The sequence below is a fragment of the Chiloscyllium plagiosum genome, unplaced genomic scaffold (assembly GCF_037043375.1).
Source record: "Chiloscyllium plagiosum isolate Xiang-an unplaced genomic scaffold, Cpla_swu_hap1 HiC_scaffold_30, whole genome shotgun sequence".
Taxonomy (NCBI): Eukaryota; Metazoa; Chordata; class Chondrichthyes; order Orectolobiformes; family Hemiscylliidae; genus Chiloscyllium; species Chiloscyllium plagiosum.
This window is the reverse complement of record NW_028270168.1, coordinates 21,536,073-21,678,829: the sequence shown is the minus strand read 5'-3', so window position 1 is coordinate 21,678,829 and position 142,757 is coordinate 21,536,073. Positions and strand designations below refer to the sequence as shown.

The following is a 142,757-nucleotide window of genomic DNA, read 5'->3' as shown; positions in this document are numbered from 1 at the left end:
ACCAGCTTAACTCTCACAAAAGTCATTCATTTGAATGAAAAATCAAAGCCCTGGTTGTAATTCAGGAGTTCTGCCACTCATAGTAGAAGGAAGAGCTTGCATTTAGTTATCACTGTTTATTACTTCAGGACATCCGAAAGCACTATGCAGCTAATTTGATGCTTTTGAAGTTCAGTCATTGTGAAAGGTATAGCAACCAATTTTAGCACAGCAATTACCACAGACAGCAATGTGACAATGAATGGATAATTTGGTTAATGGTTAAAAATTGGCCAGGACATCATGAGGAATTCTCCTGCTTTCTGTAAGATTGCACCATAAGACTTTTTAGCTCCAGTCAGGGCCTCAGTTTAACACTTCAATTAAAAGACAGCACCTCCAACCCTCCAACAGAGTAGCACTCCTTAGCCCTGCACAGCTTGCCTGGAGTTTATGATGACTTCTCTGGAATAGGTGGAATAGGGCTTGAGCCCACAATCTGTCTAGTTCAAAGCCAGGAATCCTGCCCACTGAGCCTCCATTGGTGTCAGGTCCAAGTATCTGCCTTTCGAGTTGGAATAAGCTGTCCAAGGGAATGAATCTAATAACCAAAATAAAGGTGCAAGGTGGAACATTTCATCCAAATTTTGACTGATTTGTTTGACTAATGGGTCCCACCTGTGCTTGTTGCCAGGAAACCATTTCACTTCAGGCAGAATAAATGCAAAGGAGTCATGGGCCTGCATGGTGAAAAAAAACAGTGCTGTTCTGAGTTGAATTTGTCCAAACCATAGCTGTCTGTTTCTGCTGAAAGATTAAAGGAAAGTTTTGTGGATATAGGCAGATATTTTAACGAAGTAATATGTCCCCTTTATTCTGTCCTTAACTTCAGAATGTAATGGCTCGGGTTGAATGGGCGTTTCACAGAAATGGAAGAACAGCAGTAGGCCATTCAGCCCATTATGCTTGTGCATGACTGATCACCTACCTCAGTGTCTGCTTCAGCAATGATACCACTGAGTGATCACTGATGCTCAGTATCAGGATCAAGCTTCATGCATGAAGATTGGCTGAATATCCGAAAGTCTCCATATCTGTGGAAACGTACTTCAGTAAGAACGAGGACTACAAAACAAAACATAATGGATTTACGGATAAGGGAATGGATAAATTTTGAAAGGAGCATATTTAATTTTAAGGAGTCAATTAAAGGAGGAGTGATAGATAAATGGCAGAATGATTTGATGGGGGAATTCTAGAGCTTTGGGTTGCAGGCAACGAAAAGGAAATTGAAATGTGACTCATACCTGCCCACTTTATGTCACTCTATGCAGGTATTTAATATCTGTCACTAATGTAATGCTGATAGTGAGAGGTAATTGCTCCCTGAGGTAAACTACAACTGAACGACAGGCATTCCACCCTCCTGACCACAACTGCCTTCCTTTACACGGGGTTCCATATGACTATAAGGCACCAGAGCAGGAGTAGACCACTCAGGTCATTGATTACACTCTGCCTATCAATGAGATCACGGCTGATCCTTCACTTTCCTGCCTCTTACCCATAACTTTTAATTTCCTTACTTATTTAAAATCTCTCTCAGCCTTGAATATACCTAATGACCCAACCTCAACAAGCCTCTGTGATAAAGAATTCCATAGATTCACTATCTTCTGAGTGAAGAAATTCCTCCTCACCTATGTCTTAACTGTGTGACTTATTCTGAGGTTAGAACTGTCTGGTTCCAGACTCTTTTCCTTAGTTATCCTGTCAAGTCCTCTCAGAATCTTGTGTGTTTTAATAAGGTTACCTCTTGTTCTTGGATGTGTCAATGAGTACAAGCTTCCATGAGTACAGTACCTTCTCAACCACTCCTCATAATACACAGCCTCCGTACCTGATATCACCTGGTGAACCTTCTTTAGATTGCCTCTGACAGCTGTATATCTTTCCTGAGATGAAGGGCCCAGAACCTGGATGTTAGCTTTTTGTGATTCCAAGATGAAGACTCCCAAAGCCCTCTGTTTTGTATCGTTCTGTCATTTTTTTCCATTTAAATAATATTTAACTCCTGCTAAAATGCATGATCTCACTTTTCCCTGCATTATATTCCAATTGCCAAGCTTTTGCCCATTCCTGTAACTTGCACCTCTCTGCAGACTTGCCTTCCTACCTATTTTTGAGTGATCCGCAAGTTTGATTATAATACATTCACCTTTTTTGAGTTATTAATCTACATATTAAGTAATTGTGTCCCCAGCACTGATACCTGTGATACACCACTAGTTACAGTTTGCCACCCTGAAAATCCTTATCCTAAGTGTCTGTCTTCTATGAGTTTATCAATCCTCTATCTAGGTTAATATACTATCTCCAGCACCATGAGCTCTTATATAATAGCCTAACGTGTGGTACCTTATCAAAAATCTTCTAAAAATCTAAATATGTTATCTATCCTGCTTGTTACTTCATCAAAGAGTTCTAATAACTTTGTTCAGCATGATGTCCCCTTCGTGAAACCATGATGACTCTGCTTGATCATATGATGTATTTCTAAATGCTCTGTTCTTTCATCCTTTATAATAGACTCCAATATTTTCCAATAACAAACATTAAACTAACTGGCCTATATTTACCGATATTTTGTCTCCTTCCCTTTTTACATGAAGATGTTACACTGGCGGTTTTCCAATCCTTGAGACTTTTCCAGAACCTAAGAATCCCTGGAAGATTATTGCCACGACATCCATTATTTCTGTGTCTACTTCTTCAATATCTTAGGATGTACCCCAGAAGGTCCAGGGAACTTAACAGTCTTTAGTCCCATTTTTTCCTGAACATTTAATCCCCAGTGACTGTTATTATCTTGATCTCCTTTCTTCCTTTTGTAATTTTTGGGATGTTACTTGTGTTTTCTAATATGAAACTTGATGCAAAGTATTCATTTCCTGCCATTTCCCAATTCTCTGTCATTATTTCCCCAGCCTCACTCTCTAAAAGGACTTTACTCACTTTGGCTTCTCTCTTTCTTGTCATATATTTATGGAAGTTCGTGCTGCCTGTGTGGATATTACTTAAAAATTTACCATCAAAGTTTATTTTCTCCCTTTTTATTATTTTTCAGGTCATCTTTTGGTGCTTTTAAAATCTTTCTCAGTCCTTTGACTCACCCCTAATATTTGCCACATTGTAGGATTCTTTTTTTCTTGCAATCTGATGCTATCCTATCTTCCCTCATTAACCATTGTTGATTAATCCCCATTTGAGAATCATTCTTCCCCACTGGAATATATCTTTGCTGTGAGTGATTAACTATTTTCTTAAACATCTCCATTGTTCTTCTTTGCTACTAAACTCCTTCTCCAGTTCAGCCAACTCTGCCCTCATTCCTGTCATTAGTTTCACTTAAGCTTAGCACACTGTTTCTGACCCAAGCTCCTCTGAGTGCTAAATTTGACCTTGTTATATTGTTACGGGAGATCTTTTACTCTGGCATCATTAGTTAAACCTGCCTTATTTTACATCACCAGATCCACAATAACCCAATCCCTGGTTTTATCCACAACGTATTGTTCTAGGAAACTGTCCCAAATACAATCTATGAATTCTTTCTCATGTCTTTCTCATGGCTTCCTCTGCCAATCGACATGAAGTTTATAGTCAGCCATGATTAGTGTGCAGCCTATGTTACTTGTCTTCATTATCTCCTGATTTGCTCTCTGTCTCACAATATAGCTACTGTTAGGGGCATGGAGCCTACTCCTACCAGTGTCTTCTTTCCCTTTTCAGTTCTTACCTCCACCCAAATTCATTCAGCTTCTTCTGATTCAAGGTTATTTCTTGCTGTCTAACTTAGTCCATCCCACACGAATAATGCCAAACTTCCTGGAATCTGTCTTCCTCACGGGAATATATCTTTGCCATGAGTCATTACCTATTTTTTTAAAAAAATCTACATTTCCTTTCTGTCTGTCCTTTTGGAAAGTCATATATCCCTGAATATTTAGTTCCAGCTTTGGTCTCTTTGGAAAAGGAAATGGTTAACCAGCCAAACAGAAGAGTAAGCTGATATGCAGCTTTGTATAGGTAAACACAAGTCAGGTGAGCAGTGTTATACAAACTCATAAACCATCCAACTATCCTATTCCCACTTCTGTATATTTATGCTGTAAATTTGCATTTCCAAATTTGTACAGGAATCTATTGTCAAAGTTTGCATTAAATCTTGCACAAATTATTTACTGTTTTGTTTCAATATTGGCAGTAAGAATCCGGGATTAATTTTCCCAGATCCAAGAGCTATGTGGACAGTGATGATTCAGTTGGGAAAATTGAATTCTTGTCACAGAGAAAAGGAAGTCTGATTTTCCAACCAAGATTTTAACAGCAGGTTGAGAATTTTACCATCAAATGGCAGGATGTTTATCTGCACACATTTACATCCCATTAACACCTAATTTCACCTCATTTGAATGCAATTTCCTATTTTTCCACATGGCAGAGAGAAATCAGACAGTGACAATTCCAGCATGCAAGCCAGAATAGGTGACTAAGGGATTACCCCAGCTGAGCTGGGCAGCTCTAGCCCACCCCCTGCTCCTCCAGACCTCCATCTTGGCCAGCTGTCCCTAACATCCCAGAGTACTCTCCATGGGCAGTGACTACCTGCACCCCCTGTCCAAAGATTAGCATCAGGCATACACCAGCCTTGTCACATCATCGTGGTACATTGGAGCTAACTTGCAATACAATTCACTATTTAAATACTGCACTTTGGAACACATTGACACTTTACATCACATTCTGCCAGGTCACTTTGCTCACAGAGACGGGTATCCAGCTACAGTAATACATATACATACTGCATATCAGCCTGTTAGCTCACTTCCTTATTGCTCATTCACTTTGCACCTACTTGGATGCTCACTGCATCTCTGCCTCACTTTGGGTTTTTGCACATTACCAAGCCATTCAGAGCCTACAGGCTCATTATCCTTTTCTCTTGCCTTGCCTCTTAGTGCAGACACAAAGCCAGGCAGCTTTTGTGTTTGTCGACTGTGATCAGTCCAGGGGGAGGACATGCTGTTTTATGTTACATCAATGCTATATCATTGCCAGCAGCATTGAATGTGTTTCAACCAAATGGCCATGGCTCAAAGACTAAGGAGAATAAATCTCCATCAAGTCAAAAGGTATGGGTGTCAGTCAGGGAGCACAGGCACGGTAGATCAATCCGATATCAGACCAGGGGCATGGACATGGTCAGTTGGGCTGTAGAAGTGGTCAGTGAGAGACATTCCCTATTATTATAGTTCCGGGAATGAGTGGAGGACAGTTCTGCAGGTCCAGTGCAACCAAGCATGAGATTACGGTAAATCAGAAGGGAACAGCACAAGGTCAGTCAGAGGTCTGAGCACTCAGTAGTTGGGGCTGTGCTTCCAAGTTGGTTGTGGGGAATGTGGACCATACTCAATCCTGAAACATGACAATGTTATGCTGCCCTGCATGTTTAGGAAAGAATAACATTCCTGTAGACCGGATTCTAACTGTGTACACTGCAAAGGACAGGTAGTCGGTGTAGCTTTGATTCTTATGGCTGCAGTAACAATGTCAGTCAATCAGGTAGGTAATCTGGAAAGTAACAATACATTCATGAAGGAGTGCTTCTATTGCAACAGAGTGTCGCCCATGACACTAATGTTCCCTCAGAAACTTATCTTTCTCTACATGCTATGTGACGGACTATTTCTCGATGGCAGCAATTGACCTGCTGCATTTTATTAATTAATCTTTAAACACGGAGCCAATAGCAAAAGTCTTGGCAATGGTGAGAACATCCTCAACCTAATCAATGATAGGATGGGATGGTGCAACTGTAACGACATTGACAGTGTAAAATTGTGAGGTAACTCATTGCGCTTAGGGAAAGAAACCCGCAAAAAGGTCCCTGAAATTGAGACTTAGTTGACTTTTGGTAAAATTCAGCCTTTGGTGTGTGTACCATGATCCAAATTAATATAGAATTTGTATTTTTAATACACGCAACTTGTTAAATAATTGTTCAGCCAAATGTTTCAAGAGTACATATTTCGTATCAACATAATCAAATTTGATTTGCCTTTGCAAATTTATATTGGAGGATATAAAATTAAACTTGGGATTGACAATGTTTAAGACATAAAGGAAAGTTATTTAACTGTTAACCAATAACTTATCGAGGAGTGAGAAATATAAGTCAGCTTTTATTCAAGTTTATTTATCTCAATGGCTGTTGTGCTACAGAGCAGAAATACAGCATTGAAGAGGCTTCAACGGGTGACCACAATGATTCCCAAGGACACAATATTGCATGCATTCACCTTTCACAAAAATGCACAGTAACCCTGAGATAGACTGATTACATTTCCCCTTATTCTTTCTCCACCTATTGAATTACTAATCCCTATTCTAGGGTTATCCCAGCATTCTGTTGATATTACTCTCTGCTATTTCATCCTGGTACCCTCACCTCTACCGAGCTTAAATCTTCTCCAATACCAATGTAATGAACCACCATTCCCCTGGATAGGAGCAGCTATGACAATGCTTAAAAAGCTTGCTCAGTGTCCATCTTTATCACTAACAGTGGGTGGCTGCAGTATGTACAATCTACTGGTAGTTCTTCTATAACGCAATGGTTGCGTTCTTGAGCAAGCCCGCACTTCGGAAACTGCAGTAAGAGTTGGCGATGTAATCACGTTACAGCCAACACATGTTTTAAAAGTTGGCACTTCAGAAACAGTGTCCCTAATTCATCGTTCACGAAACGCGTGTTAGAGCAGAATGACCTGTACAGGATATTCATTCTCTAGTGCTCTGCCAGAAAGAAGTCCCTTCATGATTATCTGCTGAACCACAACAGGTGCTGTGATCTTCTATAGTGGGTAGCAGCCAGAGGCGGGCCCTAAATCTATTTCAGCTGGAATGAGGATTGAATTGCGTGCTGTTGGTGTTACTCTGATCCTTGTGCTGGCCAACTGAGCCCAGATTCCCAACAGATAGGTTACACTGCAACAAATCTTACCATTGCCAATATCCTCCCACAATTACTGCCCCTATCTCTTGTCATCTACCACTCCAAGATGTCCACTCTGTCAATTCTAAATTTTTGGACAACCTGATTTTAATTGTTCCACTTTTGTCAAACATGCCTTCAACAGCCTCAACCTTAAATTATGGAATTCACTTCTAAAATCTCTCTGCCTGTCCTCCTTTAAAATGCTCCTTGCAATCTATCTCTTTGGCCAAGTTCTTGTTCACCTGTCTTAACATTCTCTTAAGAAACGTGGTATCCATTTTTTATTGTAATGCACACGTGATGCACCCTGGAATATTATGATATGTTAAAGATGCAATAGAAATACAGGTTGTTATTGAAAAGGACATGACCAGCAATATTGTGAGGACACCATTAACTCCAAGTGATCGATGATCTTGGCATGGACAACTATTACTGTTCCTTCACTGCCACTGGTTGAGTTCCCTTCACCATTTGGATTACAATGATCAAAGACAGGACCCAATATAACTTTTTCAGGGCAACTCTAGATGGATAATAATTTACATCTTGAGAACAAGGAAATCAGAAATAATAAAAGAGAATAAGCGAAACAGAAATGAAATACAAAAGGGAATGAGACTGAAAGAAGACTGAACAGGGAGAAAGGGAAGTGAAGGAGTTTGAGAAAAACCAAAATAAAAAGAGGAGCAAAAATGAGATGGACACACATATATCTTTTCCAGTTTGTGGGACACAGAGGCTTCAAAGTTCTGCAGCATAGGTATAAGGACTTCAGGATAAATTAGCTTGGTTCCATGAAGAAGGCAAACCTCACTCCTAGTGTTGAAATATGGGTTTTGATGGAAGTTTGGTCACATCATCCCCATTCAAAATTATGCATTGCAAACCACAAACATCCTCACTTTAATTTTATGTAAATTCTATTCTCTTAGGTAAATAATCTTGTGTACTTGTATTTCCAAACTAGTTTGATGTTGGAATGGATACAAAATTCCTGGTGCCATTGTTCAGAGCATCGAAACAGCTGACACTAGCAGCATGTTTCTTAACATTAATGATGTTCTACCTTGTGTTACTTGTGAGGTGCTTTTCTGCACAAGTCTTCGCTATTGGACATGATGCAGAATGTTGCCAGATGCAACTTCAGCTGCCTGGGGACTACGTTATTGGAGGACTGTTTCCGATTCATGTTGAATCGTACAGGAACCACTCAAAGCCAGAGGTTCCCATGTGTAAGATGTAAGTAAACGTTTTGCTGGCTGACCTATATGAAAGTAATTCAAATTGTGACAAAAATATAAGATTGTAGATGAGTAGTAGAAAAGTGAGATGGCCATGAAGATAGGAGATATATTTGATGTCACTTGACAAATTTTGTCAATTGTCAGACAGTCCAGGTACATTGAAAGGTAATTAATGTAATCCCACTGTATAAAAAAGGAGATAGTCAGAAATTTGGGAACTACAGACTGCTTCACCTAATATCAATAGTTGGGATAATTCTGAAGTCTACAATAAAGGTTTGATAATATGACAATTAATATTTGCCAACTATATTACATAAAATCAACATGGATTTATGATAGGGAAATTGTGTTTGATAAACCCGCTGGAGTTTTTTTAAGGATGTAACTAGTAGCATAGATGGAGAACCAGTGAATATGGCATATTCGGATTTTCAGGAAGCTTCTGATAAAGTTCCGCATAAGAGGTTGGCATACAAAATCAAAACATAGGAGATTGGTGCTAATGTTTGGCATGGATTAAGAATTGGTTAGCAGACAGGACAGAGAATAGGAATAAATGGATTGTTTTCAGACTGGAAAGCAAGGGGGCATGAAACAGTGATCAGGCCTCCAGCCCTAGCTAGCCACAGTATATATCAGTCATTTGGATGAAAGAATTGAGTATAATATTTTCAGGTTTGCTACAGCACATAACTAAATAGGAGTGTGAGTGATGTGAAGATTGTAAAAGAGGCTTCTGTGCTTTATAGGCAAATTGGGTTAGTGGACAAACACGTGGTGGATGCAAAATGGTGTGAATAAATGTGTTATCCACTTTAGTTAGAAAAATAAAATGGCAGAGTATTACTTAAAGAGTGATAGATTAGGAAATGTTGATGTACAAAGGACCTAGTTAGCCTTGTACACTGCTCATTGAAAATAAGCAGTAAGGAAGCCAAATAGAGTCATAGAGTCATAGAGATGTACAGCATGGAAACAGACCCTTCAGTCCAACCCATCCATGCCGACCAGATATCCCAACCCAATCTAGTCCCACCTGCCAACACCCGGCCCATATCCCTCCAAACCCTTCCTATTCATATACTCATCCAAATGCGTCTTAAATGTTGCAATTCATTGCAAGAGCGTTTGAGTATAGAAGCAAGGAAATCTTATTGCAATTATACAGGGTCTTGGTGAGAGCACAGTTGGAGTATTGTAATCAGTTTGAGTCTCCAAACCTAAGAAAAGATATATTTACCATAGAAGGAGTGCAGCAAAGATTCACTTAATTGATTCCAAGGATCACAGATTTGTCTTATGAAGAGAGACTGTGTCAGCTATGCCTGTATTCACTAACAACCTTAAGACCATAGGATATAGGAGTGGAATTAAACCATTTGGCCCAAAGAGTGCTCCACCATTCGATTATGGCTGATATGTTTCTCAATCACATTCTGCTGCCTTCTCCCCGTAACCCTTGATCTCCTTCCTAATCAAGAACCTGAAGAACCACTTTTTTAATGTTGAGAAGAACGAGAGGAGATCACATTGAAGTTAATGTGATAAATGTTGTCAGGGCCAGACAGACTGGGTGCATGGGTAATGTTTTCCCTGGCCAGGTAGTCCAGAACCAGCAGTCAGAGTCTCAGAACACGTGATTGTCTAATTCAGACTGGGATGAGGAAATGTTTCTTCACTCAGAGGGTGATGTGCTTATTCAATTACCACCACAGAAGGCTGAAAAGTGTTGTTCTGATTAATATTTATCACTCAGAGAAATTTCACTTATGACAGTAAGGAGCAGACGATCTGGTTTATCTGCTGCTATCAATAGCTTCCAACTTTCTGTTTTTATAGGGTCTGTGTGGTCCAATGTGGATGAAAATAGTCACCCTTTGGTCTAACTGGAAAAACCTCTTCACAAGATAATAGAGGTTTTGCTATTCTTCCCGAATGTATTCACATCAAACTTGGAAGATTGTTAGTTTGTTGAGTTCAGGCAGATATTTTGAATTAATTTACTGAAGACCTGAGCTTCTCTTTTGAACTGGAGGGCTTCTAACGCCATATTTCTCTCACAGACAATGGTGACAAGAGACATTTACATTTGCCATATCTAGAATCTTTAGGCATTGCTGCTCTATTACTAGTTCTGCCTTTCACGGAGTTACATGTTCCACATCTTGAATCTTCATGTGGCAATGGGTATTTATCCTCAATCTACCTCCATGTGTGAACTGACGTAGGTAGATGTTTTACTCCAACTTTTTGATGAGTTTGGACTTGGTCACCCTCAGTAATTGAATTATTGGTTAAATTAACTCGTTTACTAACTGATGTTACATTAGGAGTTCTTCTGGCTAGGTCTCATATCTGTTAATTCCATCAGCAAGATTATAACAACAAATTCTTTGTCCTTCACACACACAGTCTTCCTTGCACATTTGTTCTTTATCCCACTTTCCCATCACCCCTTACGCACAGACCTTCCTCTGTTCTACATAATCATAAACAAACATGTTCCATTTGAAATTGTCCCTTTCTAGTTACCTCTGTATTGAATATGTGAGAGTGATTTCTCATTTTAGATAGTCACTGTGCTGTGTTATGATCAGATGAAAATTTGTCCTTTGCATACAAATCTGGTCCCTCTAAGAACTGCAGTCAACCCAAACCTGACCCCAACCGTAATCATACCCTAACCCCAATCCAAAACTTAACCAGAACCCTAATTCTAACCCAAAACCTAACCCTAGCGCAAATGTAACCTAACGCAAATGTAATCCTAAATGTAACCCTAACGCAAATCCTAACCCTAACCCTTTCCAAGCCCACACAATGTGTGTGTATTTGTTTATGATTACATAGAACAGAGGAAGGTCTGTGTGTAAGGGGTGAGGGGAAAGTGGGATAATGTACATATGTGCAAGGAAGACAGTGTGCGCGAGGGAGGAAGAGTTTGTTGCTATAATCTTGCTGATGGAAATATGAAAAATGTCAGATCCCAGAATGAATATTGGCTTGATAGATCATCAGTTTAATGTTTGCAATAGGTTACCCTATGGGTTACTTACCAAGCACATTCACATAAGACTGTCAATGTTCTTCGACAAAATAACACAAGTTCATTACACAAAATAAAACAATAACAAAAACAGGCATAGCTATCCAAATAAGACAGTTCAGAAAGATTTTGATATTAAACAGTAAAACAAAGTTTCAACCTTTTTACTGAGCTATAGCCTTTATGAATCATTGATTCCAGTGAAGTGTCACTTCCATCTCAACTCTTTAATTCCTTACCTGATCGATGTTTTCCCGTTCTAATGACCTAAATCGCTTTTTGGTTCTGACAGCTTGAAAATTTCCACACAGCTCTCACAGCTCAGAAATTTCACTAACTAATCTCTCATAGTCTGGAGATTTCTACACAACTATCAAGCTGTGCTGGGATGAAACTGTTCTTCTACAATGGACTCAAGTCACTAATGGCTCCTTTCTCTGTGTCGTACAAGTTCCACTTTGTAAATACTTCATCCATTAACACACCAGGAATCCTGCTAGTCATCTGACTAAAGCTAGCTGCTCTCTTCAATATTATGTAGGTACTTCACTGTTCCCAATGACTTTCTGAGCTCTTAACAACAAAATCCTTCACAGAACTGAAACCAACTCATCTTTAACATCCAAATTCCCAAAATGATAATTGTATAATATATACCATTATCAGTTTATGTTCGGAGATAAACTGTGTGGGTGGCTGAGGACTGTGCACATGGAGAAAGAGAATGTGTGTGTGGGAGGGAGGGAGTGAATCTGCATGCATGACAGGGAGGTGGGAGAGAGTGAGTGTGTATGTGTGCATTGATTGGACTGAGTGTGTTTGTGTGTGAACAGCAAGAGTGAGCACGAACCCTGAGACTGCATAAGGTTGACACACACCCACTAATTCCCTCCTCTTACTCTACAAAACCCAACCCATGCTGGGAGAATTGGAAACTCAGACTGAGAAATTACCCACTTCTGACTCCCACAAATGTACAAATTCCACCAAGATTAGCTAAGAGTTTATACCACCAAAAGTTATGCAAGGCCTGTATGAGTTGAGCCCAACTTGTCTTGGCTCCAATTTGTATTGCATTCCCTGGTGATTAGGATTTGAGAGTTAATCATAGAGTCATAGAGATGTACAGCATGGAAACAGACTCTTTGATCCAACCCGTCCATGCCGACCAGATATCCCAACCCAATCTAGTCCCACCTGCCAGCACCTGCCCCATATCCCTCCAAACCCTTCCTATTCATATACCCATCCAGATGCCTCTTAAATGTTGCAATTTTACCAGACTCTACCACTTCCTCTGGCAGCTCATTCCATACACTTACCACCTTCTGTGTGAAAAGGTTGCCCTTTAGGTTTCTTTTATATCTTTCCTGGCTCATCCTAAACCTATGCCCCCACCCCTGGGAAAAGACATTGTCAATTTATCTTATCCATGCCCCTCATGATTTTATAAACCTCTTTCAGGTCACCCCTCAGCCTCTGACGCTCCAGGGAAAACAGCCCCAGCCTGTTCAGCATCTCCCTATAAACTCAAATCTTCCAAACCTGAAACATCCTTGTAAATCTTTTCTGAACCCTTTCAAGTTTCACATCTTTCCGATAGGAAGGAGACCAGATTTGCATGCAATATTCCAACAGTAGACTAACCAATGTCCTGTACAGCCGCATCATGACCTCCCAACTCCTGTACTCAATACTCTGACCAATAAAGGAAAGCATACCAAATGCCTTCTTCACTATCCTATCTACCTGCGACTCCACTTTCAAGGAGCTATGAACCTGCATTCCAAGGTCTCTTTATTCAGCAACACTACCTAGGACCTTACCATTAAGTGTATAAGTCCTGCTAAGATTTGCTTTCCCAAAATGCAGCACCTCACATTTATCTGAATTAAACTCCATTTGCCACTTCTCAGCCCATTGGCCCATCTGATCAAGATCCCATTGTAATCTGAGGTAACCTTCTTCGCTGTCCACTACATCTCCAATTTTGGTGTCATCTGCACTCTTACTGACTATATCTCTTATGATCACATCCAAATCATTTATATAAATGATGAAAAGTAGTGGACCCAGCACCAATCCTTGTGGCACTCTACTGGTCACAGGCCTCCAGTCTGAAAAACAACCCTCCACCACCACCCTCTGTCTTCTACTTTTGAGCCAGTTCTGTATCCAAATGACTAGTTCTCCCTGTATTCCATGAGATCTAACCTTGCTAATCAGTCTCCCATGGGGAACCTTGTCAATTGCCTTCAATTTCTGTAGCTCCATTTCATAACCAATATGACTAAAAAGAAATACTATTTGGCTCTGCTGTTTGGCACTTTTTAATGTTATTTTATTAAAATTGCTGTTGTGTCAAAATCGAGAGTGTTGTGCTGGAAAAGCACAGCAGGTCAGGCAGCATCCGAGGAGCAGGAGAATCAACGTTTCAGGCATAAGCCCTTCATCAGGAATATAAAATCAGTTTTTTGAAATTTGAGAGAAAACTTGAAACGTGGTCTCCCATGTAGAAAGATTGGACAACTCTACTTAGAATTTGGTCTTCTATGGACTGTAATAAATCTGACAAAGGCTCATCAGTAATGCCTATAACTTATGAATTCTGGCTTTAAGTCATTTTTGGCACACTCTCCAATAGTCTGTAGAGATTATTACTGAAGTCATCTATGAATTCCCTTGGATGCTGAATTCTTCAGTTAAATAACCCTTTATATAGTTGTATTAATTCTGAGGTTGAAATGATTGTCTAAAGCTTTCAATACCTCTCTGAATGTATCTGTTGCATCTTTTATTCATTTATCTGTTTGTAAGAACTGGCTGTCATATTCTCGTAAGACTACATTGCAAAAGTACTTACTTGGCTGTTAAATGCTACTCCTATGGATACAATGTGAGGAGACACCTCCTCCCTTTTTTAACTAAATTAAACAGGTGATCTGGTCATTATAACACTTAATGTGGGAGCTTACTGTGAACAAATGTTTCTTACAACAGTGACCACATTCCAAATGTACTTAAGTAGTTCAGTGTACTTTGTGATATCTGTTGTGATAAAAAGGTTTTATATAAATGTATTTTTTAAACTTTCAACTTGTAGAATCTCCTCACAGTCTAATTCTAACAACATTTCTATTCTGTTGGTTTACCATTTTAACAATTTACAGTTTTGTTGTTGTCCTTCCCTATTATCTCAACCTTTCTCCATTTAAGATAAGAATTCTCCAACACTGAACAATTGATATCAGGTTAACCATCAAGCACAAGCCATCACACCCTCCAACTTTCATTATGATTATGGCTGATCTTTGAGCTCAATACTCTAATCCCATCTTCTCCAATTATATTTTTAGTCACAGAAGTTACAATTATCTCCTTCTTGAAAACACGTAATGCTTCTGTAGTAGTGAATTTCACAGGCTCACCATTCTCTGGCTGAAGAAATTTTTCATCTCAGTGCTAAAGGTTTTACCCTTATCCTTAAACAAGGATCTTGTTTCTGGACTCATCCACTCCTTCCTCATCTAACCTGTAAGAATTTATAGGTTTCTATGAGATCTCCCCTTATTCTTCTAAATGCGAGTGAATACAATTCTGAGCAATTCAATGTCTCCTCATACGTTGATCCTGCCATCACAGGAATCAACTTGGTAAACCATCACTGCACTCCCTCCAAAACAAGAACATCCTTTCAGATAAGTAGAGCAAAACAGCACACAATATCCCACATGTGGCCTCATCAGTTGTAGCAAAATTTCCTTGCTCCTGAGCTTGAATCATTTTGCTATGAAGGCCAACATGTTGTTTGCCTTCTTTACTGCCTGCTGCACCTGCACACTTACTTTCACTGACTGGTGCAAGAGGACACCCAGGTCTCGTTAAACATTCCCCCCTCTCGGCCTTTCAAGAATAATCTGCCTTCCTATTTTTGCGACCAAAATGGATAACCTCATATTTATCCACATTATACAGCATCTGCCGGGCATTTGCCCACATACTGAGCCTGTCCAAATAATGCTGCAACATCTCCACGTCTGCCTCACAGCTTAGGTTAGGTTAGGTTAGGTGCAGGTTAGGTGAATTGGCCATGCTAAATTGCCCGTAGTGTTAGGTGAAGGGATAAATGTAGGGGAATGGGTATGGGTGGGATGCTCTTCAGAGGGTTGGTGTGGACTTGTTTGGCCGAAGGGCCTGTTTCCACACTGTTAAGTAATCTAATCTAATCTTACACCCAGCTTTGTGTCACCTGCAAATTTTGAGATGTTGCATTGAGTTCCCTCATCTAAATCACCTAATCCTTACATTCTCTACAATGAAATTCTTGGTAGTAGTTAAGTGTGTCAACCAGATTTGTCTTCTTTATTAATACTTCCAGCACTGACAAACCAGTATGATGTTTGGAAATAACATTCCTTTTTAAAATATTTCATTAGGTTTTCCGATAATGGGTATATACTGTTTGAAACCATGAGGTTCGCAGTCGAGGAGATAAACAACTCGAGCTCTCTTCTGCCAAACGTCAGTCTGGGGTATGAGATATTTGATGATTGTGCAATTACCATCGATATCCAGGGATCATTTGCTTTTGTGTCAAGGCCTCCAGAACATGTGGTGAAAACAGACCAGTTTGATCGCAGATACCAATCTTTAGCCTCAGTCCTGATTGGTCCATTAAAATCAGATGCTGCTATCATCACAGCCAACATTGTCAGGTTGTTCGATGTTCCTCAGGTAAAGTTACACCAATTGTTTGTTTTCTTGGATTTTTTTGGATCTCTCAGATTCCCTTACCTTTCAATAAGCACAACACCAACATACGTTTATATAGTGCCTTTAATATGCCAAGTATATAGGCACTTCAGAGGAGCATTTTCAAACTGAGGCACATCACAGGGGAGGCAATGGCCTCATATATTATCCCTGGACTATTAATCCAAAGATCCAGGTAATGCTCCTGGGATCTGGGTTCAATTCCTACCTTGGTCAATTATGAATTTTTTTTTAAAAGTCAGAAATTAAGAGTCTAATAATGACAATGAATCCATTGTTGAATGTCAAGAAAAAACCCATCTGGAACACTAATGTCCTTCAGGGAATGAAATTGGTCTGGTCTACATGTGATTTCAGACCCACAGAGATGTGGTTGACTCTTAACTGCGCTCTGGGCAATTAAGGGTGGGCAATAAATGTTGGCCCAGCCAATGACACCCTCATCCAGTCAATGAATTTTTTAAAAAAACATCAGGAGATATTGGATCACACAACAAAGTACAAAGTCAGGAGGTAATTTGTAATGAGCATTGTGAAGGGGAAAGAGAAATAAACTGAGGGGTTTGGGGAGGAAATCAAAGAGTTTGGGGCTAAGACAGCTGAAGGCAACAGTATTGTGAAGGAAATAGACAATACACAAGTGGTCAGAATTGGAGGGTCACAGAATGACCTGAAGGGTGATTGTTAGGGCTTTTAAAAAAAAATATGCATTTGCAGGACATTGGCATTTCTAATTAAGCCAGCGTTTATTTCCATTGCCATTTGCCCTGGTGGTGGTTAACTGGAAGAGATAACAGAGACAGAAAGAGAGAGTAAAGGATTTGAAAACAAAAATGGTAGTTTTAAAATCAAGGCATTGCTGGATTGGAAGCCAGTGAGCTCAGAGTTGATGAGTTAAACAGACTTAATGCAAATCACCAACATATTTGTGTTGGAAGTATTGGATGGTGAATTAGATATAAAATGACTGATTGCATCTTTCCATTGCAGATTAGCTATGGAGCCTCCAGCGAGGAACTGAGTGACAAGACAGAATATCCAAATTTTATGCGAACCATCCCAAATGATGAGAATCAGATTGAAGCAATTGTTCTATTGATCCAGAAGTTTCGGTGGAATTGGATCACAGTGATTGGAAGCAGCAGTGACTATGGGGAGACTGGAAAACGCAAAGTTATCTCGAGTGCCACTGCAGTGGGAATCTGTGTGGCATCTTATGGCACAATCCCACAGCATGAATCAGAGTCAAAGCAGGAAATCATCAACATTATTGACACCATCACTGCCAATAATGTCAATGTTGTCGTCATGTTCGCTGACGTCCAGGATGCAGAACATTTCTTCCAGGTGGTGGTGGCTATGAACATCACTGGAAAAGTCTGGATTTTAAGTGAAGCTATATCTATCAAGAGAAGACTTTCAGAAATTCCCAACATTAAGAGAATTGGCACTATCTTAGGGATTGCTGTAATGCAGGGCCACATGCCAGGATACAATGAATTTGTATTAAGGGATATCATTACTTTAAATTCTGGTATCAATCAAAGCATGAACTACACTGATCCACAGGAGGAAAGGCGAGACTGCACAGATAATACCTTCATGGCCACCTACAACCAATGCGTCCCATGCAAGACTGATGGTGTCAAATCACTATTGGAGTATTCAGAGTGGCGCATTGAGTTTAATGTGTACTCTGCTGTGTATGCTGCAGCCCATGGTCTACATCAATTACTTCAATGTGATTCAGGAAACTGCAAGAAGGAAGGTGCCTTACCATGGCAGGTTAGAAAATTACTAAATACAAACTCTAATTTCAGCAATATTTAGGGTGGCACAGTGGCTCAGTACTGCTGCCTCACAGCACCAGGGTCCTGGGTTCAATTCCAACCTTGGGTGACTGTGTGGAGTTTGCACATTCTCCTTGGTGTCTGTGTGGGTTTCCTCTGGGTGCTCTGGTTTCCTCCCACAATCCAAAGATGTGCAGGTCAGGTGAATTGACCATGTGAAATTGTCCACAGTGTTCAGGGATATGTAAGCTAGGTGCATTAGTTAGGGGAAATGAAGAATAGTAGGTGAATGGGTCTTCAGAGGGTCAATGTGGACTTGTTACCACACTGTAGGGATTCTATGAATATTCTCATGAATCATTGCCAGTAAATCTTGTTTCTATGTGGTGGCACAAAGCAAGTGATTACAGGTTGGCATCCCCCTTACCACCCAGTGTTTTTATCTTCAATATTTCCAGTTTAACTAAACATTACTCATTGTGGAATAATAATAGTGTTATCAAGAATATGATGGGCTCTTCTCGAATCTCCCTTTTCAATTCACTGCCCAACAACATCAACATGCATTTATGTAGTGCCTTCAACATTGTAAACTCTTCCAAGGTGCTAAACAAGAACAGTTTCAAACACAATTGTTTCATCCTCAAAAAAAGTATGTCACAGCAAATGGCCATATTGTTGGTCAAAGAAGTAGGTTTTTTGAAGCATCTTAAAGATAAAGTAACAGATAGAGAGGCAGAGGAGTTTTGGTGGGGAACTACAGAGTTTAAGGCCTCAGTAGCTCAAGGCAACATCACCAACAGTTGAGCAATGTGTTTCTAAGTTGGGCTGGAATTGGCAGGGAGCAGAAATCTCAAAGGGCTGAGGGTTGAATAGGATTACAAAGATAGGAAAGATTGAGGCCACATAAAGATATGAAAACAAGGATGAGAAAATTAAAATCCATGTGACATTTAATCTGAGCCAATATATGCCAATGAATGCCCCCCAATAGCAGCAGAGATGTGGAGAAACAGATTGGGAAACAGATTTTGGAAAGGTGCAGAAGCCACAGGGTAGTAGTCATGGGTGATTTCAACTTCCCAAACATTGATTGGAAGCTCTTTAGATCAAGTAGATTGGATGGGGCGGTGTTTGTGCAGTGTGTACAGGAAGCTTTTCTAACTCAGTATGTAGATTGCCCGACCAGAGGGGAGGCCATATTGGATTTGGTACTTGGTAACGAACCGAGACAAGTGATGGGCTTGTTAGTGGGTGAACATTTTGGTGATGGTGACCACAATTCTGTGACTTTCACCTTGGTTATGGAGAGAGATAGGTGTGTGCAACAGGGTAGGTTTTACAATTGGGGGAAGGGTAAATACGATGCTGTAAGACAGGCTCTGAGGAGCATAAGTTGGGAGCATAGGCTGTCAGGGAAGGATGTCGTGGAAATGTGGAACTTTTTCAAGGAACAGATACGACGTGTCCTTGATATGTTTGTACCTGTCAGGCAGGAAAGAGATGGTCGTGTGAGGGAACCTTGGTTGACGAGGGAGGTTGAATGTCTTGTAAAGAGGAAGAAGGGGGCTTACATAAGGTTGAGGAAACAAGGTTCAGACAGAGCATTGGAAGGATACAGGATTGCCAGAAGGGAGCTGAAGAAAGGGATTAGGAGAGCTAAGAGAGGGCATGAAAGATCGTTGGCGGATAGGATCAAAGATAACCCCAAGGCATTTTATGCGTATGTGAGAAATATGAGAATGACGAGAACGAGGGTAGGTCCGATCAAGGACAGTAGTGGGAGACTGTGTATTGAGTCGGAAGAGATAAGTGAGGTCTTGAATGAGTACTTTTCTTCAGTATTTACAAACGAGAGGGACCGTATTGTTGAAGAGGAGAGTGTGAAATGGACTGGTAAGCTAGAGGAGATACTTGTTAGGAAGAAAGATGTGTTGGACATTTTGAATAACTTGAGGATAGACAAGTCCCCCGGGCCTGACGGGATATATGCTAGGATTATATGGGAAGCAAGAGAGGAAATTGCAGAGCCGTTGGCAATGATCTTTTCGTCTTCACTGTCAACAGGGGTGGTACCAGGGGACTGGAGAGTGGCGAATGTTGTGCCCCTGTTCAAAAATGGGAATAGGGATAACCCCGGGAATTACAGGCCAGTTAGTCTTACTTCGGTGGTAGGCAAAGTAATGGAAAGGATACTGAGGGATAGAATTTATGAGTATCTGGAAAGACACTGCTTGATTAGAGACAGCCAGCACGGATTTGTGAAGGGTAGGTCTTGCCTTAGAAGTCTTATTGAATTCTTTGAGGAGGTGACCAAGCACGTGGATGAGGGTAGAGCAGTGGATGTAGTATACATGGATTTTAGTAAGGCATTTGATAAGGTTCCCCATGGTAGGCTTACGCGGAAAGTCAGGAGGCATGGGATAGAGGGAAATTTGGCCAGTTGGATAGAAAACTGGCTAACTGGTCGAAGTCAGAGAGTGGTGGTAGATGGTAAATATTCAGCCTGGAGCCCATTAACAAGTGGAGTTCCGCAGGGATCAGTTCTGGGTCCTCTGCTGTTTGTAATTTTTATTAATGACTTGGAAGAGGGAGTCGAAGGGTGGGTCAGTAAATTTGCAGATGATACGAAGATTGGTGGAGTTGTGGATAGTGAGGAGGGCTGTTGTCGGCTGCAAAGGGACTTAGATATGATGCAGAGCTGGGCTGAGGAGTGGCAGATGGAGTTCAACCCTGCCAAGTGTGAGGTTGTCCATTTTGGAAGGACAAATAAGAATGCGGAATACAGGGTTAACGGTAGGGTTCTTAGTAAGGTGGAGGAGCAGAGGGATCTTGGGGTCTATGTTCATAGATCTTTGAAAGTTGCCACTCAGGTGGATAGAGCTTGTAAGAAGGCCTATGGTGTATTAGCGTTCATTAGCAGAGGGATTGAATTCAAGAGTCGTGAAGTGATGTTACAGCTGTACAGGACTTTGGTTAGGCTACATTTGGAGTGCTGTATGCAGTTCTGGTCGCCTTACTTTAGGAAAGATGTGGAAGCTTTGGAGAGGGTGCAGAGAAGATTTACCAGGATGTTGCCTGGAATGGAGAATAGGTTGTACGTGCTAGGCCTTTTCTCATTGGAACGGAGAAGGATGAGGGGTGACTTGATAGAGGTGTATAAGATGATCAAGGGAATAGATAGAGTAGACAATCAGAAACTTTTTCCCCGGGTACAACAGAGTGTTACAAGGGGACATAAATTTAAGGTGAAGGGTGGAAGGTATAGAGGAGATGTCAGGGGTAGGTTCTTTACCCAGAGAGTGGTGGGGGCATGCCTGTGGGAGTGGCAGAGTCAGAATCATTGGCGAACTTTAAGTGGCAATTGGATAGGTACATGGATGGGTGCTTAAGCTAGGACAAATGTTCGGCACAACATAGTAGGCCGAAGGGCCTGTTCTGTGCTGTATTGTTCTATGTTCTAATGCAGGAATGATGATTGAATCAGATCCTGATCCTCTTCTCATCCTGAAAGCCTTGTCTTGGAAACATCTACACTGGGCTAGAATTCCACCATCTGGCATCTTAATCAAGACATCGTTCTGCACCATCCAAATGCCAGAACATGACCATCACCAACAAGAGGGATCTAACTATCACCCTTTGACATTCAAAGGTGTTTCCATCACTAAATCCCCAACATCAGGGTTACCTTGACCAGAAGCTGAACTCGATTCACCATAAATATCATGACTGAAGCAACAAGTCAGAGGCTAGGAATTCTGCAGCAAGTAATCCACTTCCTGACGCCCCTCTTGCCTGGGTAGATGCAGCTCCAACAACACTCAAGAAGCTCAATGCCATCCAGGATAAAGAAGCCCACTTGATTGGACCATACCCACAACCTCCAACATTCACTCCCTCCACTACTGATTTACAGTGGCAGTAGTGTGTACCATCTATAAGCTACACTGCAATAATTCATCACATCTCCCGTGAAAGCAGCTTCAAAACCTGTGGCTTCTGCCAAGAGGAAGAACAATGGCAGCAGCTGCAAGTGCCTTCCAACAAGAGAGAATCTAAGTATCTATTTTTGATATTTAACAGCCTTGCCACTGTTGAATCCACCACCACAAATGTCCCGGGGGTTATTATTAACTAGAAATTTCACTGGACAAGCCACATAAGTATTCTGGATTAGTGGTGCTGGAAGAGCACAGCAGTTCAGGCAGCATCCGAGGAGCAGTAAAATCGACGTTTCAGGCAAAAGCCAATAGACAATAGACAATAGACAATAGGTGCAGGAGTAGGCCATTCTGCCCTTCGAGCCTGCACCTCTTCCTCTTCCTGCCTTATCTCCATATCCCTTGATTCCACTATCTTTGAGAGCTCTATCCAACTCTTTCTTAAATGAATCCAGAGACTGGGCCTCCACTGCCCTCTGGGGCAGAGCATTCCACACAGCCACCACTCTCTAGGTGAAGAAGTTTCTCCTCATCTCTGTCCTAAATGGTCTACCCCGTATTTTTAAGCTGTGTCCTCTGGTTCGGCACTCACCCATCAGCGGAAACATGTTTCCTGCTGCCAGAGTGTCCAATCCTTTCATAATCTTATATGTCTCAATCAGATCCCCTCTCAGTCTTCTAAACTCAAGGGTATACAAGCCCAGTCGCTTCAGTCTTTCTGTGTAAGGTAATACCGCCATTCCAGGAATTGACCTCGTGAACCTACGCTGCACTCCCTCAATAGCCAGAATGTCTTTCCTCAAATTTGGAGACCAGAACTGCACACAGTACTCCAGGTGTGGTCTCACCAGGGCCCTATACAGCTGCAGAAGAACCTCTTTGCTTCTATACTCAATTCCTCTTGTTATGAAGGCCAGCATGCTATTAGCCTTCTTCGCTACCTGCTGTACCTGCATGCTTGCCTTCATTGACTGGTGTACAAGAAAACCCAGATCTCTCTGTACTGCCCCGTTACCTAAATTGATTCCATTGAGGTAGTAATCTGCCTTTCTGTTCTTGCCACCAAAGTGGATAACCATACATTTATCCACATTAAACTGCATCTGCCATGCATCTGCCCACTCACCTAATTTGTCCAGGTTACCCTATAATCTCCTAACATCCTCATCACATTTCACCCTGCCACCCAGCTTTGTATCATCAGCAAATTTGCTAATGTTATTGCTGATACCATCTTCTATATCATTAACATATATTGTAAAAAGCTGCGGTCCCAGCACGGATCCCTGCGGTACCCCACTGGTCACTGCCTGCCATTCCGAAATGGAGCCGTTTATCACTACCCTTTGTTTCCTATCAGCCAACCAATTTTCAATCCAATCTAGTACTTTGCCCCCAATACCATGCACCCTAATTTTGCTCACTAACCTCCTATGTGGGACTTTATCAAAAGCTTTCTGGAAGTCCAGGTACACTACATCTACTGGATCTCCCTCATCCACCTTCAGAGTTACATCCTCAGAAAATTCAAGAAGATCAGTCAAGCATGATTTCCCCTTCATAAATCCATGCTGACTCTGTCCTATCCTGTTACTACTATCCAGATGTGCCGTAATTTCATCCTTTATAATAGACTCCAGCATCTTTCCCACCACTGAGGTCAGACTAACTGGTCTATAATTTCCTGCTTTCTCTCTCCCACCTTTCTTAAAAAGTGGTATAACATTAGCCACCCTCCAATCCTCAGGAACCGACCCCGAATCTATCGAACACTGGAAAATAATCACCAACGCATCCACGATTTCCCGAGCCACCTCCTTCAGTACCCTAGGATGTAGACCATCAGGCCCCGGAGACTTATCAACTTTCAGACCTAACAGTCTCTCCAACACCAAAGCCTGGCAAATATAAATTCCCTTAAGTTCAGGTCCTTCAGCCAGGGAGATTGCTTGTGTCTTCCCCAGTGAACACAGATCTGAAATACCCATTTAATTCTTCTGCCATTTCTTTGTTCCCCGTAATATATTCCCCTGTTTCTGTCTTCAAGGGCCCAATTTTAGTCCTAACCATTTTTTTGCCTTGCACATACCTAAAAAAGCTTTTACTATCCTCCTTTATATTATTGGCCAGTTTACCTTCATACCTCATTTTTCCTCTGCGTATTTCCTTCTTAGTAATCCTCTGTTGCTCTTTAAAAGCTTCCCAGTCCTCAGTTTTCCCACTTATCTTTGCTATGTTATACTTTTTCTCTTTTAACTTTATATGTTTCTTAACTTGCTTCATCAGCCACGGCCACCCATGCCTCTTCCCGGGATCTTCCTTTTTGGAATGAACTGATCCTGCAATTTCTGCATTATACACAGAAATATCCGCCATTGTTCCTCCACAGTCATCCCTGCTAAGGTATTGCACCATTGAACTTAGGCCAGCTCCTCCCTCATAGCTCCATAGTTCCCTTTATTCAACAGAAGTACTGTCACTTCTGACTGCACCCTCTCCCTCTCAAATTGCAGATTGAAGCTTAATGTATTATGGTCACTACTTCCCAATGGCTCCTTCACTTCAAGGTCTCTGACCACTTCTGGTTCGTTACACAATACCAGATCCAGAATTGTCTTCTCCCTCGTCGGCTCCAGCACCAGCTGCTCTAAGAACCCATCTCTGAGGCACTCCACAAAGTCTCTTTCTTGAGGTCCAATACCATCCTGATTCTCCCAGTCTACCTGCATGTTAAAATCCCCCATAACAACTGTAGTAACATCTTTGCGACAGGCCAATTTCAGCTCCTGATTCAACTTACATCCGACATCCAGACTACTGTTTGGGGGCCTGTAGATGACTCCCAAGAGGGTCTTTTTACCCTAAGTATTTCGCAGCTCTATCCACACTGACTCTACATCCCCTGACTCTAGGTCCCCCCGCGCAAGGGACTGAATATCCTCCCTTACCAATAAGGCCACCCCACCCCCTCTGCCCGTCAGTCTGTCCTTACGATAGCACGTGTAGCCTTGAATATTCATTCCCAGGCCCTGTCCACTTGAAGCCACATCTCAGTTATCCCCACAATATCGTATCTGCCAATTTCCAAAAGAGCCTCAAGCTCATCCATCTTATGTCTAATGCTTCATGCATTCATGTATCGTATTTTTAATTTGTTACTGCTCTTACCCTTCCCATCAACCCCTATTTCACTCAACCTTACAGCATGATCCCTTTCCGAGTTTTCTGCCTCATTGATACAGTTGTCTTTCTTGACTTCTCTTGTTCTAACTTTTCCTTCAATTTCCTTTTTAAACATCCAGTTTGTCCCCTCCCCTCCACTACTTAGTTTAAATGTAGCTGTGTTGCAGTAGAAAACCTGCTTGCCAGAATGCTGGTCCCTTACCTATTAAGGTGCAAACCGTCTCTCTTGTAGAATTTATGCTTACCACAAAATATACCCCAGTGATCCAAGAACTTAAATCCTTGCTTCCTGCACCAGTTCCCCAACCACACATTCAAGTCCATTATCTCCCTGTTTCTGGCCATACCTGCCCGAGGAACTGGAAGCAAACCGGAGATAACCACCTTGGACGTCCTGCTTTTCAGCCTTCTTCCTAGTTCTCCGAAGTCCCGCTGTAGTATGTTCCTCCTCTTCTTCCCGACATCATTTGTGCCTGATGAAGGGCTTTTGCCCGAAATGTCAATTTTACTGCTCCTCGGATGCTGCCTGAACTGCTGTGCTCTTCCAGCACCACTAATCCTGAATCTGGTTTCCAGCATCTGCAATCATTGTTTTTACCACGTAAGTACTGTGGCTACAAGAGTGGGTCAAATAATCACTGCAAATCCTGTGGTGAATAGCACAACTCCTAACCTTTCCACCAACTACAAGGTGCACATCAAGAGTGTGAGGAATTACTCTGTGCTTGACTGGATGCATTGGGGTCCAACAACACTCAAGACACACAACAATATCCAGGACAATGCAGCCCATTTGATCAGCACATCGTCAGCACTGTAATCATTCATGCTCTCTACAATCGATAGTGGAGGTATCAAGGTGAACTGCAGCAACTGACCAAGTCTCCTTGAATGGCTCCTTTTAGACACTCAACCTCTACCACCTAGAAGGGCAAGGAATGGAAAGATGTGGAAATTCCATGATCTGCAACTTGCACTCCATGAAAATTGCACATGTGACCAATCATTGGAACTTTATCAGCATTCCTTCATTGTCACTGGCTCAGAATTCTGGAACACTAACAGCACAATGAGTGTTTTTTCACCACACGGAATGTGCAGTCACCATCATCTGTTCAGGAGCAATTAGGGATGAGCAACAAATGCCAAAGCTGTCCACTTTCATGAAGGTCTGAATAAAAGAATCCAGACCCACCACTCAACTTGTGCTTTTGACTGCAGCCCAATCAATAGCAATTTGGAATGGAAACTCCAACACAAACACAGCTGCGTTAGAGCATTATTTCAATGAGCCACCACACACTGCAGCACAGAGGAACTATGAAGAGCAAAGGAAAATCATCCATACAGCATATTCAAAAAGAACTGGTACCCAATGACCACAGTGCCAATTTCTCAACCACAAATCGAAACAAGCAGACAAAACGCGCCCAGAAACCCAAGCCACACTTTCCTACATCAAAGACATCTCAGAAATGACTGCCAGACTACTCAGACCTCTTGGCATCATGGTAGCCCACAAACCCACCAACACACTAAAACAGCAGCTAATGAACTTGAAAGACCCTATACAGACAACAAGCAAAACAAACGTCATTTACAAAATATCTTGCAAAAACTGTAACAGACACTACATTGGATAAACAGGTAGAAAACTACCTACCAGGATACATGAACAGCAAGTAGCCACAAAAAGACATGACCCACTATCACTAGTATTCTTTTGTACAGACGAGGAAGGACACCACTTTGATTAGGATAATACATCCATTCTAGTACAAGCCAAACAACAACATGCATGAGAATTCCTAAAAGCATGGAATTACAACCAAAGCTCTGTCAGTAAACATATCAATTTGAACCCCACCTACCACCCTCTGAGAAAAAGAACAAGAAATTACATCACCAACACAGAAAATGGCGGCACCAGCCTAAGGAAACATAAACACATAAATAGAAAGTGGGACACAACACGGTGCTTCACCAGAGGCTCATTGATGATGTTACCTAGTATGGTGACGTAACATCTGAAAGTGAACCTTCCAGCTCAGCGAGCAAACTTACACCCAGAAGCTCAACCTGAGCTAAAAATCTTCTCAAAACTGGCTAACTCCTAGTTTTTTTTTTGGATTGCCCTATTCTTGCACAATATTAAAATAGTTGTGCTCCTGGATGGATAATCCAGAGAGCTAGACTAATGATCTGCAGATATCTGTGTTGAGAGCATGCTAGGGAAATTTAAATTCAGTCAATGAAAGGAAGTTCTAGAATTAAAAGTTGGAGTTAGCGATAGGAGCCACGAACTTGCCAGATTCTTGCAAGTATCCATTTAGTTCAATATTTAGTGAAAGAAACTCTCCTGGTTTAGTCAACATGTGACCCTAAAACCACTGCACTCCCAACTCCCCTTTGAAATATCTTAGCAAACCACTCGGCTGAATATGTAAGAACAATAACTAATGAGTTTGGATTGGTTCTTGCAGCCTGTGAGTATGTTTCTTTTTAAGAAGCCCCAGAATACTGAGATTAGTTGAGATGATTTGGAGATGCCAGTGTTGGACTGGGGTGTACAAAGTTAAAAATCACACAACACCAGGTTATAGTCCAACAGGTTTCATTGGAAGCACTAGCTTTCGGAGTGGTGGTTGTCTGATGAAGGAGCAGTGCTTTGAAAGCTAGTGCTTCCAATTAAACCTGTTGGACTATAACCTGGTGTTGTGTGATTTTTTTTACTTTGAGATTATTTGAGACATTCTCTGGTCTTATACAGACCACGGATGGAGTATGGCATTCTGAAAGGAGCTCACAAGCTACATGACAATTTGATGTGTTATTAACTGTCTAATTTTTATATGAATAGCCAAGCTGCCTAAAGCCTTTCAGCTGACCCTATCCTTGTCTTCTCTTCCAGCTTCTTGAAACTCTGAAGAGAATCAATTTTTCCCTTAACGGAGTGCCAATTTCTTTTGATGAGAATGGAAACCCTCCAACAGGATATGACATCATTTACTGGGATTGGAAAAATGAGGTCGTTTCCTTCACAGTGATTGGATCATACAAGTCCAAACCTGGACGGCTTCAAATTGATGGCTCCTTGATCAAATGGAATTCACAAGAAGGCAAGGTAATCTAGCTGAGTTCTCACTCAATATTGAGACCTGTTTCATCTTTCAAAATAATACTTCCTTTCTTAATTTCTTTCTCACCTCCTGAAGATGCTGACCCTTACTGGGGTGATGTGAGACATCTTTGGCCCTCAAGGATCTTGTCAAGCAGCCATTGGCCTAAACACAGAGATTACTTGATTTTTAAGAGATTAAAGCCATCTGAACCATTGGGAAAATTGATATCTCTTCAAAGAGTTAACATATAAAACTGATTGTTTTTAAAATTTGCAATCACTATTGTCTTGTTCCAAACAGATTCCTACTTCAAACTGTTCCGTGGAATGTGAACCTGGCCAGATAAAAGTTACCGTTGGTTTCCAAACATGTTGCTTCATATGCAAGGATTGCGTTGAGGGAACATTCCAGAATGAAAGTGGTTTGTATAAAGCAGTCCCTGCCAAGATGGTTTCTGTCAGAAAGGGGCCAGAGAAAAGAATGGAAGGCAGGGGTGGGAGAAGGGGTTGTGGGGATAAGCAATGTTAGGAGCATGCTTCCCTCTGTTAATAACGTATAATCCTCTTTCCAATTTGTCTCATGGACAAAGTCCCAGTCTTAGCCAATCCCTTCTGGAATGCAGCAGAAACAAAGGACTTTCCTGGACAGATTTATTGACAAGTTTACACAACTTGTCAGGAATTTTGATCCAACTCAAAAGATTGCAGAGACCTAGAAATGTCATCACAGAAAGAGGCCATTCAGCCCATCACACTTGCATTAAAATGAGCTCTTTAAACAGACCGATCCACAGTGTCTGCATTCATTTGCCCTCTTCTGTATCTTCTTTCAAGCATTCATCAAATTTTCTTCAGCTTTTGGCCTCTGTTCGATGCTTGCAGTATTTAATACCTAATAAAACATCAGGGAACTTCATTAAAATGGAAACACATAATTTAACCCACCTCCAGACTTGATTTCTCCAACACATTTCTTACTGACTTCCTAACCTCCCCCTCTGTAGATTCCAGCACATCCAAAACTTATGTGTATCCAGGTACTACCACCCACTTCAGACCTGACTCCTCATCACTAACATACAGGTTTCAGAGCCAGTCCACGACCTTGTCTCACTCTACCTCTGTGACCTTCTCCAGCATTCCACCGCACCCCACAACACTCTGGTTGTTCTGAATCCAGAATCCGATGATTTCTCTCAAACTTTCCATTCCACTTTACTGGCAGAGGCTGTATGGTCTTTGCCACTAGAATTCTCATATCCTAACTCCACCTCCAACACAATGTAATTCTCAGTTCTCTGCTTTCTAATTTCTCCTTAAAAATCATCTTTAACCCAAATTATGATAACCTCTATAGCTCTCCTCTCAATTCCTGTTTGGTGTAAAGCAACTTCGATGTGTTTTGCTATGTTAAAGGAATTATGATGTATTGTTACTTAGGCAATGGAAAAAATCAAGCCAACTTCTTGCTCGTGAAAGTTCTTTTATCTTCTTTTACAGAGTGTATACCTTGCGACTTAAACCAGTGGTCACCCTCAAAGAGCACGATTTGCCATAATAGATATACGGTATACCTGAGATGGAATGAGAATATTTCTATTGTGATAGCTTTGGTAACAGGATTTGGACTGATACTGAAAGTATTGATTGGTGCCACCTTTGTCATTTATTTTGACACCCCCATTGTCAAGGCTGCAGGAGGGAAATTGTGCTTTGTCCTTTTATTGGCATTATTCGTCAGCTGCAGCAGTGTGTATTCCTTCATTGGGGAACCTGGTCCTGGGATTTGTATCACTCGGAAGCTGTTATTTACAGTGGGCTACACAACTTGCCTGGCATGTCTACTCGTGAGATCTTTTCAGCTTGTGCTCATCTTCAAAATGGCTAGCAAGTTGCCAAAAGCTTATAATTATTGGGTTAAATACAATGGGCAGTACATCTTTATATTTACAATGACTGTTATTGAGATCATATCATCCTTCTCATGGATATTCTCTAAGATTCCAATTTTTGAGAGGATCAATGATATTTCCAAAACTGAAAGCATTCTGATGTGTGGTCCCACAAATCTTCTTTATTCACTCCTGTCTGTTTGTGGACCTGTTTTTCTCTGTTTGCTTTGCTTTATGTTTTCCTACCTGAGTAAGGATCTTCCCAAAAACTACAATGAGGCTAAATATATCACCTTCAGCATGGCAGTGGTCTTGATTTCCTGGATCTTCCTGTTTTTGGTGATTTTCTCCAGTCCGAACAATTTTATATCTCGTATCGAAGCAGCTGTCGTTCTTCTGAATACCTATTCCATCACTGTCGGATATTTCTTACCAAAATGTTACATCATTCTCCTCAAACCAGAGCGCAACACCACTGCGTTTTTCCAAACATGTATCCAACAATACACCAGGAACAGGGAAACTCCTCAACCATAGCATTTATCAAATTTGGTGTCCTTCACATCATCGATCATGGCTTTCCGGGTTTCTCATAGAGTCATAGAGATGTACAGCATGGAAACAGACCCTTCGGTCCAACCCGTCCATGCCGACCAGATATCCCAACCCAATCTAATCCCACCTGCCAGCACCCGGCCCATATCTGTCCAAACCCTTCCTAGTCATATACCCATTCAAATGCCTCTTAAATGTTGCAATTGTACCAGCCTCCACCACATCCTCTGGCAGCTCATTCCATACACGTACCACCCTCTGCGTGAAAAAGTTGCCCCTTAGATCTTTTTTATATCTTTCCCCTCTCACCCTAAATCTATGCCCTCTAGTTCAGGACTCCTCGATCCCAGGGAACAGACTTTTAACCTATCCATGCCCCTCATAATTTTGTAAACCTCTATAAGTTCACCCCCTCAGCCTCTGACGCTCCAGGGAAAACAGCCCCAGCCTGTTCAGCCTCTCCCTGTAGCTCAAATTCTCCAACTCTGGCAACATCCTTGTAAATCTTTTCTGAACCCTTTCAAGTTTCACAATATCTTTCCGATAGGAAGGAGACCAGATTTGCACGCGATGTTTGAACAGTGGCCTCACCAATGTCCTGCGCAGCCGCAACATGACCTCCCAACTCCTGTACTCAATACTCTGACCAATAAAGGTAAGCATACCAAATGCCTTCTTCACTATCCTATCTACCTGCGACTCCACTTTCAAGGAGCTATGAACCTGCACTCCAAGGTCTCTTTGTTCAGCAACACTCCCTAGAACCTTACCATTAAGTGTATACATCCTGCTAAGATTTGCTTTCCCAAAATGCAGCACCTCGCATTTATCTGAATTAAACTCCATCTGCCACTTCTCAGCCCATTGGCCTATCTGGTCCAGATCCTGTTGTAATCTGAGGTAACCCTCTTCGCTGTCCATTACATCTCCAATTTTGGTGTAATCTGCAAACTTACTAACTGTACGTCTTATGCTCGCATCCAAATCATTGATGTAAATGACAAAAAGTAGAGGAGATAGTAGCACATGCTGGGTTGTTAACAGGCAACAACAACTTGCATTTATGTAGCACTGCTGATGCAAGAAAGCATCTCACAATATTCCACAGGGGCACAATCAGACAAATTTTCACACCAAACTACATTAGGACATTTTAGAAAGATGACTTATACTAGGCTAAAGTGGTAGTGTTGCAAAGGAGGAGAATTAGTGAGATGGAATGGCTTAAGGCCTCAGTAAGACCCAAGAGCCAGTGCCCAGAAGTACATACATTTCTTCTGCAATAGTTATTATCTAGTGTAAGTTTGAGTTCCTCTGACATGAGATCAAATTTTAATGCTGACTTTTTCTGCACCATTATTGTGATTGTTCCTTCATTGCCTTTTCCCTTATCTTGTAGAACTCGTCCATCTAAACATCTTTAGTCACCCCTTCCATATAGATCGATCTTTGCACTGCTTGACTTTTGCCTTGTTATGTTTATGTAATTTGCAAATTGGGGGTCCTTACTGACTTAAATTAAGGCTAATTTGAGACCCTTCTCTAGATTATCCTTCCCTGCTCTCCCTCTTGAACCCTGTAAAATACTTAGAGGTAACAGTCAGTATGTAATGATTCTTTCAAAATGTGAGTTTTTGCTGTTTATTAGACTTTAACATCTTTCTGCTTCTGTGTATCATTAGTTCTCCAAATAAATTTGATTAAATAATTTTAACCTGTTCATCCTGGTCTGATGTTCTGCTTTTTAAAACTTAGAGTCAAACATTCTGGGTTTCCCATAGTACATTCACGAAAATTGCAGTATTCATAATAATATAAAAGAAACGCAGACTTGTATTTATGTAGCATTCATTATCGCAGGGCATTGCAAAGATTTAACAGCCTGGAGGTGCATTTTCTGTAGTAATTTGGGAAATTACTAGATAGAAATTGGGTAATACACAAGAAAGAACTCAACCCTTCACACTCCTCCCTCCCTCCCTCTGCTGAGTGTCACAGAATATTTTACATTCATCTGAGACATCAACATACATATGAAAACTTACACTGTACTTTCGTATGATGTCACCAGGGGGCAGCATATAGATTAAAAAATAGGAAGGGTTCTAGGGTTGCTCCCTGAAAGACACCAGAGGTAAATTCTGTTTTAGTGCATCTTAGTTGTCAACGAGTGCAGACAAGGAGCAAGGGTGACCTCAGGGAGTTTGTCTTTGACACAAATGTAGGATGTCATTTGTGATTTTGATAAGAGCTTTTTGGGTACTCTGGCAGTGGTGGAAACCTGAAGAGAGGATATTAAACATGGATAAACCTCAACCACAATAGTTACTGGCTCTAGGATGGTTTAGCCCATTTTAGTAAACTCTGTGTAAGTAATTCTCTGTTTACAGTTAGATAATTAAGAATGGTACCACGTGAAAGCAGTTCCATCCAACACGACAGCGGTGAAGAGATTTCAGAGAAGGATTCTTAAAAATTAGGTTTGTTCATGGGATATTAACGTCACTAATTGCTCTTGAAATGGTTTGGTAAGCTGCTTTTTGAAGTGTGACAGTCCACATGGTCTAGGTACACTCACATTGCAGTCAGGAAGAGAAATCTAAGTTTCTGATCCAGATACTGAAGGAATGGTTATACACTTCCTGTTTTATTGGCTAGCCAGCTCACTGCTGCATGAACGGCTGCTCATAATGAAGTTTATGGCCACCATCTATTTTAAGAGTAGGAAACTATGTAGCTGGTTTGTTCTAGTGTGTTTCACTTTCTGGACTAACTAGAAAATCTCTTGTAGTTAATAAACTGTAGATGATTGTATGTTAACAGCTAGTTACAGGGTAGGGAAGTTAGTTAGCTTGGTTTGCTATGCAGAGTGAGTTCAAGTTCCACACTGGCTGAGGTTAGCATGAAGGATTCTTCTTGTTAACCTTCCACCTTACCCAGGTGTGGGGACCCTTAGGTTAAACCACCACCAGTCATCTCTCTTTAATGACAGAGCAGCCCTATAATGACTTTACCTTTATGCTGAAATGATAAACACGGTTATTGAGATTATGAGGAGGACCAAATATTAGCTCTAACTCCTTTGAGATCTCAAGCTTTCCTGGCCACAAGTTTACACAACATTACCATAGTGGGAGTGCTTATGACAGTCATCAGTATTAACCCTTTCAGACCCATGTACATTCTTTCCAAGTCAGGATGGTGTGTGGTTTGAAAGGGAACTTCCATGTGGTGGTGTTAATTTCCCTCCAAACTACACCGTGTGGTCAATCTTGCCAACGAGTGCAGACAAGGAGTGAGGGTGACCTCAGGGAGTTTGTCTTTGACACACCCATGTAAGATGTCATTTGTGATTTTGATAAGAGCTATTTGAGTTCGCTGGCAGGGGTGGAAACCTGAAGGAAGGATATTAAACATGGATAAACATCAACCACAATAGTTACTGGCTCTAGAATTGTTTGACTGTCTTGATTAATTTTGGATGTGACATGATGAAGGAGAACCAATTGCTGTCTGTGTAAGCAGAACCGTTGAGCAGAATTGCAAGGTCAACTTTAACTTTGTTTACACACTGAGCTATTTCCAATAGTCACCTATAGATGGCAGTGATGGGACAGCTTTGCACCAATGTAATATGCTTTTTCACCATGGCAACCATAATACTAATGATGCAGAATTGCAGATCACCCCAGGGCCATATGTGGAAATGTAACTGGATAACACTCTTTCTTCCCATGAATAACAACTGAAATGCAGACTAGTCACTCGCTCTCCTATTGGTCCTCAGATTTTCAGTTCTTTCTGTCTTTTCTTTTTGTCTCAAGAAAGTTCCACATGTTCTCAGATTTTATTGCTGTGCAGCTTTACAACTGCTTTTCCAATGTTTCGATTTCAAATTTTGGTATCAAGTTAGCACAACAATAATAATTTTGCCAGAGATAGGCACTATTCTCAGCACAATAACCCCACACTGCTCCATTCATAACAAAAACTTTGTAATAATTTCCTGAGATAACTGTTTCCCCAGTGCAGCTGCACCTATCCTTTTGCTTTGGAAATTATGTTAAGATTTGAGAATGAAGGAGAATGAAGAATAAACAAAAGACAAACAAAAGGAGAAGAGGAAAATAATATTAATTTGTTTAGGTTTCTCTGTAGAACAAGAGGACTAAAGACAAGACAGTCACTAATACATCCAGTGAAGAACATCATTAAAATTTCATTCATAGTGTCATAGAGTCATAGAGTCATACATCACAGAAACAGAGCCTTCGGTCCAAATGGTGCATACCAGCCAGATATCCTAAATCTAGTTCCATTTGCCAACATTTGGTCCATATCTCTCAACCCTTCCTATTCATATACCCATCCAGATGCCTTTTAAATGTTGAAATTGTTCCAGCCTCCACCACTTCCTCTGACAGCTCATTCCATACACTCTCTCTGCATGAAAAAGTTTCCCCTTGAGTCCCTGTTAAATCTTTCCCCTCTCAGCCTAAACCTGTGCCTTCTACTTTTCGACTCCCCTACTCTGGGAAAAAGACCTTGGATTCACTCTACCCATGCTCCTCATGATTTTATAAACTTCTAAAAGGTCACTCCTCAGCCTCTGATGCTCAAGGAAAAACAGTCCCAACCTATTTAGTCCCTGCCTAAACCTTCCAACCCTAGCAAATACCTTGTAAATCTTTTCTGAACCTTTTCAAGTTTAACAACGTTATTGAATCATGATATGGAGACACCAGTATTGGACTGGGGTGGACGAAGTTAAAAATCACACAACACCAGGTTATCGTCCAATAGGTTTATTTGGAAGCACTAGCTTTCAGAGCACTGCACCTTCATCAGGTATCTAGTGGGGCAGGGATTTATGTGTCTTATGATCTTGCCCCAATAGTTACCTGATGACAGAGCAGCGCTCTAAAAGCTAGTACTTCTAAATAAACCCGTTGGACTATAACCTGGTGTTGTGTGATTTTTATCATTGAATTACACAGTTTTGGTACATTTAAGGAGAGGAGGCTTGGCTCATAGACAATAGAGCATAAACAAATTCCTGAAGGTTTCAGCACATCACATACCCTTACATCCATCCATATCATTCTTTGCCTCTCAACATCAATTTGAAAACAAAAAGACTCATTGTCCAGTAGCTGTGCTTAAACTGCCTGCTGTATTTTCCCCCATCTCCAATGTTTTTACAAAGTGAAGAAGAAAATTACAATATTTGAGAAGAAAATTTTGAAATCAAGGGATTTTCAAATCAACAAGCACGATGGGCTGTAATGTTTAACCTTGTATTTAATGATCATTTAACAGTCTCATACAGCAGGGAGAAGAAGCAATGGACAAAGAGTTAATTGAATGGGAGAAGCTCAAGTGAAATACAACAGAGCAGATGGGTGAATTAGCTTTGTTTTCTTGTAGATAAAGCTTTCTGTCCTGTTTTCTTCCACCTTCTAAATGTTACTTTTGGTATCGTAGATTCATCCTTGTGAAGACGAACCTCCTCAGCCAAAGGGTTGTGAATCTGTGGAACTCTCTGTCCAATGAAACAGTTGAGGCTACCTCATTGAATGTTTACAAGGCAAAGATTCTTGAATAGTAAAGGAATTAAGGGTTACAGTGAGTGAGTGGGTAATTGGAGCTGTGTCCACAAAAAGATCAGCCAGGATCTTATTAAATGGTGCAGCAGGCTTGATGGGCCAAATGGCCTACTCCAGCTCCCATTCCTTATGCTCTTATGTCTTCTTTTGCCATAATTATGGCAGGTTTGTGGTTAAACATAGCCATGATGTGGAACACTCAATGTTTAAAGTGCCAGTTAAACTAATTACTACAGGATCATCCTGATTGAAATAAACCAAGTGACCATTCAGCATTTTAATTCCCAACATAATCCACACAAACTCCAAATGAAAACTGAAGCATTTCTTATGCCCTCCGAACATCCCAAAGTGCTTTATAATTAATTCAATGCTCAACGTAAGGTATTAAACCGAGACCAAGTTTGCTCAGTTAGATGTAAAAGGTTCCATTCAATAATGAGCTGAGACATTATCCCCAGTCACTTGGCCAAGATTTATCATTAATTTGCTATTTGCGGGATTTTGCCGTGTGGAAATAAGCCACCATATTTCCTACTTTACAACAGTGATTACACTTCAAAAGTACTTTGTTGGCTGTAAAGCACTTTAGGATGTCCTAAGGTCATGAAATATACAAATGTGAGTCCGTCTTTTCTATGTAAAGGCAAGTTACTGTTAATTGCAAACACACTTTGGCAGCAGCTAGTTTGGAGGAACAGAGAACAGGAACTTTGGGAAATGAGGCATTACCCATTCAAAACAATTGATTGGCCAAGAGCCAACCATTTGGCATTTACAAAGTAGCACAGCATGGTTTGTGTCTCAGCTGTTTGCGTCGTGTCTGACCCTAGATTTCTTCGGGTGCTCGTAAGTACGAAGGTCATAGAGGTCCTGAGACCAGACACTGCTGCCTCCTTCCAGACTCCTTCAGGGTGATTATGCAGGCATCTTAGAAGCGTAAGCTTTTCGATACATTCCAGACAGTGTCAGCTAAGGAGCAGAAGGTAACGTAAGCAACCACAGTTCCATCTCCAGACGATGCTTGCAAAACAAGTGCACTGTTTTACAGTTTAGACAACAGTCATGTAAAATTATTTATGTTCTGGTTTTAACCTAACCAGCTCAGCGACAGCACTTGACTCATAACCTGCCTGGTTTTATGCTCCACAGACCTTCAATCCAAACCCAGCCCTGTTCTCGCCGGCTGGCTTGAGTTAAATTGGAGCTGTAAATTTTGTTTCCTTTGTTGATTTTTCCCACAGTTCTCCCTCTCTTCCTGTCCTGCACCTTTCTAACTCTACAATCCCAGTTCTTGTGAAAACCACACTGGCTTCTGGTTATAGCAACACCTTGATTTTAATATTCTCATCCAGAGGTTTCCAAATCTAACTGAGCCCTCGCTCTTCCAAACTTGAAACCTATACCAGGCCCGCAACCATTTGAGATCTCTGAGCTCCTCCAATCCGGGTCTCTTGTCTCTCTCCAGTTTTCATTAGTCTGTCAGTGTTAATCATAGTTAAAAATCATACAACACCAGGTTATAGTCCAACAAGTTTATTTGGAAGCTCTAGCTTTCAGAGTGCTACTCCTTCATCGGATAACTAGTAGGGCAGGATCATAAAATACAGAATTTATAGCAGAAGATCACAGTTTTAATTGCATGGCACTGTGATGTTTTGCTATAAATTCACTGTCTGATGATCCTGTCCCACTAGTTACCTGATGAAGGAGCTAGTACCTCCAAATAAACTTATTGGATTATAACCTGGTGTTGTGTGATTTTTAACTTTGTCCACCCCAGTCCAACACCGGCTCCTCCACATCAGTGTTAATCATGCCAGGGAAACTTAAGCTTGCCATTTGCTCTGAATGACCTCCTTGTTTAAGACTGGGCATCAGAATCTGAGAAATACCCCATGTCCAAGAAATTCTATTGGCCTGCAATAACCATTATGGCACATTCATTACAGGTGTTTTTGCGCTTCATTCTGTACTGGCAACCATCATGTCATGCTGCAGCTGGGGCACTGTGTGCTCAGGAATAGGACCCAGTCCATTGAATCGACCAGGCTGCATCTCTGAGCTCTTTGCTTACTGTTGTATTGTTCCCTCACTGTGAGCCTACTTGGGAGCTCACAGCATCGTTGCCTTGCCTTGTTGTGCTGATATATGTTTTACCCCTTCAACCAGAGACATCATGGTTAATATTACTGATGTCTTACAATGCTGTCTAGCACAGACACAAAACCAGGAAGCTTGTCACATTGTCAGCAAAATAGACTTCGCTCAGGGGTCCCAGCTCAGCAGGTCATGGGCAGCCTCCCACACCCGTCAGGCAGCTCCTTGGGGTGGTCAGAGTCAGGATCATCTCAGAATGATTCAGCAGCTGAATGTTGGGAAGCCCATTGCTCAGCTTTACCCTCTCTGCCCTGCGGAGGGCTGTTTTTCTTCTGGAATGAGAGAGAGGCAGGATTTACGGATGATGGAAGTGGGTTGCCCAGTGTTACTGTTGGCACAATGGGGAGGTGCCCCGGGTGAGTGAATGGGCAGCGCAGAGGGCCGGCAGGGTTCATGGTGTTGGGGATTGGGTGAGTGAGGACAGGTGGGAAAAATGCTGTAGATGTTAGAGAGAAAGTTCGAGAATAGCAGGTGGGTGTGGTAGCAGGAGACAGAGTGAGTGAGGTATTGGAAACAAAATGGTGGCACTCACCCTGGTGAAGGGGAGAAGGGCACTGACATTGTTTCCTTCACTGGTGCGTATTTTCCCAGGTGGCTGAGACCCTACTGTCCCAGATTGAAGCCAATTTGGCATGACCTGGTATCAATGGCCACTGTGCTGGTCCTGTGGGAAGATGAAGTCCCTCCAGGTGACAACTTACCCCTGTCTGCCGTGTCTGTGGCAAATGTCAGGAACTGTGCAAGGCAGCTCGGGACTGACAGCACGTGTCCAGGTGCACAGTGGGCTTTTGAAGATGGCGTGGGTGCACAGCATGCTGGTCAATTCCAGCCTAACCCGACAATGGGGAGTGATTCCAGGAACAGTGGATGATAAGGTGAGTGTGAGAAACTCCATAGGAAGACAGCAGATAATTAGTGAGGCAAATTTGGTACAACCTAGGGAGAGAACGCAACAGGCCTTCGGGTGACAATGCTTCCAAAAATGTGATGCAATGACAAAAAAAAGTAAGGTTGAGCCTTGGATGTTTGACAAAACTCTGACAAATCAAAGTGAGTGAAAATGGAGTATTGAAGCTGTTAACAGGGCAGGAGGCTTCCAACCTATTTTAAAAATATCACAAAACCCATTAACAGCAGGAGACAGGAACTTAAATTCCATGTGCCTTTATTTGGCCCATTAATGCAGCCTTCGCTGATACTGGAACACATAGCACAGGAGCAAAGATTTTATCCATATCATGTGTCCAATTATAGATTCATTTGAGGAAATAGGTGACAGGTGAAATTTTAAATCCACAATTGGAGATGTTGGAGAGCAAGAGCCTGCAGTGTTGGCTTGAAGCCAGACAACCAGGAATCTGTGGCTGCAGGCCCGGGAAGGGAGAGTGGGAGTGGGAGTGGGGGTGGGGGTGGGGGTGGGCGGGGGACGAGGGAGGTCAGTGTGGTGCATGGGCACTTTAAGAGCACACACTCTGTGGCGTGGATTTGCTATGACATTCCAACATGTTGTCACCATGTCAACTGTTTTTCACCATTTGTTTCTCAGACTCACAGCTATTTCTAACAGTCCATGCCAGGACTTAGTAACTATTCCTGCAGCAAATTAATCTGCCGGGTAAGTTACAACAAAAAACATGTCTTAATGGACAGACCTAAGGGCATCATAGTATAGTACTACATGGGAGGAGGCCACTTGGCCCATTGAATCTGTACTGGCTTGTGTAGAGAGCAATCCATCTTCCCTCCCTACAAACATTTCTTTTTAAGGCATTTACCAATTTCCCTTTTAAAAACTTGTTTCCACTGCAGCCCCCGGCGCCCCACCCCCCACCCCCAACCCTCACCCCGCTTTGTGTTCCAAATCATACTTTCAATTGTAAATGCAGGAAGAGGTAGATATATCACAGCCTGTGAAATCTCCAGCAGTTTGACTGAATCCTCTGATGTATACAGGGAAGATAGCAGCAGGTTACTGTGTGCCATGACAGCCCAACAGGATCTTGTTGTGCTAAAATCGTCAACTGTTACATTGAACATCCCAGTGAATACGTGCAACAGGCAATGTGCAAGGCTACAGAAAAGATGAACCAAGGAATTTTATAGCACAAGAGGAGACCTTCAGCCCACCATGCCTGATCTGATTCTTGGAAAAGTGCTTCCCAATTTAACCCAAATCATAAAGTCCTGAAACAAAAACAGCAATTGCTGAAAAAGCTCAGCTGTTCTGGCAGCATCTTTGGACAGAAATCAAAGATAACGTTTCGGGTTGACTCCAATCCTAGTTTTCATAGAATCCCTTCAGTGTGGAAACAGGCCCTTTGGCCCAAAACGTCCACAACGACCCTTCAAAGGGTAACCCACCCAGACCCATTCCCCTACCCTACATTTATCCTTGACTAACACACCTAACCTACACATCCCTGAACACTATGGGCAACTTAGCATGGCCGGTTCACCTGACCTGCACATCTTCGGATTGTGAGAGAATGCCGCAGCAAACCCACACAGACACGGAGAGAATGTGCAAACTCCACACAGACAGTCGCCCGAGGCTGAAATCAAACCCAGGTCCTTGGTGCTGTGAGGCAGCAGTGCTAACCACTGAGCCTCCGTGCCACCCCCAGTTTTCATCACCCCTACCAGTTTTGCCCATGCCTTTGGCTGCCTTAGGCATTAGCACTAAAATTTATTCACCAAAACTCTCCTTTTTTAAGATACTCTCTGATCAAGATTTTCCTTCTCTCCTAATATCTCCTTTCGTGGTTCAGTTCAAATCTTACTGGATTATACTCTTGGGCTACTTTAATTAACGCAACTGAAAGAAAAGGTTCGTGACAAAAAAAAAGACTTTTTATAAAGTATCCAGTCCTCTGCATGTGAGAAACCTGATTTGAAATGTCTTTTAAGAAACAATATGATCCTTTTAATCACTTCATTAGTGTACGCTAGTCAGTTTCTTAGTGAATTATCTACGTAACAAATTGTGAAACGTGCCAACAAGTGTCTATGTTTCTTGGAAAAGTAAATGCAATTTGAAGGGACTTCTTGAATCAAGACAGTTGACAGAATTGCAACCTGATGCACGGTCAGTTTTGTGGGACTGACCAGGCCATAGAGTCATAGGGTTATATAATAATTACAGTGCTAAAGGAGGATGCCTGACCTGTTGTGTTTATAGTCGAGACTGTGGTGTTGGAAGAGCACAGTAGGTCAGGCAGCATCGAGGAGCAGGAGAATCGATGATTCGGGCATAGGCCTTTCATCAGGAATTCTCGATGAAGGGCTTATGCCCGAAATGTCAATTCTTCTGCTCCTCAGATACTGCCTGACCTGCTGTGCTCTTCCAGCACCACAGTCTTGACTCTGATCTCCAGCATCTGCAGTCCTCACTTTCTCCTGTTGTGTTTACTCTGGCATTCTGCAAAAGGAATCACATTTCCCTGCCTTTTCCCCATAGCCCTTAATCATTGTTTTCACTTTTATTAATTATCTAATTGCCTTCTGAAAGCCACAATTGTATTTGCCTTCACCACATGCTTAGGCTGTGCACTCTGCATCCTGACTACTCACTGAATAAAAATATTTCTCATCTTATCTTTGTTTCTTTTGCTATTTATCATAAATTGGTGTCATCTGGTGCTTGACTCTTCCACATCAAAAACAATTTCTTCTATCTGTCTACTCTGTCCAGGCTCCATATGTGTTTGAACAATTCTTGTCAAATTTTCCTTTCAACCTTCTCTTGGAAGAACAGTAGTTGAACAGATTTTAAACTGGTCCATAAGATAATTGCAAATACCGAAATAAGTATGTTCAAATGCCAACCTTTTGCATTTAAAACTCCTTTCATCGATACCACAGACTTCAGGGGATTTGTGCTGGAATCTGGATGCAGAACCCATAGAAACTTTCCTCAAAATGATAATAACAAGTCAAGCAACATAAGATGTGTTAATGTTTTGGGCTGATGATATAGCTGACAAATATTGAGTGGTTGTTGTATAGAGCATTGGTTCTGAAAGAGTTAATGTTGACGTCACCTTAGGTCCTCCCAATCTGATGATGTCTTTTGGGTGAAAAACAGGCAGTCTTGTGTGAGATCTCAATGGAGACAAACATGGCATGCTTGGCTTCTGTTAATTGTAAATGTAAATTAATGGTACTGATTGCTATCTCGCAACAAACGGTACCTCTTTATGTAAGACGGATGCCTCTTCTTGTTAAGACTATGGAGTGGCCTGTTTTCTACCACTGATATAGACCCCAGACCCCAATCACAAGCAAGAGTTGATTCATTACCAGAAAATATGACATACTGGTAAAACAATATCAATGATCAAAACAGTGGTAACCATTTACAGAGGCCAGGGAAGAGCAGAGGGGAGGAAATAACAGATAAGATTGGTCCGTGAAAGACCAGGAAGTCAAAATAATTAACTATCTTTTAAAGCTGTACCTTCACCTGCCTTGCGACTGAGTTCAGGAATTCTCTTCACAAATCTTTCGACTACAGTTCTCCCCTTAAAAAGGTTCCTTAGCACCTACACCTTTAACCAAGTCTTGTCTGATAGTTGTTTCTGTGAAGCACTCTGGGCAATATATATCCCCTCACCAACATCATCAAGAACCATTCGTTAATCATTATGTACAGTTAATAAGTTTGCAGATGACACCAAAATTGGAAGTGTAGTGGACAGCGAAGAGGGTTACCTCAGATTACAACAAGATCTTGACCGGGGAGCCAATGGGCTGAGAAGTGGCAGATGGAGTTTAATCCAGATAAATGTAAGGTGTTGCATTTTGGGAAAGCAAATCTTAGCAGGACTTATACACTTAATGGTAAGGTCCTAGGGAGTGGTGCTGAACAAAGAGACCTTGGAGTGCAGGTTCATAGCTCCTTGAAAGTGGAGTCGCAGCTAGATAGGATAGTGAAGAAGGTGTTTGGTATGCTTTCCTTTATTGGTCAGAGTATTGAGTACAGGAGTTGGGAGGACATGTTGCAGCTGTACAGGACATCGGTTAGGCCACTGTTGGAATATTGCGTGCAATTCTGGTCTCCTTCCTATCGGAAAGATGTTGTGAAACTTGAAAGGGTTCAGAAAAGATTTACAAGGATGTTGCCAGGGTTGGAGGATTTGAGCTATAGGGAGAGGCTGAACAGGTTGGGGCTGTTTTCCCTGGAGCGTCAGAGGCTGAGGTTTACAAAATTATGAGGGGCATGGATAGGGTAAATAGGCAAAGTCTTTTCCCTATGGTCGGGGAGTCCAGAACTAGAGGGCATAGGTTTAGGGTGAGAGGAGAAAGATATAAAAGAGATCTAAGGGGCAACTTTTTCACACAGTTATACGTGTATGGAACGAGCTGCCAGATGATGTAGTGGAGGCTGGTACAATTGCAACATTTAAGAGGCATTTGGATGGGTAAAAGAATAGGAAGGGTTTGGAGGGATATGGGCCGGGTGCTGGCAGGTGGGAAGGGTCTGTTTCCATGCTGCACATTTCTATGACTCTATACTATTAGATTAGATTAGATTAGATTACTTTACAGTGTGGAAACAGGCCCTTCGGCCCAACAAGTCCACACCGACCCGCCGAAGCGCAACCCACCCATACCCCTACATTTACCCCTTACCTAACACTACGGACAATTTTGTATGGCCAATTCACCTGACCCTGCACATCTTTGTGACTGTGGGAGGAAACCGGAGCACCCGGAGGAAACCCACGCAGACACGGGGAGAACGTGCAAACTCCACACAGTCAGTCGCCTGAGGCGGGAATTGAACCCGGGTCTCTGGCGCTGCGAGGCAGCAGTGCTAACCACTGTGCCACCGTGCCGCCCATATTATTTGTGGGATCTTGCTGTGTGCAATTTGGCTGTCACATTTGTTACATTGCCACTGTGGCTACATCTCAAAAGTGCTGTGTTGTCTGTAAAAGAATTTTGGGATGTCCTGATGTCATGAAAGACTCTACATAAATCCAAACATTATTTAGTTTCTCCCGATCAGTTTCAATCACAGTGGTGTACTCATTAAAATTACATGACAGAATGCCCCACTGTTGAACAATTATGAAGTGCCCAACTACACATTCTTGGGATGTTAAAGATCATCTATTTTACTCATTACATTTAGATTTGCTGTAGTGGGTGTACATTATTTAATCATAGTTCACTGTTAGTCTGAATCTCAGGTAAGTTCTCCCAGAACAACTGAAAGATTGGAACGTCTGGTCTTGTGAAAGTCAGTGACATGGTATCTGTCTCCGTCTGCAAAGGCCAGAGACGCTTTGACTCTTTCAATGTGAAACAAAGGATGAACAACCACAAGATTTAAGTCGTAAACATAAAGGTCTCAGAAGAAAAAAGATGAAAGCAGTGGAGTCACAGAGTGCTTGAATTATATCTGCAGAGAGATCCCAAGTGTGCCTCCTTGGACGAATGATGTGGATGTTCAAAGGAGCACCTTCTTAAAGACATTGTGTATTTACTATGGAGACTAACTACTGCTTTTGTAGCAGAAGGAATTTCTGGAATGCTGACTCCTATTCTACAGGAAATATTCCCACCATTGAGCTACTTTGTAAACTGTGATCTCTTATTCAGTTTGAAGGAAGAATTGGTTTGAAATTTGGAGTGGAAAAACAACAGCATACATTTACGTAGCACCTTCAGGGCAATCAAGCCTACCAAAACATTTGGCTGGAGTAACAACAAACAACATTTGACACTGAGCCATGTAAGGAAATATTAGAATAGTTCAGTGTCCTCACACCACCCCCAGTACACCCACCAAAATCACCTCCTCTTACTAATGTGTTTTGACCTGAATTACAACACGTGTTTGATAAACAATAAACAAGACTTCACAAGGTGTCTTAGGAGATTAAAAGGAACATTTAGAAAGCTGGCAATTCAAAATAAGGATGGGTAAGGCTGGAAGTGAGGGAAATTCATCTTAATGAAGAAAGATAAGTGGTTAGAATTTGGAATGCCTTACCCAACAAGATGGTAGTTACAGATTCAGGGGTAGCCTTCAAAAGAAACTTGGATAATTAACTTCAGGGAAAAAGTGAGAATGGGGCTAACTTAATTGTTCTTCAAAAACACCCATGTCAACTCAATAGGCTGAGTGTCCTTCTTCTCTGTCATGTTGTTTCTATGAACATTCTGCAGGCCAATCAGCCACTGACAGAAGAAAGCCAAAGGGTTATGCATTAACAATACTTCTTTCTGACTCTTCATTTAAAATTTAAGAATTTCCCTACTGCATCAGGCAGCACAGTGGCTCAGTGGTTAGCACTGCTGCCTCACAGTGCCAGTGACCTGAGTTTGATTCGAGCCTTGGGTGACTGCATGCGATTTGCCCATTCTCCTTGTGTCTGCATGGGTTTCCTCCAGGTGGTCTAGGGTTTCCTCCCATTGTACAAAGATGTGCAAGTTAGGTGGATTAGTTGTGCTAAAGCGTCCATAGTGTATAGGCTAGGTGGGTTAGGCATAGGAAATGTGGGGTTACAGGGATAGGGTGGAGGACTGGGTCTGGCTGGGATGCTCTACGGAGGGTTGATGCAGAATTGATGGGCTGAATGGCCTGTTTCTGCACTGTAGGGAGACTGTTTATCTCAAAAGGAAGGAGAATTACTGTTCATTAAAGTGTTTGTAGATTGAATGGAGTAAATAGGAACATACCAACAGGAGTATCGTATTCAAACCCAGATGTCCGCTCAAATACATCATGGCTGATCTGTTTCTTAACTCCTTCTTTGTACCTTTACTCTATATCCCTTAAAATGCTGATCCAACTAAATCAATCAATCTCAGTCTTGAAAATGTCAATTGTTTCCCCAGCTGTTGGGGTGATGAGAATTGCAGATGGAAAGATAGTTTTCAGTGATTGAGGATTGATGGGTGGGGGGTATAAAGTTGAAACCATCAGCTTTCAGATAGCATGTAGGGGAAACAGAGGGTTGTGCGCCTGCAGAATGTGCAACTGAAACTAATGATGGGAACAGAGACCCGTGTCAACATTTAATAATAGAATGGGTTGGAGGTAGGAAGACGTAAGCAACATCAGATTAGAACCACTTCTCATTTGTTCACACTAGGTAATTGTTTGATGGAGCAGTATAGAGGGGATTTTACTTTATATTTAACCAATGCTGACCTGACCTGGCAAGTGTTTGACAGGGACAGTGCAGATAGAGCTAGTGACAATGTTGAACAGTGGTTTTCAACTGATGTGAATGATCCAAGTGTTGCCATGATGTTGTGTACAAAGGTAATGAAATTCAAAGCTAACATTGTTTCATCTTAAACAAATATTCTGTCACACAAAAATTATAACTCGCAGAAGTCATGAAAATTCTTTAAATTGCAAGCACGGTATTGGTCTTTTGATTCTAAAACATGAACATTGTAATCACGTGTGGCCAAAGGTCAAAATTGAAATGACACGAGAAAGGTAAGTGGTTCTTGGAATTGTTTCTGTCGCTGAAGTGTGCCAACATTTCTGAAATGGATCGGAAACACTGATGTAGACAGCGGGAGAGAGAGAGAGAGAGAGAGAGAGAGCGAGCGTTGCTGTGTATCTAATCTGTGCTATACCTGACTTTGGTGTGCTTGATGATAATTGGTGGGTGCCTGAAATGGAGCAAGTGGTCTCACTAACAGGATTTTCTCATTTAAAAGAGTCTGATGATTTCATCTTTAAAGCACTTTTAGCCACTAAATCAGTGATGGATGGATATAGATTGCACCTATTGTTCCTCTAAGCTGTAGTTTCTCATAGTAACATTTCAGGAACCAACTTTCCTGCCAGTGAGTGTTCCATTAACTCTACACATTCTTTGACATTACTCTGAAATACCACAGGCTACCACCTGTTCCTGTTTTAATAACATTGGGGGTTATTCTCCAGGGTTTGATAATTAACAAACCATTTCATCTTTATTTTCATTCCAGACCTTTGAAATGTGATGACTTTTCTTCCAGCTTTAACCAATAGGTAACAGCAAAGATTAATTTTCCACTTTGTAAGCAGCAACTCTGCCAAGACATATCTCAAGCTTCAAACCGAACATTTCTTTCTGAAATAAGCCTGGGAGCTCAGTAGATTAAATCTCTCCTTGTCTTATCAGAAATCACAAAGTCCTTGATATCACCCACTTTTGCTTGGTACATTTCCTGCTTCAGAGATGGATGTTTTCAATAATAAAATTGAGCTTAACTAAGTCACTGTTGACTGCATTTGAACTCACAGTAAATGCTGTTTATTCATTATCTCTGTACTCATGGAGATTTTCTAGGTCTCGCTCCACCAATCCCTGAGTTTAGAAATTCTCATCCTTGTGTTCAACTCGTTCCAAGGTCACATTTGGAATACTGTACTCAGTTTTGGGCCCCATATCCCAGGAAGGATGTACTGGCCCTGGAACGGGTTCAGAGAAGGTTTACGAGAATGTTCCCAGGAATGAAAAGCTTAACGTATAAGGAACATTTGAGGAATCTGGGTCTATATTTGATGGAGTTTGGAAGATAAGGGGGGATCTAATTGAAACTTACAGACTACTGAATGGCCTGGACAGAGTGGGTGTTAGGAAGATGTTTCCATTGGTAGGAGAGACTAGGACCCTAGGTCACAACCTTACAGTAAAGGAAAGACCTTTTAGATAAGGAGAAACTTCTTCAGCGAGTGGTCACTGCCACAGAAGGCTGTGGAGGCCAGGTCATTGAGTATATTTAAGGCTGAGATAGATAGGTTCTTGATTGTAAAGGGGATCAAGGGTTATGGGGAGAAAGAGGGAGAGTGGGGTTGAGAAACTTATCAGCCATGATTGAACGGCAGAACAGACTTGATGTCTGCTCCTATGTCTTATGGTCTTAAGGCCTTTTCCTACCTTAATAATCCTCCAGTCTGAAAAATCCTCTGTGAAACACTTGCATCCTCGAGTAGGCCTTTTGTGTACCTCTAGCCCGTCTGTAAACAGTCATAGTGGCTTTAAATTAACAAACTGTAGTTCATTCTCATTGTTGATGAGACAAGTTTAACCCCAGACCTATCAGGTAAATGCAGATAAAGTCCCTCAGCTGTACGGGTGGGATTTGAACTCACATCACTTGGAATTTGCCCAGGCCTCTGAACTACTAGCCTAGTAACATTACTACTGGGCTGCCATCTCCCTTATAGTTAAAATTCAAACCAGGCTGTCCTCTTCAGTACCATGACACGTGTGGATGGAATTATTTCTGCTATCCATGGTGCATCATTTTACTCTGTACTGTGTTTTGTCAGCCACTATGACAAGTAATGGAAGTTTTGAATGTGTCCTTCGAAAGTGACGTTGAGCCAAGAACCCATTTGTCCTCTCAGAATGATCGTGTGGCACTGTTTCACAGCAGGGGAGTTCTCCTTTGGTTTCCTGAATCGATACTTAACCCCCAGCCCAGCATCAGTATAAACAAATTATCTGGTCATTATCACATTACGAGATTTTGCTTTGTGCATTTTAGCTGTTGTTCTTCCTAAATCACACCTGTCACTAATCTTCCAAATTACTAATTAAGTAAAAAGAGCTTTGGAATGTCATGAAATTGTAAAAGGTGCTATTTAAATGCAAGTCTTTATTTATCCACAGAATGTTCCAGCTGTTCAGAGAATGTAGTGTGTGTGAGGAGGAATGCGAAGTGTACGATATTTGGATGACATATCTCTGCCATCCCGAAATGGCAACATTTCAACTTAATCACTTGTAAAAATGTGCGAAATCTACACCCTGAATCCCATGAACATACTTTAGTTAGAAAAAGGCAAAACACATTTTATTTGACGATAAAATATTTTGCCTTCAATGGTGCTGTCTCTCTTTTACCTACTTAACTAGACCATAAGACATAGGAATAGAAACTAGGCCATTCAGCCCATTGAGCCTGCTCCACCATTCAATCAGGGCTGAAATGTTTCTCAACCCCATTCTCCCACTTTCTCCCATAACCCTTGATTCTCTTGATACTCAAGAACCTATCTTTGGTTTACGGTTCCTCTGTTCTTATCACTGCTCAAGAATCAGGTAAAAGGTGCTGCTAAGGAAGGTGAGGAAAACCTAACTTTATTTTAAATTCAATCTTGTCTCCCCCCTTTACTCTGAAAGTGCTGACTCATGGGTACATTAGTGAATACTGTCCTTAGCCCTGGGAAAGTATCAAGTAAACTGCTAGCACCTCACCCTCACCACTATCTGAATAGAAATTCTTTAAGTGTGAATCAAAACAGATAGTTGTCAGTGCTCAGCTCTCCTATTCTCTGATTGGAGCAGGTTGATTCCCTGTACTTTGCATCATCTAGAGAGGAATTTCCCAAGTACCTTACTCCAAATTGGCTTGGCTGTTTTCTCACCCCTCCCAGGGTATTTCCCTATATTACAGCAGGGACTAAAGTTGTAAAGAATTTCAATGCCTGTAAACAACTTTGGGATGTTCTGAGCTCTTGAAAGGTACTACATGAATGCAAGTTCTTTGGTTTGTTTCTTTGCCGTAACAAGCAAACTGCAGTGGAACACTTGAAGCTGGCATAAGGACCATAAGAAAGGAAGACAAGCCTTGCATTTACATTGCAGTTTTCACAGCCTCCGGAGATCCTAAAACCTTCTACAGCCAATGAAGCAGTCTTCAAAGCACAGTCACTGTTGTAATGTGGGAAGCACAGTCACCATTATGTGCACAGCAACCTCCCACTAATAACAATGAGATGATGAAGGCTAAATGTAGGAGAATCCAGAACTAGGGGTCATAGGTTTAAGGTGAGAGGGGAAAGGGACCAAAGGGGCAACTATTTCATGCACAGGATGCTGCATGCATGGAATCAGCTGCCAGAGGAAGTGGTGGAAACTGGTACAATTACAATATTTAAAAGGCATCTGGATGGGTACATCAATAGGAAGGGTTTAGAAGGATATAAGCCAAATATTCTCAAACGGGACTTGATTAATTTAGGATATCTGGTTGGCACAGACGAGTTGGACCGAAGGGTCTGTTTCCGTGCTCTACATCTCTATGACTATGTTTCTAAATATTGTCGCCATGAAACCTCAGTTGTGGTATGGAACATTGTTTGCTCTCCACAGTAGCGCCATAGAATATTTTGAAGTCCACCTGAATGGGGCCTGGGACAAGGCTACAGTGTGGTGCCACTGTGGGAAGACCAAAGCACAGCTCTCCCTCAGTACAGCCCACGAAATTTCAGCCTGAACTTTGAGCGCATTTCTCCGGAGTGGGACTTGAACTCAAAACAATGAGCCAATGCTTTGATTTTTACAGCCAGTGATTTTCTCAGGGTCTTCCACCTTTGTTGTAAATAAGGTTTCTTGCCAAAGTTACTATAATAGAACAGGAAATGCCCAAGGAAATTTCCAGTGCATGATCTCCAGGCAGACTTACTCATCAGTGATACAACAATGAGACTTCCCCAAAAAATCATCAGGGCCCATAAACAGGACAAAGCAGCCAATATAAAAGAAAGAGGCAAAATTAGACTGAACTCCTTAGCCTTTCATGTTCTGGCTTACTGGGGGTTACAGGTCATTGTTGGAGACTCCTGTTCTAAAGGGACAGAGAGAGCTCTCTGTTCCTACACCCTGAGGCAACTCAGTGAAATTCAAGGATTATCATTCTGACATTTGCAATCTAACATAAATCAGCCCTGACAGATAGTATTCCACAGTGGTAGGCCCATGGTCTCAAGAACTACTTCAATCCCTGGAGTGTCTGATTAATTCTATTCCTTTCTGGCCAGCAACCTACATCCAATTCTTTTGTTTGAAAGGTTTAATTGATCTGAGGATAACTGATGTGACAGGCTGGTCTGTCTGCATAATTCCCTGGGGAATGTTCATTCTGAGAGAACATTTCATGGAGGTGAAGGAACAGAGTCTTTCATTTAGCCCACTCCACCAAGCATTATTTGCCTCCTCCTCATCTTGTTGGCAATGGTAACGCTCAAACTTTGTATTGCCAACTTGTTACCACTTCTTCCTATCCCCTGCAACCCTCACTCACTAAGTAATTAATTACCTACCATTTTAAACATTCCAACTGATTCTGTATTGACGGCTTTCTAGGCCTGTGATAATCTCATAGCTGGGTGAATGGTTGCCTCCTGGACCAGTTTCCAATGCCAGCTACATTGCAGTTGGCAGCTTTTTTGCCTGCACATCTGACCACTCTACAGACTTAAGTGCATGATCTAGCAGTGCAGTGCTGAGGGGTCGTGCATTAATCAGAGCTTCTCTTAGCTCTTCCCAATGGATGTAGCACTATTTGGGAGAAGAGAACAGGGGAATTTTATCCAACCATCATTCTATATTGGATATATCAAAACAGATAATCTGTTTATTATCACATTTGCTTGTGGGACCTTGTCCTGTCTTAATGGAACTTAAACTTGTATTCTCTGTTTCTCTGAGTGCATCAATATATCCACTCCATTACTGTGCTTCATTTTCAGTTGTGTTGGCTTCACAAACTAATATCCATATTCCACCATCATTTTTATGAGTAGCAGTAGCATGAGACGCTGAGATGATAATTCTGATAATTAAAATTTTTAGACGGAAATAATCTAGAGATGGGTCCTGAAGATTTCCAACAGTGAACCTATGACTGTTTCTTTGTTCCATTTTAATTATCAAACCCACGGTAGTCAGAGATACAATGGCAAAGCTGTAAATAAGTTTAATATTATTATTATTATTAATAAATTGTACGCCTGTGGTTTTCAACTGGTGTGGTGTGAAAACTGTCCAACTGTGCCGTGAAATAAATATACAAAGGTAATGAAAATCAAGGAAAAACAAATATAGTTTCATCTTAAACAGTGTTTTATCCAACCAAAATTACAACTCAAAACTCAGTAAGATTCATCATCATATTCAAAGTGAGGTATCGGTCTTTCAATTCAAAAATGTGAATACTCTAAACACACATGGCCAAAAGACAAAATTGAGATGATGTGAAAGAAGTGGGTAAAAACTGAAAGAACAACGGATGCTGTAAATCAGAAACAAAACCAGATGTTGCTGGAAAAGCCCAGCAGGTCTGGCAGCATCCGAGGAGCAGGAGAGTTGATGTTTTGAGCATGAGCTCATTATCAGGCTTGAAACGTCGACTGTCCTGCTCCTTGGATGCTTCGACTCTGTTCTCCAGCACCTGTGGTCCTCACTGTCTCCTCATGGTATGGCAGTATCTGAGATGTTAGTGTTGTCAGTTTTTCCTCAAGGCTGCAGCTTGGATGTTTCTCCATTTTGAGGCACCCTCAGATGCTTGCACCTGCCTCAGTAGTGTCCACCTCTTTCTATGCAGGCCCCAAATCATTTAGGTCCTCCTACTGGTCCTCCCATTAATTCCACTGGGCTTCCATAGGCTGACCCTGCGAAGGTCAAGACTAAAACCTAATCACTGCTGAATGGAATCTGACATGTGATCAAAGCTTAAACTGGGTTTGCGACCAATTGGGAAAAATTAACACAAAAATAGGGATTGAAAAATTTAACATGGTCAGTCATAAGTCCAATAGTGAATTCAGGAGAATCCTTACATACAGCACTGGGAGCATGGAACTCACCATTACCGTGGTTACAGGAAATGCAATTAAGATAGACACACAGAACAGGATCGAATTCAATGATGTGTAAATACAGTCAGATGAAGCAGGGTAGGAATGAGGTTTGGTGAATTGAGGAACACAAGTATCAACCCAAACCACACCAGTGTGTAAAATGCTGTGAGTTTCTGTGTTGACAATTCCATGGAATGTAATATGTAATGGAATTGATCTTCCTTATCTAAACTGACCATGTGACTCTAATCTTGTAAGTTCAAAAAGTGTGAGAAGTATGAAGTGAGTTCAGTTATAGAAACAGGTTAATGTAAATTGAGTACTTACATCACCAAGAACAGGAGCCATTCTCAATGCATATCCTCAAACTGTGGAGGGAATGAAAACATGTAGCAACCAGGTCAATCTGAGAGGGGTGGGATAATATTGTGGTGTGTGTGGGGGGGGAGGGGGTGGAGATGGTAAAAGTTCACATGGCCATTCGTAGCAAAGTATCTCTTGCCTCTGAGCTCCTATTAACTCGGGGCAACTCTTTGCAACTAAAGACTGCAACTAATCAGTGTTAACAGGACAACGATAATTATGTTGGATGATGCCCTCAGGGTGAAAGGACAAAGGTGAACCTGGAAAAATCAGCAGGCCAGGATTTATGGATAGGGTTTCTTTCAGACGGTGGGCATTTTCAAGCTGGTTCCTGTTACAGGGTTATAAATCTGGCTCCATGAAGGATTTCATTTCAGTTCTCCAGGGGACTCTTATTCAGTGGCACAGTCATCTTGGCTGCGATTGGAACCAGTCATTTAACCCCAGGACATGCTAGTAATTGAGAAGAGTCTGAAGTGGAGACAAGACTGCTGTATCGATGGTTGCATTTGTCCATTAATGTGCCCCCTACACCCCATTGTATTGAATTGCCTTCACTGATTTAGGATAGATTTCAACTCTATGACTTCAAGCTAAATTACAACAAACTTTTCCAATACCCTCAACTAATTAATAAAGGCAGGACAACTGATTGAGATACAAACAGAAGAAAGAAAAGACTTACATTTTTAAGGCGCCTTTCATGAGGACACCCCTGCGGATATCACAGATAATGAAGTACAGAACTAGCTTAGCCCTTGTTGTACCAGGTACACATCACTCTGCGTTTCCCAGTTAGCCATGTACCTGTGGTCTCTGAGTCAGTGTTTCAACACCGCAAACAAAGGTTAACTTCCTCAGACACAATATTTAAATAGGGTAAAAACAATGACTGCAGATGCTGGAAACCAGATTCTGGATTAGTGGTGCTGGAAGAGCACAGCAGTTCAGGCAGCATCCAAGGAGCTTCGAAATCGATGTTTCAGGCAAAAGCCCTTCATCAGGAATAAAGGCAGAGAGCCTGAAGCGTGGATAGATAAGCTAGAGGAGGGTGGGAGTGGGGAGAAAGTAGCATAGAGTACAATGGGTGAGTGAGGGGGGGGGGATGAAGTTGATAGGTCAGGGAGGAGAGGGTGGAGTGGATAGGTGGAAAAGGAGATAGGCAGGTAGGACAAGTCCAGACAAGTCCTGGGCCTCATTCACCGCCGCTCCCTCACCACCAGACGCCTGGAGGAAGAATGCCTCATCTTCCACCTCGGAACACTTCAACCCCAGGGCATCAATGTTTCAACAGTTTCCTTATTTCCCCTTCCCCCACCTCACCCTAGTTCCAAACTTCCAGCTCAGCATTGTCCCCAAGACTTGCCCGGACTTGTCCTACCTGCCTATCTCCTTTTCCACCTATCCACTCTACCCTCTCCTCCCTGACCTATCACCTTCATCCCCTCCCCCACTCACCCATTGTACTCTATGCTACTTTCTCCCCAAGCCCACCCTCCTCTATCTTATCTCTCCACAATATTTAAATACCCTGGCTGTTAGTTCAAGTCCCACAACAGAGGCTTGAGAACAAAAGGTTGATGTTCAGTGCAGTAGGGAGCGATCACCCCTCTGCCAGAGGTGCCATCTTTTGAATATCATATAGGCCTGTCTTCCCTCTCAGATGATGTAAAGATCCAATGGCACTTTATGAAGGAGGAGCAGGACAGTAATCTCTGGGTCCTGTGATCAATTATTTATCACACACCATTAGCATCAATAAAGGAGATGCTACCTCACTGCTGTTTGTGGGAGCTTGCTGCGCACTCATTGACTGCCGTATTTCTTATAGTGACTGATCTTCAAAAGTCCCTGCCTGTAAAGTGTTTTGCAACAAGCTGAAGTCATGAAAGGTTTACTTTCTTTTTATTTTTTGCCACTTTACATGCAGCATGTTTTGTTCCTTTGTATAACTCCGGCAATAAAACATGCACAAAGTCAAACTGTCAACACCTGTAGGTTGTTCCCACAGGGCCTGGCAGTAATGTCTGAGAGGAAATGAGATCACCGTCATTATAAAGAGCGGTGCTGGGGCAGTGTTACTGGGCCAGGTGCTGAGTGCATTCCTGCAGTGCTGTGAAGGGCCAGGCCAGCTCAGATGTTCTTCCCACTTACAATTAATGGGAGAGGTCAATCAAACCAGCACCTCATTTGAAGTGGGTTTGACTGAAGTGCAAGGCAGATCTCAAGCTTGTCAAACATACATTATTAAACTGAGGTTCAATCCAGCAAGGACCCTGAATTGATAAATGGTCAGAACCTAACCAACCTCAGCTGGGATGGGAATGCCTGTACTGTGGATAGACTCAACCCCTTCAGGCTATGGAGGGTACAAAATTAGCCAGTTTTCCTGATGTTTCATCAATAACTAGATAACCCTGCTTTACAGAGTGTCTGTTTTTCACTCTATCAGGAGGGAGTGAGTGCTGTCGTGTTCCCTTGCAGCCTCGCACTATGGAAAATCACATTATGGAAAACCACAACAGAAAATCGCAATACCCTTTCAATAGAAAGTTTGTGTTATCCAAACAGTGTCAATCGTGTTATAGCCAATTCGTGCTGACGAAATGCATGTTATACCAGAACGACCAGTACCTCTCTGAGTGTATCTTGTTGTGGGTACCTGTGTGTGATGTTGAGAGGGTGTCTCTCTTTCCCAGATGTAAACCACTCACATATTTTCTAAGACTGTAGGTGAGTGTAATTGTTAGCGATTAACACACCACCCCCACTGGTGAGAGAACTCGCCTGATTACGTGCCAGTCAGCTCATTAAGAGTGGAAAGGGCAGTATCCATTTCCCACATGATAAGCTTTGACACTGGTGACCAGGGTCATCTGAAGGCTGTCCATCCCTAGTTGACGTAATGAGCATGTGGGTTTGGGAACTCCAATATGGCAGGGCTCCATTTCTGTCAAGCAAGACCTGCCTTCCAGCTAGAAGATCTATTGAGCCAGCCTTGGGTGTTTTGTGAAGTGAAGGGAATGTCCTTGATGCAGTCAGTTCTGTCCCCTAGGTCCAAACACAGCCCAGAAACTCTATCAACAAGAACATAAGAGCTTAGAGCAGAAGTAAGCAATTCAGTCCCTTGAACCTGCTCTGTAATTTGATAAATCATGGCTGATCTCATCTTGGCCTCAACTCCACTTTCCTGCTTGCTCTCCATAACCTTTCAACCTTTATTAGTTAGTAATATCTCTCTCATCAGTCAAATAACCTTCCCCAGCCCCCACCAAGTCCAATAATTTCATACTGATGAAGAGTGTTCAAAGTTAATTTAAAAAACCACAGCTTTTTAAAAAATGTCACAATGATGTTTCTCTTGCAATAATATACAGGAGAACAAATTCTCATTTCTGAAGTCTCTAGATGTGCTCACTGACCTACGTCTCCTGGGCTCGCAATACCTTGATTCTATGGTTTTCATTGTTATTTTTCAAATTGTTCAGTCTCTACAGCCATTTCTAATCTCATAACCCACTTGAAATTTCTGCACTCCTCCACTGGCATTTTTACACATCTCTAATTGCCATCACTCTGCTGTTGCTGGACAGACTTGAACTGGAGTCCTAAGCTTTCCATTCATACCCTCTCTGCATCTCTACTTCATTCCTTTTGTAAGATGCTCCTCCATCATCACCTACATCATCACTTGCTCTAATACTTCCTTTTGGGCTCGATGTTAAATTTTGTTTGCCAACTTGTGAAGCACTTTGAGACCATTTATATATCAAAGGTGCCACATAATTGCAATTGTTGCTGTTGGATGATCAGCAACCCTGTGCTCTTTGGTGTTCCTGTTCTTGGAAATATCACTGTTTTTTTGCAAAGAACGGTTTTCTGCCCGATATGAATGAGTAATTGCTTTTCATCTGAAAATTATATCTGTTTCTCTGTGTGCATTTCCCATGGTCATTGCCTGCTCACCTCTATCAGGTAGAATTGCAATAGGTTCCCACACTTAGTCCCAGCAACCTGATATCCCCCTCAATGATCTCTCCACTCAGCTATTCTTGTCTGTCAACAATGTAGATTAGATGTGACACATGTTCTCAACAAAAAAGAGCAGCTTTTTGCTGTTTGCACGATTGCAGACTGTTTTCATCTCATAGTTTACTGAGTGAAGGTGAATGGCACTATCAGCCGCTTAAAGGACTGCGAACCACCTGACAATATTAACATATTCTGCCATTCATTATTCTACCTGTCCTCAGATGCAGCCACACACTTGGAGTGTCCCCAACAATTTTATATTTCTGTGTCAGACAGGAAAGACAAGAAGTTGTTATTTTGCAGCGAATTGTTAATGGCTCTGAATGCACTTGCTGATAGGGTAATACATGCAGAGGCAGTGACAGAAAGCATGGGCTCCAGTGCTGTTCCTTGCCCAGTGTTCAGAGTCAGCCTCTGCTTACTTGGATGGTCTAGAACGTAGCTTGAAATCAAACTTCTGATTTAGGCAGGAATACTAATCCTGAGTCAGTGATGATCTGATCACAGATATCACTGGAAGTCAACCATAACTAGGAGGCATCTCCAGTTTCACCTCACCATTAATATCTGATGTTGGGCTTAAAACTTTCACCTTCTGGTTCAATAATTTGCATTCATTTAGAGCATTTATGAACATCCTAATATCAAACTGCACAGGACCATTATCAGGCAACAGTTTGTACTGGGCTAACAAATATTAGGAATATGTTAAAGAAGGGGCAGTGGTATAGAGGAGAGAATTCCAGAGCTAGGGACTAAGGTGGCTAAAGTAATATTGAAGTAATGAAAATTGGAGGTGAGTAAGATGCCAGAATTGAAGGATCAAAGAGACCTGGTCGGGTTGTAAAGCTAGAGAAGATTATAAAGGTTATAAAAGATGGGCAAGGCAATAGAAGGATTTTTAAAAAAGAAGTAGAATTTGAAAAGTGAGTGAGTGACAGACCAAGGACCCCCATAATTCCAGTGAGTTCCTGTGACATGTTGTGAATGAAGAAAAGACTGGCAGAATTTTGAATGAACTGTAAAAGGTGCAAGATGGGATTCTGACCAAGAGAGCTTTGGAGGAACAAAGGCATGAACAGGATTTGAACAGCATGTAATGACCCAAACGCGGATTAGCTTCAGGGGATGTCATTTGGGATGCTTCTGCAAAGTTACAGAAGCTACAAAAGGACCGTGATTTTGTGAGGAGAGCCATATCTGTAGTGTTGTTGCATCAAGTTGTGTATCTTACAGGCAAGAGTTTTTAAAGTTTACATAATGTCTTATAAAAAAGTTATGAGTGAGATTTGTTCTACCCAAGACACATGACATTTTTGGTGGTTGGGTCACCTGTCTAACAAATCATATACACAGCAATTTCCTGTTTCTTCATTGCAAAGCTCTTGGCTATCACTCTCAAAAATCCACAAACACAATCAACAACAAAAAGACTTTACTTTTTTCAGTATATCATAGCCACTAATAAATCCATAAGAAATTCGGGAAAAATGTCTTTCCCAAAGAAGTGGTATGAATGTGGAACTCATTACCATAGGGAGTGTTTGAGACAACACAGGTGCAGGGTTATATGGGGAGAGGCAGGAACAGGTTCATGCAACATTTAAAAGGCCAGTGTAGACCAGTTGGGCTCTTTTTGTGTTGTAATTTTCATTCATTATAATTCATATTAAAACTTCCAGTTTTATACATTGCAACCCCTCCTTCAAAAAAGCTATTGAAAGTTTTTAATCAGAAATCAATCCCTACGTAATCCAAAGGATTCCACTGTCACAAACAAGACCATTGTCAGAAAAAGTAGTGGAGAATGTTTTAAGACAGTAAATTATGTTTTGGAATGCAACCACCCGAAAGAATGAAGGGAAGGGATTTAATAATAACCTTCAAAAGTATTCAAGATGGAAGCAATTGCAGGGTGTTGGGGAAAGAGCAGAGAGTGTGGGTATAATTGGATAATCCTTTCAAAGAGTCAGTACAAGCATCATGGGCTGAATGGACTGCTTCTGTATGATTCTACAACATTAGTAAGATAAGAGTGAGAGGTGGAGATAAATCATGGCTCTGAATAATAATTGGCAAAATATTGAAAATTAGATTTCCAATGTACGCTGGTAATACAGTTTAACCCTTAAAGCTAATGGCTGTTCCCCTGCACCCCCATCCTGGTTATCATCAACTTAAATGGCACCTGTCTCTGAAATGTCGAGTCTGGAGGTAGCATGATGTTGATCTGATTGAAATCTTTAGCATTATGGAATGGTTTGATAGGGCAGACGTGGGGAAAATATCTTCCCTTATGGGTGGGTTCGAAACTAGTTTCCATAAATATAAGATGGTCAAATTAAAAAATTCTACTTGAGAATTCAGCATAACCTACTGATTAGATTGTGAAATATTTGAGGTGAACAATATAGATTTTTACAAGGAAATTTAAAATGCAAATTAAGAAGGAATAAAAGGATATGCTGGTAGCGTGCAAGAGAAATAGGAGACAGTACATTTGGAGTATAAAATCTGGCAGGCCAGTGGATTGAATATTTTGTTCGTGTGCTATACACGTCTATGGGAGAAAGTGAGGACTGCAGATGATGGAGATCAAAGTCAAAAAGTGTGGTGCTGGAAAAGCACAGCCGGTCAGGCAGCATCTGAAGAGGAGAGTCGGCATTTTGAGCATAAGCCCTTCATCAGGAATGCTTGTCCACCACCCACTCTACAGATTAACTGATGAAGACAATCAAAGCCAAGCAAAACCTTTTGAACACTATATAATCACAACTTACCCACGTTTGCCTTTATTTCAGTCAGCTTTACTATGATCGCCAATGTTTTTATGGGCGGTATCTTATAGCGGTCCAAAGGACACGTGCTATGGTGACACATATTGTGTGGCAGGGCCAGGTGAGAAGTCCAGCGAGACTCATTCCAACTCCTTCTTTTATGCTATTCAAAAGTGACTTGGTGAGATTCTTGCTGGGCAGTGACAAGTTGCCATTTGATGTCGATTAGAGCTTGTTAAGGTCCTAATTGATTACCCAATTCATGTCATCACTTTTCCAGTTGCGATCTTTACAAAACTCACCCAACAAACTCGATGTTGGATAAAACGAAAATGGACACCAGAGTGGGTGCTTGGTGAGTTGAACTGGCAGGTTCTCCAAACGACCTCCAAGTTGGATACTGGGCTCCAACATCTCAGACACGCTCCATGGACACTAGCCACATGGACCCCATGTCCACCACTCCCTCAGAGCTGTACACACATGTGCCCATTCCATAATGTTCCATGCATGGAGTGGGAGTGCTGACATGGATCGCAGAGTTGACCTCCAGTTCCAAATGTTGCTGCCCTGTGTGGACCTTAAGAGATCTGTGCTGAAGAAAAAGATTACAAGGGAATGCTGCCTATATCCACAGATGTTGTCATCAGACATGTACCAGCCTCTATGAACCTTTATGAGACAATTCTGATCCACTTACAGGGCATTTCTGTACTTCCATGCTCTAGGGACAACCATTATTGTAATGCTGCTGTAAGGAGACTGCATTCAGAAAACCTGTAGCCAGCTCATGGGGTGCAACAGGCTGACTCTCCTGGACCTCACTCACTCTGGGCCTACTTTGATGCTCACAGCAAGTCTGCCTTGCACTGCCTTGCCTTGCCTTTTTGTGCTTTGACCCCTCAGCCAGAGATAATGAGGCCATATTACTGCTATCTTTTTGTGGGAGAAAGTGAGGACTGCAGATGCTGGAGCTCAGAGTCGAGAGTGTGGTGCTGGAAAAGCAGAGCAGGTCAGGCAGCATTCTAGGAGCTGGAGTATCGACATTTCGGGCATACGCCCTGACGAAGGGATGCTGCCTGACCTGCTCTGCTTTTCCAGCACTGCACTCTCGACTGCTGTCTTTTTGTGCCATTTAGTACTAACACAAAGCTGGGAGGTTTGTCGTGGATGGCAGCAAGTTTCAGTCAAGTTGAGAGGATAACGTTAGCTATTGGGATCCTGCGCAGTAAGTTGAGGGCAGCTTCTGATAACCTCCATCCAGAGCCAGCTCAGGGCATATCATAGTCAGGACACTGACCTCATAAGGGTTAAGGAGCTGGGAGCTGTTTACCTCCTGGCATGATAGAATGGGCAATGAATGTGGATGGCACAGCTGTTACAGTTGGAGCAGGCGGGAGAGTCCCAAATGAGTGAGTACAGTGTAGAGGACTTGCAGGTTTGTGTTGTTATGGGTTTGGGGTGGGGGTGAGGGTGAGGGCAAGTGGCAAAGATGTTACTGGATACAGTGAGAGTAATAGAGCATAAATCTCATTGGGAGATGGGTACAGTCATAGGGATAGAATGATTATGAGATATTGGATAGAAGATGGTGGCACCTACCCGAATGGAGTGGAAGTCATTAAGGTTTTGTTTTTCCAAAATTGCAGATGGCTGAGAGAGTGCTTTAACTCAAGTGGCAAGCTCAGACCACCTTGGCATATTCTGGTGTCATGGCCTCCACTGTTGGACATGGGGAAGGGAAGATCTGCATCACCCCATCCAGCAGGAGATCCAGGTGCCTGACTGAAAAGGGTTGTGTGACTTTCCCTGGTCTGCCATGTCTGGGACATACACCAGGAACTGTGCAGGGCAGTTCCTGACTGACAGAGTGCACAATGGCCTTTTAAAAATGATGTCTGTGCCAGATACACTGGTCACATTTGGGGTATCATGTGATTGGCGAATCAGTCCGTGAACACTGCAGAGTGCCATCGGGTACAAATCAAACATGATCCATGCTACAGAGCCATGAACAGCATTTAACGCAGCAACAACCTCGTGATATTATCACTGGGCTGTTAGTCCAGGGACCTACATAATGTCCTGGGATCCAGGTTCAAATCCTGCCACTACAGATAGTGGAATTTGAATTCAACTTTAGAAATCTGGAATTAAAAGTCTAACGACGACTATGAATCCATTGCTGACTGTCAGGAATAACTGATCTGGTGCACTAATGTCCTTTAAGGAAGGAAACTGCCATCCTTACCTGGTCTGGCCTACATGTGACTCCAGACCCCAGCATTGTGCTTGACACTGAACTGGCCTCTGGGCAATTAAAGATGGGCAATAAGTGTTGGTGCAGCCAGTGACACTGTCATCTCACGAATGAATAAAAGAAGAGTTTGCTCGGGCTTGGCAAGAAAACTTGCTCAGCGTTGAAGTGAGGGCCCCCTGACCACCACCCCCCACTGCCAAACTCATCACAAATTGTACTTTGTCAAAAGAAAATTATAAGATTAAGCCCTGCCTCTTCACTGTTGAAAATAAGATGATTTTCTTGATCCTCCAAAATTTGTACTTACCTTCCTCAATCTTCCCTTCATCTTAAAATCCTTGAACCTTTCAAAACTAAAGCTCTTTGACATTATTTCTATTCTTTCCAGTCTTGGTGCTGCCTACGTGTGGTATTTGTTAACACTGAAAGGATGTGTGTATGTTTGTTTGTGCAGAGAACATTTGCCAGGGGCAGAGAATACACAAGAGTCTCTCTGTGGAGCCTAACTGAACTTCAGCAATTCATCCCACACATCCATTCCAGGGTCCTCACAGAGCAGTGACTCAAACCAGGAGCCAGTGTTCTGCTGTGAGTGACTGGGAGATGGTTTCTCATAACCCAGCCCTCTGCTTGATTATTCCCATTGCACCTTCTCAAGCTCAAGATGACAACTCATCACTACCACCTTCACAGGAGCAACAGGAATGGCAAACAAATGCTGGCCTTGTTAGTGACAGTCTCATCCTGAGGGCGTATAGTTAGATAGAACGTACAGCACGAAAACAAGACATTCAGCCCATCTAGTCTGTTGTACAGAAATCTCAATCATCCAATAAATCTCACCTCCACCATTCAGCATAGTTTTTTATTCCATTTTCCTTCACATACTCATCTAAATTTCCTTTGTAAAGACTTTAACTTAGGCAGTTCACTTTTAAATATTTCCTGAGTAAAGGCTCTTTTCCTTATTCCTCCTTGTGATCAGATCATCAGCTATTTTGTGTTATGATTCCCAGTATTGGATATTTCCACACATAGGAACATATGAACATTCAGTTCGTGAGGTGAAGCAGTTGTGTTGTCATATATATCACTGGGCTAGTAACCCAGAACCTCAGGCTAATGGACGAGGACATGGGTTTGAATCCCACCATAGCAGATGGTGAAATTTGAATTCAGTAAAAATCTGGAATAAAAGCCACTCTAATAGCAACCAAATAACTATTGTTGATTCTTGTTAAAACTCATCTGGTTTGCTGATGTCCTCACCTGGTCTGGCCTCTGTGTCACTGTAGATCCATAACAATTTAAGTGACTCTTAACCAACCTGTGGGCAATAAGGGACAGGCAATACATGCTGACCTAGCCAGTGACCACATCATACAAATTAATTTTAAAAATCCAACCTATTGTGGATTTTATTTCCTCAAAAGTAGATTAAGAGGTAATCTTACTGAGGGTTTAAGATAATGAAAGGTGCTGATGAGGTAGAGGGAGAGAAATTATTTCCTCTGGTTGGAGGTGGGGGTGAGGATGAGGCTAGCGTTGAGAAAAAAGCATAACTTTGAAATTAGAACCAGGTGACTCAAGGATGATTACAGTGAAGACTTTGCTTACACGAACGGTAGTGGAACTTTGGGACTGTTTCCCAAAAAAAAGACACCGGGCTCTGTCAAAAGTGTTTAAATTGACAAATGAGATTGATAGACTCTTGTTAGGCAATAGGATTAGCAGTACCTGAATAAGGAGGCGAAATGGAGTTAAGGTACAGATCAGCCATGATCTAAATGAAGGTCAGAACATCCTCGATGGATTGCAAAGACTCATACGTAACAACTTTCGGACAATGCCCTGGGATACAAGTTGGGGGAGCAAGACTGTAAACTTGAGCAAAGAGAGGCATTTGAGAATATATTGTCACAGAGCTAACTTGCGAGGTGTTTTGAAAGGGACAATTATGGGAACAAGGAAGACATGATTAAAAAAGGAACACTGTGGGTGATGTATCTGATGACTCAAACACTAATGACGGAGCTGAGGGAAAGAAGAATGAGGACTTGCATTGAGAACAATGGAATAAACGATAGACCTTGGTCAAAAGAATGAAGTTTGGGAAGAAGAGCTGGAGAACTATGAGAATGAGTAATTGAGAAATGTAAATCACTAAATAAAGTGATGCAGTCTTATAGAAACTTTGAAACTCTGAAACTTCCGCAAGCTCACTTTTTGACCTGTCTCAGGAAATAGTGAAGAATTCAGAGGAATTCCTAATCTATCAGGCTTTATGTAGTTGTCGAGAGGAGTTGTAAGATAAACTATCTTCCAACTGCTGTTAACAAGATTTGAAAACAGCACGTCACAGACTGGTACAACTCCTGGGACTAAACAACATCTGGTCGTATAAAAGAGTTGAGCATAAGCAAAAGTATCCCAGCGTCCATACTGAGGTCAGGTCCTAATCACAAGTCAGGTTTAACTCTTAATATTTTACACTAAAATCATCTCAGCGTTCACATTTTTTCTCAGCCAGACCCCCTTGAACTCAATCAAAACACAGATGCCAGGTGCAGTTCACATTTAAATGTCCATCACATTCTTCCAGCTTGTTTCACTGTTTAACAAGTTTTGAGTGAAGTTTACTGTTTTTAAAAGTGACACAAAGAATGTGGTAAAGGAAGGTATACTGAATAGTGCAGGTGACTTCAGGCGATATGTAGACATAGAGAGAGAGAAAGAGACTGGGAGAGTTTTGACAGTACGATAGCACAAAGAAGGTGACAAGTGAATTGTCAGCTCAAAAATATTCCTTTGAATTTTATCTCCACTAATTTCAATAAAAATAAAACTAGCGAGATATAAAATGGGTGGATGCATAATTATCATTTTACATTATTGTAAAATGTCAACATTTACCCCACAAAATGCAAAACAAAAAAAGAGAATGAGAAATAGAGGCGGAGACAGATACAGAAAAATAAACAATTCAGCTGAGTGTTTAGCTATGACAGAAAGGAGTTAAAGTGACAGTAAACAGCTCTGTGAATATTGGCATCAGGACGCCTGGGAAACTTTAACACCAGGGTCTCGTCTGGCTGGTTCCTGAAGGAACCCGGGGAAATGGGAGTCAGATGATCTTCCTAACCTCCCATTAGATAGTGGAGTGGAGCTTGGACACACACCTTACTGATTGGTAGCCAACTGAGTCAAAGTTACCACAAAGCAATTTGAAATCTTTTAAAACTTGGTGATGATTGTGCAAGAGAGAGATGGATCTCCACATCCAATCAGAGCTTTCATGTATCCAGTACCAAGGTTCAGCAAACAGTGCAGGAAAATAATCAAATTACAGTGATATGTAAAACATCCCCAGGCAATATTGATCTCTCAATTAGCATTATGAAAACCCAACTTGTAGCCATTAGCAAATTGTTTTTTTTGTGGGAGTTATCTGCTGCATTCCTGACAGGACAGCATGACGATATTGACTGTAAAATGTTTGGGATGTACTGAAGCTGTGAAGGACACCATATAAATGTAAATCTCTCTTTTCCTTTGTATTTTGTAAGTATACTTCAGTCAATCATGGCTCAGTTTTGAGAAGTTCATTCCAATAGGCAGACATGTTGTTTAACTATGTATTTAAATTTCACCTGCAGATGCCTACCATTCTAAGACATTGCCTATACATTTGAAAGAACAGAAATAAAACAGACTGCAGATGTTTAAAACAAAACTACATTGGTTCAGATAGCAATAAGACACAGCCAATAGTACAAAAGCTAAAAGAACATTATGGTTTACTGCGAGGGAAGTTAAATGCAAGTTTAGGGAAGTTATGCTTCAGTTATACAAGATATTGGTGAAACCTCACCTTGTGTACAATTCTGGTCACCATACTTACACAAGGATGCTAATGCAGTGGAAGCAATTCAGAGGTGGTTTACTGCACTCATACATGGATTGAGCAGATTGCCTTTAAAGGAACGAGTAGACAATGTTGTCTGGAAAGTAGAAGAGTTGAGAGTGTGGTGCTGGAAAAGCAGGTCAGGCAGCATCCGAGGAGCAGGAGAATCGATGTTTCTGGCATAAGCCCTTCATCATTGGTAAATCCAGAACAAGGGAACATAAATAGGTGTCATGAATGGAAATAAAGAACAGGGAGATTTTTCACAGAGCAGTGAGAACATGGACCTCACTGTTTAAAAGGGTGGGTGGAGCAGAGATCAGCATACACTTCATAGAGAGGACTGATGTATACTCAAAGGAGGACAAACAGGGTGGGAAGTGTAATGAGAGTGGGATAAATTGATACAGAGTATTGGGCATTCATCTATATGGATTGTTCAAATGGACTCTGTGTATAGAGGCTTATGGAAGTCTAGAAGCATGGCTGTAAGGGTGTAGAGGTTAAACATACTCATGGGGGAAAGAGAGGACTGCAAATGCTGGAGATCAGAATCAAAACGTGTGGTCCTGGAAAAACACAGCTCGTCAGGCAGCATCTGAGCAGCAGGAGAGTTGACGTTTCAAACACATAACATTTAAGAAGTATTTAAGTGTGCACTTGCAATTCCAAGGCATACAGGGCTATGGCTTAGCTGGAAAATGGGATTAGAACAATTAGGTGGTCATTTTTGACCAGCATGGATATGATAGGTCAAAGGGCCATTTTCTGCTTTATAGTCTATGGAATAAAACCTGGGCAGAAACTGGATAGCACAGCAGTCTCGGGGAGGGTGGGACAGTGGGTGGGGGGCGCGGTGGGGTGAGGTGGAGGTGAGGTGGTTCAGGGTGGAAATGTTTCTTTCAGCAAAGTTCCCTATTGGAAGATAATGTGTATGATGATGTGTGAGTTAGGTTAGTGTGCATTGTAATAACCTGCTGATACTCACAGTCACAGCTGTGGAGGAGAGATCAAGCCTCCATGGGGAGTGCAAGCCCTTGGGAAACCCAGCGTGGAACATCTGCAGGACCATGGTGGAAGAAGGACTGTAATACTGAACTTTTAACTTATTTCCCCACTTTTCTACTTTATACCTAAGATTTTGTACCTACATACCTTTGTGCCAAGATGGGACTTGGTACACTTTTCACAGTACTCCTGTATCCCTGTACTTGAGTCTACATGACAATATAATATAATTCTAATACTAGCTAATTGAGCACAGCACTGGAGGGTGACTAGGCCCAGAGAATATAAGGCATTTTGAGGAGAAGTGGGAAAATGGAATTAATGGGAACTTTTGTCCCTGAAACCAGTCATTTTGGTGTAGTGACTGCATCAGAGTTGAAAAGTGTAGTGCTGGAAAAAGCACAGCAGGTCAGGCAGCATCTGAGGAACAGAAGAGTCGACATTCAGGCACAAACCCTTAATCAGGAATGTGGGGTGGGGGGGAAGGTGGCTAAGAGATAAATAAGGGAAGTGGGGTGGGCTTGGGAGGAAGGTAGGTGGGATGACGATAGGTCAATGCAGGTGAGAAGCGATTGTAATAGATCAATGGGGCGGGTGGAGCAGATAGGTGAGAAGGAAGATGGACAGGTAGGACAGGTCAAGAGGGTGGTGTCAAGTTGGAGGGTTGGAACTGGGATGAGATGGGGGAGGGGGGATGAGGAAACTGGTGAAGTCGACGTTGATGCCGTGTGGTTGTGGGGTCCTGAAGTGGAGGATGAAGCGTTTTTACTCCAGCTGTCGGGTGGCTTGGATTTGGCAGTGGAGGAGGCTCAGGATTTGCATGTCCTTGGGGGACTGGGTGGGGAGTTGAAATGGTTGGCCATCGGGCAGTGGGGTTGTTTGATGCATGTGTCCCAGAGATGTTCCCTGAATTGCTCCATACATTGGTGCTCGGTCTCCCCAATGTAGAAGAGATCACATTGCGAGTAATGGATACAGTAAACAAGGTGAGAGGTTGTGCATCTGCCAGATTTGAAATGATTTTTTACGACCTTGGATGGAGGTGAGGGGGGATGTGGGCCGAAGTTTCCCACCTCGTGTCATGGTAAGGGAAGGTGCCAGCTGTAGAGGTGGATTGGTGGAGAGCGTGGACCTAATGAGGGAGTTGTGAAAGAAATGTTCTCTGTGTAAAACTGATAGATGTGGGGAGGGAAATATATTTTTGGTGGAGGACTCCGACTGTAGGTAGTGAAAATGGCAGAGGATTATGCACTGTATCCAGAGATTCATGGGGTGGAAGGTGAGGAGCAGGGGGTTTCTATCCTTGTGCAGTTGGAGCAATGGAGTTCAAGGGCATTGTTGGTCACGTGGTGGGGTAATTGTGGTCCCTGAAATAGGTGGCCATCTGGGATATCCTGGAATGGAAGTGCTCTTCCTGGGAGCAGACATGACAGAGATGGAGGAATTGGGATTGTGTTTTACAGTGAGGGGCATGTGGGAGTGGGAGGTTGTGTAGTCAAGGGAACTGTGGGAGTCGGTGGGTTTGAAATAGATGTCTGTGTTGAGTTGGTTGCTGGAATCAGAGACAGAGAGATCCAGGAAGGGGAGGGAGGTGTCCAAGATGGTCCATTGAACTTGAGGTCAGGGTGAAAGGTAGTAATTGCATCAGAAATGGAAGAATTTAGACAATACGTTTTAGTTGTTTCTTGAAACAGAACTTGAGTATTGTAGAATAAAATGATATACTGTTGAAGCCGTTTGCCTTGCATCAGGACAGATTCACAAGAATCGTGAGTGAGGTGCTGGAAAAGCGCAGCAAGTCAGGCAGCATCCAAAGTGCAGGAGAATCGACATTTTGGGCATAAGCCCTTCATTAGCCCTTCCTGATGAAGGGCTTATGCCTGAAGCTTTGATTCTTCTGCTCCTTGGATGCTGCCTGACCTGCTGTGCTTTTCCAACACCACACTCTCGACTCTGATCTTCAGCATCTGAGTTCTCACTTTCTCCCAGGTGCACAAGAATCTCAATCTTCATGGGAACAGCGAATAGTGTTGCATAATAAAAATTGTGTTGATTGGTTGGCAAGTCACAATACTTTAATCATTCAGATTCCACTTGCCAACCAATGAGCATCCTGTTTGCCATGCAGGATAAGGAATTGTTTCCTTTGAGATTTGATATTCTTCCCGATCTGTCCTGATGAGTGCAAAATGGAAAGTTCCAGCATCATGTTTCCCATATTATCTTTCCATAAAGAAATCAAAGTTAAATACCTGTTTAATTTTCTTTATTTTCCTTAATAAAATTTAGCTTTCACAAAAAAAAGTTTTGAAATCCTCCAAAAAACACCTATTTTTTCATTTATTTGAACAATTGTTTATATTAAATGTAATTGTCAAGGTTGTATTCGGGAAGGTCACATTATTTCATTTCCTGTAAATCTGCTGCATGTTTTTCAGAATATGTATGTGTGTGTATATATTTATATATATAAATATAAAAGAAAATGTTGGTCCAAACGTGGAGGCTTTTGCTTAAAGTTACTGAATGGTTCCAGCGCCTGGGCACAACACCATCCCAGGAGATGAAAAACAACTTTCATCACTAATCCTACAAACGATCATTTCGTGCAGTCACAATTCAGCTGTTAATGTGCACAGACATCCCCCTAATTTGATAATCTTATTTTGAAATTGTCACATTGGTACAGTCAAGGATATTCTTATAGAATTGTGTCTGTGCTGGAGCAGGATATTGAAAAAGAAGTTTTACTTTGCCTCTAAATGTTAATTTTTATATTGGGTGACTGATACTGCCCAGAGAGTAACTCTCTTACCTCACAACTAAAGTTGTGGGTTCAAGTCCCACTTCAGAAACTCGAGAATAAAATCGAGTCTGATACTTCCAGAAAAGTACTGAAGGAGTGCTTAATGTCATAAATGTCAACTTTTGGATGAGCCATTAAATCGAGGCTCTGTCCAAAGCCATTGTCTCTCCAACTGAATGAAGATCCCATGGCACCATTTTGAAGGGCAGGTATCTTTTTTCCAGTGTCTGACCAACATTTATCTTTCAAACACTAAAAACAGATTGTCATAATCACATTGACGTTTATGAGTGCTTGCTGCTTCAAATTGTCTCGTCACAACTCTCATTTAGAACAGCAAATAGTTACAAATACTCAATTAGCTGTCAGGCACTTCAGGTTATCCCATGGAGATCTTTCTTTCTTACCTGTGAGACGTTAGATCTGGGTATATGTGCTGTCAACATTAGTGTGTGAAGACAGACCAGCATTATGTCCATGACCTCTGAGTATAAATACTCCGCTAAAGGAAAGCACACCCCCAGCTCCCCCCAACCTACCCCACCTCCCCCAACCCCCAGTCCTCTTCAAGGCAATAAAATGTTGCATTCATCATCCCTTTTTCATTTATTTACTTCAACTGAAACTTTCAGACCAAAGCTGAACATCAGTTTTTGGAGTTAAATTAAGAAAATAAAACTTTTTAAATATGTTCCATATGGTTGAGCTAAAGACAGAATCTAGTTCAGTTCCCCAAGATATTAATGATTAAGACAAAATGTACTTCAGTGAAAATATTCTCTTTGCATTTTGGGGGAAGTTCTAAACCTCTACACTGTTGACTCCCTTGGTCCTTCTTTGGCCTTTTTGCAACTGTACAACCACTTGATGATCCGTGCATTTCGTTCAATGACGGATATCCCCAAAGAGACCTGCTCGTGAACTTCTTCCTCACAAAGGCCTTCACCATCTCTGCTTCCATGAGAGAATTCACTGCCATCACTCTCAGTCATGCTGACATTCTGAATTCTGGGTGATATTGAGTCTGAAGGAGCAGGAGAGAGGTTGGACAGCCCAAGATACTCTGCCACGTCTGGGTCAAGCCCACAGTAATTAAAAAACCTTTCTTCTTCCGACAAAGCAACAGAGTTACGCAGCAAGTGGTCCAGGTTTGGATGTTGCAAAGTCCCGCTTCTCAAGGCTGTTTGGCTATTCGCTTCAGAAAGGTTACTTGGCAGGTTGAGAGTTCTGGTTAAGCAAAGGTTTGGAGAAACTGAGTCAGGAATTTCCTTGTTAGTAAAGTGTTTGGTACAAAGATTTTCAACCTCTCTTGCTTCACAGTCATTGAGATGACTAATGCGTGACATTACAGGGGAATTGCCTTCAGAGAAAGACCTACTGCCCTCCTTCAGGATGATCTTTGGCAATTCGAGGGAGCTCACCTGTTTGTCCCTGGTGGACCCCTGAAAAAGGCGTCGGATGAAGTTATAGCCTCTGGAGTTCTCGCTGCTGCCTGTCTTGCAGTCACGTTTTTGCCGGTAAATGATTAAGGAGTCTGGCCTCATGACTCTCTTGGAGGTGGTCCTCCTCGTGACCACTGGATTGTGGGATGGTTTGTCCACAAAAACATTCCTGATGTTGTTGAGTTGTTCCAAATTGGCATTCTCTTTTCTGGCATCAAAATCATGGCACAGACTTCTTGCCTCATCTGATCTGACCCAATTTTGAGCAGAAGGCTGTGGCGTTACAGAAGGGCTGACAATTGTCTCTTGCTTGGCGTTCATCACTCTCTGGCTCTTGACATACTTAGGCTTGTCTGCTTCAAGTCTCTCAACAGCACTCGGTGCCCGGCCCCTGTTCCCACTTTCCATTTGCCTGCGTAGATACTCAGGGCCTTTGTTTAGCAGCCTGAGAGGGGAGGGGGAGCTAACTGGAGTGACTGGCTTCATTCTCCACACTTCACTTGTGGTTTAGGACAATGAGACAAGTCCAGAGCTCAATCCAGCAGCAACTTTCAAATCAACTTTCCCATATCTGAACCAGTGAAATCAGGTCACCTGAGACTTTAGCGTTGTTTAGTTTTGATAGGGCTTAGGAACACAGACTCCTCAATGATTTCTTCATTGCGGAAAATCAGCAAGAGACAGGAGAAAAGGCTTTCAGAGTGCATCCATTAATGCACTCTACTCTCAACTGGAATGCTTCACTGAACTTTCCTCTCAGCTTCACGCATCCTCCTGAAAAATAAATCAAAGTTTGCCGTGCATCAGTTCAAAGCCTCTGGACTCGATGCTAAAAAGCTATTTTGTCTTTCGGTGCTGACAGATCCAATGCACCAGCAATTCCAGAACTGAGCTGACACAGAGGGTCAGCTGGCTTAGCTTAAGGCAGCCAATACTCACAATGCACCAGGGAGAGACGGTCTCTGATCAAGACACACACTTACAGAACTCAGTGAGATGAATCCTGTGTGGCCAATGGAAATAATATGCATTTATATAGCACCTCTCACAATCTCAGGACATCACAATGTATTTCATTACCAGTAGCAAACATTTATTTAAAAAATGTTACAATTCTAATGTAGGGAAGTACAGCAGCCAATCAGTGTACCGCAAAATACCATAAAGTGATAATGACCTGTCCATTTCTCTTTAGCTTGGTTGAGGAAGAAATATTGATGAGGACACTTTATTCAGCAACAAAGTTAAAAATCACACAACACCAGGTTATAGTCTGACAGATTTAATTGGAAGCACACTAGCTTTTGGAGCGTCGCTCCTTCATCAGGTGGTTGAGGAGCTCCTCAACTACCTGATGAAGGAGCGGCGCTCCAAAAGCTAGTGTGCTTCCAATTAAACCTGTTGGACCAAAACCTGGTGATTTTTAACTTTGTACACCCCAGTCCAACACCGGCATCTCCAAATCATTATTCAGGAATGATCACCTAATTCAATGTTATGGGATTTTTAAAAATGTCACCAAATGGGTTTAACACAGTTTAGCTTTCTAGCTGAAAGACAACATTTCCAACAATACAGCACCTCCCTCAGTAATGCACTGGGTTGGGGGAAGGGTGTCAGTCATATCTCTGGTATAGGACTGGAACCCAAAACCTTTGTATTCAGACACAAGAGTGCTATCACCTGAAAAACAACCAGCATTCCTTACCAAGCCCTGAGTAATGGAACTGAGTGAACACCAAGAACTTCAATACGGGGCAGGGACACATTTAATCAATTTGCCCTACAGTTGATTCTGATATAACATAATAGTTCCATTCTCATGTGATCTCACGTTATAAGAAAATCGTGAATAGTCGCACCATTTAAACTAATGGGCCTGGAATCGCGTTATAGCCAATACAGGTGTCTGTCTCTCTTGGTGTTACATAGGTGTGAAGTGGCACTGTGTGACATTGATGATGACAATAGGCAAAATAAGGACTGCAGATGCTGGAAACCAGAGTGGTGCTGGAAAAGCACAGCAGGTCAGGCAGCATCCGAGGAGCAGGAAAATCAGCGTTTCAGAAATAATCCTTCATCATGATGATGGCAATGTTAATGCACCAAATATCTAACATAGGTGTGAACCTCAAAGTTATCATGATATGCAAGTAACTGCTACTGCTGTTTGGCAGAATTCTAAAATAAAAGCAAGATTAGTGATCTGTATACAGAACAACCTTGATTATCTGAACAAGATTGTCGGGGAGTACTTAGTTTGGATAACTGATTGTTCAGATAATGGATAACGTTTTTACGGGACCTTGAGATCTTGTTCTGATAATCCGAAATTCAGATAATTGACGCTTGGATAACCAAGGCTGTTCTGTATATGGTAAGGCTTCCCTGTTCTCTCTCCATAAGATTACCTTCTGTTCTCTTCAAGAATCATGGTAAATTCTTTTTGAATGTTACTCCTGAATCCGACTCTATTGCCTTTGATGCAGGGAATTATCCACATCATAATATTCACTCTGTAAAATTAATGCTTCCTGAAGTTGTCTCCGATTCTTTTGCTAATTACTTTAAATCTGTGTTTAATTTTAATTTAGGTTTAATTTAAATTGTGTGCTCGGATCACTGATCCTCCAGCCCTACTGGAAACAGTTTCTCTTTGATTTTCTGTGTTAAAAGCCTTCATGGTTTTGAACAATTCCAACAAATCTCCCTTTAACCATCTCATTCAAAGGAGAGCAATCCAAAGTTCTCTCATCTCGCCACATGACTGAAATCCCTTATCTTTGTACCATTCTAAAAAAATCGCCTCTGTTCCTTTTCCAAGGTCTTGATGTCCTTTCTAAAGTGTGTTGTCCACAACTGAGTACAATTCTCCAACTGGGGCTTACCATTGATTTATAAAGATTTGGCAGGACTTCCTGGCTTTGGACTCTATGCTTCTATAAATCCAAGGGGACAATGTGCCTTTTCAGCAATTTAGTTCATCCATCCACCTTCCAGGACTTGTGTGCAGATGATGCCAAACCTGTGTTCCTGTTCAGTTTTAAGATTGTGCCATTTAGTATGTATTGCCTTTCCTCAGACATCCTCCAAAATACATATCTTCCTTAATTCTAATGGGATGGTGTAACAACAGCCATAAACTCCATTATATTGTCAGTTGTTGCTCTTATGAATGTTGGAATTTTACAATGAAGACTAAGACAGTTTTAATAGAGACTGTCACTGCATCTGTGGATGTTAGTAAAACTATATCACCCTTCAATCATTTCCTGCTTATTTTCTGTCCAAACTGAGGGAAATGCTAGGAATTGATAGCACTATGTGCACTGTTAAAAGACACCACAATTTTAGATCAAAGTAAACCTAAGTGTTCCCTCAGTTTCCAAATCTCCCCACTCACCACCCCATCTCATATCCAACTCTCCAACTCAGTTTCACTCTCTTGACATGTCCTATCTGTCCATCTTCCTTCTCACCTATTTGCTCCATACTTCTCACTGACCTATCACCATCACACTTTCCTCATTCCTGAAGAAGGGCTTATGCCCGAAACGTCGATTCTCCTGTTCCTTGGATGCTGCCTGACCTGCTGCGCTTTTCCAGCAACACATTTTCAGCTATCACCATCACATCCTATCTTTGCTATCCCACCTACCTTTCCCTTTGCCCCAACTCCCCTCCCTCTGTTTATTTCTCAGCCCCTTTCCCCCTCCCCAGATCTGAAACATCAACTCTTGCTTCTCAGATGCTGCCTGACCTGCTGTGCTTTTTCCAGCACCACACTTTATCAACTCTAAGAGACTAACACTCAATAAAATAAATTCATAAACCAAGCTCATCCAAAATTCAGACGCTGTCCTAATCTCCATCAATTCCATTTATTCTATTACCCTCTTTGCTTGGTGACCTATGTCTGGGAATGCTTTGCTTTGAAAATTCTCATCCTTGTTTGCAAATCTCTTTCAGAATCTCATCTCCTTCTAACTTTGTAACCTCATCCAGTCCTGCAATCCCACTGCAGTGCCACACTCAAGTGTCACTGAGCTCTGTATCAAATTCCCTTCCTGTGTCACATCTATTTAGCTTTCATGTGTTTCCAGGAAGTGCTTTGATTGTGCCTTTGGCTTGATATTTAAACTTGTACATCTCCTGTTCAGCATCTCCCATTTCTCTCTCAAAAAATAGAAATCTGTTTAGAATCTTTTTTAAAACAACACACCACAGTGAAGCAGTTTAGAGAGCAAAACTAAACCACAGGCTTTTAGCCCACAATCACTTCCAAATCTATCCCAAACCCCAACACCAGTGCTATGTTTGTATTTTTTCCTGCTTTTTATAGTGACTGACATACTACAGCCTCAGCCTAACGTTTTCTTACTCCACCCTTCATGTGGGAAAAGGATAGATGGAAAATGAGAACAAAAATCAAAGTAGAGGATGAATTTAATTAGAATCAAGTAAAGCATTGCCTTACTTGTAATTGCGCAGTATAAACAGAACAGAAGCAGCTGATTCGGCCCAATGAGTCTTTGCCTCATAACAGCCTCCTCCCATAGTGTTTCATGTTGAACAGTGAGGTTTATGGACGAGGTGTTCAAAATCAAAAGACACTGATAAAGCAAAATTGGATAAATTGTTTCCACTGATAGAAAGGTCAGTAAAGAGAGGATATAGGATTCAGGTAATTGGGAAATTAACCTGTAGCAAGTTCACTGATTTTCATTTTTGAATTACATTGGTTAATGTGGACTTGAGCATAATTTCAAAAAAGGAGAGTAAGATCAACATCAATGGCAAAGCAAAATTTCAGTGCTGTGGGGAAAGAGCACAAGTGTGGGACAGTTTACAGAACTCTAATCAACCAACAAAGTGTGATAGGCCAAGTTGTGCAGTTTAGGTGAATTGGCTATGCTAAATTGTCCCTAATGTCCAGGGATTGCTGGCTAGGTGGATTAGCAGTGGGAAATGCTGGGTTACAATGCTGGGATAGGGAGTCAGGTCTGGGTGGGATGTTCGACAAAGTGTTAGTGTGGATTCAGTGGGCTGAATGGCCTGCTTCCACACTGTAAAGATTCCATGACTCAATGATTCTATTCTAAGTGGCCCCCTTCTGTGCTGTCTCATTTTATGATTCTGGAACACTTGCTCTTTTGTTCAGCCAAGCAGTGCTGAGGAAAAGGCAGGCAAGGACAGCTCAGATCAACATCTTCGAGTTCATAGTGTCAGGGCTGATTCTCTGACAGAGCTTTCCAGTGGAGTGTCAGTCTACACAATGGGCTCAAAGCCCCAGGAAAGGCTTCAACAGATAACTTTCTGACTGACAGATGAGAGGGCTGACAACAAAGTCAGTGCTCTGACAGAATTGTCCAAAGATTTTCAGGACTACCTGGCTTAATTTCAGATCAATTTCTCACCTTCAGAATATTTCAGATCAACTTCTCACCTTCAGAATATTGAACTTATAGTATTTTGAGGATGCAGACAAAAATCCAGGTCGATTTGGTAGGAAAGCATCTGTGATATCCCTTTGTTGGAGGTGCCATTTTTTGGATTGCACATTAAAAACAGTTCCTGTCCATCCTTAGCTGGACATAGAAGGAGCTCACATGCAATATTTCAAAAAAGAGCAAAGGCACCCTGGGTCACCACTTATTCCTTAACTAGCTAAACCAGACCTCCTAATCCTCATCACATTATTTCTCATGGTATCTTGCTGTGTGCAAGTTGTTTGCTTACATGACATTGCAAAGGTATCTCAAAAAGTACTCCCTTTGGAACATCCTGAGGTCATGAAAAATGCTATACGAATGCAAATTCCTTCTGCTTTGCTCCTCCTATGGGTAATCCCCAGATGAAAAACAAGCAAGTTTCTCTTTGATCTGAACACACAACTGAACTCTTTCATGTTTGCAGCAAGAAAATCCTGCCAGTCAGGCGTTCATTTGTGCTGGAGGAGTGGGGGAGGGGTGGAGGGGAATGAAAAAGGAGACTGAATCATTTCTCTTCATCAATATGTAATATTTTTTAAAAATATGAAGCACTCAAAAGTGTTTCTTAAAACAGAATCGTTTGTTTAGAAAGGCATGAACTCTATTAACATCAGCACACACACTACACAGCCAGCCCATTTCACATGACTTTCTATAAAGGCAAGAAGGCAGCTGAGTACCACCTTCTCAGGGTAACAAGAGCGAGATAATGAATGCCAGCCTTGTCAGTGATTGCTCACATCCCAAGAACAAATAAAGGTCACAGCTGTACATACCATGATACCACTAACGTGGTGCCATTATTTAAGAAAGGTGGTAAGGAAAATTCAGTGAACTATAGACCAGTGAACCTGGCATTTGTGGTGGGCAAGTTGTTGGAGGCAATCCTGAGGGACAGGATTTATATGTACAGAAGTCCCCCTGTACGCGCGCGGGATACATTCTGAGACCTAGCACGGAAGTCTGAAACTGTGGATAGGTGTGAACCAATTCATTTAAATGTGAAGCATATCTTCCCAGCAGCATCCTTGTCCCTGGATCTAAAACGTTCCCTATAATATGTTCGGGCCACGGTAAACCACGAGTAACTGAAACCGTGGTAACTGGACCCGTGGATACGGGTGTCGTTCTCTATTTGGAAATGTATATTTGGATTGAGCATAGTCAACATGACTTTGTGCAGGGGAAATCATGTCTCACTAACTTGATTGAGTTTTGTGAAGAAGTAATATAGAGGATTGATGAGGGTAGAGCAGTGAAATTGATCCATAGAGACTTCAGTAAGACATTCACCAAGGTTCTTCATGGGAGACTGGTTAACAAAGTTAGATTACCTGGAATAGACAGAGAACTAGCTATTGGGTACAGAACAGGCTCGAAGGTAGGAGTCAGAGGGTAGTGGTGGGAGGGTTGCTTTTCAGACTGGAGACCCGTGATGAGTAGTGTGCCACAAGCATTGGTGCTAGGTCCACTGCTTTTCGACATTTATTTAAAGATTTGGATGTGAACAAAGGAAGTATAGAGTCATAGTGTCATAGAGAAATACAGCACAGAAACAGGCCTTTTGGTCCAACTTGTCCATGCTGACTAGATATCCTAACCTAATCTCGTCCCATTTTCCAGCACTTGGTCCATATCCCTCTAAACCCTCCCTATTCATATATCCATCCAGATACCTTTTAAATAGTGCAATTCTATTAGCCTTCACCACTTTCTCTTGCAGCTCATTCCATACATGCACCACCCTCTGTGTGAAAAAGTTGGCTCTTAAGTCCCTTTTATATCTTTCCCCTCTCACCCTGAACCTATCCCCTTGAGTTCTGGAGTCCCCCATCCCAGGGAAAAGACCTTGTCTATTTATCCTATCCATGCCCCCCATAATTTTATAAACTTCTATAAGGTCATCCCTCAGTCTCCGACACTCCAGGGAAAACGATTAGTAAGTTTGCAGATGGCACCAAAATTGGTGGTGTAATGGACAGTGAAGAACATTACCTCGGAGAACAACAGGACCTTGATCAAATGGGCCAAGGTGTGGTAAATGGATTTGAATTTAGATAAATGTGAGGTGCTGCATTTTGGAAAGGTAATCAGAGCAGGGCTTCTACACTTGATTGTCAGGTCCTGGAGAGTGTCAGTGAATAAAGAGACCTTGGAGTGCAGATTCATAGTTCCTTGAAAGTGGAATCACAGCTAGATAGGATAATGAAGTAGTCCTCACTTTCTCCTAATGAAGGCGGCGTTTGGTATGCTTGCCTTTATTAGTCAGTGCATTGAGTATAGGAGTTGAGAGGTCATGTTGTGGCTTTACAGGATAGTGGTTAGACCACAACTGTAATACTGCATGCAATTCTGCTATAGGAAGGATGCTGTGAAACTTGAAAGAGTTCACAAAAGAATTACAAGGATGTTTCTAAGGTTGGAGGGTTTGAGCTTTAGGGTTTGAGAGGCTGAATAGATTGGGATTATTTTCTCTGGAGCATTGGATGCTGAGGGATGACTTTATGGAGTTTTATAAAATCATGAGGGATATGGGTAGAATAGACAAAGGTGGAAATGTGTTGCTGGAAAAGCGCAGCAGGTCAGGCAGCATCCAGGGAACAGGAGAATCGACGTTTCGGGCATAAGCCCTTCTTCAGGAATGCCCGAAACGTCGATTCTCCTGTTCCCTGGATGCTGCCTGACCTGCTGCGCTTTTCCAACAACACATTTCCAGCTCTGATCTCCAGCATCTGCAGACCTCACTTTCTCCCTAAATAGACAAAGGCCTTTTCCCCGGGTTGGGAGGAGTCCAGAAGTAGAGGCATAGGTTTAAGGTGAGAGGGGAAAGGTTTAAAAGGGACCAAAGAGGCAACTTTTTCACACAGAGGGTGGTGCATTTCGCGAATGAGCTGCCAGAGGAAGTAGTGGAGGCTGGTATAGTTCCAACATTTAAAAGGCATCTGGTTTGGTATTTGAATAGGAAGGGTTTTCGGATATGGGCCAAATGGGACTAGATTAATTTAGGATATCTGGTCAGCATGGATGAGTTGGACCCAAGGGTCTGTTCAATGCTGTATAACTCTATGACTCTATACACTCTGAAATCCAAGGATTGTTGAGGAATTGCTGCTCTATTCAAAACAACTTACTTGACACTCAATGTAAGCGCTGTTTACACAGCTGCTGGATCAGACAGCGGGGAAAGCCTTGTTATAGACAGGCTGTGGATGAGTGAAGATTTCACCAGCAACAAATAGCTCATTAGTCTTTGAAATAGTGACCAATTATTGCTGACAAATACCTTCTGCTTGACAACAAATGTGCAATTGGCTCCCAAGCAGCTGAACAACTTAGGACTGTAGACCTCTGCTGTAAAAATCATTCAAGCCTGAATATTGCTAATTTATTTCAGAAATAAAGAGCAAAATTACTGGAAAACTCAGCAGGTCTGGCAGCATCTGTGGAAAGAAAGCAGAGTTAATGTTTCGGGTCCAGTGACCCTTCTTCAGAACTGAACGTAACTTGGAAAAGGTTGGCATATATGCTGAAGATGGGGTGTGGGGGGAGGGAGGAGGAGTAAATGATAGGTGGACATGGAGCCCATAGAGAGAGAGGGAATGACAGATGGACAGACAGCTGTTCATTCATCATTCACTGTGCTCACTGATCTGCACTGGCACCGTGTCCAGCAACGCTGCAAATTTAAAAAATCTTGATTTTCAAATTCCTCCTTGACTTTTCTCTTCCTGTAACCTCCAACACCACATTGAGATCACTATATTCCTCTAAACCTGCTCTCTTAGTCCATCCTCATCACTCCAACATTGGCAACTGAGCCTTTAGCTGCCAAGACCCAATCTTGGGAATGGCATCCTAACCCTTTCTGTTCTCTACTTTACCGTCAGCTTCTCTGAGATCCTTCTGAAAACATACTTTTTTTGACCAAGCTTCTGGACAGTTGCCCTATCCTGTGTCATGTTATGTCTGGTAACTCAGGTGGCACGGTGGTTCAGTGATTAGCACTGCTGCCTCACAGCACCAGGGACCCGGGTTCGATTCCAGCCTCGGGCAAGTGTCTGTGTGGAGTTTGCACATTCTTCCTGTGTCTGCGTGGGTTTCCTTCAGGTGCTCCAGTTTCCTCCCACCGTCCAAGGATGTACAGGTTCGGTGAATTGGCCATGCTAAATTGTCCATAGTGTTAGGTGCATTAGTCAGGGGTAAATGTAGGGGAATGGGTCTGGGTGGGTTGCTCTTCGGAGGGTCGGTGTGGACTTGTTGGGCTGAATCACCTGTTTCCACACTGTAGGGAATCTAATCTAATCTAAAACTCCCTTGTGCAGCATTGTGGGATTATTTATCATATAACTATCCTGTTAGAACTGCATGTTGTGAACAAACAATGTACATGATTGAGATTTTCTGGTCCAAATGCTTTCCAACTAATTATCATTTCTTGAATATTTTAGGTGCTGGTTGTATTAGAAATAATAATTAGCTATCAATCAAGTCTGACCTTTTAACCTCAGCTTCATTGGCTGAAGGCCATAGACTTGTGTGAAGATTTTCAATCATCTTTTATAATAGACTTTAATCCACATTGCCAAATGGCCAGAGAATAATCAGACGTGGTGACCCTATGGGACCAAAGGACTCTAGAAGAAGCAGATTAATTGAGACCAGCTGTTTCATGGCTCTTTAAAGCCCTTAATAAAGACAGTTTGAAATCAAACTTCAATTCAGTTCTTAGGTGTGTTTCAACTCCTGATTTATGATAGGCCCTCAAACTCCTTGACATAACTCCACAGAGGACGTTGTCCCGTCACCAAGTCACCTTTTATTTACATGTGGAGAGTCCTTGACACTCCCTCAGAGCCAGCTCTCAGTGTGAACAGGATGTCTGACACTCCTGTTTATATCTCTCAGCCAGGGCTCACTGATTGGACTGGGTTAACAGCCGCAATCAGGGAACTCATACTCTATGAGGTCCACCTGGCTGAGCTCATTACAATCACTACACTCTGATTCCATGAATTAAAGACTGCAATTTGTGAGCAAAACAGAGTGATTCACATGACCAATCTCAAAGGGGTAGCCTGAAATAGAATAGTAACTTAGGAAATATGGTTTCAGATAGAGTCGTTTAAAGTGGTAGAAAGACCATAAACAATTAAGGCAGAGACAGGACCAAAACGAAATGGTAAGTTTTACAGTAAGTTTGGAGCATGAGCTGCATTTACCAGATGCGCCTCTTCAACTAATGGAACCATCACTAAGCTGTTGGATGGTTAATTACCATATTTATGACTCCAAAAGGTTACCAACTTGCCCTGAGGCATTGCAAGAAGTATCATTACCTGTTCTTTCACCTCCAATCCGACACTCACATGTTCTTTACTTGACATATTCATCTTCACAGAGACCTCCCTTCCTACAGCCAATCAGTAAATAAACACAATTTGTTTAAGCTAACAAGGTGATTTCCAATTGTTGGGCAAACAGTCTTTGTTTCACACCTCCAAAATGTTTATCATACATAAATCTTCCAAGAAAATGAAAATGCCTCAAATAATTTGATTGTAACAGGATTCCATTATGTCTCTTGTGGGTCTCTTTATCACTCCTCACTCCAGAGGGTATTGTGGTACAGCAGTAGTGTCTCTATCTCTAGGTTAGAAGCTCTGGGTTCAAGTCCCAACCATCATAGTGATGTGTCATTGCATGACTGAACAGTTTGATTAAAATAATAATCCCTCATGCCATTCACCTCACAATGAGTTACCAAACTTTCAGCCAATAAGTGTCAAAGCTTTAGAATTCCACCCTTAAACCTACTGCCTTTTTCTCTTTAAGACCCTCTTTACAACATGTCACTTTCACTAGCTTTTAATCACCTGACCAAATTATGCAGCTTGGTGTCAAATTTCATTTAGAACGCTTTGGAATTTTTAACGCTATTAACAGAAGCTACATAAATGCAAGTTGCTGCATTCTGAAGTTACAGACCAAATAATTTGCAGTCTATTTTCTCCTCTTCAAGTCTGTAGATAAGGGGTTGCTCCTCATCTCAGGTCAAGTTCAGAAGGATTGACAGGTTTCAGAATTACAATGATTGTCATAAGCCATCTCCAATCTTGTCCACACATGAAGCAAGAATAGGGCAACATTCCACATTCTCCCACCATTCCTAACACAACGTGATTTGAATTGTTACCATAGATTCAATCTGATGTTGTTCTGCCCTCATGGCTCCTGCCTACCATGTGGTATTGGTATTGGTATTGGTTGGCTATCTGCACTTGAGGAGGCTCTATTGTACTGGGCTACCCCTGCACCAAGTCTGCTGCAACTCTGTCTTCTCAAAGGTGACTATTGGCTGACTCTTGGGAGTTCCAATAAACTTTCATTTATTCATTATTGCCAAGAATACTGATAATAGGTCTCTTCTTTAGTTCACCCACTCCTCTCTATTCAAAGTCTCAATGACATATGACTGTAGGTGTCAGAGCTACCTCATTATCATCAGCTTATTGTGATTAGTTTAATCACTGATTGTGATTAAACTAATGATACATGTTGAGATTACCGAACTGTACACAAATGTCAGCGATGGCTCTGTTAGTAACACTCCTCAGTGAATTTCAAAATTCCAGGTTCAAGGCTCACTCCAGGAGTTGAGCAGAATGATCTAAGTTAACACGTCAGTGCAGTACTGAGAGAGTGCTGCGTGCTCTGTCAGATGAAATGTTTAGCCGAGATGTCTTCCTTTCTCAGGTGTGCTGAAAAGATCCTGCAGCACAACTGTGAAGAAAATCTGGGAAGGTATCCTGCATTGTATTTATCTGATCTACATTGCAAAATGGATTGTGTGTTGATTCGTTGCATTACTGTTTGAGGGCGTTTGCTGTTTGCGAATTGGCTGCATTACATTCCAGGGCTTACTTCAAAAAGTCCTTCATTAGCTGTAAAGCATTCAGAGATACTCGCTGGCAATGAATAGCCAAAACTAAATTAATGTTTTTCCTTCAGACCAGTGAATGAACCCGAGAGATACTCGGTTTTCATGAGTTAGTCCAGCTCAGAGTGGTGCTATTATCTACAAGGCCACGTGGCCTTATTACTGTTACTGTGAAGTGAATATCTTGTGATGCAAGCTGTACTTTCCACTACAAATTTATAACCCAGGGCTGCATTTCAAGACAGCCCTGGGAGCAGCTCAAAAGAGAGAGAGAGAGGTGTGTCATGTCTGCTAACAGTCCACCCAGTTATCCTGGCCAGACTGACATGTTATTATATCAGAGCTTAATGTCAGGGCGAGAAAAGCTTGGTTAACCCTAACTCACAATCATTGGTTTACCACAGCATAATATATCCAAGAACACAGAAAGACTTACATTTATATAGTGCCATTCATAACCTCAGGACTTTCCCAAGATCTTTACAGGCAATTATGTACTTTTGAAGTGTTGTCAACATTGTAATTTGGGAAACACCACCAATTAATTTGTGCACAGTAAGATGCCACAAATAGCATTGTGTTAACAACTAGAACAATTTTTTTTTGTAAAATGTGATGCAGCTTATAGGATAATTAAGGAAACAATAGGAAAGAATTCCGTCACTTTCTTTAAAATAGGTCCTTACAAATATTTCACTTTAACTGGCAGTTTTCAGGGCCTCTTTAAACTATCATCTGAAAGATGGCACCTCTGACAGTGCAGATCTCCCTCAGTTTTAGCACTGAGAATGGAAGTTAAGGTTTTCTGCTCAAGACTCTAGAGTGAGTTGAAAACACATTGTTATGATCACTGATCAAACTCTCAAAATGTACTACATCTATTTTTACTTGTAATCCCAAATTTTGTTAAACTGAGAACTGTTATAGTTAAAAATGGCTGAGTCTGTATATTAACTGGCTGACTGGACAACAGACACAAGAAATGCCACACCTATGAATATGAAGGGAACTTCAAAAACAGCCTTCAAAGTGGGGGTAAAAGATAAATCAAAACAGACTGGACTGTGATCTCATGAGCAAAAAAAAGGGTTGACGACTCCCGCTCATCAACAAGCTACACTTTACAGATTATATCCAAACTGCAGACACATTTCACATTTTCCCTTTGAAAAATACACATGATGACTGATTAAAAAGCCTGTTTCAGCTCTTGAGGAGAAGGCTATTGGGTCTGGTCATGTACCAGCTTGAATTCATGTGTTACATGCTGTGAAGGTCACAGTTGAAGAACTATCCCCTACTTACCCCTGCATTGCAGGTGTCATGTGCCTCACACTCCAAGTTTTAAGGAGTCAGTTCACTAGCAGCTACACAACAGGGAAACAGGAACAACAAAAGGACTATCTCTCTCAGTCCAAATACTGGAATTTGACTATGATGGAAAGGAACCAGAACTACAGAATCTTAACCAATCTGCAAATTAATGATCATGAAGCTGATTTGTTTAATTACCAACTTCAATGCCATTAGTAATCTCTGCTGCAATGGTCACAATGTTCAACTATCCTCCCCTCGCAAACAATTCAGAGATTGATCTGTATACTTTTTTTTAACTTTTATCTAGTTGAATTCAGAAATTAGATTCATCCAACCTGTGTATGTGTGTTGCATAGTATGTCTTCTTGCATGTAGTAATTAATAAATCACATTTTGTTAATTCAGGAAAATGTGATGAAATCAGCTCTTTTTTAACGCATAAGTTCACTTATTCTGGGAGAAAAATATCCACAAAGCAAATGATCCTTTCTAAATTAACCTAGTTGCAACAAACTGAGGGCTGGGTGAATAAAGAAGTGGAGCTGATTAAACTGTCCTCATCCAGGAGTTTAAAAATCTGACATATCCCAATTGGAACCAAAAAGAATTGAGAATCTCATCTGGTCGCAACAACAGCATCTTACCTAACAAGGTTTGTCTGGAAGTTCCGTGTCAGGAGATCACAAGGAATATGATGTGATTGGAGTGTCATGACCATGGATTATGATCCATCCTGTATCACATGTGGTCATATTAATCTTTTAGTTCCAACAGTACATTTTTAAAGAGAGTTGATAAATAAATAACTTGGGATAAAAAAATCAGTCACTGCCTGGACGGATAGAGTCCAAAATATCACACCTGATGAAATGTCAAGGAAGCTTCAAAGGAATGGACTTTAAAGGCAAGAAAGGTACTACAAAATGAACTGTAACCTGCTGCTGGGAGTTCTCTCAGACTGTGAACATGTTAGAAAGAAAAGATAACAATCTGGGCAAGAGATATGTTTTGTGTCTTCTCCTTTCAAGAATATACACGAATCACAGTTCAAAGCTTGTTTGACTTTGGTCTGTACGTGCCATTGTGCTGTTTTGTGTGTGCCATTGTGCTGGTGAGATTAAGTGTTCTTGCGTATTAGCCTGGGTTTTAGTACTAGTGCACTGTAAAGGTTACAGTTGAAGAATAACCCGCTCATCACCTCTGAACTGCAGGTAAAGTACTCTCTTAGTCTGAGTGCAGGAAACCAGTTGGCCAACAAACCAGTCAAAGGAGACAGGGCAAAATAATTTGAATTAGCTTGTAAAGCCAAGAATCTCTAAATTGATTGCTCAACTATCAATGTTCTACAATCTACTCTTCACCAAAAGACCCCAAGACTGAACTGCACATCTTTTAACTTTTTTTTGGACTTTTTCTCATTTGCAATGAATTTGTTGTATCATTAGTTACTAAATGTGAGAATAAATAATAAGCTCATGTTTTGTTAATTCAAGAAAACCAAGTTAAATTGCCCCCTTTTAAAACAAAGTCACTTGATCTGGGAGAAAAGTGTCCACAACAGAGGGATCCTTATTTTAATTTCACCTGGTTAAATTTGTTAAATTGGCATATTCCCATGGCAGCAGGAATCTGTCAGGCTTCATTCCCAAATAGTCTGCTGCCGTCTGCGGTCATTGTTTTTACCTGCTGCGGATCCTCTTGCGGGGGTGCCTGCCTTGGGGGGGGGTTTTCCTCCTCTCTCTGCGGGGGTTTCGGGGATATCCTCTCCCACTGCGGCTCCCGGGTCATTTCCTCCTCCCTGGCCTGTCGCCTTCGTTCCCTCCCCCACTCACCTGTTGTGCTCTGTGTTGCTTTCTCCCCCCCCCCTCCTCCTCTGGCTTGTCTCTCCACCCTTCAGGCTCTCTGCCTTTGTTCCTGGTGGGGGGCTTTTGCCCGAGGCGTCGGTTTTGCTGCTCCTCGGATGCTGCCTGGGCTGCTGTGCTCTTCCAGCACCACTAATCAGAATCTGGTTTCCAGCATCTGCAGTCATTGTTTTTACCTAAGTTCATCTGCCTTACCTACTATCCACATTAAAACAAATGCACCTCAGACCACCTGTCCCTTTGCGTTCATAATCTGCTCCCTGGCCACTCTTCCCCTTAGTCACGCTGACCTCATTATCTCGTTCCCTACAGGCTTTGGTTACTACCTCCTTACAATACACTAACCTCCTCATTTGATTCCCATCCCCCTGCCACATTAGTTTAAACCCTCCCACTGCCCGAATATATCAGTTCATTCACCTTCCCAGAGCACAATTCGACCGCTCCCACTCAGCTCCGCTGCTGAAATGGAAGAGTGCGACTCTTTTGCTGTTCAAGTCTGCATACCAGCAGCAACTACATTGGCTTACGCCCAGATCCTGAAGAAAATTTTCACAGTTTGGCCAATGCTTGGCTTTGTTTTTGGGTTTTGTTGTGGGCTGACCTAGAGTCCCTCTGTTCAGGATATGTCCTGAGTGAGGCTATGCAATTGCCTTCACTCAAATGTGGTGTCCCGAGTTCATTCAGACTGGCAAGAGTGTCCGCTTCCATCGGAATACATGTGCTCCACTTGTCGTATTTTCCAATGATCAAGCCAGTAGTAGTGCCTATTTGAATTCCCAAATGGTGTCTCAGCATCTCATTAAGGGTTAAACCCCTGCCAGTTGTCTTAACCTAGTCAAAAATTCCAATACTGATTCCTCTGGTTTTTGAATTTCAAAGTAGAACCAATAGCATCTCAGAGTTAGAGGAAGCTTGTGGTCATAATATTCTTCAACTAAATCAGCATCTCTTAAAAGGTTTTATTATCTAGTGCCTCAGGGAAAGTTAGGCTCCTGATAACTGAAAAAGCTGCGGGTCCACAAGCTTTCAGGAGAATTACTCATTGCTTTTCATCTGTTCCAATGTCATTTGCCTGGAAAAATAACACAATCTTTCCACATTTCAGCCCAGTCTTCAACAGCAGGGTCAAATGAGTCAAGCTTTCCAAATAACGACATGGCGCCAGAAATGCTTACCCCATCTGTTGCAAAAGAATTTCTTCATGAGCATGCTTTTCTCTCGTCGCCACTGAAATAATTCCACAGAGGCCAGTTTCCCATCATCAAGTCACCCTTTATTTACACATGGATGAATGCTTGACACTGATCCAGCTCCCACCGAGCCAGCTCTCAGCATGAACAGGATATTTGACACTCCTGTTCTTTTTTTTTAAGAAAAGAAACACTCAAGTGGCCAGTGACAAGCAGTGTCTTTCTTAGAGGGCAATGCTGTGTGATCAAACAGTGAAGGGGACAGCAGGGATTAAATAGAGTTGGAAGGGGAAATAATACACTCCACTCCCTGCGGTGCCCACCTCTCCCTGAACAGCTCAAGGGTGTTGATGGACACCACATGCTCCTCCTCTAGAGACACCTGGGCTCTAACGTAACCACGGAAGAGGGCCAGACAGTTGGCCCTAACGACCCCCTCCACGGCCCGCTACCTGGACCTGTTTATGGCCAGTTTGGCCAGGCCCAGGAGCAGACCCATGAGGAGGTCTTCAGACCTGCCCTCCCCCCTCCGTACCGGGTGCCCGAAGATCAGGAGCATGGGACTGAAGGGCAACCAAAAACAGAGAAGAAGGTTTTTTAGAAAATCAAAAAGGCAGTGCAAGTGCCCACACCCAATATATACATGGCCCACAGACTCCACAGCACCACAGAACAAGCAGCTGGGCTGCAAGACACTCATATTCTTATCTGTCAACCAGGGCTCCCTGATTGGAACAGATTAACAGGCCCAATCAGGGAACTCATATTTTATGTTGTCCACCTGGTTGACCTTGCTATAATCATTCCACATGCCCGACAAATTTACGAGAATTATTTGAGAAGGTAAGAAGCAGGATATAAAGAGGAAGCAGTGGATATAATATATTTTGGATTTCCAGAAGACAATTGATAAAGTATCACGTATTTAGCAAGTTAATAAAGTTAGAGCTCATTGTATTGGAGGTGGAATTTCATTGATTTGTATGCCTTAGTTTTAATCAAATGCTCTTTTTGACCATCTTTATTGACCATGGTGGGTTCATCTATCCCTTTCACCAGAATAAATTTTTGCTGAGAATTATGAAATATCTGCTTGGATGTCTGCTATCGTTGACTTTCCCTTTAGTTATTTTGAGAACTTTGAGGAGCTGGGATACAGGCTTTATCAGATCAAGATTGATGAAGTTGACGTGCTGGAAATTTTGGCAAACATGAAGATTGATAAATCTGCAGGGCCAGACCAGATTTATCCTAGGTTGCTCCGAGAAGTGAGGAAGGAGGTTGCTAAGCCACTGGCAAATATGTTTGCTTCCTCATTCTCCATGGGAGTCGTACCGGATGATTGGAAGCAGGTGAATGTTGTTCCTCTTTTCAAGAAGGGTAATGGGGAAATCCCTGGCAATTACAGACCAGTCAGTCTTACATCTGTGGTCAGCAAGGTTTTGGAAAGAATTCTGAGGGATAGGATTTATGACAATTTGAAAAAGCATAGCATGATTAAAGGCAGTCAGCATGGCTTCGTGAGGTGCAGGTCATGCCTCACAAATATTTTTGAGTTCTTTGAGGAGGTGACAAGACAGGTTGACGAAGGTCGAGCAGTGGATGTGGAGTATGTGGACTTCAGCAAGGCATTTGATAAGGTTCCCCATGGTAGGCTCATTCATAAAGTCAGGAGGTATGGGATACAGGGAGATTTGGCTATCTGGATTCAGAATTGGTTGGCTGACAGAAGGCAGAGAGTGGTTGTAGATGGAAAGTATTCTGCCTGGAGGTCAGTGTTGAGTGGTGTCCTGCAGGGCTCTGTTCTTGGGCCTCTGCTCTTTGTAGTTTCTATAAATGACTTGGATGAGGAGTTTGAGGAGTGGGTTAGTAAATTTGCAGATGACACAAAGGTTGGAGGTGCCACTGATAGTATCGAGGGCTATTGCAGGCTGCAGTGTGACATAGACAGAATGCAGAGCTGGGCTGAGAAATGGCAGATGGAGTTCAACCTGGATAAGTGCGAAGTGATGCATTTTGGAAGGTCGAACTCGAATGCTAAATATAGGATTAAAGACAGGTTTCTTGGCAGTGTGGAGGAACACTGGGATCTTGGTGTTCAAGTACTTAGATCCCTCAAAGTTGCCACCCAAGTAGATAGGGTTGTTAAGAAAGCATATGATGTTTTGGCTTTCATTAACCAGCGGGATCGAGCTTAAGAGCCGCAAGGTTGTGGTACAGCTCTACAAGACCCTGGTGAGACCACACTTGGAATATTGTGTCCAGTTCTAGTCGCCCTACAATAGGAAAGATACAGAGGATTTGGAGAGGGTGCACAGAAGGTTTACCACGATGCTGCTTGTCTTATGAGAGAGGTTGACTAAGCTCAGACTTTTCTGTCTGGAGAGAAGGAGGAAGAGAGGTGACCTGATCGAGGTATACAAGGTAATTAGAGGCACGGATAGAGTCAATAGCCAGAGACTTTTCCCCAGGGCAGGATTGACTGGCACGAGGGGTCATAGTTTTAAGATATTAGGAGAAAGGTATAGAGGGGACGTCAGAGGTAGGTTCTTGATGCAGAGAGTTGTGAATGCATGGAATGCGTTGCCAGTGGTAGTGGAAGCAGAGTCATTAGGGACATTTAAGTGACTGCTGGACATGCACATGGACAGCAGTGAATTGAGGGGTGCTTGGTTAGGTTATTTTATTTTACAGTTAGGATTAATCCTCGGCACAACGTCAGGGCTGAAGGGCCTGTTCTGTGCTGTACTTTTCTATATCTAGAGAAAACTGATGAAATCCAGTTTAGTATCCAATCTGACCTGGATTTCCCTCCCTAAACTTTCACACCTCTCTATCTCTTCCTTCTACTTTCAGCCTGTTAAAACTTAGCATTTGGACTAAAGTTTTGGTCATCTCTTGTAACTCAGTGTCAAACTGTGCTGCATAGGGTCCAGCCCTTAAAGGATTGGCTGCCCTGGGGTTTATGGTTGTTGAAGGATAAACGTTTGATGAAATATTGGAAGTGACCTCCTTCAAAGTATGGTGTAACCAAAGCTTGTGAATCTAAGTTTCTCCCTCAATCAATATCACTAAAACAGATCACAGTGTCACAATGCTGTGCAACATTGTTGTGAATAAAATTGGCTGCCATGTTTCCTACAGTTGACACAATGACAACAATTCTAAAATGACCCTTCATTAACTTTGAGACAAGCTGAAATTAGGAATGACACTTGAGAAACAAATTCTCTCTCTTCCCTTCGGTTCTCTCCTTTATTTAAAAAAAACACAATTTCTGCTGACTCCCTTTATCTCGATGTTTTTCTTTCTTTCACAGTTTCCCAAGTGTTTTTCTTTACTTCCACCTTGGTGACCAGTCTGGGAAGCAAAATAGCACTTGGGAATTACTCGAACAGGACACTGCTGGAGAAACTTAGCAGGTCCGGCAGCATAGAGTCATAGAGATGTACAGCATGGAAATAGACCCTTTGGTCCATCCTGTCCATGCCGACCAGCTATCCCAACCCAATCTAGTCCCACCTGCCAGCACCCGGCCCATATCCCTCCAAACCCTTCCTATTCATATACCCATCCAAATGCTTCTTAAATGTTGCAATTGTACCAGCCTCCACCACATCCTCTGGCAGCTCATTCCATACACATACCACCCTCTATGTGAAAAGGTTGCCCCTTAAGTCTCTTTTATATCTTTCCCCTCTCACCTTAAATCTATGCCCTCTAGTTCTGGACACCCCGACCCAGGGAAAAGACTTTGTCTATTTATCCTATCCATGCCCATCATAATTTTGTAAACCTCTATAAGGTCACCCCTCAGCCTCCGACACTCCAGGGAAAACAGCTCCAGCCTGTTCAGCCTCTACCTGTAGATCAAATCCTCCAACCCTGGCAACATCCTTGTAAATCTTTTCTGAACCCTTTCAAGTTTCACAACATCTTTCCGATAGGAAGGATACCAGAATTGCACGCAATATTCCAACAGTGGCCTAACCAGTGTCCTGTACAGTCACAACATGACCTCCCAACTCCTGTACTCAATACTCTGACCAAACGCCTTCTTCACTATCCTATCTAGCTGCAACTCCACTTTCAAGGAGCTATGAACCTGCACTCCAAGGTCTCTTTGTTCAGCAACACTCCCTAGGACCTTACCATTAAGTGTATAAGTCCTGCTAAGATTTGCTTTCCCAAAATGCAGCACCTTGCATTTATCTGAATTAAACTCTATCTGCCACTTCTCAGCCCATTGGCCCATGTGGTCAAGATCCTGTTGTAATCTGAGGTAATCCTCTTCGCTGGCTACTACACCTCCAAGTTTGGTGTCATCTGCAAACTTACTAACTGTACCTCTTATGCTCACATCCAAATCATTTATGTAAATGACAAAAAGTAGAGGACCCAGCACCGATCCTTGTAGCACTCCACTGGTCACAGGTCTCCAGTCTCAAAAACAACCCTCCACCACCACCCTCTGTCTTTTACCTTTGAGCCAGTTCTGTATCCAAATGGCTAGTTCTCCCTGTATTCCATGAGACCTAACCTTGCTAATCAGTCTCCCATGGGGAACCTTGTCGAACGCCTTACTGAAGTCCATATAGATCACATCTACTGCTCTGCCCTCATCAATCTTTTTTGTTACCTCTTCAAAAAACTCAATCAAGCTTGTGAGGCATGATTTCCCACGCATAAAGCCATGTTGACTATCCCTAATCAGTCCTTGCCTTTCCAAATACATGTACATCCTGTCCCTCAGGATTCCCTCCAACAACTTGCCCACCACTGAGGTCAGGCTCATTGGTCTATAGTGCCTTGGCTTGTCTTTACTGCCATTCTTAAACAGTGGCACCACGTTTGCCAATCTCCAGTCTTCCGGCAGCTCACCTGTGACTGTCGATGATACAAGTATCTCAGCAAGAGGCCCAGCAATCACTTCTCAAGCTTCCCACAGAGTTCTCAGGTACACCTGATCAGGTTCTGGGGATTTATCCACCTTTAACCGTTTCAAGACATCCAGCACTTCCTTCTCTGTAATCTGGACATTTTGCAAAATGTCACCATCTATTTCCCTACAGTCTATATCTTCCATATCCTTTTCCACAGTAAATACTGATGCAAAATATTCATTTAGTAACTCCTCCATTTTCTGTGGCTCCACACAAAGGCTGCCTTGCTGATCTTTGAGGGGCCCTATTCTCTCCCTAGTTACCCTTTTGTCCTTAAAGTATTTGTAAAAACCCTTTGGATTTTCCTTAATTCTATTTGCCAAAGCTATCTCATGTCCCCATTTTGCCCTCCTGATTTCTCTCTTAAGCATACTCCTCCTTCTTCTAGGGATTCACTTGTCTATAGACAGGATCTATCCTGTCTATACCCGACATTTGCTTCCTTCTTTTTCTTAACCAAACCCTCAATTTCTTTAGTCATCCAGCATTCCCTATACCTACCAGCCTTCCCTTTCACCCTGACAGGAATATACTTTCTCTGGATTCTTGTTATCTCATTTCTGAAGGCTTCCCATTTTCCAGCATCTATGGAGAGAAAGTAGAATAACTGCCGTGCTTTGTTTAGCTCCAAGTCAACTTTTGTTTCTCAATCCACCCATACGAGAGGATCCAGCTAAATGAACAGAAGGTCATTAATTTGCCATCGCTGGTAGGACGTTGTCCTGGAAGTGTCATCCTGTCAAATTGGGCTCTGGTCCTACAATGACAGTCCATCTAAATTATGTCCCACCTTCCCCCAGGCAGTCAGAATGTGGACCATCTCATTGCTACTCATGACTGACTAATCCTTAATTTTTAATCAATATTTCTTCCTCTGTGCCCAACATTACTCAAAATAAACCCTATAAATTTGTTTAATGCCTGTTGGATTTTTATCGTAGGTGTAATATCCAGGGTATTACATTTTTAAACTCCTACAGTCTTCAGAACAACCATAGCATCAGCAAAGCCACTCAGAGATCAGGCAAAAAACAGACTGGGAAGCTTCCAGAAACTTCTCTGAACAAATCTGGAATTCCAAACCCAACACCTTTCAGAGATTCACAATGACCTTGAAACAACCTGTTGTGGTGAGGCATCAAGTACAAAAAGCACAACCTCTCTAATTATCTCGTTAAAGAGACTAATTCAACATTTTATAGACACTGCTGCCCCCAACAATCAAGATCAAACAAAATTGTGGGAATATACACCCTCTTCCTGCTCCCTCAAGACTCTGTATACAAAGATAGTGAACTTTTAAAATGCATCTCTTTCTCTCCATTCTACAAGGTAAGGATTCACAGAGATAAGCAGATAATGTCAACAACATGCACTGCCAAGGATAGGACACATTGGTGAGCGTAATTTTCCCTACAGGAGGCTCCTCACTGTGTTTCCACGGCAACGCAAAAGAAAACAACTATATTGCATTTATATGTCACCTTTAATGTAGTAAAGCCCCAAGTTCACAGAACAATCGTCAGAGAGAAAAAAAATTAGAATCAATCCAATAAATGACAGGTGACTAACAAAGGTAAGGAGCATTTTACCACAAAAAAAGAGGTAAGGAGCACATTAAAGGAGGGGGGTAAAGGTTGACACAGAGGAGAGGTTTATAGGAGAAATTCCAGCGTTCAGGTCAGGTCTTAATTAATTCTAGAGAAAATATAACAGCCCGTGTGGCTCCATGGGTAAAGGTAGCACACAACACCGTTCAGACAGAGAACACAGGAGAGTTCAGAGTTAAGACCAGGCAGGTGCAAAATTACACAGGCTCAGCTCAGTTGCGGTAAAGCAGATTTAGTTTCAATAATCACTGGGATAGGAAGGAGGATTAATCAGAGTTTTTCAAAGAGGCAACACACATATAAACCCTAATATATGATATTAATTCTATGATTTGCTGAGATTCTCATTCTTGGCACCTTTCCAGTGGCTACACTAGGAACTGCATTGACTAGGCCCAGGGTCTGGGACAGTGGTGAACATCAGGGCCCAGTAACCAGGACCTGTGATAGGGGGGAAGCCCCGTGCTCGAGGTGGATTTGAGGCCACTGTGCTCAGGTCAGCTTGGCAGGGCTAGACAAGAGTAGTATGCGGCCTTGTGAATTTTGAATATGTCACCTGACTAGGCCTTCAGATCCAAATTCTCTTCCAAAACACCTTCTCCACCTTCCATTTCTCCATTAGGGCCCTCCTCAAAATCTGCCTGCAAGACCTTTCATTATCAAATGCTTTTCATAATTTCTGGACACCCCATAGACTTTTTAAAAAATGCAGCCAATAAAGTATTTTCAAAGTCTTATGAGGCAGGAAAACAAGATCCTAACAACAGCTATGAAATAAATGTGTAAACATTCTAATTTAGTTATTGGGTTAAGATAATAAATATTGATCAAATCACACAGTAGAATTTTTCTGTTCTTTTTGGAAGAGTGAGAATATTTATATGCCCATTTGAGGGGGGTTTGGAGGAAAGGGGCATCAGTCCATCTTATCTTGCATTATTTACATGAGGATAGGATTGGTACCTCCTCTGATATCCCTCCATAACTGAGGAGGATTGGTTTGGCTCACACACAAAAACAAATGGAAAATTGGGTTGGTGTTACAATTCAGGCATGCACAGAATCAGAGTAAGAGAAGGACTGGCAGATGAGCTTGGAATTCCTCAGCCATTATAGCTCTGGATCTCTTGAGCTCCCGCAGGTCTGACCTTTTGTTTAGTCTTGATTTTCCTTCTACCTCCACTGCCAGGTGCTCCTTCAGTTATTGAAGCTTTGATTTATGCATTCTCTCCTCCATCTTCCTACAGTATCTCCATCCTTTCCTACCTCCTTGACCAATCTTTTCGTCAACTTCCCTATTAACTCCTCATGTAGTTTGTTATCAAAACATAGATTATATGAAGCACTTTGGAACATTTTGTTATACTGAAGGCGCTGTATATTGAAAGTTGTTATTGATTTATGAGGACACATTGCATCAGAGTTTTAGTTCTTCAGTTTAGAAGACTATGGGAATCTATTTAACAGATTAAATACAGAAACACTTTTTCTTCAGATAGGAGGAATCAGAACAAGAAGGGAATAATCTTAAACTTAATGCCAGATCAGATTAGGATGGCACAGTGACATAGTAGTTAGCATTGCTGCCTCACAGCACCAGGGAACTAGGTTCGATTCCAGCCGTGGGTGGAGTTTTCACATTCTTCACATGTCTGTGAGGGTTTCCCCTGGGTGCTTGGGTTGCTTCCCACAGTCCAAAGATGTGCAGATTAGAAGGATTGTGCTAACTTGCCCTATTGCATACAGGGATGCTCTTTGTGTGTGGGGGGGAGGGGGTTAGTGTGGACTCGATGGGCCAAATGGCCCTCCTTCCTTCCACAATGTAGGGGATTCAATGATTACTCAGGAGTGAAAAAAGGAAGTACTTTTCCACATAAAGGATAGTCAAAATCTAACTCTTTCCCCTAAAAATCAGTGGAGTTGGGACTATTGGAAATTAAGACTAAGATTGATGGATTTTGGTCTGTAAGAATAACAAGGGATTTGGAGCAACTGCAGATGAACTGAGATTAGGTTTGGAGCATTTATAATCTAACTGAATGATGGAATAGGCTCCCGGTACTAATGAGGGGTACAGATAAGGTGAATAGCAAAGACGGGGAGTTCAAAACCAGGAGGCATATTATGAAGGTGAAAGGAGAAAGATGTAAAAAGGACACGAGGGGCAACCTTTTTTACACAAGGGGTAGTTAGTGTGTGGAATGAACTGCCAGAGGAAGTGGTGGGTGCAGGTATAGTGACAACATTTAAAACACATTTGGATAAGTACATGAATAGGAAAGGTTTGGAGGGATATGGGCCAAACGCAGGCAGGTGGAACTAGTTTAGTTTGGAGACATGATCGGTGTGGACTTGGGTCTGTTTTCATCCTGTATGTCTCTATAACTGAATGACCTCCCTATATGTATGATGAGCAGCTGTAATAAACCAGCCCTGTTTCCTTTGCTCCATGGGTTTCTAACTAACTATAGCCAAAACATGTCCAGCAATTACTTTTCCTCCCTCTCCAGCACTATCATTTCTGGAGACCCGGAGGATCTATGCTTGGCACTTCATCCTTTCCATGCTATGATACAATGGCACTTTGGAACATTTTGTTATACTGAAGGCGCTGTATATTGAAAGTTGTTATTGATTTATGAGGACACATTGCATCAGAGTTTTAGTTCTTCAGTTTTGAAGACTAAAGATTAGCTTCAAAGACCAAAGATTAGCTTCCTCAATGTTGATTACTGCCAACTCAACCTCACTAACAACTCTCTCGACACTTTCACCACCTTGCTGTTGTCATACTGCTTACCTGGATGCCAATATTGGATGATATACAACTTCTCCTGTTTAAACATTGGTTATTCCACAACCACTGTCTTCAGCTGACACCATGAAACCATTCTCTTGCCACATCTTCCAGCTTTTTCTGTTTGCCAACCCATGTTGACTCAGGCTGTTTGAGTTGATCTATTGCTAAGCTTCCAAATCATTCCCTTTTCCTCATAAACTTCCATTTCCATAACATTGGCTCTCTTTGACACTGCTGCAGCTTATCAGCTGCTGATGATTTTAACCAGGAGTTTGTTATCATCAAAATTGAAGGCCAGCCATCTACCTTCACAAAGTTCAATGATATCAGATCCCCCAATGCCCCCATATTGAAACCCCTCCACAGCCTCTCCCTGTCCTAAGCTGTAAGCTTTTCCAAATCTTCAAGATCTCTGCCCTCTAAACCTGGCCGTGATCCATATCCCATCATTTCGTCCCCACCACTGGCTTAACCATTTTCTACTGACAGTAAAGTTCTCTTCCTTATATACAAGAAGCAAGTTGAGTCACAAGAGGAAATCTGGAAGTCTCTGTCTGAAATAATTGAATTGAGTTAGTTTTCTTGTCACATATACTCAAATGAGTACAATGAAAAGATTATACGTCGCCACTTCCAGCACCATCTTAGGTACAAAGGAATCTAGGTACAGTTTCTTTAGTTGCAAGATCTTAATGGTCAGAATTTGTTATTGAGGGATATGGAATAATGGAGGGTAAATAAAAGTAAAGTTGAGACCAGCTATGATCAAATCAAATGGGAGAACATGCTGAATGTCCTTACAGTTAGGTACAACTCCCGCCATTAATCTTACATTTACCTCAACCCAATCCAATATACATTTTCTCCTTTAAGATGTTGTTTAATGCCACTTCTCTATCTGAAATATTGATTGTCCATCCTAGTACTCTAAATGAATCACTGTCAAATTTTGATTCATTGATACAATCTTCAGATGCCTTTCTTAACAGCGCAACAGAAACACAAGTTGTCACCATTTCCATCGCAGGGATGTGGGGACAAGGTAGGGAATTGGTGATATATGAATTGCTCCTTCGGATGGTCAGCACAGATATGATGGGTCAAATGGCTTTCTATTGTGTTGCAATGGTTCCAGGATTCTATGCCTGGAAAAGACAGTGCAATAGCAGCAAAGTGGCAACAGATCTGCTCCCAGCACATGAGCAAAATCTACCCTGTGTCAAGCTCGGTTTCCTTTGCTGCAAACAGTTTTAGCATTTGCAAATTACACTAAAGGAACGTGGCTAATGCATGGGAATTTTACCCTTCAACTGCAGCGAGAAGGGCTGCTGTGGCTGCAATCTCAACATCAGGCGGACACATGTTCTCTCTGCAGTCTGTCTTTTTCATGTTTGTCCAGACCCTATTCACTGCTCAGAGCGGAATAATCAGCCAGAATAAAGTCATTAGTTTCAGGTAATAATCAGGGCCGGCACCTCTGAGGCTCTTGGGATCTGCCCTCTGCACATCAAACAGTGGCTGCCTCCGCTGGCTGCTACAACACGAGCTGCTCTCAGTAAACACAGAGGAGCAGGGGCACTCAGGGCTAAGAACAAAACAGCAGGGAAATGAAAGGAGGGTGGGATAGAGAAATACAGTGCGTAAAGCATGAAGAAAAGAGAGACTGTTAAGTGAGGGACAGGAACAAGGAGTTAGATTGACCAAGAAAAGGTGCAAGGCAGAGGAGAAAGAGAGAGAAAAACGGAGGAGAGACCGCTGAGTGTGTGAGTGAAGTGGAGGGAATGAGAAAAGAAAAGAGAAAGAGCATAAGAAGGACAAAGTAGATGAGGAAGAGAGAAATAAAAACTGAGTGAGCAAAGGGGCACAAGTGGGACATGTAAACAGTTGGTGAGAAAGAGAAATAGAAGTGAGAAAAGGAGAGAGAGTGAGAGAACGAGGAAGAGCAAGAGAGTGAGTGTGTGTGAGAGAGAAAGATGAGTAAGCAATGAGATGAGGCAGTAAGTGTCCCCACTCTCGCCTTCTCTCTCTCACACAATTTTTCTCTCTTAAAACCTCTCACTTCACTCTCACACAGTCCTTTCTCTCTCCCCCTCCCTTTTCTCAATCGAATTCTCCCTGTTCCTGCCCCTCATCCTTCATGCGTACAATCTGCGTTTCTGTATCCCATCTTCCTTTCATTTCCCTGCTAAAGAAAGCATGAGAACAGATGTTTCCGTGGATCCTGCCTGACTTACTGAGTGTTTCCAGCACACTCTGTAAATGTGCACAATTACTTGCTTGATTAACAAGTGGTTTTGCTCACCCAGCAAATGGCAGATGAATGAACATCATGCAGCACATCAGAAAGCAATAGTCGTTGCTCACTCCTTGATATGTAAAATAATCAAGAGAGTTCAATTGCTTCCTCTCTCAGCAGAGACCTTAAACAGAAGTTGACTTGTAACTTCAGGCTGGCTGGCTCCTCAGCTGGTTCCCATAAAACTTCAAAAAGCACAGCTCCCTGTTACAGGTCAGAACTGATATAAACTGCCTTTGAATTGTACCCACCACCCAATATAATCTGTAAATGGAACCTCCATAACCACCAGGTTGTCCGTCAAAGACAACAACCAATCAATCAATCACCCTTCCCCCTTCTCAAAGCTGCCAATCAATTCCACCACCCTAGCCTGATCATGATCCTTTTGATCTTTGTAAAGGTGATCTATGAGAACTTCCAAGTGCAAAAGAAGGAGCAAACAGCTCTCTGCTGATCAATGAGCAAGGTGTCGAAATACTGATAGTGGCTTGGGTGAGCGGTCACAGGGTGCAGTGAATCTGAAGTGGCCTTTGTTTCTCTACATTTCAATCCAATGGAATGATCTGGCATATAACATCTAACCATCGCTCTTCTCAGCCTGGTGTGACCACATTACCTAGCTAATTCTTTTGTGGTTCATTCAGGAGTGAAATGAGGAAACACCTTTCCATGTAAAGGACAGTCAAAATCTAACTGTTTCCCCTAAAAAACAGTGGAGCTGGGGCTATTGGGAAATTAAGACTGAGACTGATGGATTGTGGTACGTAAAACTATCAAGGGATTCGGAGCAACTGGAGATAAACTGAGATAAGTTTCAGAGCATTTATAATTTAACTGAACGATGGAACAGGCTCAAGTCCCACTCACTCCAGAGGCCTGTAGTAACATCTCTGAAGTGGTTGATTCAAAAATATCCATTTTCACAAGGATTTCAAATCCCAATGAGCCAGTCTCAGATAGCTAGAAACAAATGGGACATGTACACAATTGGAGAGAAAGAGAAAAATAAGTGAGAAAAGGAGAGAGGGTGGGAGAAAGAGGAAGAGAAAGAGAGTGGGTGAATAAGCCCAGTGAATAAACTCTTGAGACTTGAGCACTTAATTGAGGCTGGCTCATTTCAAGCAGAACAGACACAGGTTTGTGTGTTATTCTTTCGTCAGACGAGGGCATCACCAGCATTTGTTGCCTATCCATACTTGCCCTTCAATTAAGTGGTTTGCTACAACAATTCAGAGATATTGTTGTGGGCCTGGAGTCACATGTAGACCAGACCAGGTAAAGACAGTAGGTTGCTTTCCCTAAAGGATATGAGTGAATCAGGTAGGTTTTTTAATACAGCAGTCATTGATAAGTTCATGATCACTGTTATTGAGATTAGCTTTCAATTCCAGATTTATTAATTGAATTCAAATTCTACCAGGTAGTATACTTGGATTGGAATTTGAGTCCTCAGAGCATTAGTCTGGCCTTCTGGATTATTAGCCCAACATCACCACCCACTTCCGGGCGAGATTTTAAAAACAAGGACCCCATCTGACTTCTCAGATGCATGAGATCCAACTTAGAGTCATAGGGTCATAGCGATGTACAGCATGGAAACAGGCCCTTTGGTCCAACTTGTCCACGCCGACCAGATATCCCAACCTAATCTAGTCCCATTTGCCAGCACTTAACCCATATCCCTCTAAACATTTCCTATTCATATACCCACAGAGATGCCTTTAAAATGTTGTAATTGTACCAGCCTCCACTACTTCCTCTGTTCCAGCCTTTGCGTGAAAAAATTTGCCTCTTTAGGTCCCTTTATATCTTTCCCCTCTCACCCTAACCTATGCCCTCTAGTTCTGGACTCCCCCACCTCAGGGAAAAGACCTTGTCTCTTTATCCTATCCATGCCCCTCATGATTTTATAAACCTCTATAATGTCAACCCTCAGCCTCCGACACTCCAGGGAAAACAGTCCCAGCTTATTCAACCTCTCCCTATAACTCAAATCCTCCAACCCTGACAACATCCTTGTAAATCTTTTCTGAACTCTTTCAAGTTTCACAACAGCTTTCCAATAGGAATAAGACCAGAATTGCACACAATATTCCAACAGTGGCCTAACCAATGTCCTATACTGCCGCAACATGACCTCCCAACTCCTGTTTTCAATGCTCTGACCAGAGAGATTTCCGTTCAGTCTTGGCCAATGTTTATCAGTCAAGTATCATCACGGAAACAGATCACTTAGTAATTTTTTTAATTGCTGTGTGAAAATTGGCAGCCACAATTTCTACACTTCACAATAATTCATTGATTGTGGAGCTGTTTGATACTTCCTGTCATTGTGAAGGATACTATATAAAGACTTTTTGCTCATGTGTGTGGAGCCAGACATGAACCCACAAACCACTGGCTCAGTCAAGAGTGCTGCCCGCTGAGTCATAGCTGACCCAGTTTGGGAAAAGTTACCAGCAGGCAACTAGGACCTAAGAAGCAGTTTCTCTTGCGGGGCAGTGATGGTGGTGGGGCGTGGGAGTGCAGCTAGGGGGTGGTGGAAGAAAACATATTGCAGGTTAAATTAAGACATGGATAGACAACCTGAATCTGCAACTCACTGTCTTTGAGCTTTGTAGACCACGGTTTTTATTATCTTCAGTGAGCACTCTTTAAATGAGTCACAACTCTGAATGCTCATGAATGGGAACTAAGAGCTGTTGAAGAGCTGTTGACTACAATACTTCTATTCCTTTAATGTGTGCCAGAACTCTGTACCAATTTTGTACAATAAGCTATATTGTTATAGTGTCTTTAATGTTATAAACATTCCAAGTAAACACTTCACAGGAGCATTATCAGGTAACATCTGAGCAACATGAAGAGATAATACGACAAGTGATCAAAATTTTGTCAGAGGTGGGTTTCGAGAAGGAAGCTAAAAGGAAGAGAAAGGCTTGAGAAGATTTTTAGGGAGGGAAAGCAATCATGCCAATGGTGGAGCAATGTATATGTGGTTAGAATTGAAGAAGTGTCAAGATCTCAGTGGGAATTAGGGTTTGAGGGCTTACAGAGATAGGGAGAGGTATGCGCATTAGAATTTTGAAGATTTGAATGAGAATTTTAAAAATGGAGGCATCTTTAGACTAGGGTGTGACATTTGATTGTTGGGTGTATGGCATTCAGTGTGAGTTATGATAAGAGAAGCAGAGTTTTAAATAAACTTAAGTTTACAGAGGGTTAAAAAACGTACAGCCAGAACAGCATTCAGAGTAGCAACAAAAATCTGCAAGTGCACGATGGACATAACAGGTCAAATGGAAGGTTACATTCAAAACACTAACGTCCTCTGTGAAGAGCCTGCCTGGCTGCTTTAAACAGCTAGCATTTCTCTGCCTCCATCTCTGTGAACGCTGACTCTCCAGTGAGTCCTGTGGCTGATGTAATAGTCCTGTTTTAAGCACTTCACACCATTGTGAACTAGTTAAAGCAAGAAGTTGGCAAACAACAGCTGGAAACAGAGAGGAAGAGGGATGGAGGCGGATGCTCAATAATTACAGTGAATTATCAAGTGGTCATTAAAATGCAAAACACTGCGGATGCTGGAAATTGGCAACACTGAGCAGGTCAGGCAGCATCAGTGAAGAGAAACAGTTTATGGAATTGGCTGAGGTTGCCATTTCATGGCAATGGTGTCTATACTTTTACACAGATGCTGAGAGAACTCTGTGTTTTCAGCATTACTTCTGTTTTTAACAGTAAGTGGATGTTGTTGAAATGTGCAGTCACAAGCAAACCAACAGTCCTTCCTACATTAGAAAGTTATGGGTTCTCCCCATGTTTGCTCAGGTCTCCTCCTACAGTCCAAAAATGTGCAGGTTAGGTGAATTGGCCATGCTAAATTGCCCATAGTGTTCAGGGATGTGTAGGTTAGGAGTATTAATCAGGGGTAAATGTAGAGTAATAGGGTAAGTAAATAGTTTTGGGTGTGGGCTGAAGGGCCTGTTTCCACACTCAAGGGATTCTTAAAAAAAAAGTCATCACTGAGAAGATACAGATTTAAGGTGATTTGCAAAATTACTAGCGGCAACATGAGGAAATTCTTTTGGTGCACAGCAAGTAATTGCCTGAAAGGGTAGTGGAAACAGATTGAATTGTAACACTCAAAAGAAAATTGGGTGACTAATGGAAGAAAGAAAACAAAACAAGGGTCTGGGAAAAGAACACAGGCAATGGAACTAACTAAATAGTTCTTTCAGACAAGGCAAACATTGTTTGACAAAAGTAAAATTTTGTTTGACAATCTTATTCGACTTTTTGAGGTTATAACCAGCAGGGTAGATAAAGGGGATTCGTAGATGTAGTCTGGATTTCCAAAAGGCCATATAAAAGATAGCAGTCCATGGAACGGTGGTAATATTTTAACATGGATGGAAGATTAGTTAACAAGCAGGAAACCAGATGACCAGAGCAATTTCAAATTGGCCTGTTGTAAGCAGAAAGGATTAGTGTTGGGGCCTTAGCTGTTTACAACCTTCATTACTAACAGCCTTAATGAATTGGACAATAAAATCAAGAATATCTGGGTTCGCTAATAATATAAAGCTAGGTAGGAATGCAAGTTGTGAAGAGGTTACCAAGATGCTGCAAAAAGATATAAGCAGATTAACAGAGTGGGCAACAAGGTAACAGATGAAGTATAATGTGTGGAAGTCTGAGCTTATTCACTTTGCTAGGAGAAAAACAAAAGCGGCATATAATTTAAAAAGGTAGAAACTTGTAAATGTTGACCTTCAGAGTCACTTCAAGTCATACAGCATGGAAACAGACCCTTAGATCCAACTTGTGTGTACTGTGAACGAAGATGCATATAGATCATAGCAAGCAATTAGTAAGGCATATGTTGGCTTCTATGGTAAAGAAATTGGAGTACAAGAATAAAGAGGTCTTGCCACAATTGTACAGAGTTTTGGTGAGATCACACCAGGGAGTAGTGTCTATAGTTTTGGACTCTATATTTACTTGAATGGGAAATGGTATAGGAGAAGTTCAATAGACTAGCTCCTGGGATTAGACGGTATGCCTATGATGAAAGGCTGAGTAAATTGGGCACCTAAATCTGGAATTCAAAGAATAAGGAAATATATAAGATTCTGAAGGGGTTCGGCAGGATACTTGCTGAGTGGTTCTTTCCTCTGGCTGGAGGATCTGGGAAACAGGATAACCATTTCAAACTGAAAGAGGAGGAAAGAAATCTTCACTCAAAAGCTTCTGAACCTTCGGAACTTTCTTCTCGAAAGGGTCGTGGGTGCAGTAGATTGGTATGTTCATAGTGATGAAAAGAGTCAGACTCAAAGAGTCACATACTCCTACTCTTAGATTTCATGTTCTGTGAAGCAGCAGCAACAGATCAATGGGCCAAATGGCCTCATTTAGTCTTATATCAGACAATTCAATGCTGCACTGTCAGAAGTGCCATCTTTCAGATGAGATGTTAAGTAAAGGTCCAGTCTGTCCTAGCAAGTGGATGTTTGTTGACCGCAAGTATTTAAAGATTGATCTATTATTTTCTATTAGGTACAGAGTGAGCCACCTATTAATTCTTCCCAGAATATTCTACTTTTGTGTTTATCCTACCTTGTTAAAAAAAGACTGCTATAAATATGGAAAGCATGTTTTAAAGCACTAATGAGGAAATCCCCACATTGAGAGTTCCCTTAGCAATCTGCAGCTGGCTGAGTTTTCCTTTAAAGAAATGTAATAATTTCAGAGGGTGAATATTGCCTGGTTTTGAAGTGAATCAACTCTCTGTAGAATGGAGCAGTGAAAACATTACCACAGTCTGTTTCCTCCTGCTGTATTTTAAAACTGGCCAAATATAATTGTTTACACAAAAGCAAGACGCAGTGTCTCATTTTCATATTTGAATGGGTAAGATTTTTTTGCATCTATATATTTATGAGGAAAAAAAAAGACTTGCATTCATATTGTGGCTTTAGTGTAGTAAAGCGTTGAGGTTTACGTAGAAATTTGACACAATTTCACAGGATCATGGGATGGCCATTTGTACCATTGTGTTATGCTGCCTCCTTAGCATAACTACTTAGTTTGTCCTGTACCCCAGATTCTTAGAGTCATAGAGATGTACAGCATAGAAACAGACCCTTCGGTCCAACCCGTCCATTCCAACCAGATATCCCAACCAAATCTTGTCCCACCTGCCAGCACCCGGCCCATATCCCTCCAAACCCTTCCTGTTCATATACCCATCCAAATGCCTCTTAAATGTTGCAATTGTACCAGCCTCCGCCACTTCCTCTGGCAGCTCATTCCATACATGTACCACCCTCTGTGTGAAAAAGTTGCCCCTTAGGTTCCTTTTATATCTTTCGCCTCTTACCCTAATCCTATGCCCTCTAGTTCTGGATTCCCCCACCCCAGGGAAAAGACTGTCTACTTATCCTATCCATGCCCCTCATAATTTTGTAAACCTCTATAAGGTCACCTCTCAACCTCCTACTCTCCAGGGAAAACAGTCCCAGCCTGTTCAGCCTCTCCCCATAGCTCAAATCCTCCAACCCTGGCAATATCCTTGTAAATCTTTTCTGAACCCTTTCAAGTTTCACATCTTTCCGATAGGAAGGAGACCAGAATTGCACGCAATATTCCAAAAGTGGCCCAACCAATGTCCTGTACAGCTGCAACATGACGTCCCAACTCCTCTACTCAATACTCTGACCAATAAAATAAAGCATACCAAACGCTTTCTTCACTATCCTATCTACCTGCAACTCATCACTGTAGCCCAGCAACTGTTTCTAGCTGAAGTATTGAACCAATTCCTTTAATGATAGTTACTATCGAAGGGCAGAATGGCCTACTCCTGCACCTATTGTCTATCGATGCATCTTGTATCACCCATTCAGTCATATCCTGCTGCATAAAGAGGTATTATGGTCAAAAGCTTTTGCAAACATCGAAGTGTGAAGAAGTATCTTTAAGGAGGAGAGAGGGATAGAGAGCTCATTCCTGAACCGAGGTACATTAAGAAAGTTAGAGATTGTCAGGAGACCAGAGTGCAGTGATCTCAAAGAATAGTAGAGTTGCAGAAAGTTGCAGAGCTATGGAGGAACAAGAGTGAACAATGTTAGTGTGATAAGTTACGAATTCAAGTTTAGGTATAATGTAGGGTGGACAGCATTGGAATAGTGGAGTCCAGTTACAACATGGCATAACTAAAGCTTTCAGCAGCTAATGAACTGAGGCAGGACTGAGACATTACAAAGGTGGAAGTGAACAGTCTTGATGATGGAGAGACAAAGGGGTCAGCATCAGTGCAGAGTCAAGCAGAACACCAGATTTGTGAATGATCTGCTTGAGGCTCAGGCAATGCCCAGTTGAGTTGGTGGTAGGGAAACAGTTTAACTCAATCTTTACAAAGATATATCCAATACCAATGCAGTAGGGGCTGACAGCGCATGGGCAAACTCTTTTGATGTCTGTCTGGTCAGCAGCAGACATTAGATTGTAACTCTAGAGCTGGTAACTGGATTCACTGTGTCTCCTCTCCAAAACTTACACTCTCTATGTTGGCCTCTGCAGTTCTGCAACCTTCATTCAAAAGATCCCAGTAGTAATGGACAGCTCTGGGATAAAACATTAAGATCAAGTAATGTTATTCCTCATGAAAGCGACTGTATCTATCTGGAGCCCCATGTACAAGTCGTTTTGCTATAATGCGACAGTTATTCTTCTGCAACCTCACGTTATAGAAAATGATGCTATGGAAAACTACTTTAGAAGATCGCTATAACCATTCAGTAGAAAGTTTACATTATCCAAACAACATCCACCATTTGTCAATCACATTGCAGCCAATTTGTGCTGACAAAACTCACATTATAGCAGAACGATCTGTAGCTCAGAAGGGGTAAGCAATTATAAAATAAGTATGAAAAAAATTGACAGGTCTCTTATCAACATTCCAAGGTGGGCCTGGAGCCTCCAGGAATTCAATTCAATTTTACTGGACATTGTTGCAAACAGCAGCTAAGGAAAATATTATCAATGCATTTAAAAACATATATTTTTCTTATTCCTTGAATATTAGTTGCAAAAGATATTTGAAGTGGAAAGAGAACTGTTTGGTTAATTGAAGCAATTGGAAAGAAGCTAATAATGAAAATGGAAGAAATATTCAAGTCAAGATAGCTCATTGCACTGGGTAGCAATTACACACAATTTGAAAGGAACTGCAAAACCTTGGAGCTTCTCAGCACTGACGAATGTCAATTCAGTCAGACAGCTTCCCACGGACATCTGGATTTCACTAGACAGTCAGGAAAGTGCAATGATAAGAAACAAAGATGGCTGATTGGATCCTGCACAGGGGAGAGGCAGAGTGCAAAAGAAAGAATAAGAATTGACAGAAATGTCTTCCAGAGTCAAAAGTGTGATGACTCTGATCTCCAGTGGCTGCAGTCCTCACTTTCTCCCAGAATTGTCTTCCAGGTAATGCCGGAAGGAAAAGAACTTTCAAGAATTCTACAGAGACCTAAATGCTAGAAAAGTTCGCTCCAGGCCAGTCAATGGTTGGATCTGATAAGATGAGCTAATGGTAAAGAATAGCAGCATTGCCAGGATATATGTAAACATGTTGTATCTCTCCCAAAAGCTGTGTCTGCATGATGTAAGAGTTTTATGAAAGAGTATGAGAGAGAAAGACAAAGAGAAGGCAAAAGAGCATGGAACTGTGAGCCAGAGTAAAACGGTGGTGGGGGGTGGGGGAAGAGAGAGAGAGAGAGAAAGACAGAGAGAGAAAACATGCAAGAAAATGAGAACAAGACAGTGGAAGGGTGCAGGAATGTGTGCAAGAGCAAGAGAGCAATGAGAATGAAAGAGAAAGTGAAAGAGAGGGAATAAACATTCTGGGACATCCACATTCTAAAAGCTACTATACAAACTTGCTTGAGCAAAGTGGAAAGGCTCCTGGCCCAGGTCGATAATCTCTTTGAGAGCTCCACAAATGATGATGGGCCTGGATGTTGCCAGGGTTGGAGGATCTGAGCTACAGGGAGAGGCTGAACAGGTTGGGGCTGTTTTTCCTGGAGCGTCGGAGGCTGAGGGGTGACCTTATAGAGGTTTACAAAATTATGAGGGGCATGGATAGGATAAATAGACAGTCTTTTCCCTGGGATCGGGGTGTCCAGAACTAGAGGGCATAGGTTTGCGGTGAGAGGGGAAAGATATAAAAGAGACCTAAGGGGCAACGTTTTCACACAGAGGGTGGTACGTGTATGGAATGAGCTGCCAGAGAATGTGGTGGAGGCTGGTACAATTGCAACATTTAAGAGGCATTTGGATGGGTATATGAATAGGAAGGGTTTGGAGGGATAGGGGCCGGGTGCTGGCAGGTGGGACTAGATTGGGTTGGGATATCTGGTCAGCATGGACAGGTTGTACCGAAGGGTCTGTTTCCATGCTGTACATCTCTATGACTCTATATGCTTTTCCTTGTGAATGAGTCCAGAACAAGGGGGCATAGATATAAAATTGTCACCAATAAATCCAAAAGGAATTTGAGGAAAAACCCTTTTAGCCAGAAACTGGTTTGAATCTCGACCTGCTACCAGATGTTAATAGTATAGATGCACTTAGGGGGAGGCCAGCGAAATATATGAAGGGGAAAGGATTGCTGATGTATGTAGTTGTGGGTGGCTCTTTGAAGTACAGTTATTAATGTTAAAGGTCATTTGGATTGAATGGCCGGCTTTTGTGCTGTGCATTTGAGGTAATTTTCCAAAGTTTAATTAGGACAGGAATGAACTTCCCTTTTCTCTGAAAAGAAACTGATCTTGTTAACATTAACAAGATGTAATTAACAAATAAGAAACAATTATCAGAATCCAATGGCTCATTTATCTAAGTTTATACTTCCAGAAACTTGTTAATTGAATGTAATTTAAGTTGCTTGCATAAGCATCGAGTTTGGTGAAAGGTCTCACGATCCCCAGTAAACACAACTTTGTACCTGGTAAAATACCAGGTACAACGCTGCCGTGCAGAGAATCTGAAATAAAAAACACAGATCTAGCCACTCCCTACCGATACAGTAGGACACCTTCAGTGCACACAATGTAGTGGTTCAGGAAGGTAGCTCATCATCACCTTCCCAAGGACAATTAAGGGATGGGTAGACCAGTCACATCCCCAGTTCTAGAATGAATTGAAACAGGGGCCAGCTAACAGCTGTGGAGGGTGAAACAAGGGTTAATCCTTGGTCGACAACCTTTATCAGAACTGGAATTTGTTAGAGATTAAAAGCTTTTATGCAAATACACTGCCAAGTGTAAAAGAAGTGAATAATAACTAGCAACTTATTGCAAATGACAGTTCATTCTTTTCTTTGCATTCTCTGAGGTGGGTATAACTGCAAACAGTATTTGTCGCCCAACAGTAAATAAGATGTTGATGAGCTGCATTCACAGAATCGTTGCAGCTTATGTTGTGTCGGCACACCCACAGGGCAGTCAGTGTAGTGTGGGCACACCGACAGCGCAGCCTGTGTAGTGTCGGCACACTCACAGCACAGCTTGTGCCTTGACGGCATAGCTGCGGCGCAACCTGTGTAGTGTCGGCACACCCACAGTGCAGCCTGTGTATTGTGGGCACACCCACAGCACAGTCTGTGTAGTGTCAGCACACCCACAGCACAGCCTGTGCCTTGTCGGCATAGCCGTGGCGCGACCTGTGTAGTGTGGACATGTCCAGAGCGCAGTCTGTATCATGTCGGCAGACCCACAGCACAGCCTGTGCTGTGTTGGCACACCCACAGCACGGCCGTGGCACAGCCTTTGTAGTGTCGGCACACCCATAGCACAGCCTGTGCCGTGTCGGCACACCCACAGCGCAGTCTGTGTAGTGTCAGCACACCCGCGGCGCAGGCCATGTAATGTAGGCACACCCACGGCGCAGTCTGTATAGTGTCAGTACACCCACAGCGCAGCCTGTGTAAAGTAGGCACAGCCGCGGCCCAGTCTGTGTAGTATAGGCACACCCAGGGTGCAGCCTGTGTAGTGTAGGCACAGCCATGGCGCAGTCTGTGTAGTGTTGGCATACCCACAGCGCAGTCTGTGTCGTGTCGGTACAGCCACAGCGCAACCTATGTCGTGTAGGCACAGGCGCGGTGCAGTTTGTCCAGTGTAGGCACACACAGCGCAGTCTGTGCCATATTGGCACACCCACGGCACAGTCTGTAGTGTGTTGCACACCCACAGCGCAGTCTGTGCCATGTAGGCACAGCCGCGGCATAGTCTGTCTAGGGTAGGCACAGCCGCAGCGCAGCCTGTGTAGTGTCGGCACACGCACAGCGCAGACTGAGTAGTGTCAACATACACACAGCGCAGACTGAGTAGTGTCAGCACACCCACACAGCAGTCTGTGTAGTGTCGGATCACCCACACTGCAGTCTGTGTAGTGTCGGCACACGCCCAACGCAACCTGTGTAGTGTCGGCACACCTGCGGCGCAGGCCGTGTAGTGTAGGCACACCCACAGTGAAGTCTGTGTAGTGTCGGCACACGCACGGTGCAGTCTGTGTAGTGTCGGCACACGCACAACGCAACCTGTGTAGTGTTGGCACACCTGCAGCGCAGGCCGTGTAGTGTAGGCACACCCACAGTGAAGTCTGTGTAGTGTCGGCACACGCACAGTGCAGTCTGTGTAGTGTCGGCACACGCACAACGCAACCTGTGTAGTGTCGGCACACGCACAACACAACCTGTGTAATGTCGGCACACGCACAGCGCAACCTGTGTTGTGTTGGTACACCTGCGGCGCAGGCCATGTAGTGTTGGCACACGCACAGCGCAACCCATGTAGTGTCGGCACACCCACAGCACAGTCTGTGTAGTGTAGGCACACCCATGGCGCAGTCTGTGTAATGTCGGCACACGTGCAGCGCAACCCGTGTAGTGTCGGCACACTCACAGCACAGCCAGTGTCACGTAGGCACTGTCGCGGCGCAGTCTGTCTAGTATAGGCACACTCATGACGCAGCCTGTACCGTTTTGGCACACCCAGAGCACAGCCTGTGTCGTGGCGGCACACCCACAGCGCGGTCTGTGTAGTGTCGGCACACCCACGGCGCAGTCTGTGCAGTATCGGCACACCCACGGCACAGCCCATGTCGGGTAGGCACATCCACAGTGCAGCCTGTGTAGTGTCAGCACACCCACAGCGCAGTCTGTGTATTGTGGGCACACCCACAGCGCAGTCTGTGTAGTGTCGGCACACCCACAGCGCAGTCTGTGCAGTGTTGGCACACCCAAGGCGCAGTCTGTGTAGTGTCGGCACAAGCACAGCGCAACCCGTGTAGTGTCGGCACACCCATAGCGCAGCCTGTGTCATGTAGGCACAGATGCGGCGCCGTCTGTCTAGTGTAGGCACACCCACGGCGCAGCCTGTGCCGTTTCGGCACACCCACAGCAGAGTCTGTGCCGAGTCGGCACACCCACAGCGCGGTCTATATAGTGTGGGCACACGCACAGCGTAGTCTGTGTAGTGTCAGCACACCCCGGCACAGTCTGTGTAGTGTAGGCACACCCACAGCGCAGCTTGTGTAGTGTCGGCACACCCACAGCGTGGTCTGTGTAGTGTCGGCACAACCATGGCGCAGTCTGAGTAGTGTCAGCACACCCACGGCGCAGTCTGTGCAGTATCGGCACAGCCCGTGTTGTGTAGGCATACCCACGGCACAGGCCGTGTAGTGTAGGCACACCCACGCACAGCCCGTGCAGTGTAGGCACACCCACAGCGCAGTCTGTGTCCTGTCGGCACACCCACAGTGCAGTCTATGCAGTGTCGACACACCCACATTGCAGCCTCTGTAGTGTCAGCACACCCATGGTGCTGACTGTGTAGTGTCGGCATACCCATGGTGCAGCCGGTTTAGTGTCAACATACCCACAGCATAGCCTGTGTAGTGTCGGCACACCCACAGCGCACTCTGTGCAGTATCGGCACACCCACAGCGCAGTTAGGAACTGAGGTTCATGATTTTCAACGACTGGTGATAAGGAAATGGCATTATAGTTCAAAGTCAGGATAGTGTGTGATTTGGAGGGAACTGGGAGCTGGTGGTGTTCCATGCATTTACCAGCTTTGACCCAGTAGTAGAGAAGTTGGAAGTATTGCCAATGCTGAATGCTCAAATGGCTTCAGGACAGCCACGCCATCAGAGGGGCTGTTGACTCCTCAGCAGTCTCCAAGGCACTTTGTGGGAGGAACTGCCACATGCAGTAAGTACTCCTGCCATGGAACAAGTAACCCAATAAGGAGAGTTATTGTGGGACAGGGGAGGGTGTGGAAGTGATCATTGCTGGTGAACTTTGAGAATTTCTGGCCATGGACCCTCTTTTCCTCTCCTATCCCCTTCCCACTGAAGCATGGAAAGTGAGGAAGGATGTGTCAGGTTACAGCGGGATATAGATAAGTTGCAGAGCTGGGCAGAAAGGTGACAAATGGAGTTCAATGTAGGTAAGTGTGAGGTGATTCACTTTGGTAAGAGTAACAAAAAGATGGGGTAATGGGCTAATGGTCAGATACTTGGTAGTGTGGATGAGCAGAGGGATTTTGGTGTCCATGTACACAGATCTCTGAAAGTTGCCACCCAGGTAAATAGTGCGGTGAAGAAGGCATATGGCGTACTGGCTTTTATTGGTAGAGGAATTGAGTTCCGGAGTCCTGAGGTCATATTGCAGTTGTATAAGACTCTGGTGCGGCCGCATCTGGAGTATTGTGTGCAGTTTTGGTCGCCATACCAAAGGATGGATGTGGAGGCACTGGAACGGGTGCAGAGGAGGTTTACCAGGATGTTGCCTGGTATGGTAGGAAGATCGTATGAGGAAAGGCTGAGGCACTTGGGGCTGTTTTCATTGGAGAAAAGAAGGTTTAGGGGTGACTTGATAGAGGTGTACAAGATGATTAGGGGTTTAGATAGGGTTGACCATGAGAACCTTTTTCCACGTATGGAGTCAGCTATTACGAGGGGGCATAGCTTTAAATTAAGGGGTGGTAGGTACAGGACAGATGTTAGGGGTAGATTCTTTACTCAGCGAGTCGTGTGTTCATGGAATGCCCTGCCAGTAGCAGTGGTGGACTCTCCCTCTTTATGGGCATTTAAACGGGCATTGGATAGGCATATGGAGGATAGTGGGCTAGTGTAGGTTAGGTGGGCTTGGATCGGCGCAACATCAAGGGCCAAAGGGCCTGTACTGCGCTGTATTTTTCTATGTTCTAGGTTTGTATGTTTAATTTTTAAATTATAATTTTAAGAAACAGCACACAGCAGAATTTCACACACAAGGCTGTGGCCAAAGCTGGGAATGTATGAACTGGACAAATTCAATCTCCCATCCAAGTTCACAGCAAACTCGTTTACTGACATGCATTGATGTCTCATCTGGCAATGTTTCAATTTTAAAATTCCCACCCAACTTGGCAAATCCCACCTCGTCCAATAATCTCCGAGGTCTCAGCACTCATCCAACTCAGGCCTTGGCCTCGTATCTAATGTGTTTCCGAAAAAAACAGGGAGAAAGTGAGGACTGCAGACGGTGGAGATCAGAATTGAGAGTGTGGTGCTGGAAAAGTACAGCAGGTCAGGCAGAATCCGAGAAGCAGGAGAATCGACATTTTGGGCATCAGGAATCCTGATGAAGGGCTTATGCCGGCAACGTCGATTCTCCTGCTCCTCGGATGCTGCTCGACCTGCTCTGCTTTTCCAGCACCACACTCTCGACTATTAACAAACACAATTTGACACAAACCAATGCGAACAATGTTCTCGAATCAGTCAAAGGGCTAGGTTTTCGGGCCTGTCTGAAAGGAGGATGGAGAGGCAGGGAGGTTGTTGGGTGGGGCATAGGTGGAGTTCTGGAGCTCAGGGCTCAAACAGCAGGAGGAACAGTCGCCAGTGGTGGAATGATGAAAATCAGGAATGCACGGAAGGCCAGAGTTGGAGAATAGCAGCGATCTATGAGGGTTAAAATTCATATTACTCTCAGAGGAAAGTCTGGAACAAAGATTAAAAAGCTTAAAACTAGTTTGAATTTGCTTTAACCAGTTCTCCATTTGTTGTTACTCTTTTACAAGTTAGAGTTTCTAATGGAAAGTCTCCACACTGTACAAAACATGCTCCATGCATGACTAACAACACAAAACTGGATGCCCTTGACTAATTCCCTGACTGCAGGAGTGGATTGTTAATAGATCTTAGGAAGAAAATAGGATTAAATCGGAAAGACCTGGTCCACTGGGGGTGGCACAGTGGCTCAGTGGTTAGCACTGCTGCCTCACAGCAGCAGGAACCCGGGTTTGATTCCAGCCTTGAGCGACTGTCTGTGTGGAGTTTGCACGTTCTCCCTGTGTCTGCGTGGGTTTCCTCCCACAGTCCAAAGATGTGCAGGTCAGGTGAATTGGCCAGACTAAATTGCCCATAGTGTTAGGTGCATTAGTCAGAATGAAATAGGTTTGGGTGGACTTGTTGGGCCGAAGGGCATGTTTCCACACTGTAGGGAATCTAATCGTTAGCCATCCTGGTCGCCAGTCACCTGGTGACTACTTTAATAGAGTCATTAACCAATCATAGCAATCAATTCTGTCATTAGGTTTGAACAGACTAAGGTATAAGACAATGAAAGCTAAGGTTCAGCTCTTGATGTGTGGTGTTTATGTCTCTATCTCTGAGCCAGGTTCAAATCTCACTTACTCCAGAGGTGTGTAATAACACATCTGAACAGGCTGTTTAAAAATATCTAGATCAGACCAAAATGTGAAACAGTGAAAGCCAGGATTGAGATCTCATGGTGCAGTGTTAGTGTCTCTACCTAAGGCCCTGAAGGTCTGGATTCAAGTCCCTTCTGCTCCATTTCGGTCAGATATGCCAGTGGCTTGGAGCCTTGGGAATCATTGGTTCAAAGTCAACTAACCAGGTTAGATCAGGTGGACAGTGAGAGCCTTTTTCTGAGGATAGCATGACGGGGCATAGCTTCAAACTGAGGAATGATAGATATAGGACAGATGTCAGGGTAGTTTCTTTATTCAGAGTGTAGTAGGAGTGTGGAATGCAGTGCCTGAAAAAATTAGGAGAAAGTGAGGACTGCAGATGCTGGAGATCAGAGCTGAAAAATGTGTTGCTGGAAAAGCGCAGCAGGTCAGGCAGCATCCAAGGAGCAGGAGAATCGGCATTTTGGGCATAAGCCCTTCTTCAGGAATCAGGGCTTATGAAGAAGGGCTTATGCCTGAAACGTCGATTCTCCAGCTCCTTGGATGCTGCTTGACCTGCTGTGCTTTTCCAGCAACACATTTTTCAGCTGCTTGCAAAAATTGTAGACACACCAACTTTATGGGCATTTAAAGATTATTGGATAAAGATATGGACGAGAATGGAGTTGTGTAGGTTAGATGGGCTTCAGATTGTCTTCACAGAGCGGTGCAACATCGAGGGCCAAAGGGCCTGTACTGCGCTGTTTTGTTCTATGTTCTAATCCTCCCAAGTGGTGCTACATATAGATTGACTAGTGAGAGATTTAAAAAAATGAGACAAGGTCCCTGCATCTGAAAGCACCATGCAGTTAAATTGCCAGGCTGTACTCTGTGTAGGCCCACACAGTCAGTTATATGAGGCACCAGATGGTATCTATGAATTCTTAGCTAAAGACCCTCCATGAGCAAAGGGACAAATCCCAGGCAACATATGTTCAGCCATGGCTCAATGGGTGGTAAGCACTCTCTCTGCTGAGAAATAACATTTCAGTCTCACTCTAAAGCATTGAGCACATAATCCAGGCTGACACTCGGCAGGGCAGCACACACAGGGAGTACTGCATTATCAGAGGCTCTGCCCTTTGGATGAGACATAAACCAAGCCTCAACTGTTCTGTCAGATGTAAAAGATCCCACGGTACTACATTAAAGAGCAGAAAAACCTTCCACAGTTCTATCCTGTCCAAAAGAATCCCTACAATGTGGAAGCAGCCATTCAGCCCATCAGGTCCACAATGACCTGCTGAAGAGCATCCAGACCAACTCCATCACTGTCACCCTACATTACCCATGGCTAATCCACCTAACCTACATATCCCTGGACATTATGGACAATTTAGCATGACCAATCCACCTAACTAGTACATCTTTGGACTGTAGGAGGAAACCCACACAGATAGAATGAGAATGTGCAAACTCCACACAGACAGTTGCCCAAGAGTGGAATTAAACCCAGATCCCTGGTGTTGTGAGGTAACAGTGCTAACCACTGAGCCACCTTGCCAGCCAATATTTAGACTTTAACCAACAACAACTCAACTGGCTATCTGGTTATAATCAGACTGGTGTCTGGAACTGGGAGCTGCTGTGTTTCCTGTATTGTAACAGTGACTACATTTCTGAAAGTATCCCCTGGCTGTAAATCCATTTGGAAAATCCCGCGACATTAATTCCAGGTGGAATAATCAGAAAAGAACACCTTCTCAAATGAACTATCCCTGAAAAATCAATAAGATAGGATCCTGTCTAAATTAAAGTTACACAATTAAATATTTATTTAACTGCTGCTTTGTCTTAAGGTCTGAGAAACCTGTGAACCAGCAGTGTAAAGTTAAACAGTGACTGCCTACAGGAAGCGGATGCATTTATTGTGGATATACCCAAACATATGTTAAAGCACTTAGCCTGTTTAATACAACAGCTATACTACATACACGACATCATAAAAGAACAGTCACCTGAAAAGCAGCATTTATGCTGAGGTAGCTGGTTAAGTCAACATACTTATAACTAAATGCAAACACTCAAGCCCCAAATTACTGTTAAATTATTGGTAATTTGTAAACAAAAGACATACTGACCAATGCAAAGCAGGCTGTGACTGTGACAATGGTCGGGAATTTCCAGTGGAAGGCATGTCCTCTGTCTGGTCAACATTGTATTAAGTCATGCAGGATATGTTCCAGAGACAAGCACTGCTGTGAACTAACTGCTGACGGTGTCATTGCAGAATTAAGACTAAACCACCAGCTTCACCCTTCCTTCCCCGCCTACCACCACCACCCACTCCAAACAGGAATGCTCCACTTACGAGTTCTTCAGAGGGGTGGCTAAGAATAAGATGCTAAAGCTGGAAAAAAATGGCTTGAAAGTTACATTCCCAACTCTGTGACCAGTGGATACCTCCTCAAGGTATTAGTGTTGACAACTTCCCAAGACTGCCCTGGAGGTTCCATGTGTTACAAAATAATCTCCAAGATTTAAAACACAAGGAGAAAAATCATAGGCATGCTAAAACATTTGTTATTTTATTTCTCATTTGTTTAGAAACATTTTTGGACATGGCAGAATTATTCAATCAAGGCATAAAAAGGATTCTGTTTGATTTTTCATTGGCCATGGCAAGACCTGGCCTCTGCAAGCATTGATCTTTCAGGAGATCTGTGGTGGGAGGTGCAGAGGTGGGGTCATAGCACGAAGTCCAGAACTAGAGGGCATAGGTTTAGGGTGAGAGGGGAAAGATATAAAAGGAACCTAAGGGGCAACTTTTTCATACAGAGGGTGGTATGTGTATGGAATGAGCTGCCAGAGGAAGTGGTGGAGGCTGGTACAATTGCAACATTTAAGAGGTATTTGGATGGCTATATGAATAGGAAAGGTTTGGAGGGTTATGGGCTGGGTGCTGGCTGGTGGGACTAGATTGGGTTGGGATATCTGGTCAGCATGGACAGGTTGGACCGATGGGTCTGTTTCTATGCTGTACATCTCTATGACTCTATGTATTAAAAAGTGACTGGTATTTGAGCCAATATTTAGTCCCTCATTCAACATCATTACAACAGAATATCTGTTACTCTCACATTACTTTCTGGGGAAGCTTACTGTGACCAAATTGGCTGCTGTTTCCAATGCTACAACAGTTCAAAAAAGTACTCCGCTGGTGAATTTATCGGGGTGTCCTGAGATCATGAAATCCACAACAGAAATTCCCATTCTCTCTTTTTAAGAAGTAGTTAATGTTTCAATATTGAAGAAAGATACTTCAATCCCAGCTTGACTGAACTCAAGAGTGTGTCTTTCACTCCTCCTATTGGCTGAATTTAGTAAGACATGTTTGAATTTCTGCTGATAGAGGGAGGCAAGGTACGATTGGTTATTACCAATTGAGATACTGTAAACTGAGATCTGGATAGCGAACATATATTCACATTTAAATGATGTGTTAAGGTTTTCAATGCTGTCAGATATTGATATGGCATTGCAGTGAGAAATGAGTGACACTGCTTATGTAACCTCAAATATTTACTCATCCCTGAACAAGCCTTAGCCACAGTTTGGATGCCACACTGTAAAATTGACATTGAGAGTCCGGAATTACATGCAGAGGAGAAATAAAGAGAATGGGAGCAGGGTTACATGGAACCACTGGAGATGATGGGATTAATTTCTTTTAAAGCGGATAAGATTAACGATTGGTTCAATTGAGACTTTCAAAATCATGACAAAGTTTTGATACAGAAAATGACGGGAAACTGTTTCCACAGGTAGGAGGTTCAGTAACCAGAGGACATTGGTTTAAGGTAATTGACAAAAAAATGAATAACTCCTTGGCATTTCAGCACTCTTTTGGATCTGGTCTTTTGTGCACCTCAAATTTTCATCGTTTCACCATTTGTGGCTTTGTTTCCATCTGCTGATCCCCTGATGACTGGAATCTCTGCCTCTATCTCCCTTTCTTTCCACCTTTTAAGATGCACCCCCGCCTGCTCCCACCCCAACCCTAGACTCAAACTTTTGATTAATTGGTCAACATCACCTTATGTGGCTTATGTTCAACTTTTGCAACATCCTTTGAAAGGATGTTAAAGGTACTAACCAAATGTAAGTTGGTGTTATTGTGATCTGGAATGCATTGCCTGAAGCAGATTCAATATTAAACTTTAGAAGGGAATTGGATAAATACCTGAACAGTAACCAGTTGCATGCCCATGGGGAAAGCACAGAGAGAATGGGATAAAACTGAATAGCTCATTCAAAGAGCTGTCACAGGCACAATGGACTGAACGGTCTCCTTATCTGTTTGATTTTATGGAGTAAATCCAGTGACAACTGGAGTCATCTTCTGATGTACAATGGTGGCCAGAATGCTGCAAGGAATAACAGTTAGTATTTTGTATTTAAGACCCAAGTACTCAATCTTCCAGTTATAGGCCACTGGTAATGGGCCTTCAACTCCACAATGCGTGATGTGAACTTGGGAATCTTTTGCAAAACATAAACAAGTAAGAATTTTAAAAGAAAGATGACAGGAAGACTAGCATTTACTTAGTATTTTTCATAACCTCAGCCTGTCCCAAGCACTTTACAATCAATGCAGTGTTGTAGCTGTTGCAATGTAAGAACTGTAGCAACCAATCTGCACACAGTAGATTCGTAAACACAGCACTATGAAGATGACCAGACAATTTGTTTTAGCCATGTTCATTACAGAATAAATATTGACTTAGGCACTGGGGAGAATGCTGTGACCCTGCTGGGAAGTACTGTGATTGGATTGTCTGACAGCATCATGGGATTACCTGAAAGGGCAGGCACCAGAATGAAAACTAAATCAATGCTTTTTTTTCAAAAATATACTTAACTTTGAAAAGGACATTACATGACAATTCAAATTTGACATTAGATAAGGTGAAAACCAAATTAGCTTCTTTCAATGTTTTATGTTACTGACTACATTTACAAATATACTCAATATTTATAAGATTTGTTACATGTTCAAATAGTGAGCCCTAGAGGTTTTGCAGTTTCCAGTCTCTGCACATGCTATGATTAAAAAGGTCTTAGCTGGTGGCCTCTTTTTTCCAAAAATATATTTCTTAAAATTTGTTAAAGTATATTACAAAACATTTTAAATTGAAAATTAGAAGTACAATGCAGTTCAAATTTTCTACATACAGAATGTTCATTCTAAGATACCTCAACACAGTTGCAATATCCTTAATATCCATAATATGAATTCCAAATTGGGTGTACAACATGAGAGTAAATTGGATATTACAGAAAGTGTAAAATAATTCAACTTTTGTGGCCTTAGATGGTGGTCATTCCCAGTTAGTACCTCTTGGGGTCAGTTAGCTACATTGACTGGCTTGCATTGCAGAGTAACACCAACAGCACAGGCTCAATTCCAGCATTGGCTGAGGTTACCATGAAAGTCCCAGCTTCTCAACTTTGCCCTGTGCCTGAGGCACGCTGACCTTCAGGTTAAGCTAGTTGTCTTTCTACTGAGAGAGCAGCCTTCTGGGACTACAGTGACTCTTGGGTTGTTTGGAGCTTACAGTAGTTAACTCTTAACATTGCCTCTCCTTTTAGACCATCATTCATGAGCAGCCTTTGAGAATGTCATCTAACTAGGCTCTCACTCAGGTCAATTCGGGCTAATTAGTGTTGGAAGTTGCTCTAGTTTTGTAGTGTTGGGCAGATGACCCCAGCTTTGATGGAGAGGTTCTTACCAAAGTCATAATCAAACTATTAGGAAAAGATGGCTGTTATTCCCTTTTTATTAACTCTTACTGTCCTTTCCACACTTAGCAATGTGACTTCTGTAGGACAACAGATATACATAAAAGATTCATTGAGAGAAAAGTTAGACTAAAGGAACAAAAGCTGAAGGAACAAATGTTATTTTAATTCTAAGTAAAAAGTGAGCAGATTACAACAGAATAAGACAATGCAAGGTATATTTGCTAAACTCACTGAATGTAAAACTGAGATGGGAGGGATGGCAGAGAAAGAAATACTTTGTTACCATGCCTTCTATTAGAGTGTGAATTTATTTTTGTCTCTACATGTACTTTTCTACTTCTCTTTGCCCTGACTGTCTCACTTGTTTTCTCTCTTTTCACTTGTACCAGCTCACCCTCACACTTGCAAGTGCTCTAAATTATACACTTCATAGGCCTTATGAAGATTTTGCTCACTACTGAAGGATCACCTCATATTTCAGCTTAGAATGTTCGATTTCATGAAAAACCCTTTGATAAAATCTATGAACATCTGCATTTCAAACTTCAACAGTGTTGAATACAGTGCTACCATTCAGTTGGTCCAAGCTTGCAACTCATGGTGCCCAATATAACATGCACATTAACTGTGCCTATGCAAAGTTGGTTCAGAATCAGGATCTCAGGAACTGGTCCCTTCATATCCATGTGTTGGCATCAAGCAACTGACAGTAATAACTTGCATTTGCTCTTAACAGAGTAAAAAATATCCTGAGATGTGTCATAGGATTGTTATCAAACAAAAAAAAAGTCAAGCCACTTCATTAGGATTGGTGAAAAGAAGGCGAATCAAGAGGGTTATTTTAAGTTGTGAGTTAAAGATAGTCAGTGTTTTACAAGGAAACCCAGAGTTTAGGATCTAAGCAGCTGAAGGCATGACGGCCAATGGTGAGTGATTAAAATCGAGGCTGCTCAAGTGGCCTGATGTGGAGGATATATGAGAGGGAGGAGCTTTCGCAAGGAAAAATCAGAATCAAGTGATGGTGAGGTCACAATACCATTCCTTCATAATTATGTGTTTTAAAAATTTCTCTGACATGATATAGCAGAACCTGAACTGTAGATGGGGTATCAATAACATTGAACCTTCCCTCTCCAGACCATTTATATATGTTACCTCCAATATGTTGGTGCACAGTACAATGTGGGTTGATGTCCTCTAACATTTTCCTCAAGTGTGAGCATGAGCAGTGAGTTGGCAGACTATTCAACTCTAGTGGGCTTCAAAATTAAGTCTAATTATGTTCTTAAACAATGTCTGCATACATATACTGAGGCTCGCAGCTGGACACTGCTCCGGATGCTTGCAGCCCACGTGCATATGTGCTGGATGTGAATTTGGAACAGGGAGATAGCAGAAATAGGTCAGTGAGAACTGGCTGGGTGGGAACACTGCATAGGACAGATAATAAACTAGGATTCCACTGATAAAATTACTCATCAGAATCACTACTTTTTCAGTCAAAATTCCTCTGATCAAAGGAATGGTGAGTTTTGGGGCAGTAACCAGTCACACCTGGGAGCTAGGTCTGAACAAAGTCTAAAGTACAAACACTGTTCAGTGAACGCAATTGACCTAATTGGACAAGTTTTGTATAATTCTATCCTGGATCCCCATGAGCATGTCCATACATGTACAAAACTTTCTCGTTCAATTTCATCCTAATAATTTCAATGAGAGGAGATGTAGAATGGTGTTGAGGTGCATTGACAAAGCAGCTATCTTGATGCAGGCACTGACAGCTGGAATGGAAATTGTTTTGTTAAGAGCAAACTTCAATCAGAGAAGTGGAGAGAAAAAAGACTTTTTAAAATACATAAATTTTATATAAAATGCAAGCAACTTTCAATTGTGCTCTTGTGGAAAAATAACTGCATTTCTACTGCTGTAGATCGCGAAAGAATTATTGGCTATTTCTGCAAGTGACCTTTCCACTTTTCCTTTTGCGGCCCATCTGTTGATAGACCTCTTCACCTATAACAGGATCCAGACCCTGCAGAGACCTAAGACAAAGCTGATTGATATGATCTATACTTCAGTCCAAGCCTCAAGACATTTCCTGTGTCAAGGGGGTCTCTGTCTAATTGATAGGGGAGACCTGTTGAGGGTCAACAGATAGGAAAGATTTACGACCTGTCTTGAGGATAAGGGTTATATATAGCCATATACTGAGAGGAACTGACCTGTTTTCAATGAGTGGGACAGATCATTTATTAACAGAAGTTAGTCCTGATCCATTGGCTTCAGTCCATTTTGCATATGTGTATTTATAGCTCTTCCACGAAGCCTTCTATAACGAAAAAATTCTTCTATAAAAAGATTAATTCTCTCTTTGCCTTGAATCAGAAGTTTTTGGTTTAAGTCAAACTCCAGAGAGTTAACCACTGTAAAATCAGGAGAAATTGGAACAGAACTAGGACATTCAGCCCATTGAACTTATCCCAGTTGTCAATAAACCCACAGCTGATGTGATGATGACCTGGTACAAGGTTAGTCTGAGCACTGACAGCAGCAGCAACAGAGCAAAGGAGAAAGAGTCTCAGTGAACAGCAGCAGCAAGACAAATACCTGAGGAGTGGGGGTCAGTCAGAGTGAGCCTGGGGGGTGAACGGCAGCAGCAGGATAAATACCTGAGGAGTGGGGGTCAGTCAGCGTGAGCCTGGGGGGGTGAACAGCAGTAGCAGGATAAATACCTGAAGAGTGGGGTCAGTAAGTGTGAATCTGGGGGTGAACAGTAGGATACATACCTGAGGAGCGGGGTCAGCCAGAGTGAACCTTGAGGTGAACAGCAGGATATATACCTGAGAAGTGGGGTCAGTCATAGAGTCATAGAGATGTACAGCATGGAAACAGACCCTTCAGTCCAACTCGTCCATGCTGACCAGATATTCCAACCCAATCTAGTCCCACCTGCCAGCACCTTGCCAATATCCCTCCAAACCCTTCCTATTCATATACCCATCCAAATGCCTTTTAAATGTTGCAATTGTATCAGCCTCCACCACTTCCTCTGGTAGCTCATTCCATACACATACCACCCTCTGCGTGAAAATGTTGCCCCTTAGGTTCCTTTTATATCTTTCCCCTCTTACCCTAAACCTATGCCCTCTAGTTCTAGTTTCCCTCACCCCAGAGAGAAGACTTTCTATTTATCCAATCCATGCCCCTCATAATTTTCTAAACCTCTATAAGGTCACCTCTCAGCCTCCGATGCTCTAGGGAAAACAGCCCCAGCTTGTTCAGCCTCTCCCTATACCTCAAATCCTCCAACCTAGGCAACATCCTTGTAAATCTTTTATGAACCCATCATGTTTCACAACATCTTTCTGATAGGAACGAGACCAGAATTGCATGCAATATTCCAACAGTGGCCTAACAATGTCCTGTACAGCTGCAACATGACCTTCCAACTCCTGTACTCAATACTCTGACCAATAAAGGAAAGCATACCAAACACCTTCTTCCTTGTAGCACTCCACTGGTCACAGGCCTCCAGTCTGAAAAACAATCCTCCACCACCACCCTCTGTCTTCTACCTTTGAGCCAGTTCTGTATCCAAATGACGAGTTCTCCCTGTATTCTGTGAGATCTAATCTTGCTAACCAGTCTCCCATGGGGAACCTTGTCGAACGCCTTACTGAAGTCCATTTACATCACGTCTACAGCTCTGCCCTCATCAATCCTCTTTGTTACTTCATCAAAAAACTCAATCAAGTTTGTGAGACACGATTTCCCACGCACAAAGCCATGTTGACTATCCCTAATCAGTCCTTGCCTTTCCAAATACATGTACATCCTGTCCCTCAGGATTCCCTCCAACAACTTTCCCATCACCGAGGTCAGGCTCACCGGTCTATTGTTCCCTGGCTTGTCCTTACCACCTTTCTTAAACAGTGGCACCACATTAGCCAACCTCCAGTCTTCTGACACCTTACCTGTGACTATCAATGATACAAATATCTCAGCAAGAGGACCAGCAATCACTTCTCTAGCTTCCCACAGAGTTCTAGGGTACACCTGATCAGGTCCTGGGGATTTATCCACCTTTAACCGTTTCAAGACATCCAGCACTTTCTCCTCTGTAATATGGACATTTTTCAGGTGTCACCATCAATTTCGCTACTTTCTATATCTTCCAAATCCTTTTCCACAGTAAATACTGATGCAAAATACTCGTTTAATATCTCCCCCATTTTCTGCGACTCCACACAAAGGCCGCCTTGCTGATCTTTGAGGAGCCCTATTCTCTCCCTAGTTACCCTTTTGTCCTTAATGTATTTGTAAAAACTCTTTGGATTCTCCTTAATTCTATTTGCCAAAGGTATCTCATGTCCCCTTTTTGGCCTCCTGATTTCCCTCTTCAGTATACTCCTACTGCCTTTAAACTCTTCTAAGGATTCACTCAATCTATCCTGTCTATACTTGACATATGCTTCCTTCTTTTTCTTAACCAAACCCTCAATTTCTTTAGTTATCCAGCATTCCCTGTACCTACCAGCCTTTCCTTTCACCCTAATAGGAATATACTTTCTCTGGATTCTCATTATCTCATTTCTGAAGGCCTCCCATTTCCTGCAAACATTTGTCCCCAATCAGCTTTTGAAAGTTCTTGCCTAATACCGTCAAATTGACCTTTCTCCAATTTTTAAGTCTAGTCTATCTTTTCCATCACTATTTTAAATCTAATAAAATTATAGTCGCTGGCCCCAAAGTGCTCCCCCACTGACACCTCAGTCACCTGTCCAGCCTTATTTCCCAAGAGTAGGTCTATGTTTGGAAAGTTAAAATCCCCTACCATAACCACCCTATTATTCTTGCAGATAGCTGAGATCTCCTTACAAATTTGTTTCTCAATTTCCCTCTGACTATTAGGGGGTCTATAATACAATCCCAATAATACATACCTTTCTTATTTCTCAGTTCCACCCAAATAACTTCCCTGGATGTATTTCCAGGAATATCTTCCCTCAGTACAGCTGTAATGCTATCCCTTATCAAACATGCCACTCCCCCTCCTCTCTTGCCTCCCTTTCTATCCTTCCTGTAGCATTTGTATCCTGGAACATTAAGCTGCCAGTCCTGCCCATCCCTGAGCCATGTTTCTGTAATTGCTTTGATATCCCAGTCCCATGTTCCTACCCATGCCCTGAGCTCATCTGCCTTCCCCGTTAGGCCTCTCCCTTCAAAATCTCAACCTTTTCCCTTCCTATGTCATTGGTTCCAATGTGGACAATGATCTCTTGCTGGCCCCTTTCCCCCTTGAGAACATTCTGCACCCTCTCTGAGATATCCTTGATCCTGGCACCGGGGAAGCAACACGCCATTCTGATTTTTCACTGCTGGTCACAGAAACATCTGTCTGTACCTCGGACTAGAGAGTTCCCTCACACAATTGATCTCTTAGAACCCGACATACCCCTTGTTGCATTAGAGCTAGTCTCAATACCAGAAACCTGGCTGTTCGTGCTACGTTTCCCTGTGAATCGATCACCCCCTATATTTTCCAAAACGGCATGCTTGTTTGAAATGGGGATAGCCACAGAAGACTCCCGCACTAGCTGCCTACCTCTCTTACCTTTCCTGGAGTTAACCCAACTATGTGACTGTATCTGAGACTTTCACCTCTTCCTTTAACTGCCATCCATCCCATACTGTTGCTGTTGCAAATTCCTCATTGCCTCTAACTGTCACTCCAACCGATCCATTCGATCTGATAAGATTTGCAACCAACAACATTTATTGCAGATATAATCCGCAGTAACCCTTATTAAACTCCCACATCTGTCAAGAAGCGCAACTCACTCTAATGAAGGCCATTTTTGCTCCTTCACAATCTACAGACCCAGAAAATAGCACCATCTTATTCCTCTACAAAACACTGCCCAAGGTTAAATTAATAGTTACGGTTTATATTTAAGTTTAATCAAGAGACATATCTCAAAAAACATATAATCAAGGAAGAACCCAACTCTACTCACTACTGCAGACTTTCTGTAGGCAACACTTACACAATTCACTTATCTGTTTCTGCTCTGTGACTTCGCCCAAACAGTTCCTCCAAGATCAGTTGTTAATTTCACTGTTTGTTAATTTTCCCAGATGCACTCTGATGTCGAGTGAATTCAAACATCAAAGGCAGTAACTGTGCAGGTACACTGTGGTGTCAGTTTCTTTCTCTCTCTCTCTCTCTCCCCTGCACTCTCCTCACCGTGTGCTTCCTTTGACTGTTCTCCCTTCTAAAACAGCTGTTGTTTTGAATTTTTTTTCCAAAAGTTCCAAGACAATGCAACAGCATATAAAACCGTAATTGTTGTTCCTGGAATTTGAGGAAATCACCTCCAACACCTAAAATACCTCAAAAAAGGAGCAGCTGTTACAGCCAGAAATTTTTCCCATCCTCCAGAGTGACCCTGGAGGTGGACAGCAGGATAAATACCTGAGGAGTGGGGTCAGTCAGAGTGAATCTAGGAGTGAACAGTAGGATAAATACCTGAGGAGCGGGGTCAGTCAGTGTGAATCTGGGGGTGAACAGCAGGATAAATACCTGAGATGCAGGGTCAGTCAGAGCCAACATGGAGTTGTATTTAAGGGTAGAGGTGATGTCATGATTAAAGAGTGACCTCGGCTTAGCTGTTGAGGAACCAGGTTTGCAGACTGATTGAGTTGTACCTGGAAAGAGATAAAGAACTTAATGTTTGCAGTTGTAATCTGCTAGGAAAAGGGAGCAGGAGTGAGATACCTTAATTTGATGATGAGTGGGTAAAGTTGTGTAATCAGTTTCTGGATTATTGTATGTTCTTAATAAGGTTGATTTCCTCAATAAGGTTTAAAATGACAGGAATAGCCCCATGGAATGCTCCTTCACTGGGAAATCTGAGACACTTCCAGTCTCCATGGTGACTGCGTATGCAGGAGTGTGTTCAGCTGCAGCTCCTGATTTGCCACATGGAACAACTGGAGCTGTGGATGGCCTCACTGCGGAGCATCCATGAGGCTGAGAATGTCGTGGATAGCACATTTACTGAGCTGGTCACACCACCAGGAAGGGCTACACAGACAGAGAAGAGTTGGGAAGGTGAGTATATATAGGCAGGCAGTGCTGGGTTCCCCTGTTGCCATTCCTCTCTCAAACAGTTCCACCATTTTGGATATTGATGGGGGATGGGGGGTGGGATCAGCTCAGAGGAAAGCAGCAGTAGCATCAGCTCAGTGGCACCTTGACTGGCTCTGTCGAAGTGTAGGCGAGCAGCAGTGATGGGGGTCTCTATACTCAGGGGCACAGATAGACATTTTTGTGGCCATGAGCAAGACTCCAAAATGGTGCGTTGCTTCCCCAGTGCCAGGGTCAAGGGTGTATCTGAGCAGGCACAGGATATTCTGAAGGTGGAGGTTGAGCAGCCTGACGTTGTGGGCCATATTGGTACTAACAACATAGACAGAAAGAGAGATGAGGTCCTGCAAAGGGAGTTCAGGGAGTTGGGTAGGAAGTTGAAAAGCAGAATCTCTAGGGTTGTAACCACAGGATTATTTGCTGTGCCACATGCCAGTGAGGCTAGGAATAGGATGATAGTTCAGTGAAATACGTGGCCAAAGACCTGGTGTAGAACGGAGCGCTTCAGGTGTGTGGATCACTGATGTGATCTGGGGCAGGTGGGACCTGTACAAGAAGGACAGGTTGCACCTAAACTAGAGGGGCCTGAAATGTCAATTCTCCTGCTCCTCGGATGTGCCTGACCTGCTGTGCTTTTCCAGCAACACACTCTCAAACAGAACCCCTCCAGTCCTCACCTTCCACCCCACTAATCTCCGCATAAATCGCATCATTCGCCAACATTACTGCCACCTACAAATGGATCCCACCACCAGGGATACATTTCCCTCCCCACCCCCATCTGCTTTCGACAAAGACCGTTCCCTCCACAACTACCTGGTCTGGTCCACACCTCCTAACAAGCCACCCTCCCCTCCTGACACCTTCCCCTGCTACTGCAGGAATTGTAAAACCTGCGCCCACACCTCCCCCTAAACTCCGTCCAAGGCCCCAAAGGAGCCTTCCACATCCATCAAAGTTTCACTTGCACTTCCACACATGTCATTTATTGTATCTGTTGCTCCCGATGCGGTTTCCTTTACACTGGGGAGACTGGATGCCTTTTCGCAAAGCGCTTTAGAGAACATCTCTGGGACACCCACACCAATCAACCCCACCGCCCCACGGCCCAACATTTCAACTCCCCCTCCCACTCTGCCAAGGACATGCAGGTCCTGGGCCTCCTCCATCTCCACTAGAAGCCCAGTCTGAAACTTTCAGAACATGGGTTCAAATCACACCATAGCAGATAGTGGAATTTCAATGCAGTTTAATAAAAAAGTCTCAGCAACGGCTAATTATCATAAAAATCCACCTGGTTCACAAATGCCCTTTCAGGACGGAAACCTGCCATCTTTTCCTAGGCTGGCTCACTGGCCTTGCAGGTCATTCAGTTGCAACAAATTACTACAAAGCCAAAAAGAAAATAAAGCAGGTAGACCACCCAGCATTGACCCAAGCACCTGAAATTGTGACAACAAAACCAGCCCTGTCAATACCGCAACATTCTCCTGACCAACATCCAGGGGCTTGTGCTAAATTTAGGAGAGCTATCCCACAAGCATGTCAAGCAAAAGCCTGATGTAGTCAAAATCACAAAATCATATCTTAAAGATTAATGTCCCAGACATTTCCATCCCTGGACATGGATAAGATAGACCCAACAGGAATGATAGTGCAGTTGCTGCTATACAATTGGAGCAAAGCTGCCCACGGAATCTGCAATATTGCCATTAGGCCAAATATAAACAAAGACATATCCACATGGTTAACCACCTATCACCACTTCTCCCAGCTCCTTTACCTTGAACACTAATTACAGAGGTTGAGGATGGTAAGAGTACAAATGTACTCTGTGTTGGAAACTTCAATGCCCATGACCAAGAGTGCTTTGGTAACATTACTGGCTACTGACCAAATTGGCCCAGTCCTACAGGATGTAACTGAGAGACTGGGTTTTCGGTACATTGTTGAGGGAAAGATCGCCTGACATCACCCTCACCAATCTATTAGTTGTAGATGTTTCTGTCCATGATAGTATTGGTAGGAGCAATCACCATGTAGTCCCATTTCACATTGAAGTTCCATCCATTATACATATGGCACTATTGCAATGCTAAAAGGAACAGACTACAAACAGATTTGAAAATTTAAAATTACGCATCCATGAAGTGCTGTGGGCCATTAGCAGCAGCAGAATTATATTCAACTACAATCTCTACTCTCATGTCCTTGCATATTTCCTGTTTGATCATTATCATCAAACAAAGAGATCATCCCTGGCTCAATGAAAAGTACAGAAGGATATATCAGAAGCAGCAACCTAAAAGTTAAGTATCAACCCAGTGAAGCTACAATACAGGGTTATTGACATGCCAAATAGTGAAGCAGCATGCAACTGAAAGAGCCAAATGATCCCACAACCAAAAGATCAGATCTGAGCTCTGCAATCCTCCAACATTCAGTTGTGAATGGGTTGTAGACAATTAAACTATGCAGGGAAGCTGACAGAAACAACTAAACCCATCCTGAATATCAGGATACCCAGCACATCACTGCAAAATTCAAGTCTGAAGCATTTGCAAGTACTTTCAGATAGAAGTCCCAAATGCTTCATCTCACCCTCTTCCCAAGGTCCTCACCATCATAAATGAAAGTCTTCAGCCAATGCAAATCACTCCATGTGACACTAAGAAATGGCTGAAGGCACTGGATACTGTAAAGACTATGAACCCTGACAACACTGTGACAAGAGTATCGAAGACTTGTGCTCTAGAATTAGCCATGACCATAGCCAAGCTGCTCCATGGCAGCTACAACACTGGTATCTTCCCAACAATTTAGAAAATTGCTCAAACACATACGTCCAGAAAATCGAGGACAAATCCAACCTGGCCAAATGCTGCCAATCAGTCTATTCTCAATCATCAGCAATGTGAGGGCAAGTGTCGATAGTGCAATGAAGGGCCATACACCTCCTCACCTTATTACAGCCTTGGTCCAAACATGACAAAGGAGCTGAACTTGATGAAATTAGAATGATTACGCTTGTCATCAAGCCTACATTTAACCAAATATGGTGTCAAACAGCCTCGGTAAAACAAAACTCAATGGGAATCAGCGAAAAGTTCTCCACTAGTTGGAGTCATACCTAGCATATAATGAAAATGGTTGTGGCTACTGGAGATCAGTCTTCTCAGTAACAGGGCATTGCTGCAGCAGTTTCTTAAGGTAGTGTCAGCCATCTTCAGTTGCTCCAACAATGATCTTCCCTCCATCATAAAGTCAGAAGATTATATAAAGTTCAGCAATATTCATTACTTCTCAGTTTCTGAAGCTGTCCATGTTTGTTTGCAGCAAGACTTGGTCAATATTCAGGCTTTGGTTGATTAAGTCACAAATAACATTCAAGTGCCAGGCAATAAGCATCAAGAGTGAATCTAACCATCTTTCCCTGGCATTCAATGACAGAACCCCACTGGTCCTCACCTACCACCCCACCAATCTCCATGTACAGCGCATCATCCGCCATCACTTCCGCCACCTCCAAACAGACCCCAGCACCAAGGATATATTTCCCTCCCCTCCCCTATCAGCTTTCCGTAGAGACCACTCCCTCCGCGACTCCCTTGTCAGATCCACACCCCCCACCGACCCAACCTCCACTCCCGGCACCTTCCCTTGCAACCGCAGGAGGTGCAACACTTGCACCCACACCTCCCCCCTCACTTCTCTCCAAGGCCCCAAAGGAAACTTCCATATCCGCCACAGATTCACCTGCACCTCCACCCACATCATCTACTGCATCCGCTGCAGCCGGTGTGGCCTCCTCTATATTGGGGAGACAGGTCGCCTACTTGCGGAGCGATTCAGAGAGCACCTCTGGGCCACCCGGACGAACCAACCCAACCACCCTGTAGCACAGCATTTCAACTCCCCCTCCCATTCCACCGAGGATATGCAGGTCATTGGACTCATCCACCGCCAAACCACAACAACGCGACGGTCGGAGGAGGAGCGTCTTATCTTCCGACTGGGAACCCTCCAACCACAGGGGATGAACTTGGACTTCACCAGTTTCTTCATCCCCCCTCCCCCCACCTTGTCTCAGCCGAATCCCTCCAGCCCGACACCGCCTTCCTGACCTGCAGTCTTCTTCTTGACCTCTCCGCCTCCATCCTACTCCGACCTATCACCTTCACCTTGACCTCTTTCCACCTATCACATTTCCAACGCCCCTCCTCCAAGTCCCTCCTCCCTACCTTTTATCTTCTCCTGCTGAACACTCTCTGCTCATTCCTGAAGAAGGGCCTGTGCCCGAAACGTCGAATCTCCTGTTCCCTGGATGCTGCCTGACCTGCTGTGCTGTTCCAGCAATAAAGTTTCAACTTTGATCTCCAGCATCTGCAGACCTCACTTTCTCCTCGAAGATTTCAACCTACTGCGAATCCTCTTACAAGGATGCCTTCCTTGAAGAAGCTCTCTACCTCTCTCTACGAAGATTTCAGTGAGTCCCTCTCTCACTGCACACCCCAGGTCATCTCCTCTGCACAGAAGCTCTTCAGCCACATTCTGAAGCAGACTCGTTACCACAGCCATATTTCCTTTCTCAGCACCTGCCTACGGAACCGACTGATCCCCCATGGACTCCAGATCACCTTCCGACCAACACAATTTGGACCCAACCAGGACTACCAGTACCTGCAACAAATCCGCAGCCTCCAGCAACGGACCTCCCTCCGGATCCTCCACTCCACGCTTGCAGCCATGCGACAGAACCCCACTGGTCCTCACCTACCACCCCACCAATCTCCATGTACAGCGCATCAATCGCCGTCACTTCCGCCACCTCCAAACAGACCCCAGCACCAAGGATATATTTCCCTCCCCTCCCCTATCAGCTTTCCGTAGAGACCACTCCCTTCGCGACTCCCTTGTCAGATCCACACCCCCCACCGACCCAACCTCCACTCCCGGCACCTTCCCTTGCAACCGCAGGAGGTGCAACACTTGCACCCACACCTCCCCCCTCACTTCTCTCCAAGGCCCCAAAGGAAACTTCCATATCCGCCACAGATTCACCTGCACCTCCACCCACATCATCTACTGCATCCGCTGCAGCCGGTGTGGCCTCCTCTATATTGGGGAGACAGGTCGCCTACTTGCGGAGCGATTCAGAGAGCACCTCTGGGCCACCCGGACGAACCAACCCAACCACCCTGTAGCACAGCATTTCAACTCCCCCTCCCACTCCACCGAGGATATGCAGGTCATTGGACTCATCCACCGCCAAACCACAACAACGCGACGGTCGGAGGAGGAGCGTCTTATCTTCCGACTGGGAACCCTCCAACCACAGGGGATGAACTTGGACTTCACCAGTTTCTTCATCCCCCCTCCCCCCACCTTGTCTCAGCCGAATCCCTCCAGCCCGGCACCGCCTTCCTGACCTGCAGTCTTCTTCTTGACCTCTCCGCCTCCATCCTACTCCGACCTATCACCCTCACCTTGACCTCTTTCCACCTATCACATTTCCAACGCCCCTCCTCCAAGTCCCTCCTCCCTACCTTTTATCTTCTCCTGCTGAACACTCTCTGCTCATTCCTGAAGAAGGGCCTGTGCCCGAAACGTCGAATCTCCTGTTCCCTGGATGCTGCCTGACCTGCTGTGCTGTTCCAGCAATAAAGTTTCAAATTCAATGGCATTATTATTGCTGAATTCCATACTGTTAGTGTCTTTGAGTTAATCACAAATTTGACTTGCCAAATACAAGAGGAGGTCAGAGGTTGGGGATTCTGCATCAGGCAACTCACCCCCAACACCTCAAAGCCTGTACACTACTTACAGGGCAGAACTCAGAAGTGTGAAGGAATAACCACCTGTCCAGTTGAATATCACTCTAATGACACTCAAAAAGTTTGATACCACCTAGGAGAAGCAGCCTACTTGATTGGCAACCCATCAAACATCTTCAACATCCATTCCATCGACCACTGATGTACAGTAGCAGCAGTGTGTGCCATCTACAAGATGCACTGCAGCAATTTGGGGCAACATGGTGGCTCAGTGGTTAGCACTGCAGCCTCACAGCGCCAGGGACTCAGGTTCAATTCCCGCCTCGGGCAACTGTCTGTGTGGAGTTTGTACATTCTCCCTGTGTCTGCGTGGGTTTTCTCTGGGTGCTCCGGTTTCCTCCCATAATCTAAAGATGTGCAGGACAGGTGAATTGGCTACGCTAAATTGCCCATAGTGTTAGGTTCATTAGTCAAGGGTAAATATAGGGTAGGGGAGTGGGTCTGGGTGCGTTACACTTCAGAGGGTCAATGTTGACTTGTTGGGCCGAGGGGCCAGTTTCCATACTGTAGAGAAACTAATCTAATCTAAACTCACAAAAGCCCCTTGGCGGAACCTTCCAAACATATGATATGCACCCTCTAGGATAAGGATGTTATGATGTGGAGGTGGTATCGGACTGGGGTGGACAAAGTTAAAAATCAGACAACATCAGGTTATAGTCCAACAGGTTTATTTGGAGCACAGCTTTCAGAGCACAGTTCCTTCATCAGGTAACCAGTGGGGCAGGATCATAAGACACAGAATTTATTGCAAAAGATCAAAGTGTCATGCAATTAAAACAATATATTGAACAAACATAGATTGCTGTTAAATCTTTCATCTTTTAGAATGGGTTGCAGGTTTCAGTTTATTAATATGTAAATCCCAGAACTTCTTGAAGTCACATTCTCGAGATAACTTAAGGTTTTATTTAAAAAAAAGGTGAGGTTAGAGTCTGTCTGTATCCTCATATCCAGTCAGACTGGTTCCACTTCCAAAGTGGGAATTTATAAAATGTTATGCAGATTGACTGTCTTTTTCAGTAAAAATAGAACGTATTTGCAAATGCAATTCTGCAAATGTAAATTCACCTCATAGACTTATATGTGTCTGCGTGGATGTGAGGGAGAGAGAGAGAGTGTGAGTGCGTGCGTGTGTGAGTGTGCATTTATATGTGTGCATGCTTGGTAGAGTGTGTGCATGAGTGTAATGGAATATAAGTCTGTGCAGGGTGTGTGCATGGGTGTGAGTGTGCGTGTGTGTCTGAGAGAGTGTGTGTATATGAGAGACAGCCTGCCTGAGTTTGTGAGTATGTAAGAGTGTGTGTGTGTATGTGTGAAGAGTGTAGTGAAGTCACCTGTGACATCCACCCTCTAGGATAAGGACATCATGATGTGGAGGTGTGGAGGTCCTGGTTGAGGCCATTCCCATAGGTACCGAACTTGACTATCAGCCTCTGCTCGGCCACTCTGTGTTGTTGCGTATCCCAAAGTCCACCTTGGAAGATGATCACCCAAGGATCCGAGGCCAAATGTCCCTGACTGCTGAAGTGTTCCCCCCGGGAGGGGACATCCCTGTCTGGCGATTGTTGCGCGGTGTCCATTCATCCATTGTAGTTGTGTCTGCTTGGTCTCCCGAATGTACCATACCTTGGGGCATGGATAAGGACAGCATGGGAACACCACCATCTGCAAGAGCTTCTCCATGCCACCTACCAACCTAACTAGGAACTATATCATTGTTTCTTCACTGTTGATGGGGCTTAATCATGGAGCACCCTTTATAACAGAACTACGGATGCACACACATGCCATGGACTGCAGCAGTTTGAGAATGCAGTTCACCACCACCCTCGCAAGATCAATTTAGGGATGAGCAACAAATATTGGCCCAGTGAATAAAGAAGGAAATATTACTCAATATGATTTTCGCTAGAGAGCCAAATTAATAGCCAGAGGATGGCTCACCATTTAATCAAGGGCAGCAATGTGTTCTCAAAACTCGAGGGCTACTCAGAGTTTAGCTTGAAAGCTGTGGCAGCTTCAAAACATAAGCTTTAAACCTTTTCAAGATTGAAAGAAAGGATGTTTTTGCAGCTAACTCACTGTTGGGTGGAAGTGAGAGGGGTTGAAACCTTTCCATAGGGTGGTCTGTGGCTACAGCTGGAGCAAGACCAGACGGGTGACCGAGGGTGAATATGTTTGTCAGGAGTCTTGCCAACTCCCTCCCCAATTATGCCACTGAGAGACTATTTCCAGGCAGCTGAACCTACTGCTGACAGGAAGCTGGACACTGAGCATTCTCAGTCAGCCTTTCATTTCTCTGAATGAATATGGTTAGCTATCCTTTGTGTCTCCTTCCTGGGAAAGGGAGGGAGCTGAAGTGCTGACACACTGATGGCACTATTTTCAGAACATGACCAGCTCAGATTTCAGTTCCACCAGAGGTTAAAATCCATGCCCATGAACTTGTAATTAAGGGTGACACTCTTGTGTAATTCTGTGAGTGTGCTACAGTGTTGGAGCTACTGTCTTTTGGATGAGATATTAAATTAGGCACATACCTGCAGTCTCAAGTGGATATGAACAATCCCTAGGCACCACTCTGAGGACCAGGAGAGTTTAGTCCAGTTGGCCAGTATTTTTTCTTCTGTCAACATCATTAATAAAACAGATGGTCCAGTCATTATTACATTGCTGCTTGTGAACTCTTGCTCTGTGAAAAATGGCTGCTGTGTTCAAAATTACTTCATTACCTGCAAAACACATTGGGGCATTTTGAAGACCTGAAAAGTACAATATAAATGCAAGTTGGCGAGTTTTAAAAAGACTTGTAGCTCAGGTTTAGGTTCTGGATGTAGGTTTGCTCTGGATGGGCTGGAAACAAACCTTACAGCTCAGCGAGCAAACTTACATCCATAAATACAAGTTCTTTCTTCTTTTACATCAGTCAGAATGAGGTTTGATGCTCATCTTGCACCAACCAGAAACTTGAGTTCTTCCAAGTTCTGCTGCCAGTATCTTTATTTAACTATGTCCTTTGCAGCCATGACTCTTGTATTCACAATTTTATTATGTTCCAAGTTCCTCCATTGGCTGACTGTTTCCATATCTCGAACCTCCTCCAGTCATGCAAATCTCTGCGCTTGTTGCATTCTTCCAATGCTGTCTACTTGACTATCCATGATCTATCTTGGCCAACATTGATGATTGAGCCTCCAGTTGCCTAGAAATGACCTCAATAAGCATTTCCTCCCCTCTGCCTGCCTCTCCCTAAAATTAGCTCTTTAACTAAACATTTGGTCACTTGCCGAAATATATCGTACGTGGCTCAAATTCAGTGTCAAATTCATCATTCCTCTGAAGTACGTTGATAGGTTTCACTATCTCATTAGGTTTCACTTTAAAGGGGTAGCATAATGGCACAGTGGTTAGCACTTCCTCCTCATAACACCAGGGACCCAGGTTTGATTCTACCCTCCGGCGACTATGTGTGTGGAGTTTGCATGTTCTCCCCATATAATTAGCATCTAATCATAAGACCAGACTCTGTACATTAACAGCACAGTGACAGTAACCTTCAAACTGTGTCATGAGCTAGCTTTCCTGTACAACACTCTCAACCTCTCTTCCTGCTTTAAGATGTTCCTTAAAATCTAAGTCTTCAGCAAGCTTTCGATCACCTGTTTGGATACCCATTTATGGAGCTCAATGTGAAATATTATTTGGAAACACTTCTGTGAAATACTTTAGGATAATTTACTGTGTTGAAGACTCTATACAAATTAGACAAAACAAACAGCCCTCCTCATTCTATTTAGTATTTTACACAAGACCCTTAAATGAGAAAAGTTTGATTTACACTTGGTTTATGTTCATAGTGTGCTCTGGTTTCCTCACATGGTCCAAAGATGTGCAGGTTACATTGATTGGCCATGTTAAATTATCCTATAGTCTCAGGAATGTACATGCTAGACATATTAGTTGTGATAATTGCAGAATTACAGGATGGAGGGGGTTCTGGGAGGGACGCTGTTCAGAGATCAGTGCAGACTCAATGGGCCAAATGGCTTCTATCTTCACTGTAGGGATTCTACGATTTTAAGTTTAGAACGGCAAGTTGATGTTGAAACTTAAGTTTAGTTAACATCATATGTCAGGACAATGGTGTTTATAATGTCGCATTGTTGGGGCTCACTAATACTGTTTGAAAATAGGTCATCTCGAGAGCTTTTCCTAAAAGGTCATGATGACTGCCAGTCAGTCACATACAGCAAGTTTGGGAACTTGCTGTCACAGCTCCATACTTCACACAATGAGGAGGCAAATGGAGAGTTCATTCTGCGTGAACGGGCAGCTTAAAGGAAATAAACTATCAAAATGACAGAGAAAGAAAATGGCCCTGACAACTCTTTAAATAAAATTGTTTAATTGTTAAAATTCCCAGAAGAAAGTTACAATGAATTGAATCTTTATGGAGAAACTTTGTCATCCCACAGCTAATAAACAGTGTGAAAGAAATTCAAGAGAAGATGTTTTGTAAATACCCTCTTATTATTCTTTGAACACTATTTGAAGAGTCTTGATGAAGGTTTGTGAAGTAAATATGAGATTCCCTGTTCCTTGGGAATGTAAACCCAGTGTGAATCAAACTTTTCTCATTTAAAGGTCATGTGTAAAATACTAAGTAGAATGAGGAGGGCTGTTTGTTTTGTCAAATTTGTATAGAGTCTTCAACACAGTAAATTATCCTAAAGTATTTTACAGAAGTGTTTCCAAATAATATTTCACACTAAGCTCCATAAAGGAATCTCAAAGCAGGTGATCAAAAGCTTGCTGAAGACTTAGATTTTAAGGAGCATCTTAAAGCAGGGAAGAGAGGTTGAGAGTGTTGTACAGGAAAGCTAGCTCATGACACAGTTTGAAGGTTACTGTCACTGTGCTGTTAAGTGTAGGATGTACAGAGTCTGGTCTTATGAATTAGATGGCTAATTATAAGAGTCTCTTGTGGTTAACAAGATATAGTTTATTGCATGTTAGCAACTGGTTACATGTTACATTGATCTGTTGGACACTCGTACAGACTTTGAGGAAGATTGGATGTTAGGTGTCACTCCTTCGAGATTCAAAGCCATTCTGCCCACAAATTCATGTAGTATTATCATAATTGATGATTTTGGAGTCAACCTTTTTGGTAGGATAGGGAGCTGGGACTTGAGATTTCTGCCCATCAGCAATTCTAATGGTGCTAGACCACACTAGGATGGAAAAGAAGATGATATTCTTCAAGAGTGACTTGGCCTGATTCTATGCTCGACTTCCCCATTTGATTGTTGGTAGCATCACTGTGAATTTATTATGTATTCAAATCCGGAAGTGGTTGCAAATTGACAGAATCACCCATTAGAAAACTATTGACTTGTCTGAAGCAATCATATCCTGGATACCATATGTTTGAAATATCATCCATGACTCAGATGATCATATCCATAGTTGTGGCATGCAGCTTCGAAAGATCTACCCTTTTGGAGAAATAATTAATGACAATGAGGTAAGAAATTCTATCAAAACCAATCAGATCTATGCCCCCTTCTTCCCAAGATCTGATGGGGAATATATTGGGAATCAATGACTTTCTTTGCTCTGGTTTGTGAATGGCACGGGTCTCTCTATCACCACTAAGATCTTCAATGTCCTTTGAGATCCCAGGCTATTGCATCACTGAGCAAGCTCTGGCTCTTGGTGATTCACAAGTTCGAACCTTACTGAAATGAAGCTGGAATGACCAGCTTGGGTGGATTTATCATATACCCAATATCTTATTTACAGTTGTGAAATGCTCTCAGAGCTCAAAATATGTTTTCATGGTCAACACATAGGTCTTTGATCTGGCTAACCTTCGACTCAATACTGGTAGATGTTGAGACACTTCTGTGCCCTCAATTGCTCCTGTCGGATCTTATTAAGCAGATTGTAGCTTTCTGGCCATTATGCAGTTGCGGAATGATTGTATGTCTCGAGTTTGTAAATAAATGCAATACCATCTTCTGGAGAGCATATCTGCAGCTCCTTGCATGCATGATATATTGTTTCATTGGCAAGTCTCATGAGATAGAGTTGAAATCCTTGTGGTCTTGGAGACATCCTTGCTAATTCTGTCTCATCCTGTTGAGAAACTCGAGATTTGTGATTGAGTACTATGACTAGTTTTGGACTAAGGATGAAGTTTGAAAAGTTCTCACAAGTCCACTTAACTAAGAGAGTCTCTTTCTCAATTACAGCATATCATTTTTCTGTAACTAATAACTCAAGCTATGGAACTGAGGGGTTTGTGATGCCCACCCAGTTGGTTCCGGTAGAGCACTGCTTTTAAGCCATTAGCTATGATGTTTAGAGAAGATAATTATATTGCATTGGGACACATATGGACATCAACACATCCTTGATACTCTGCACAGCATTATATTTATGTAGATTTGTGGCTTCTTGAGGAATTGTCTTGAGTTCTTTCATACTTGCCAAATAAGGCAACACTTTTGCCAAATACCTTACCATTCCTAAGAATCTTTAAAGATCCTGCAGTAACTTCAGAGTGGGTAACTCCATAATGGCGTTAATATTCTAAGGATCTTTCATTATACCTTCACTGTTGACAATGTATCCTAAGAACCAAATAGATCCTTTGGAGAATTCACATGTTTTGTGAAGGGTGAGCCCTTCTGCTTGTAAGTACTTTAAGACTGCATGACCCTGTGATCATGCTCTTCAACTGTTTCCCCACATTTCAATATGTCATCCATGTGGCATATTGCTCCATGAAGACCTTGCAAATCTAGGGCTGAAGGGATCCCAAATTGTAATTTGTTGAAACAAAATATCCCAAACAGGGCTGTGAATGTAGTAAGCAATCTTGGTTGCTCATCCAAAGGTGCCTGTCAGAATCCACTATTTGCATTAGGTTTCACAAAACTATGAGCAAAGGATGCTTTTGTTCTTACTACTGCCTTGATGAGTTGTGTAAGATCAACACAAATTCAAATAATTTTGTTAGGTATGTGTAATGTACAAGCGCCTCTTCATTGGTTTTGTGATTATTGAAATGAAGATCATTCTAGTCATTTCCACAAGATGCTTCTCAATTTTGGTTATTAAAGAATGCGGAATGTTCCTGTGTATACAGAGATGTAAGGATTTAGCATCTTTCTTCACAGTAATCAGTTTTTTTTAACCCTTTGAGTAATTTAGGGCATTCCTATTCAAAGGAGCTCTTTATTTTCTGCTTTTTAAACTCTTGCAGCTTTTGAATAAGATTGAAATCAACACATGCCTTCCTAATCAAGAGCGAGAATTCACAATTGCAAAGTAAACAGAGGCTCTCCATTATTTGAAGTCCTCCATTTTGAGATTTGCTTGTAGCATTCCTTTAAATTTAAATGCTATGTCTCTTGCATCATTGAGTTGTCCTGTTGTCAGCTGTAGACAGTGTTCCTTAACTGTGACTCATTAACTGATAAGATAATGACACACCCTTGTGTCTAACGTAAAATTCATGAGATGACATTAATACCAATTCAGTAAAAGGCAGGGTCTGAATCACCTATTTGCCTGTGAACATTTTAGGTTTTCCTGCTGTTATAGCCTGTTACACTTCATAACTTCTGTCTATGGGTAGCTATTTGATTTCTTTGATTTCTGATATTGTGTTCCCCTTCTACACATTTTCTGAAAGTGACCTGTTATGTGACAGATAAAGCATTTACTTTTACAAGCTGGGCACTATCTGTGCCTGTGCGTATTGTTCCACTATACTGACAAGAACATTTAGCCTGGTGTGTGTATTGACTTCCAACATGTCTTCCGAATTGAATGGACACTGCTGACGTCCTGTGCCAAGAATGAACTTCTCCTCTTAGAATTGATCTATACTACCTTGGAACTTCTACTTTACTCACCTTCTGAATGGCTTCCTTGAGCCTCATTTTCTTTGGTCACTAATAAATTTGAAAAAGATTCATCAGCAATTCCTACAAAAATATTCTCTTCAAAATTCTGACTCAGTGTTGCCATAGTTGTATTACTAATCTGCAGAGATCATTAATGAACTCATCTATGGATTCTCTGGATACTGAACACTTCTTGGTAACGTTTCAGTTGTATAAGACTTTGGTTCAGACACGTTTGGAATACTGCGTACAGTTCTGGTTGCCACATTACCAAAAGGATGTGCATGG

The 142,757-nt window shown here is 42.5% G+C and overlaps 2 protein-coding genes and 1 long non-coding RNA gene across 4 annotated transcripts; 2 read left to right on the top strand and 1 right to left on the bottom strand.

The window, feature by feature from the left end:
• The first annotated feature begins 6,655 nt into the window (after positions 1-6,655).
• Positions 6,656-17,938, top strand: LOC122563382 (taste receptor type 1 member 1-like). Its single transcript, XM_043717123.2, has 4 exons — positions 6,656-6,696; positions 8,126-8,281; positions 15,772-16,069; positions 17,099-17,938. The coding sequence occupies exons 1-4, from the start codon at positions 6,656-6,658 to the stop codon at positions 17,936-17,938; spliced, it is 1,335 nt and encodes a 444-aa protein (XP_043573058.2).
• A 10,104-nt stretch (positions 17,939-28,042) lies between these two features.
• On the top strand, positions 28,043-29,893 carry LOC148142159 (uncharacterized). The gene is made up of 3 exons (XR_015752208.1): positions 28,043-28,149; positions 28,448-28,568; positions 29,647-29,893. It is a non-coding gene; the product is annotated as an uncharacterized LOC148142159 (long non-coding RNA).
• Positions 29,894-70,684: 40,791 nt separating this feature from the next.
• On the bottom strand, positions 70,685-118,028 carry fam110d (family with sequence similarity 110 member D). Of its 2 annotated transcripts, XM_043717559.2 has the most exons (3): positions 117,900-117,997; positions 82,388-82,461; positions 70,685-72,333 (listed from the first exon to the last, which is right to left on the bottom strand). In XM_043717559.2, exon 3 carries the CDS (start codon positions 72,043-72,045, stop codon positions 70,927-70,929), a length of 1,119 nt encoding a protein of 372 aa, XP_043573494.2. In that variant the 5' UTR covers positions 72,046-72,333; positions 82,388-82,461; positions 117,900-117,997; the 3' UTR covers positions 70,685-70,926. The 2 variants fall into 2 exon arrangements, with proteins under 2 accessions (XP_043573494.2, XP_043573492.2); XM_043717557.2 differs by lacking the exon at positions 82,388-82,461 and having other exon boundaries at positions 117,900-118,028.
• Between the last annotated feature and the right edge of the window lie 24,729 nt (positions 118,029-142,757).

What these genes read in the sequence shown, in the direction of transcription:
- LOC122563382 (XM_043717123.2), top strand. Translation starts at nt 6,656, where the DNA reads ATGGTTGCGTTCTTGAGCAAGCCCGCACTTCGGAAACTGCA. An exon ending in CCCGCACTTCGGAAACTGCA is followed by an intron (nt 6,697 to 8,125) that starts GTAAGAGTTGGC and finishes GTTACTTGTGAG; the next exon opens with GTGCTTTTCTGCACAAGTCT. An exon ending in GAGGTTCCCATGTGTAAGAT is followed by an intron (nt 8,282 to 15,771) that starts GTAAGTAAACGT and finishes ATATTTCATTAG; the next exon opens with GTTTTCCGATAATGGGTATA.
- fam110d (XM_043717557.2), bottom strand. Translation starts at nt 72,045, where the DNA reads ATGAAGCCAGTCACTCCAGTTAGCTCCCCCTCCCCTCTCAGGCTGCTA.